The sequence below is a fragment of the Zingiber officinale genome, chromosome 9B (assembly GCF_018446385.1).
Source record: "Zingiber officinale cultivar Zhangliang chromosome 9B, Zo_v1.1, whole genome shotgun sequence".
Classification (NCBI taxonomy): Eukaryota; Viridiplantae; Streptophyta; class Magnoliopsida; order Zingiberales; family Zingiberaceae; genus Zingiber; species Zingiber officinale.
Window position 1 is genome coordinate 17217738 of NC_056003.1, and position 144179 is coordinate 17361916.

Sequence of the window (144179 nt, forward strand, 5' to 3'; positions counted from 1 at the left end):
AATCATTCTCACTCTGTGAGATCCACGGAAGCCAATACAACCTCTTAGATCGATTCTTTAATCAAAAGAAACAGTACATCATCTTTAGGTCCTCATCGATTATAAGAGATCATTAATATTGATAAAGATTTAATAATCTTTTCTAATAAACAATTAAATACCTTAAATCCCAAAAAATTTTATAGCCAAGGGATTTTAAACTTTTCTACATGTGTATCGACATCACAGACAAGAAGCTCTTCATCTTCCTGATGCAGGAGTAGTTAAACTTGGCTTAATGACGGAAGAAGCCGCTAAAACCTTTTATATATACACACACGTTGCATGTACAATATGATAGCCATACTCACAAACTACTACACTTGATCTTAACCAAAAAATCAAGAAAAGTATATTTTCTAATATCATCGATCCAAAATATTTATAAAAATTTCTTCACACGTGGTATTGTCGATTCTAAGATATGAGAATAAAGAGAATCATGAACCGTACATATTTTTTATATAAAAAATTATAAAAAAAAATTATTAAAAAATCTTAAAATTATTTTTAATATGAAAAAAAGATATTAATATAATTTCATTTTAGATTTTATCCAAATTAGTTAATAAATATTTCAGATTTATAATAAAAATAGTATTATATATATATATTATTTATGCACAGACTTTTAGAAAATTTAATAATAGGAATTATTCTATCGAGGATGAAATCTTTCACATAACGACCTCCACTATCGTCCAACAATGTTAGGAGGGAGCAAATAAGTAAATCGAAAATAATCGTTATATGATAAGGTAATTCCTTGGTATTTATTGAGATTAGACCTTACTTAATTCTATAAATACGGGACTTAAATAATAGGAATTATAAAAAATAGACAAGTTGTTTGATAAATTCAAGGTATGATATATTAATTGATAAATTGGCTTACAAAATTAAAATTAGATCGAATGAACTAGTGCATTTCCGACGTCGGTCTGAATCTTTGTGCATAATAAAATAATTAAAACAAACAATCCTAAAATGTGAGTGCACCGCTGACCCTAGCCGTGCTGCTTGTTCATCAGTCCTGACCCTGCGGCCTCCGCCATCTCGTCTGCCTATTCCTCCGTTCATCTTCGCCTCCATCCGCTGATCCCGCCGCCACCTGGTTGCTTCACGGTGGTACTCGCAGGTGGCCAACTGCTGCTTGTATTGACTAGTCGAGGAGAAAATCCCGGTGCTGACTATTTAACTTTTTCTGCTCCATATCACGCTTTGATGATTTGCCCTCTTCCTTCTTTACCTATCATCCGGTTCCAATCTCGTATCGTTTTTTGTTTTGTTGATGGTTTTGACCTTGATGAAAATGGGCTGTGGTTTGCGGGAAGAATAGACGAGTGACTGCGGAAGGCGCAAAGCTGAGGAAACTGAAAGGGGATTAGGGATTGAAAAGGAGATTAGATTTACATTTTCAATATTGTTATTTGCCGATGTGTAATTCCAACTCATTAGAATTAATTTTAATTTTAATAATTTATATATATATATATATATATATATATATATATATATATATATATATATTACAATTTTTACTGTATATATATATATATATATTACAATTTTTACTGTTAACATCGCATGTGGTCAATGTGGGAATGACCTAATAGTATGAATTACAGGATCTGGTCGCAAGCTGACGAGAAAGACGTCGTTTTTGAGAGGGTGTGACCGAAAGGGTTTTCGGAAATCGTTGTGTGTATACGTAGCCGCCAGAGCTTCACCAGTGTACACTGACGCTCTCTCAAGATGCGAGCCGCCGCAGTAGCTAGTCCGTGGCCATCCTATGCTGGCTCTCTGTACCATTTTCCGCCTCGCTACTACAAAGTCCCTTCCTCTCGAACCCATGTTTGTATTAGGTTACCATCTTGATCTGGATTGTCCCTGTTTGTTTCTCAATTTCTTTATATGGATTTGCCGATTGGGATTACTTATGCGTTTCGTAATTATTTTCTTTCGGGATTTATTTCCGTGGATCCTTCTTGCTAAACATACGTGATTTGTGGTGGACGTCAAAATATGCAGCTCAGCTTCTTCCCAGGCTCAACATGGTGGCAAGACTTGGGATTGCCCCTCTCCTGTTTGGCCAAGGTGTGTGATTTTTTGTCCCCTTCATTGTAAACATTTTTTTATTGTTATTTAAAAAAAAAAAAGATAACAGTGAACAATACTTCGCTCGATCTTTACAAACAAAATATTGTCATTGCTTAGCGTCTTTGCTGTGCACTAAAATGCATAGAATCAGGAAAGTTTCAGTCTTTTTTCTCCTGGTTTAATTTACATTTAGAAAATAACACCATAATTTGCCAATAAGATTTGTGTTTCTTGATAAGATGTAAATAATGAGATCAATAGAAAAGATAGCGTGCATATGCTGCAGATAATTTGGTTTTCTTTTGATGTTTGAGGTTCTGGTAACAGGGTTGTTTCTGGGAAGACCAGAAAGGACAGAAAGAACAATCAAATTTTGGCTTCCGTTACAGGTACTTCATCATCATCTTAGTTTTCTGAATCGTTATTTACTGGTGAGCCATTATGTTTGAGGAAGTCACTGGTCTGATCCATGAATGTAGGTAGCTGGTCTTTTTTTGTTCTCTTTGCATGCGTGTTCTTTCACTTTTGTAGCACTTATGCATGATTTATCGCCAAAGATTCTTTGCCCTTTTTAGCCACTTAGTGTATAATTGGTCTCTTTTTGACATAATTAAATTAAATCTTATGACCATGAATATTTGCAATATAACGTTACTAAAGTTCCTTTGCCTTGACTTGTTAGTGTTATCATAAGACACATATTTAATATTGCTGATCTGTAATGTTAAATAATGGCCTCAAGCCAAAAAATCTGTAGAAAATTTAATAAGTATTGCTTGATGTCAGTGCCCCGTTTTTACAATATGATGATGATAGACTCCATCATTTCCTTTCTTCAAGCAGATATTTCTCTTGAACAGTCCATAGAGAGTGCTTCTCTTCCAAAAGGTGACATTTGGTCTGTTCATAAATTTGGCGGAACATGTATGGGCACCTCTAAGAGAATTCAGAATGTTGCTGACATAGTCCTCAGTGATTCTTCAGAAAGAAAATTAGTAATTGTTTCTGCGATGTCAACAGTGACTAATATGATGTATGAACTGGTAAACAAAGCTTCATCACGGGATGACTCCTATATATCTGCAATTGATAATGTTTATGAAAAGCACATTGCAACAGCAAAGGATCTTCTTGATGGAGAGGACCTTGCAATATTCTTATCTCAACTGCATGAAGATATTACTAACCTAAAGGCAATGCTTCGTGCCATTTATATAGGTATCTTGCTACTTCTTCTATGCTGCTTTTGTCCCATTGATTCTTTTACTGAAATTAAGCCTGTTGGCATTTGCTACATTATATCTTGGTAATTTATCATTAATTTTACTCAAACATTTTTTTGTCTTTCATTATATATTTCATGCTTGTCGAAGTTGGCTACTAGTTTGTCTAACAAAATTCTCTCATACATTATCTGGGGCAATGGTAAGTTACCGCCACGTGATCTTGAGGTCATGGGTTTGAGTCGCGAAAACAACGTCTTGCAAAAATGCAAGATAAGATTGTACAACCCAATGTGGTCCGACCCTTCTTTGAGACTCCATATTGGTGGAAGCTTCATACACCGGGCTGCCTTTTATTATCTGATATTGCGTAACAATTAATAAACCTTGAAATTTCCATTTTTGCTTTGTGGAGTGACTGGAGTCGACCTTTTTTGACAAACTTTCAGAGTTTTATTATTGTCAAATTGCACCTTAGGTACCTTTGTTTGCAATAGAAAAGTAGGGTTGCATTATTATTTTATTACTATTATTAATATTGTTACCTAAAGGAATTTAGTGGTCCTAACTCCTAAGGTCGAGATGCGCATAGAAACTTCGATACTTGGACTCTTTATCTACTCTCTCTATACTTGTGTTACCATGACACATGGATATTCTATTCTGATTGGACACTAAGCATCCATATTATAGCCATGTCGGGGCTCAGATTCGCACCTATTTTGGGTGCTCATGCTAGAGCCCTAGTTTCACAGCATAGAATAACAGATGTATAATTTTGTTATTTTGTTCTAAGACCAATATTTAGATAGTAAAAAATTAAGCATTCTTGGGGGGAGGCACTTGTTCACCCAATTTAGTTACATAACTGCAGCTATCAATGACTGCAGAAATATTCATACGATAACCGAACACTGTCATTTGCAAGCAGTGGTAAACAAATTGTAGCATAGCGATACATACCCAAAGAAGAAAGTAACATCCACTTGTTACAGAGAGCTAAGTACTAAAGGAGTCTGCTAATGGAAATCCAAAACCAGAGGAGCTCCCAGCATAATGGTGTGTATCCATCATCAATGGCATTGCATATTTGCAAAAGGGTTACTGCTGCTGCTTCCTAATAGGTAACTCAACTCATTTGAAGAGAAAGGAATTAAAGCACAGCTCTGGTCAACTACAAGTGTGACAGTGTTTCTCCAACAAGTGTAATGACAGACTTATTAATGTATCTCCATCTCTATATTTCATAGGAATCTAAGTTACTTGGTATGACTAATGAAATAACCTGGATAGTGCTCAATGATGGTATCAAATCTAGAAAGTCAACTCTAAGTAGTTTAAACACTTGAATCATTATTGTTGTGGATCTTTTATTTCTGTTTTTTATCCCATGTAGAAACTTGTATAGCCAAGTTAATAGGCTGCTATGACATCAAAAATTTGATTCATGGATGACTATTTTACTTGTATGATCACATCATCACATGTGCTAGGAAATTATGAAATATAACCCGTCATGAGTAAAATGCATGATTGATATGAAATTCATGACAACCTTTTTTTTTTGTTTTGAAATTCCTCGTGGATGCTGGATTTATGGAATTTTACTTCTATAATTCCAACCTAACAAAAATACTAAAAAATTTTTGACAACCTTTTTTGAACATTTTGATGAAATTGTTTTTTATGATTCGTTTTCTTTCTCAACCTAACAAAAATACTAAAAAATATGAAATTACTTCTATAACTTTTTAATCTGCTAATTTTGTTTATCTTCTGAAGTATCAATTTCAGTTGGTGACCCTTTTCCACTGTTATTATTTCGCAGCTGGCCATGCCACGGAATCTTTTTCAGATTTTGTTGTTGGTCATGGAGAGTTATGGTCAGCTCAAATGCTATCTTACACGATAAAGAAGGTTTCTTTTTGATCATGATGTTTATTTCTTAGGTATGGCAATACTAGAAGTTAGAACTTAGGAATGACATCCTAGTATTTTATCTGCTATGCAGTATGGAAAACCTTGCTGTTGGATGGACACAAGAGATGTCCTTGTTGTGACTCCTACTAGCTCCAATCAAGTTGATCCTGATTATGCTGAATCGGAGAGGAGACTTGAGGAGTGGTTCACTCATCAGCGTGCTGATATAATAATTGCAACTGGGTTTATAGCTAGTACACCACAGAATATTCCCACTACGTTGAAAAGAGATGGAAGTGACTTCTCAGCTGCCATACTAGGAGCTCTTGTTAGGGCTCGGCAAGTCACAATCTGGACAGATGTTGATGGAGTATTTAGTGCTGATCCTAGAAAAGGTTTGACACCTTCACATATATGTATAAGTTTTCTTCTGTGTTTATTTTGTAAATATAGTGAATTGTGCAAAGTATTAATTCTTTTACATATCAGTTCTCTGTATACTTTGTCCGGTGTGAAAGCTGAGTACTTTCTGAATTGCTGGTTCCTTGGAAAATATACTTTCTTTGAATTATTTTTATATTATGCAATCAACATATACAAGAATGTGGGAATTGTATACCATCTTTAGGAGTTTCTTGGATAGGTTAGTGCTAATTTTTTATGGAATTAGTAAAAAGGCGTGTTGTACTTGTTGGATAAAAGTTGCTTCAAATTCCATTTATAGTTGGAAAGATGTGAAATTAACTTGAAGTTGAAATATCACGAAGGTAGTGAATATCTTAGTTAAATGGATATGAGTTTTCATAGGTTAAAATTTCTCTACATCTCTTCTATACGCTACCTTTTCAAAAGTGTTTTTAATAATAAGTCTCTTCAATATGATATCAGTGACATACAAGACATGGTATCATAAAAAAAGAAAAATGAACAGTATTCAAGGCGGCATTGGGTCGTACATCGCGAGATTTGGTTGGATAGATTGCTGACCATTGATATTTGGCTTCTACATCTTGAAATTTACTGTCCTTTTACAACTTTGTGAATTTTGTTAAAGTTGGCTGGCTAATTGTTCTAGAACCTTAAGTTAGGAAAGAGACCACTCTATTCATTTAGAATGAAATATTATTGATACTACCTCTATGGATCGACAAGCATATTGGATTAGAATGGCCCAAGTCTATTCCATGACTTGGGGTATTTCTTCGAAGGAGTGGAGCCACAGAGCAAGAAGTCAAACAGATTTACTGAAGAATCTGGTGAATTTATTGGAGGAATTTGATAAGCTTCCATTCTAGGCCTTACTGGTAGTTGAATTTAGTGACCGTGATTCATCCAAGGGGGCAGCAAAGAGGGGCATTGTAGCGAGGAGTCACGACTTGGGAACCAGGGGACTTTGTCTCTCTTACTTTTTCTATTACATATATATAATTAATATATTGATATGATAGTGTATTAATTACTAACTAATTATTGTACAGTATTTTTTAATTTTTTGTAATATTGTATAATTAATTACTTGATTAATTAATCAGTATATTTAATTATATATCCTTTCTGAATTAATTATATCTTTATATTAATTTATAAAAAAAGACAGCCCGGTGCACGAAGCTCCTCCAACACGGGTAACAATTTTACCATTGCGCCAAGGCTCTCCTTCTTATATTAATTTATAATAGATATCTAAATTGTATCGGTAGATAATTATGTAAATTATATAAGTTAATTATATAATTTATGTCTTGTATATGTTATATAAATTACATCATATGTAATTATTTCTTATTTATAATTTGCATAAAATTATATCTTATATAATTATAATTTAATTTATAACAACAACAACCAAGCCTTTTCCCACTAGGTGGGGTCGGCTGTATGAATCCTTTTACGCCATTGAACTCTATCTCCTATTATATCATCATCATCTATATTTAAATAAATTTTATCTTGTTTTATTGTTGCTAACCAAGTCTTTTTTGGTCTTCCTCTTCCTCGTTTGATATGCATGTTTATCATAGTTTCACATCGCCTAACTGGAGCATTTATTGGTCGTCTAAGTACATGTCCGTACCATCTTAAACGTGTCTCTCGGAATTTGTCCTCAATAGATGCAACTCCGACTTTCTCTCTAATGCTCTCATTCCTTATTTTGTCCATCTTCGTATATCTACACATCCACCTTAACATCCTCATCTCTGCAACTCTCATTTTCTGCTCATGTGCTCGAGTCATAGCACAACATTCAACTCCATATAACATAGACGTCTAATTGTTGTTTTATAGAATTTTCCTTTAAGTTTTAGAGGTACTTTACGGTCACATAAAACATCCGACGCTCTCCTCCATTTCAACCATCCTGTTTGTATTCTATGTAAGACATCTCTTTCAATCCCTCCAACATTTTGTAAAAATGATCTTAAATATCTAAACCTCTCGGTTCTAGACAATTCATCATCTCTAATCTTAATAATAACATTATCTCATTATATTTAATATTGTTAAACTTAAATTTCATATATTCTGTCTTTAGTCTTCTAAACCTAAAATCTTTCCCTTCTAGTGTTTCTCGCCAAGTTTCTAGTTTAGCATTTATTCCTTCATGTGTTTCATTCACTAAAACAATATCATTTGCAAACAACATGCGCCACGGTATTGTGTCTTGAATCTGTCTAATGAGTTCGTCCATAATTAGTGTAAAAAGATAGACTTAGAGCTGATCCTTGATGTAACTCTATCTTTATTGAAAATGCTTCAGTTACTCCGCCTGAAGTCTTTACTCTGGCCGTTACATCCTCGTACATATCCTTAATTAGTTCAATATATATTACGTTAACACCTCTCTTTTCTAGAATTTTCTATATAATTTTTCTTGAGACTCTATCATAAGTTTTTTCTAAGTCAATGAATACCATGTATAGATCTCGTTTTTGCTCTCGATATTTTTCAATTAATTGTCTAAGATGTATAGCTTCTATTGTCGACCTTCCAGGCATAAACCTAAATTAATTTTCGGTCACCGTGGTCACCTTAATCTTTTTTCTATTAATTTTTCCCAAAGTTTTATGGTATGACTCATTAGTTTAATACCCTATAGTTTGCACAATTTTGTATGTCTCCCTTGTTCTTATATAAGGGAACTAGAGTACTTATCCTCCATTGATCAGGCATTCTTTTCATTTTCAATATCATGTTAAATAATTTTGTAAGCCATTCAATACCTTGTTTCCCTAAGCACTTCCATACCTCTATGGGAATATCATCTGGTCCAACTGCTTTTCCATTGTGCATCTCATTTAAAGTTTGTTTTACTTCTGATGTTTGAATTCTACGATAAAAATTAAAATTTCTATGCTCATTTAACCTAATTAAATTACCTAAGTTAAGTTGGTCACCTAGACCTTCATTAAAAAGTTGATGAAAATGTCTCTTCCACCGCTCTTTTATTTCTCCATCATTTACTAATACCCTATTACATTCATCTTTAATACATTTTATTTGGCTAAGATCTCTTGTTTTCCTTTCTCTCATTTTAGCTATTCTATAAATGTCTCTTTCCTCTTCTTTTGTATCCAATTTTCGATATAACCGTTCAAAAGTTTCATTTTTTGCTTCACTCACTACTTTTTTAGCTTCTTTCTTGGCTATTGTATATTTTTTTAAGTTTTCCTCGTTCTTACAAATATATAATTCCTTATAAGCTATTCGTTTTTCCTTCACTTTCTCTTGTACTTTCTCATTCCACCACCAAGATTCTTTACTTTGTGGTGCATGTCCCTTTGACTCACCGAGTACACTCTTAGCTACTATTTTCAACTTTGATACCATCTTATCCCATGTTGTATTAGAGTCATCGTATATTTCACCTAATGCTTGTACTTCTACCTTCTCCTTAAATATATTTTGTTAAATTGCTAGTAATATAGTTATATTAGGTTGACTAATGCTTGTACTTCTACCTTCTCCTTTGACTAATGCTTGTATTAGGTTGCACCAGCTCATTATTTTAAATGTTGGCTAGTAATATAGTTAAATTGCTTGATTGACTACTCCTACGAACTCAAACTATTAGGATAGAGACCTATTCATTCAGTTATATTCTTTACAAACCTGACAACCACTTAGATTAGAATACACTTTCTGGTGATAATATATCAAATAACAAGGAGATATTATTGTTCACAAACATTTTTGAATTTGCAGTTAGCGAAGCTGTGATACTGAGGACATTATCTTATCAAGAGGCTTGGGAAATGGTGAGTGTTTGCTAATTGCTCATATTACTACTATGGATTACATTGCTCAGCGACTTAGAATTGTGAATTTGTTTGCAGTCATACTTCGGGGCAAATGTTCTACATCCACGCACTATCATTCCAGTGATGAAACATAGCATACCTATATTGATCAGAAATATTTTTAATCTATCTGCTCCTGGGACGAGAATTTGTCAGGTGCCTGTCAATGAAAATGGTGACAAAAAAAGCTTGGAGACTGTTGTCAAAGCATTTGCTACTATAGACAACCTAGCACTTGTTAATGTCGAAGGGTAAGTTGCTTAATAGTGCATTTTCCTTAATTCTCTATTGTTTAATTAATTGGTGTCTGATTCTTATGTTTGATATTCTGCAGAACTGGAATGGCCGGTGTTCCTGGTACAGCTAGTGCAATCTTTAGTACTGTGAAGGATGTTGGAGCTAATGTTATCATGATCTCTCAGGTTTATCCAAGTTATACTATAAGCTTATAGTTTTATTTGTTCCAGTTATATCTAAATTGTTAATTTACTTGCAGGCTAGCAGTGAGCACTCTGTTTGCTTTGCTGTCCCAGAAAAAGAAGTAAAAGCAGTTTCTGCTGCCTTACACACTAGATTCCGCCAAGCTTTAGAGGCAGGAAGGCTTTCTAAGGTATTTGACATTATTATTAGCAGAGACGTAAATGAAATGCTTCATATCATAATTTTTGCTCTTGATATTGTGGGGTTTAGATGTCCTGGATTAAGTGTTTAAAAAAAAAAAAATTAAAGTCAAGAAAAAAAGAAAGAAAAACCTTCCTACACCTTAGCTTGTGGTATAAATTCGGCATGCATATATGTCAAATGCTAATGATCCCTGCAGTTGTGTTTTAATTGTAAATAACATTTGATATTTTGAATCTAACAGTGTTTAATATACCTGAAAACTGAACCTGACTCAGTTTTCACTTCAAGAAAATTTGGTTGTGTCTGCTTCTCAGTCATCTTCTTTCTGACCCAATCTGACATTGGTTTGGCTCAATCATGAATTCCAACTCAAGTAGTGTACATTTCATGGACATATACACCCAAATAAACCAGCTTGACCAAATTTGAAAATAATCTGTCTTTGCCTGACTAGTGTGATTACTTTGTGAATGGGCTCAAAGCTTAAACTAACCTGTGAACATGACTAACAGCCTGTCATATGGTGCTCTTTAGTCAGTTTATGATACCACTGAACCATCTTGTGTGGTATTACTATTCAGTAGATAAGAAATCATTTTGCATGTTAAATAATGAAGCAAGGTTGTCACATAGTGTATCTAACTAGCCTTAGGTGCCAGCATGTACCATATTGATCTTTCTTTTGCAAATACCATATTGTTCTTGTTTTCTGTATGTTATTGTTCTCAGTTTTCCTCTTCATGCAATTGTTGTAGCTAGTTTGATCGTTAAAGTTTAAAATTTTAGAATGCTAGTTTCTGATGATATAACTCAAGATCTCTATCTGTTTTCTTTATTTACGTTTTAAATAAATAAACTTTGATACTGAATTCCAACTTCTGTCAGTGGCTACTTATTTTTCTGGAGGGCAGATTTATGGACTTTGTGATACCCTTTTAACTAGTCACATAATGTTTTTTCGTTTTCTTGTCTAGCTCTTTCCTCAATCTTCTGTGATTTTTTGTTTAATGGGGAAGCTTGATATACTAAATCTTAGTCTTCTCACTGATGTTTGATTTAGGCTTTAATTTAAGTGTACCTTTCTTCATGATTATGTGTCATGGACTCATGGTAAAGTTATTCTCATCCATGATATGGGCGGTTGCTGTTTGAATCAGCCTTAATTGCTTTAGTAATAGGGTAACATTGATTGATGTCCACAGAACTTGCATTGTGCATTAGCAGGAATATAAGGTTCCCAATGCATCTTGATCATGGTTTATGTTTGTTTTTAGATAATTCAAATGATCACATTTGTTTCTTTCTATCAAATCTATCTGCAATACGCTGGTGCGTTTTAACTTTCATGACATATTGGTTCTTCAAGGCTATGTTTACATATGAGCAACATATGAGAATTTGGAATGAAACATGAGAGCATTTCTGTCATTTCCCCCCATACGCTTAATAATTCATGGTAGTGGTCACTTTATTTTTTTTCTATTGACTGTTGAGTTCTAGTATATAAAATAAGATAAAATTTATTTCAATATAGATGATGATATATTAGGAGATAGAGCCCAATGACGTAGAAGGATTCATGTAGTCGATCTTATCTAGTGGGATAAGGCTTGGTTGCAGTTGTTGTACTATTGAGTTCTAGTTTTCATTTCTTCTTCTACTCTGCTATTTACTGCAGGTTGAAGTCATTCCCAAATGTAGCATTTTGGCTGCTGTTGGCCAAAAAATGGCTAGCACTCCAGGAGTCAGTGCTACTCTTTTTGATGCATTAGCGAAGGTATTACTTTTTCTGTTATTGATGCTGTTTTTATTGGTATAGTAATCAGATGATCAGTTGGCATACTAGAGTTTCTTATTTCTGAGAATATGGTTAATGCTTACTTTGCATACTGGATTATCTTTTTTTTGAGAATGCATATTGATTTTGATTTCCAGGCTAGCATAAATGTGCGAGCAATTGCTCAAGGTTGCAGTGAATACAACATAACTGTGGTGCTGAAACAAGAAGATTGCGTTCGAGCTCTGCGAGCTGCTCACTCACGATTCTACCTTTCAAAAACAACGTTAGCTGTTGGGATCATTGGGCCAGGTTTAATTGGGGGAACACTGCTTGATCAGCTTAGGGATCAGGTCCTTGACTTATTGTCAAATTTCCAACAATTTAAATATTATATTATTGGCAACTTCTTAAATAATAAGAGTACATGTGACTCAGATGAATAGTTTTCATGTTCAATATCTTTTAATGGACTGTCCAAACTGTTACTTAAATATCTGGTAGTCATTTGGTTATTCATATTGCCATGGCTCGACCCAATCGAATTTTGTTTTCTCTCTTTCACAAAAGTGGTTCTGGTTTAAGTTTTGAAAAAAATGACCCAACTACGTCAGGTTTGATTCAGTTGTCTTTATGGAAGACCCTTGAAGACCTACCAGCTCAGTTATTGTTGCCAATGAAAATAAATGCATGTTTTGCTACGCTCTTTGTTCAATTGATCTAGTAGTTGGTCAGTCTCATAGATTTGTTGCTAGAGCTTATGAATTGAATAGTGCTTCAATATAATGAAATGTTACACTTGTGATTGTGCAGACAGCAACTCTCAAGGAAAAATTTAACATTGATCTGCGTGTGATGGGAATCACTGGCTCAAGCAAAATGGTTTTGAGTGATACGTAAGTTACAAACTCATGCTTTCTGTATGTTCAGTAGTTTTTATTTCGAGCTGGGATAATAAATATCACAGTTAATCTGCCTATAAGTCATATTGGTTTCTTTTAACTATCTACTTGTTAGCAAATCAATGAATTCTTTTTTATGAATAGAAAACTGTCTGCTGTAATCATATATTGAAAATTATTATAATGTATTTGACTTAATGCACTGGAAAAAAGAAAGAAAACAAATCCAAAATTTTCATTGTAGTTGCATTATTAATTGCCTCTTAGGAACATATGTACATAAAGTTAATAGGTTGGTAGGTATTTCCAGATATATTTGTTGTATTACACCTAGTACAAGTTTAATACTTCAGCATCTTATTAGGTAGCTTCACCTTAATACGATCTAACAGCATTTTACCATTAAGACATAATTAATAGATAAATAATGATAATGACAAGGATTTTGAAGTTTTGAAAAAAAAAACAAATATGGTGGCATGTGGTTATGTCTCTCTTCTATTGTAAAATTGATTGTGTAAGTATACAATTTGAGAATCCATGGGAGTTGAAACAGTCTAGCAAGTAATCTGATGTAGTGGGAGCATCAATCTTTCACTGTGATTTAAGAATTTAAGTGCTGATGTTGCAGAAAATCCATGTAAAAACCTTGAAGAAATTTTCCAGAATTTACGTGCTCACATTGCAGAAAATCCATGTATAAACCTTTATCCATAATTAGGACACTAGGACTATCCTTATTTTCTTGGTGTCTTATTATGCATAAGGTATCTGTTTTATTGTTCCACTTGGTTATGTAGGTCTATTCCACTTAGGGAAAGTTTGACATAAGTTTGCATGCCACCACATGCTTCAGTTCAAACCTCTTCTGTTATAGGGGACCTGACATTTTATTTGTTGAGCTGTCTGCAAAAGGCACTCATTCAGTTACTTTTGTATTTTTTTGGAAGTTTGTAAAACAAGTTCGTCTGTAAACCCAGTACCTTTCCATAAGCAGCTTGTCGAGGGTGAAATCTTTCTCGAGTAGACATTTTTTGTCTTAAGAATCTTTTCCTGTCATTTGGTTTGATAATGCTTTGGAGCCAATTGCTGTGAGCCAAATCTTTGTCTAGAATTGTAGGTTATAGTGAACAGTTGGAACATTTTACCACTTGCTGATAGAGCTAAGGCCCATTCTGTTTACTTTTTTTGGCAGTACAGTTTCCATAATCATGTTTCAATCAACCAAGAGGAAATAGTTGATAAATTTTTCTTGCATGTGAATGAGAATAGTCAAAACCAAATGCGATCTTTCTGAAAAGGAGTAGATGGTGTATAAAATAAGGAAGTGTGAGATGAGCTATGATCTTTGAGAGGAAGTAGCTTGTGGAGAACTTCAAAAAATTACTATTGATCTTCTTTGTTTAATGCAGAGGAATCGACTTGAGTATTTGGCGAGAAGTACAAAAGGAAAAAGCTGAAGTAGCTGACTTGGACAAATTTGCGAAGCATGTGTATGAAAATCACTTTTTCCCAAATACAGTTTTGGTAGACTGTACGGCAGATACAAATGTTGCAAACCACTACTATGATTGGTTGCGTAAAGGCATCCATGTCATTACTCCTAACAAAAAGGCAAACTCAGGACCACTTGATCGGGTAACCATTCTGTTTTGACAGATTTAACTTACTTTTTTTCCTTTTACAATTTTGTCTTGGGAAGTTTTCTTTGGCATCCAAATAATTATTTTGTTGTTTTGTTAATTATTCACTCCAGCATGTTATTTTCACACTTTCACTTAGGGAAGAGTCACAGCTGCAACTCAAATTGGAACCTTAAAACTTAATGGCTAAATAGTAACTGGCTAGGAACTGCAAATATTATAATGTAATAATGCATACTGCTACTTTCATATGTTTGATTTTTTTTACCTTCAATATAATCTTAACACTTCAAATTCTGAAGTTTGACATTTCTATACTAAATTTAATGAAGCTTAGGAATCATTGATGGTTTAGCGGCTTGGAAGAGACCAACCCTTATTGAAGGTTTCTGAATTTGTTTGTTTGCTAGTCATTTTGAAATGGAAATTGCCACATGCCAACTCAGTTTCCTAAAGAAGACGATGCATATTTGAATCAGTGTATTTCAAATTGAATTTACTATGTATGATGAAGAAGTGTAAGTCTTCCATTCCCTGTGTAGAATTTGGGTTTTGTATATTACTTGTGTTCACTTTTTATATTGAACTAATAATAATGTCACATTGCTTGTCAACTTTATGTATTAGTTATTGAAACCTTTGAAAAAAATTTCCCTGTAGGGATGATGTGACTTGCTGCAATTGTATTGCCTTCTGTTCTGCATGTTGTAGGGACACCCATGCAAGCGTACACACTGAGAAATATTTTGTCAATTCTTTCTGAACCATGTAGTTGAAACTCAGTGTCCAATTAGGACCGCCTTGTGAATAGCTTCCAGTCCTGTCATTGGATGTCTGAGTATAATTGATGCAAATATCTTGATTTTGATTGGTTCAAAGATTTGCTTGTGGTTGAACTTTTAATTGGCCTTTGATGGTTAAGGCTTTATCATTATTCCTTCAGTTCACATATGCTTCTGAGGCATTCACCAAGAATATTGACAATCATCTTGCAGTATCTAAAAATAAGGACACTACAGCGTCTATCCTACACTCATTACTTCTATGAAGCAACAGTAGGTGCTGGACTCCCAATCATCAGCACTTTGCGGGGACTACTTGAAACTGGTGATAAAATTTTGTATATTGAGGGCATATTCAGGTACTCTTAACTAGAGACACTAACATGGCATAACATTTGAAGAGGAGTTTTAGAATCTCTTGGATTGAATTTCTTTGTTTTGATTCCACCCAACCTATCTCATTGACTCCTGTGGTGCTCTTGTTTGGTGGTTTTTGCAGTGGTACTTTGAGTTATATTTTTAATAACTTTGAAGGATCTCGGGCTTTTAGTGAAGTTGTATCCGAAGCGAAGGAAGCTGGATTTACTGAACCTGATCCAAGAGATGATCTATCTGGAACAGATGTCGCAAGAAAGGTGAATGCATGATTCCTTTTCTTTGCTGATGTTTGTTATGAAGAATGTTTGGTTCCTACTAGTATCTGCAATCAATTTAATGTGTTTTCTTCAGTTTTTTTAGTTTTGTTTTATCAGTCATTTTATCTTAAGAGTCTGTTTCGTTTTATTATGGAAGGTGATAATCCTTGCAAGGGAATCAGGTTTAAAGCTTGAGCTTTCTGACATTCCTGTCCGGAGTCTAGTTCCAGAACCTCTAAGAGTAAGAAACTAAGAATGTTGCAAAAATGATGATCGATGATTCTTACTTGTCCAACATAATTACTATCTAACTTGTACATTTTTAGGCTTGTTCTTCGTCAGAGGAGTTCATGCAGCAACTCTCCAACTTCGATACAGAATTTTCAAAGGAAAGAGAAGATGCTGAAGCTGCAGGCGAGGTAAGTAAACTAATCCATCCATTTACTTCTTATTCTTTTGTGAAACGCTTCATTAGTGAGCAGACACATTAGCTCATCATCATCTCTATTCCGCAGGTGTTGCGCTATGTTGGTGTTGTTGATGTTGTTAACGAGAAAGGTTTTGTAGAGTTGAGAAGATACAAGAGAGAGCACCCATTTGCACAGCTTTCTGGATCCGATAATATTATAGCTTTTACCACCACAAGGTACAGCAACCAGACACTGATTGTCCGGGGCCCTGGTGCTGGTGCTGAAGTCACTGCAGGAGGTGTCTTCAGTGATATCCTCAGATTAGCTTCGTATCTTGGTGCTCCATCTTAAACAGTTAGAACCTACTGCGACTTAGAGTAATATGAATCATAAAACATCAAACATTTACTTTATTTTGTTGTTTTTTTTATTGCGTTTTGGAACTTTCCTTCTGTAATGGAAATAAAATGTATGAGCCGCTTGTGTTTCTTTTCATCATTTTCCTTCCATTCACTTTTCGACACATCATTGCCACCAATGCGAATACTATGAATTCCATAGGCCTGTCCTTGAACGACAGCAGCATCACCTTCAATTCCAAAAAAAAAAAACATGGCATATAAGCTCGAGATGTTGTGAGGGAATTATTATAAGGTTAAGTTTGTACTTTGGAATTGCTGTCGTAGGGGTATTGCCCAACCATTGTTGTGGCAAAAGATGACAGGTACCTCCATTACAGCCGCAAAGCCTAAAGCAGCATGGGAATCTCCCTATGTAAAAATCTTACCATCAAAAGATATTGATTATGATTATAATACCTCACTGGTGCAACCATCTCCAAAATATGTGATAGTGTACTTTTCGCCATCCATCTTAAATGAATAAGCAGCTCCAACAGCATGAGGAATCTGTGTTCTGCAAAGCACACTATATGTTAGCAGATTTCACTAACAGTTTCCCATTCAAATAGGAAATAAGTTCTCACGCAATAGGTGATGACATTGTAGTAATTGAGAGGGTTAGACCCATAGTGGATTGGCAGTTGACGTCCTTTAGCGTAGTCTAGTTTATTGCCAAAACATTAATTTGCAAACTCTTGAAAAGTGTAGCCACGCCACAAACGCACACCAGGTTCGGTTCTATACTTGAGAAAAGACGATATCATCTATTGTTAGTGCAGCAGCTGATGCAACATTAATAACTTCCTCGCCAATTGAGGTAACATTAAAGGAAATTCTTGTCTTTGAGCTTCATAGAAAATGGTATCCATAACTTGCAAAGTGACCATGTCAATGTACATTTTCACAGCATCTTCCTTGCAGAGCTGATAGACCAAGCTACATCTATTAGTTGGTTACATTAGATTACAACAACTAATTTTCTTTTCATGGGCTGTTAAAGTATTTAAATTTGAATACTCCTCTCTTTGGTATAGTAAAAAGGGATATGCAAAGGACTCAAACATCTTGGAATTTGCTCTTTGAGAATGTTTGACCATCGTAATCAAGAATTTGCTCTTGATGAAAAAAAAAATCCTACCTCACTTGGTGTCCAGGTCCATACAGTAATGCAACATAAAGGTGAAGCGTGAGAAAGAATAACTTTTCTCGATTAGAGAATTACTTTGCTTTGTTCGTCGAAAAAAACCCTACCTCTTATCTAATTCCTTGTTAGCATCATCCCTCAACTTAAAGTAAGATCATTGCCTTTTTATCTTCTTCAGTTTTCATAAATTAAGATAATTACTTGCTTGCATTGCATCGATCTAAGTTCAATAGCCAGAGGAATTAACAAGTATAATCGATGGGATAGATCCTGATGACCTGCAAGGAAATCAAGGTCTCATCATCATGCCCCTTGTGTTTTTAAATCATTGAGGCACGAAACAAGACTGATTTAATTTGCTCCCAGAAGAACATCGTCAATCTCATTGCTATATATATATATATATATATATATATATACTATTGTTGGTTTTAAATTTTTTCATCAATTCATATCAATATCTAATAATAGTTGATCTGCCGAAAGACATGCCATTTAACAAATGATATTATTTTTATTTTCACTTTCATTTCTTTGAAGTGCTTGAAGAAATTAAGGACTTGGTATAATTTTCCTTGAGTCGGTGTAGGACTAGTAGTGTTTCCTTGTTTTTGTTCATATTTTTCTTTTATGTACTGTAGTAATTGACTTATTATGGCATGAGACAATACTAAAGAGGGCGAAGAGCATAGAACTAAAGTCCCACATCGCTGAATTAATCCCTTCGTGTGCTATTTGGATCTTTAAAAGAAGGTAGGATGCAACAATATAATTCATACCTATCTTGGCCTTTTGACTAAGATTAAGTGTAGTATCTGGTCTTATCAGTTTAATATTTGATATGTGGGCCATTGATCCACAATGATATTAAATTAATTTTTTATGGGGAGAGGGTTCATTTCAATAGCTTGCTATTGGAATCCTTGTGTGTTGTTCTTGTATTGCACTAAATGCACTATTGCAAGATTCATGCGCACCCAACCAATGGAACTAGTCCCACATTGATTTTTTTTTTTTTTTTAATGAAGACAGATTATCATAGTAGTTTGCTATGACTTGGACACCGAGTAATGGTCCTTCTCGAATGAGCTGTATTCAAATATTTAGAATCCTCAAACTCTCTCGTTGCCATGTCGGCTAAGGTTGACAATTTAGGTGGACTAGATTTGGGTTGGGTTGATTATTTAAGAAAAAACTTAGCTCGAATTCGATCCGAATTCGAATTCAATCCTAAATTCGAACTCGACAAATTTGAACTCGAACTGAATAATCCTAAATATGATTCAAAATCACTTGTTTAGCTATTTTTTCTATAATTTTTAACTTTTATCTCAATGCTTTTTCATTATCATACTAACATTAATATTAATATACATAAAAATATTTTAATTTTTAAAATAAAATTTAATTTAATTCTCAACAAATTCACTAAACCCCAAATTCAGGTCAATTCGATTCGAATCTGACCCGAAAATTTTTAACCCAAAACTTTTCAATCTGAACATGACCCGAACATAAAAAAATTCTAATCTAAATCTAATTCTTTTCGGGTCAACTTAGATTGAATCATCAGATTGAATTTATTTTTAACACTCCTAGTCTCACCTTACCGTTGAACCTTACTCTTAAGCTTGTGTAAAGTTGTCAGAAATAAAATGAAAAAAATCCCTCAAAACATTTATAGAAGAAGAAAAAAAATAATAGAGTAAGATTTTATACTATAACTTCTATCGTATCATACTAATCAACTAAATCTAATTTAAATTATCATACATAATCATTTTAGTTATGTGTTGAATAAGTAATTGTTAGCAATTCGAGCCGCAAAAACCGCTTTTTGCATTGCGGAAACCCCGAACCTAGCCACGGATCCGTACGAAGATAAATAAAAAATTCAAATACATGTTTGTCTACACTAGATCTACATGAAAGAAGTGTTACCCTTGTAGCGATGTCCTTCGCTTATCCCGCTCGTCCAAATGGTTGCCGGATATCGTAGAGTGTCAAGTGTACACTCCTCTACACGTATCCACACGGAAAAAAGGTAGAGAAAAATCACTTAGAGTGTGCTAGCACCCTTGAGAGGTCTCGACAATGGAGGAGAAGGAGAGAACAAGAAGAGAGGAGGAAGAAGAAGCCTTGAATGAGCACACAATTGCTTCACACTAATGTGGCCGGCCACTTAATGGAGTGTTTTAAACCTCCATGTAATACCAAGAGTTATGGCTCTTGGTCTTCCTCATGAGGTGACATACAATGATATAGCCTTGATGATGTGGAACATCATCATTGGCCGACCCATGCCAAGTGACAATGAGGTGGCATTTGGTCAAGTCAAACTTGACCCTTCATCTTCCCTCTCAAGTCAAGTCAAACTTGACCTCTTATCTCCCATGGTTGATCAAATCTAACCTTTGATTCAAATCAATTTAATTTAATGAATCTCTATTCATTGGTTTAAATTGACTCAATGAATCATAGTCTAAATTAGACTCATTTGACACATGAATCAAATTGAGTCCAACTCAATTAGTCTAATTTGGATTATTCTTAATCCAATTTGGTTCATCACATGAACCTAATCCTCTTGGTCCATCATATGAACCTAATCTTTATCTAACTACCCTTTGTGTGTGACCCTATAGGTTCTTGTAACGTTGGTAATGCTCCTAAACCCATTTAGAAACATAAGCAATGAGTGATATCTAGCAACACATCATTACTACCCAAGTTACAAGAATGTTGAGATCCAACATCACCATTGTGACTACTAATTGTGACTCTCACAATATGTGACAATGTCCTTCTATCCTTCACATCTAAATTGATCAATTGAGGCATAGACCATGTCATCCTCTAATCAATTTATGTCTTGAACTCCAAGTAGACTCACTCTAATCAAATGAGCTCAATATCTCATATTGACTTATTTGGGCATGGTCATGCACTTAGTGGTCTCACTCTATCAAGAATCATGATGTCACTCCCGTCATATAGGAGGGATAGATCTCATCTACATCACTCATATCCCTCCGCATAATTTTTTACATACCCAGTAGTCGCCTTTATAGTCCACCCATTTACGGGTGACGTTTGACGAAGCCAAAGTATGCAACTCCTTATGTAGGGAACCATGATGACTTCAGATCCAAGAACTGATAGTCATACTAATAGTCATATGAGAAAGTATATGACACTCATATAACGATCCATGATACTTTCTCATGGCGGGTCATTCAGTATACATTCTCCAATGCATACCCATGTGTCAACTTGATATCTAATATCCATGACTTATGAGATCAAGTCATCGAGTTGACCTACATGCTAGTCTCATCGCATTAACATTGTCCCTGAATGTTAATACTTGACTAGGAATGATTAAGAGTTTTGTTCTCTATATCATCTCATTATCAATTCAACCAATCGATTGATATAGATAAGAACCTTCTACTCAAGGACGCTATTATACTTAATTATTTGGCACCAATACAAGTAAGTATAATAACCATAAAGAAATGTCTTTATAAATATATAGGAATATGATACATCGAGTCCATACAACAATCATCACATGATTGGCTCTAGGGCTCTCACTAACAGTAATTACATAATTAAAATTATGGAAATAAAATATAATTTAATATTATTTATTTATCTTTTGAAATATTCATTTTAATCAAATAGAATTAAATTATATATATATTATGATCTATTGTTGGATTTAAAATTCTTCATCAGTTCATATCAATATCTAATAATAGTTGATCTACTAAAGAGACATGCCATTTAACAAATGATATTATTTTTGTTTTCACTTTCATTTCTTTGAAGTGTTTGAAGAAATTAAGGACTTGGTATAATTTTCCTTGAGTCAGTGTGGGACTAGTAGTGTTTCCTTGTTTTTGCTCATATTTTTCTTTTATGTACTGTATTAATTGACTTATTATGGCATGAGACAATACTAAAAAGGGCGAAGAGCATGGAACTATAGTCCCACATCGTTGAATTAAGCGCTTTGTGTGCTATTTGGATCTTTAAAAGAAGATAGGATGGAAAAATAAAATTCATACCTTTCTCGGCCTTTTGGCTAAGATCAAGTGTAGTATCTGTTCTTATCAGTTTAATATCTGATACGTGGGCCATTGGTCCACTATGATATTAAATTAATTTTTTATGGGGAGAGGGTTCATTTCAATAGCTTGCTATTGGAATCCTCGTGTGTCGTTCTTGCGTTGCACTATTGCAAGATTCAGGCACACCCGACCAAGTGTAATTTAAATATCAAGATTTGCCACTAAGAGTCTTCTAAGTGACATCATTGAAGTAGAAAAAGGAAAGTGTGATCCCAACAAATTGAGTTGTTATATTGACGGAGAGCTTTGGTGGAGAAGGGGAGAAGTGAGGCTAGTAACTCCTGGTATGACATGAGACTATATTACAAAGGGTGAAGAGCATGGAGCTATAGTCCCACTTTGATTTTTTTTTTAATGAAGAGAGATTATCATAGTAGTTTGCTATAACTTGGACATCGAGTAATGGTCCTTATCCACATTAATACTCCCACACCAACTCAGGAATTTCCTTCTCGAATGGGTTGGTTTTGGTTCTTGATGATAACAAAAACCAATACAATTTGGCTGGCTATGGTTGTTGATGATGATAAAAACCAATAATACAACTAGGTTTTAGTTCATTTTTATACAAAAATTCAAAAATTTAGAATCCTCAAACTCTCTCGGTTGCCATCTCGCCAAAGGTTGACAATTTGGGTTGGGTCGATTTTTTTAAAAATATCTTAACTCGAATTCGATCCGAATTCGAATTCAATCCTAAATTCAAACTCGACCAATCCGAACCCGAACTGAATAATCCTAAATATGATTCAAAATGACTTGTTTAGCTATTTTTCCTATAACTTTTTACTTTTATCTCAATAATTTTTCATTATTATACTAACATTAATATTAATATACATAAAAATATTTTAATTTTTTAAAAAAATTTAATTTAACTCCCAACAAATTCACTAAATCTCAAATTCAGGTCAACTTGAATCCGATCCAAATTCGACCCAAAAATTTTCAACCCAAAACTCTTCAATCCGAACATGACCCGAACTAAAAAGTTTCTAATATGAATCTAATTTTTTTTGGGTCAACTTAGATTGAATCATTAGATAGAATTACTTTTTAACACTCCTAGTCTCACCTTACCATTGAAACTTACTCTTAAGCTAGTGTAAAGTTGTCAGAAATAAAAGAAAAAAAATCCCTCAATACATTTATAGAAGAAGAAGAAGAAAAATATTAGAGCAAGATTTTATACTATAACTTCTATCGTATCATACTAATCTACTAAATCTGATTTAAATTATCATACATAATCATTTTAGTTATGTTTTGAATAAGTAATCATATAATTAAAATTATGGAAAAAAATATAATCTAATATTATTTATTTAACTTTTGAAATATTCATTTTAATCAAATAGAATTTAATAATATATATATATATATATAGCAGGGATTATGATCTTTGTTGGTTTTAAAATTCTTCATCAGTTCATATCAATATCTAATAAGAGTGTTGGTGCAACCTTAGGTCAAGGTTGACCTGGTTGACCCGACTCGAGTTGACTTGACTCGAGTTGTATTTTGATGTTTGACTTGGGAAGATTGTTGATGCAACCTTAGGTCAAGATTGACCTAGTTGAGTTGCATGTTGATATTTGACACTCGTGAGAGAGTTCTATTCTTGATATGGGACAAGAATAGATGATTGGGAAAGTATTGATGCAACAGTTGTTGACTGATGAAAAAGTCCAAGTATGGAGACTGAGGAAAAAGATGGAGCTTAGATCTTGGAAAAGTCGCAGAGGAGCTTACATGCTGGAAAGTCCAAGTATGGAGACTTGCACGGAAAAGTCCAAGTATGGAGACTTGGCACGGAAAAGTCCAAGCAGGGAGCTTGGCAAGTGGGAAAGTCTTAAAAGTCCAAGTATGGAGACTTGGCACTGGAAAGTCCAAGTATGGAGACTTGTACGGAGAAGTCCCGTGAGTGAAGCCAGTGAATGGGAAAGTCCTAATGGGATGTTAGGCGTTGGAAGTCCCGTGAGTGAAGCCAGGGTGAAGAGAAAGTCCTAACTGGGATGTTAGGAAACGGTGAGTGAAGCTGTGAAATGAGTGTGAAGTCCGTGAGAGGGCGAGGAAAAATCGATGGATCGGTGGATGATCGGACATCCGGTGTTGAGAGTCCAAGTGGTCAAAGGTTGTGACCGGACATCAGGGGGAAATTTCAGCAGTCAAGGGTGACCGGATGCTAGGAATAAGTACCAACAGTCGAGGTTGACCAAATGTTGGTTTGGGAGACTTGGGACTTGGTTTGGGCAAAATTGCTCGGATCGGCCGGGCACGATCGGTGATACGTTAGGTATCGATCGGTCGGTGACCGATCGATAACAAATGAAGGCAAGAAGCTTACTGATCGGTCGGGGACCGATCGGCATAAGCTGATCGGTCTCACGACCATCGGAGACACGGCCGGAGAGGTGGGATCGGTCGCGGGACCGATCGGCGTGGCAGGTCGGTCCACGCATCGATCGAAACGGCAAAGTTGGGCAACTTTCAGAATCATCCGATCGATGCGGGGACCGATCGGTTCCTGATCGGTCCACGCGACGCGATCAGCACTAGCCGCTGCGACGCACGCTAGATTTCTTCTCCGCCGGCTTCGCTTCGCAGTTATAAAGGAGATCAAGGCTTTGGTGCTTTCCTCTTTTTCTTCCTCTTCCGCCCCTAAGTCGTTGTGCTTGAGTTTTGTTGAGCTCCTCCGAAGCTTCGTGAGCTTCGATCGTCTACTGCTGTTGTCCGAGAAGTTGTTGCTTCACAGGCAGTCGACGAGAAGGCGAGTTAGTGTTTGTACATTGTTCTTGTCCTCCTACTTGTATTCCTTGTATTCTATCTTGCTGTTGCGAGTTATTGTGGCGAGGTTTCTCCACCCACAAGGAGTATCTATTAGCCGGGTTTCCGGGGACTCATCCACCGACGGATTGGTAGGCTTCGTCCACCTTACGGACACGCCGAGGAGTAGGAGTATCATCTCCGAACCTCGTTACATCGCTGCGTCTAAGGTTTGATATTCTTCTTTTCGTTTCTAGTTTATTTTTCCGCTGCGCTAACGAATTGTAGGAAGAAACGCGATCGATTTGGGGCGGCTATTCACACCCCCCTCTCTAGCCGAGTACAAAGGATCCTAACAAAGAGTTGATCTGATAAAGAGACATGCCATTCAACAAATGATATTATTTTTGTTTTCACGTTCATTTCTTTGAAGTGCTTGAAGAAATTAAGGACTTGGTATAATTTTCATTGAGTCGGTGTGGGACTAGTAGTGTTTCCTTGTTTTTGTTCATATTTTTCTATTATGTACTGTATTAATTGACTTATTATGGCTTGAGACAATACTAAAAAGGGCGAAGAGCATGGAACTATAGTCCCACATCGTTGAATTAAGCGCTTTGTGTGCTATTTGGATCTTTAAAAGAAGGTAGGATGGAAAAATAAAATTCATACCTTTCTCGGCCTTTTGGCTAAGATCAAGTGTAGTATCTGTTCTTATCAGTTTAATATCTGATACGTGGGCCATTGGTCCACTATGATATTAAATTAATTTTTTATGGGGAGAGGGTTCATTTCAATAGCTTGCTATTGGAATCCTCGTGTGTCGTTCTTGCGTTGCACTATTGCAAGATTCAGGCGCACCCGACCAAGTGTAATTTAAATATCAAGATTTGCCACCAAGAGCCTTCTAAGTGACATCATTGAAGTAGAAAAAGGAAAGTGTGATCCCAACAAATTGAGTTGTAATATTGACGGAGTGCTTTGGTGGAGAAGGGGAGACATGAGACTATACTACAAAGGGTGAAGAGCATGTAACTCTAGTCCCACATTGATTTTTTTTTAATGAAGGGAGATTATCATAGTAGTTTGCTATAGCTTGGACATCGAGTAATGGTCCTTATCCACATTAATACTCCCACACCAACTCAAGAATTTCCTTCTCGAATGGGTTGGTTTTGGATCTTTATGATAACAAAAACCAATATAATTTGGCTGTCTTTGGTTGTTGATGATGATAAAAACCAATAATACAACTAGGTTTTAGTTCTTTACTATACACAAATTTAAATATTTAGAATCCTCAAACTCTCTCGGTTGCCATCTCGCCAAAGGTTGAAAATTTGGGTTGGGTCGATTTTTTTGAAAAATATCTTGACTCGAATTCGATCCGAATTCTAATTGAATCCTAAATTCAAACTTGACCAATCTGAACCCGAACTGAATAATCCTAAATATGATTCAAAATGACTTGTTTAGCTATTTTTCCTATAATTTTTCACTTTTATTTCAATACTTTTTTATTATCACACTAACATTAATATTAATATACATAAAAATATTTTAATTTTAAAAGAAATTTAATTTAACTCTCATCAAATTCACTAAACGTCAAATTCAGGTCAACTTGAATCCGATCCAAATCCGACCCAAAAATTTTCAACCCAAAACTCTTCAATGCGAACATGTCCCGAACTCAAAAATTTCTAATCTGAATCTAATTTTTTTCAGGTCAACTTAGATTGAATCATCAGATTGAATTTATTTTTAACACTCCTAGTCTCACCTTACTGTTGAACCTTACTCTTATGCTATGTTTACTCTAGAGTGTGGATGAGGAAAGGAAAGGAATCAACGATAGAAAGTTATCTTTGGAGGAAGAGAAAAGAAAGGGTAAAGAAATCTTTTCCTTTGCACACTTGTTTACCTTGATAGAGAAAGGTGAATACTTATGATGTAATTTTGTAAATAAAAAAGGGTGCATGCGTCATTTTTTGGGTACATAGTGTAATTTTGTAAGTTAAAAAGGCTACATGCGTCATTTTTTTTGGTATATGGTGTAATTTTGTGAATGCAAAAGGGGTACATGCGTCATTTTTTTTTTCCATCCGCTTCTTTCCGTCCGATTTTGAGGTGATCGATTTTGGCTCCAAAATTATCCGCTGATGAATTGCGTTACTTTTCCTTCGGAAAATATTAATGAAGTAAACGGCGAAAACTTTTCCACCGTGGAAACTTTTCCTTAATTTTGTTTTCCACTCTTCCAAGTAAACAGAGCCTTAAGCTTGTGTAAAGTTGTCAGAAATAAAAGAAAAAAAAATCCCTCAATACATTTCTAGAAGAAGAAGAAAAAAAATATTAGAGTAAGATTTTATACTACAACTTTTATCGTATCATACAAATCTACTAAATCTGATTTAAATTAACATACATAATCATTTTAGTTATGTGTTGAATAAGTAATCACATAATTAAATATATGAAAATAAAATATAATTTAATATTATTTATTTAACTTTTGAAATATTCATTTTAATCAAATAGAATTAAATTATATATATATATATATATATATATATATATATATATCAGGGATTATGATCTATTGTTGGATTTAAAATTCTTCATCAGTTCATATCAATATCTAATAATAGTTGATCTACTAAAGAGACATGCCATTTAACAAATGATATTATTTTTGTTTACACTTTCATTTCTTTGAAGTGCTTGAAGAAATTAAGGACTTGGTATAATTTTCCTTGAGTCGGTGTGGGACTAGTAGTGTTTCCTTATTTTTGTTTTTTCTTTTATGTATTGTATTAATTGACTTATTATGGCATGAGACAATACTAAAAAGGGCGAAGAGCATGGAACTATACTCCCACATCGTTGAATTAAGCACTTTGTGTGCTATTTGGATCTTTAAAAGAAGGTAGGATGGAAAAATAAAATTCATACCTTTCTCGGCCTTTTGGCTAAGATCAAGTGTAGTATCTGTTCTTATCAGTTTAATATCTGATACGTGGGCCATTAGTCCACTATGATATTAAATTATTTTTTTATGGGGAGAGGGTTCATTTCAATAGCTTGCTATTGGAATCCTCGTGTGTCGTTCTTGCGTTGCACTATTGCAAGATTCAGGCGCACCCGACCAAGTGTAATTTAAATATCAAGATTTGCCACTAAGAGCCTTCTAAGTGACATCATTGAAGTAGAAAAAGGAAAGTGTGATCCCAACAAATTGAGTTGTTATATTGACGGAGAGCTTTGGTGGAGAAGTGAGGCTAGTAACTCTGGTATGATATGAGACTATAATACAATGGGTGAAGAGCATGGAACTATTGTCCCACTTTGATTTTTTTTTTTTTAATGAAGAGAGATTATCATAGTAGTTTGCTATAGATTGGACATCGAGTAATGGTCCTTATCCACATTAATACTCCCACACCAACTCAGGAATTTCCTTCTCGAATGGGTTGGTTTTGGTTCTTGATGATAACAAAAACCAATACAATTTGGCTGGCTATGGGTGTTGATGATGATAAAAACCAATAATACAACTAGGTTTTAGTTCATTTTTATACAAAAATTCAAATATTTAGAATCCTCAAACTCTCTTTGTTGCCATCTCGCCAAAGGTTGACAATTTGGGTTGGGTCGATTTTTTTATAAATATCTTAACTCGAATTCGATCCGAATTCGAATTCAATCCTAAATTCAAACTCTACCAATCCGAACCCGAACTGAATAATCCTAAATATGATTCAAAATGACTTGTTTAACTATTTTTCTTATAATTTTTTACTTTTATCTCAATACTTTTTCATTATCATACTAACATTAATAGTAATATACATAAAAATATTTTAATTTTAAAAGAAAATTTAATTTAACTCCCAACAAACTCACTAAACCTCAAATTCAGGTCAACTTGAATCCGATCCAAATCCGACCCAAAAATTTTCAACCCAAAACTCTTCAATCCGAACATGACCCGAACTCAAAAATTTCTTATCTGAATCTATTTTTTTTGGGTGAACTTAGATTGAATCATTAGATCGAATTACTTTTTAACACTCCTAGTCTCACCTTACCGTTGAACCTTACTCTTAAGCTTTTGTAAAGTTGTCAGAAATAAAAGAAAAAAAGTCCCTCGATACATTTATAAAAGAAGAAAAAGAAAAATATTAGAGTAAGATTTTATACTATAACTTCTATCGTATTATACTAATCTACTAAATCTGATTTAAATTATCATACATAATCATTTTAATATCTGATACGTGGGCCATTGGTCCACTATGATATTAAATTATTTTTTATGCGGAGAGGGATTATTTCAATAGCTTGCTATTGGAATCCTCGTGTGTCGTTCTTGCGTTGCACTATTGCAAGATTCAGGCGCACCCGACCAAGTGTAATTTAAATATCAAGATTTGCCACCAAGAGCCTTCTAAGTGACATCATTGAAGTAGAAAAAGGAAAGTGTGATCCCAACAAAATGAGTTGTTATATTGACGGAGTGCTTCGGTGGAGAAGGGTGAAGTGAGGCTAGAAACTCCTGGTATGACATGAGACTATACTACAAAGGGTGAAGAGCATGGAACTGTAGTCCCACATTGATTTTTTTTTAATGAAGGGAGAATATCATTGTAGTTTGCTATAGCTTGGACATCGAGTAATGATCCTTATCCACATTAATACTCCCACATTAACTCAGGAATTTCCTTCTTGGTTTTGGTTCTTGATGATAACAAAAACAAATACAATTTGGCTGTCTTTGGTTGTTAATGATGATAAAAACCAATAATACAACTAGGTTTTAGTTCATTACTATACAAAAATTTAAATATTTAGAATCCTCAAACTCTCTCCCATCTCGCCAAAGGTTGACAATTTGGGTTGGGTCGATTGTTTTGAAAAATATCTTGACTCGAATTTGATCCGAATTCGAATTGAATCCTAAATTCAAACTCGACCAATCTGAACCCGAACTGAATAATCCTAAATATGATTCAAAATAACTTGTTTAGCTATTTTTTTTCTATAATTTTTTACTTTTATCTCAATACTTTTTCATTATCATAATAACATTAATATTAATATACATAAAATTATTTTAATTTTAAAAGAAAATTTAATTTAACTCCCAACAAATTCACTAATCGTCAAATTCAGGTCAACTTGAATCCGATCCAAATCCGACCCGAAAATTTTCAACCCAAAACTCTTCAATCCGAATATGACCCGAACTCTAAAATTTCTAATCTGAATCTAATTTTTTTCGGTTCAACTTAGATTGAATCATTAGATTGAATTTATTTTTAACACTCCTAGTCTCACCTTACCGTTGAACCTTACTCTTAAGCTTGTGTAAAGTTGTCAGAAATAAAAGAAAAAAAAATCCCTCAATACATTTATAGAAGAAGAAAAAAAATATTAGAGTAAGATTTTATACTACAACTTTTATCGTATCATACAAATTTACTAAATCTGATTTAAATTAACCTACATAATCATTTTAGTTATGTGTTGAATAAGTATTCACATAATTAAAATTATGAAAATAAAATATAATTTAATATTATTTATTTAACTTTTGAAATATTCATTTTAATCAAATAGAATTAAATTTTATATATATATAAATATATATATATATATATATATATAGCAGGGATTATGATCAATTGTTGGTTTTAAAATTCTTCATCAGTTCATATCAATATCTAATAAGAGTAGATCTGCTAAAGAAACATGTCATTTAACAAATGATATTATTTTTATTTTCACGTTCATTTATTTGAAGTGCTTGAAGAAATTAAGGACTTGGTATAATTTTCATTGAGTCGGTGTGGGACTAGTAGTGTTTCCTTGTTTTTGTTCATATTTTTCTTTTATGTACTGTAGTAATTGACTTATTATGGCATGAGACAATACTAAAAAGGGCGAAGAGCATGGAACTATAGTCCCACATCGTTGAATTAAGCGCTTTGTGTGCTATTTGGATCTTTAAAAGAAGGTAGGATGGAAAAATAAAATTCATACCTTTCTCGGCCTTTTGGCTAAGATCAAGTGTAGTATCTGTTCTTATCAGTTTAATATCTGATACGTGGGCCATTGGTCCACTATGATATTAAATTATTTTTTATGCGGAGAGGGATTATTTCAATAGCTTGCTATTGGAATCCTCGTGTGTCGTTCTTGCGTTGCACTATTGCAAGATTCAGGCGCACCCGACCAAGTGTAATTTAAATATCAAGATTTGCCACCAAGAGCCTTCTAAGTGACATCATTGAAGTAGAAAAAGGAAAGTGTGATCCCAACAAAATGAGTTGTTATATTGACGGAGTGCTTCGGTGGAGAAGGGTGAAGTGAGGCTAGAAACTCCTGGTATGACATGAGACTATACTACAAAGGGTGAAGAGCATGGAACTGTAGTCCCACATTGATTTTTTTTTAATGAAGGGAGAATATCATTGTAGTTTGCTATAGCTTGGACATCGAGTAATGATCCTTATCCACATTAATACTCCCACATTAACTCAGGAATTTCCTTCATTGATTTTTTTTAATGAAGGGGGATTATCATAGTAGTTTGCTATAGCTTGGACATCGAGTAATGGTCCTTATCCACATTAATACTCCCACACCAACTCAGGAATTTCCTTCTCGAATGGGTTGGTTTTGGTTCTTGATGATAACAAAAACCAATACAATTTGGCTGGCTTTGGTTGATGATGATGATGATAAAAACCAATAATACAACTAGGTTTTAGTTCATTTCTATACAAAAATTTAAATATTTAGAATCCTCAAACTCTCTTTGTTGCCATCTCGCCAAAGGTTGACAATTTGGGTTGGGTCGATTTTTTAAAAAATATCTTGACTCGAATTCGATCCGAATTCGAATTCAATCCTAAATTCAAACTCGACCAATCTGAACCCGAACTGAATAATCCTAAATATGATTCAAAATGACTTGTTTAGCTATTTTTCTTGTAATTTTTTACTTTTATCTCAATACTTTTTCATTATTGATCCGGCGGTAACGACGGGGGACCCCCTTTGAGGGAAGTCAACGCCACGTGGAGGTCAAAGGTCAAACGGCCGACCGGAAAAGGGGATGCCGACCGGACGAGCGGGATTCTAGCAGAATCAAAAACGACCCGGCGAGGACTCGGGGTTCCGACGCTCATGGGAACAGGTTCGCCTGGCCGAGCGGGCAACCCGCTTTGCCGAAGCGTGAAACATCCAGACTGTGGAAGCCGTCTCAGCCAATCACCCGGTCGGACCTATACTTAGGCCCCGTCAGACGATTGTAGATGGCCGAGCGATTGGACGCTTAGCGGCAGGGAAAAGAAGACAAGGGCAAGGGGACATTAGGGAACATCATTCTCTGACAGCAGGTATGTTCGACAACCAGGCCATACATAGAATCGCAATCAAGGAATGATCTTCGTCCCATCAAAGAGGTGATGGATCAGTAGTAGTTGGTGTTAGGCATGTTCTCGACAAACTCATGCTAAGTAGGTGCCAGGACACGTACACCTCGGTAGGTGTGCGCAAGCCTCCCCACAGCCTATAAGAGCCTTCATACTTCGCCGAGGTATGCGATCCTTCATTTCAAGCCACTCGCTTCTCTTGCCCGACTTGACGTGAGGGTCGCCGCTGAACCCCTTCCGGCCTCGACTTTGCAGTCTGGAGCTCTCATACTCAAAGAGCCACGCCATCGGTGCGGAGCCACGTGCCCAAAGATCCATCGATTCGCCGCAGGATCAATTTGCCGTCTGGGAACGCACGCATCCGAGCGGAAGCAATGGACGGTGGGACCATCAGACAATGACGCCTTCCACGGAGGAGCTCGGACGCCGATCGAGTCAAGGGCACTAAGCTCGTGGAACAATGAAACATGGCACAAGCCGAGCGGATGGAGCAACAGCGGCCTGCAAAGCCGAGCGGAAGCACCCCGGCCACGGCCCGCTTCATCGCCCTATTCAGACGCCCCGGTTGCAATTTTCACCGTGATCGAGGATTTTCATCCGATGTGGCGCCCATGCGAGACAACAGAAAAGGCTTCGCCCGAGCGGATCAACCGACAATTTTCAGAGGCCATCCTGCGGGACCCTCTTCCAAAGCATTATGTTCCACCGACGATCGGGGAATACAATGGAACCACCGACCCGGACGATCATCTGGGTAAGTTTGACAACACCGCTACCCTACACCAATACACAGATGGAGTAAAGTGCCGGGTATTCCTTATCACTCTCTTGGGATCGGCGCAACGGTGGTTTCGGAGGCTGCCGGACGGATCCATCACAAGTTTTAAGGACTTCCGCACGACCTTCCTCCACCATTTTGCAAGCAGTCGGTGTTATCAGAAGAACAGTGTTAGTCTATTCGCCATCAAACAAGAGCCCAGAGAATCGCTCCGAGCTTACATCCAGCGATTCAACCGGGTGGCCATGGATATCCCAACGGCCACCTCAGAAACAATGATGAATGCATTCACTCAGGGTCTGACAGATGGTGACTTCTTCCGCTCGCTCATTCGAAAGCCACCCCGGGATTATGATCATATGCTGCACCAGGCCAACGAGTACATCAACGTGGAGGAAGCCCAAGCGGCCCGAAGGAAAGAAGCTCCAATCGAGCGACAATCCCCTGTCGAGCGGAAGCCTCACACTGGTCACCAGCCGCCTAGAGGACCGCGAGCTGAAGCAGCCCGCCCTCAGCCACATGCAAGATCCCACGCCATTCAAGAAGTATCTGCCGGGCGGCCCAAACCTAAAAAGAAGGTATGGACCCCAATGTTTTGCTCATTCCACCGGACGGACACACATAATACAAGAGATTGCCGGAGCCTTCCCCTGATCGCCCACCCCGTGCCCCGGGGTGGCCACCGTCGATCGCCATCGTCCGACAGGCGACAACGACACCGTGAAGCCGATCGACGACAGTCTCTCGAGCGGTATCACCCTTAGAGGCACGAGGACAATCCCCGGGTGTCTAAGGAACGGCCTAGGTCGTCCGCTCGGGAATAAGAAAATAGAAGTAACACTTCCCGAGGCGAAATCAACATCATCGCTGGGGGGGGGGGGCGACCGGAGGCGACTCCAACAAAGCAAGGAAGACAAGCGCCGATGTCCAGATCCATGCGGTCAAGTTGAGCCAAGAACGGGCGGCGGTCCGAAATCATTCGGGCCGGGGACTGGAAGGAGTCGGTGCCACATGATGACGCTCTCCTCATCAAGCGGTAATAGCTAACTATACTATTCACCGCGTTTATCGATACAGAAGCTCGGTCAATATTATATTCAAGAAGGCCTTGACCAACTGCAAATAGATCGAGCCGAGCCGCTACCCATGACAACCCCCTCACGGGTTTACGGCATGAAGTTCTTGGGGACAAGTCCGACCGCTATTCTCACCGGAGAGGAGCCGCTCGGAAGGACGTGGACTACAAACTTCGTCGTTGTCGACTCTCCCTCAAAGATAATGTTATCTTGGGCGGCGACTCGGCGAGTTGAGTGGCCGTCTCCACCTTCCACCAGAAAATCAAGTTCCCGGTGGAAGATAAAGTGGGAGAAGTGCGAGGAGACCAGCTGGCAACTCGGCGATGCTACGTCGAGATGGTCCGAGCTGAAGCTAATTCCGCTCGAAAGTCGCTACGGATCGAGGTAAACGCCATAACCGAAAAACCACCCTCTTTGGTGTATGAAGAAAAAGAGGAAGTGCAGATTCACCCAACCTGATCGGAGGCTACCACATTCATTGCGGCCGATCTGGAGGCGAGCCAAAAAGAGGAAGTGATCAAATGTCTCCAGAGAAACTGTGATGTCTTCGTATGGTCAACACATGTGCTGCCAGGAATTTCGCCAAGTATAGCGCAGCACGAGCTCCACGTCCGACCGGACGCTCGGCCGGTGAAGCAAAGGAAGAAGGACTTCAGCGCAGAACAAAATGCCATCATCCGAGCGGAGGTCGAGAAGCTCCTGGAGGTCGGCCACATACGCGAGGTCCAGTTCCCGAGCTGGCTGGCGAACGTGGTACTAGTCTCCAAACCGGGCAACAAGTGGAGAGTTTGCATCGATTTCCGGGATCTCAACAAAGCATGCCCAAAGGACTTTTATCCTCTTCCCCGAATTGATCAACTGGTGGACTCCACAGCCGGCTGCGAGTTGATATGCATGCTCGACGCCTATCAAGGCTACCATCAAGTGCCGCTCACCCGAGAAGATCAAGAGAAGGTCAGTTTCATTACAGCCGACGACACTTACTACTATAATGTGATGCCGTTCGGACTGAAGAATGCGGGGGCAACTTACCAGCGCTTGATGAACAAAGTGTTCAAGGAGCAGATCGGGCGAAATCTGGAAGTATACGTGGATGATATTCTCATCAAGTCCGTCCGAGCGGCCGATCTCTTTAAAGACATGGAGGAGACTTTCCGAACGCTGAGGAAGTATGGAGTTAACCTGAACCCTCAGAAGTGCCTGTTCGGAGCAAAATGCGGACGTTTCTTGGGATATATAGTGACCGAGCGGGGCATCGAGGCAAATCCCAACAAGGTGAAAGCATTACAAGATATGCCGCCCCCCAAGAAATCTGAGGGAAGTACAGCGTTTGACCGGTCGGATAATAGCATTGTCCAGATTCATCTCGAAGACGGCCGATCGGAGCCTCCCATTTTTCAAAATCTTGCGCAAAGCTACTAAGTTTCAGTGGGATGAAGAATGTGATCGGGTATTTGAAGAACTGAAGACATATCTGATATGTATTAACAACTAGCCAAGCCAACTGTAGGTGAGCCGCTATGTATCTATTTATCTTCATCCGAGCAGGCAGTAGGCTCGGCATTAGTGAGGGCGAGCAGAGAAGAACCTGTGTATTTCTTAAGCCATATTTTAAAAGACGCTGAATCTCGCTACACCGAACTCGAGAAGCTGGCTTTTGCTTTGGTCCTCGCCGCTCGGAGACTTCGTCCTTATTTCCTAGCACATACAATCATCGTCCGGACGAATAGCCCATTGGGGAGAGTGCTGCTGAACCCAGAAGCGTCCGGACGGCTCATCAAGTGGACAACGGAGTTGAGCGAGTTTGATATTCAGTATCAACCCCGGTCGGCAATAAAGGCGCAATCCTTGGCAGATTTTGTCACCGAGGTGCAAAAGCCCGAGCCCGAAGCTATGTGGAAAATTTTCGTGGATGGGTCGTCCACTCGGCTCGGAAGTGGAATTGGGGTGTTATTACTCTCTCCACAAGAAGAACGGATGCATCTATCCATCCGGCTGGAATACAGAGCCACAAACAACGAAGCGGAGTATAAAGCCCTCATAGCCGGCTTGCAGGCAGCCCAGCATATAGGAGCCGGTCGGGTGACAATCCATTCGGACGCCCAGTTGGCCTCTCAACAACTCTCGGGCACTTTTGAGATTAACAACGCTCGGCTCAAACTTTACGCTGAAGCCTTCGAAAAGCTCAAGGCTAACTTCAGAGAGGTCATTATCCGAAAGATACCCCGAGCGAAAAATCAGGCGGCAGATGAGTTAGCCAAACTAGCAAGTTCAATATCACCGGTCGTCATCCAGCAGCCAATTAAACAAGTAGCTTTGGTGGCTCACGTCGATCGGATGGAGGGCCTCGCGTTTCCGAGCGATTGGAGGACGACCATCATGGAGTTTCTTCGATCGGGGGCAACACCATCCGATCGGGAAGCAGCCCAGCTATTAAGGAGGAGAGTCGATCGGTTCACGCTCATTGGAGACCAACTCTACAAGAAGGCCTTCTCTCACCCACTGTTGAAGTGTGTGAGCTCGGAAGACGCGGAATACATCCTCCAAGAAGTGCACCAAGGGTCGTGCGGCGGACATCCGGGCGGACGATCACTGGCCAGGAAGATCCTGCTGGCCGGATATTTCTGGCCAACCCTGCAAGCAGACGCCGCTCGGATCGTCGCGGCGTGCCTCTCCTGCCAGAAGTACCACAACTTCTCCCACTGACCGGCAGAGGAGATGAAAGCATCTACCGTATCTTATCCGTTCGACCAATGGAGAATGGATATTGTGGGTTCGTTCCCTATGGCGACCGGTCAGCGGAAGTTTCTACTGGTGGCGGTCGACTACTTTTCTAAATGGGTGGAGGCCGAGCCGCTGGCGAAGATCACCGAGCAAATGGTCAAAAAGTTCATCTGGCAGCATATAATCTGTCGGTTTGGCATTCCTCGTCGGCTCATATCTGATAATGGGTGGTAGTTCATCGGGAAGCAGCTCGAAGAATGGTGCAACAGTTATGGCATTAAACAACACTTCACTTCCGTGGCATATCCCCAGAGTAACGGCCAAGCGGAAGTAACCAACAGAGAAATACTCAGAATTTTCCGAGCTCGACTCGACCACATAGGAGGAAGCTGGGTGGACGAGCTGCCGGGCGTCTTATGGGCTATCCGCACGACCCAAAGGAAGGAACGGGCGTCACGCCATTTCATTTGGTGTACGGCGGCGAAGCAGTTATCCCAGTTGAAGTTGGCATAGAGTCCGTCCGGATCTAGAACTATGACGATGACAATGCCGAGCGGAGGAACATGGAATTGGACTTGATTGATGAAGAGCGAGCCAAAGCGTCCGTCCGGCTGATGGCGTACCGGCAGAGGATGAAGCAGAACTACAACCGGCGCGTGATCCCTAGAGCCTTCCAAGTCGGCGACCTAGTTTGGAAGAAAGTAAAGCCGGTCGGCGACGTTGGCAAGCTAGAGGCTCCTTGGGCGGGTCCCTTCAAAGTCATCGAAAAGCTCCGCTTGAGTGCTTATTATTTAGAAGATGAAGATGGACGGCAATTGGAATGACCATGGAGCGCAAATCATCTCCAGCCGTACTGAGCTGGGTGAGAGGTGCGCTGATGTAATTCATTTGGTGTATCTCTTGGTTGCCTGTGTTCTTTTAATGCAGGAAGCAAAATGATAACGCATTTGGCAATCTTCGCCGAACGACAGTGTTGAAATTAGCCTTAAAGGTCGTCGAGCTCTGACGTTAAAAATCGAGAGTCGAGCCGGTGACTATAAACCCCCCGGCCGGAAGACCGTCGAGGTCTGACATTAAATATCGAGAGTCGAGCCGGTGACTATAAACCCTCCGAGTGGAAGACCGTCGAGCTCCGACGTTAAAAATCGAGAGTCAAGCCGGCGACTATAAATCCCCCGGCCGGAAGACCGTCGAGCTCCGATATTAAATATCGAGAGTCAAGCCGGCGACTATAAACCCTCTGAGCGGAAGACCGTCGAGCTCCAACGTTAAAAATCGAGAGTCGAGCCGGCGACTATAAACCCCCCGGCTGGAAGACCGTCGAGCTCCGACATTAAATATCGAGAGTCGAGCCTGCGACTATAAACCCTCCGAGTGGAAGACCGTCGAGCTCCGACGTTAAAAATCGAGAGTCGCGCCGGCGACTATAAACCGTCGCACCGGCGACTATAAACCCCCCGGCCGGAAGACCGTCGAGCTCCGACGTTAAAAATCGAGAGTCGCGCCGGCGACTATAAACCCCCCGGCCGGAAGACCGTCGAGCTCCGACGTTAAAAATCGAGAGTCGTGCCTATAAACCCCGCCCTACAGGACCGAGCTCCGACGTTAAATATCGAGAGTCGAGCCGGCGACTATAAACCCTCCGAGCGGAAGACCGCCGAGCTCGACGTTAAAATCGAGAGTCGCGCCGGCGACTATAAACCGTCCGAGACCGCTGAGCTCCGACGTTAAAAATCGAGAGTCGCACGGCGACTATAAACCTCGGTGGAAGACCGTCGAGCTCGACCTTAAAATCGAGTCGGCGGCGACTATAAACCCTCCGAGCGGAAGACCGTCGAGCTCCGACGTTAAAAATCGAGAGTCGCGCCGGCGACTATAGATCCCCCGACCGGAAGACCGTCGAGCTCCGACGTTAAATATTGAGAGTCGCGCCGGCGACTATAAACCCTCCGAGCGGAAGACCATTGAGCTCCGACGTTAAAAATCGAGAGTCGAGCCGGCGACTATAAACCCCCCGGCCGGAAGACCGTCGAGCTCCGACGTTAAATATCGAGAGTCGAGCCGGTGACTATAAATCCTCCGAGCGGAAGACCGTCGAGCTCCGACATTAAAAATCGAGAGTCGCGCCGGCGACTATAAACCCTCCGAGCGGAAGACCGTCGAGCTCCGACGTTAAAAATCGAGAGTCGCGCCGACGACTATAAACCCCCCCGCCGGAAGACCGTCGAGCTCCGACGTTAAATATCGAGAGTCGCGCCGGCCGGAAGACCGTCGAGCTCCGACGTTAAATATAGAGAGTCGCGCCGGCGACTATAAACCCCCCGGCCGGAAGAAGACAATAAAGAAGGACTTTGTAAGTCAATTGGGCAGATCGGTCAAGTAACCAAAAGTACTTCGTGAATGTCCGACGGAAATCCCGTTTGCAAAATAGGATATATTCAGCTGAGCGGACTAGCTATGCAAAATACTTCATAAAAATCCCTTTCGAACATAAGAAAGGTGGGAGGAAAGGCGAATAACGAGGATAATTAAGGGAACACGAACAACGGTAGTTGGTAATCCGAGCGGCCAGCACACATACTAATTAATAAATGAGAAAGCAAGCGAAAGGATAGCATTTAAGACATTAAGGCCGAGCGCCTGAATTACAAAAAAGTGATCATTTTTAGCTGAGCGGCCGAATTACATATACACTTCTATTCTAAAAAATCGTAAAGATCCTTCGGGATGTTGTCGAGGAGCGCCACTTGATCTGCGGCTGGGATGAGAGCGGATTCGGGAAGAAGACCCTTGGACTTCAAATATGTTATGGTGGCGGTCATAGCAAGGTCGAAGGCAGTGTACATCCATTCGCATACTTTCTCTGAAAATTCAGCCGAACGGATGTAGTTTAGCCGCAGGGCTGCGACTCGGCCAGGCTCAGCGTCTTGATATTCCTTGAATGCTGCTTGGGAGGCTGCGAGGGACTCCTGTAGAGTTTTCAGCTCTTCCTTATGCTTATTTGCATCTGCCGAGCGGCCCGCCTTCTCTCCATCGAGCTGCTCCATCAACTCCTTTACTTTCTGCTCCAAGCCCCGAGCTTCGACATTCTTTTTCTTCAGATCGGAGATAGCCGTGTTTTTCCGAGTGGTGGCTAGGCTTATTTTTTGGTCGAGCGTCTTGACTTGCCGCTCGAGCTCGGCCAAAGTGTGGCCCTGATCGGCCGTCTTCTTCTGCTCGGCCGTCAACAAGTCTTGGGCCTTCTTGAGCTCTTTCTGCAGCTCAGAGTAAGAAGGGCCTTGGGAGCCGGGCGGACTGCCTGCAGCCTTCAGTCTTCTCAATTCTTCGTCCACCATCGCCAGACGGTTGGAGACAGCGATCTCCTCCACCCATCTCTGACAAAAGAAAAATTGTTAATAGCCGATCGGAAAGAATGCATGAAAAAAAAAAACTTAAGAAGAAAATGCACTTACCCCGGTGGCCTCCCGCATGTGGCTATTGGCCAGACTGCCGAGCGGAATCATAGCGACGCGTGCTCGAGCGTCGGCCCACATTTCGGCTAAGGGCCCCTTCATTGTGATAATGTGCTCGGGCGCGGTCGGTCGATCGGCCTCGGGCAGCAATTCTTCGGTTAGGAGGTGAAGTGAGACCTTGACGGTGCGGCGCCGACCGGGAGTGGTATGGGCGGAAGCCGGGGACGGATCGGAGGCTGGCGCAGAGAACTGGGACAAAATTGTTGAACGCTGGACTTGGCGGGGAGCGGGCGGAAGGACGCTGACTGGAACGGCCTCAAGAGGGTCCGCCGACGCGTCCAAGTGCGATGGAGTCCGATCGGAGGAAATCGCCTCGACCTCTGGAGCTTTGCCGCGAGAAGCTGCGGTGGTCCGTTCGGCCGGCTGGACCGCAGAAGTAGCCGAGCGGAGGGGTGTCTCGATGCGGTGCCTCTTTTGTCGGAGAGGGCGCTCCTCCTCCTGAGCGGAGCCTCCCTCCCGAACAGAAGGCTCTCGACTAGCCGTTGCGGCAGCCGCTGGCTCCGGGATAGAAGCCTGAGCGGCCGACTCCCCCGCGTTCGTACCGCTCTCTCCTTCACGCGAGCCGACCGGCTCAATGCCTAGCGCCTCCATTTCTTTGGCAGCTGCGGCCTCAAGTGCCGCCGCCTTCCTCTTCAGAATGCCGGCCATCACGGATTCCATGACGATGTTCGCTGCAGAGAAAAAAAGGAGAAAATCAGTTAGCAATCAAGGCAAATATACAAGTAAAATTCTTACCGAAGCTGCTCGGGAGGGGGGGTCCTGATCGGACTCAGGCCGAATATGTACATCACCCCTTCTGGTAAGAACTTGTTGATGTCGATCCTCAGACCGGCCAGCATGTTGGCAGCATGAAGATAGTCCGGTCGGGTCTTGAACCTTTTGAGCTCAGGGGAGACTGGCGGTCCGATCTGCCATTGGGTTCGGAAGGGGGCCCGTTCGGGAAGGCGAATATAAAAGTAGAATTCTTTCCAATGCTTATTGGAAGAAGCTAGTTTATTGAAGAAAACTAAACTGGGCCGAGCCTGGAACATGTATGTGCCCGGCTCAGACTGTTTAGGGTAGTAGAAATAGTAGAAAACCTCCGGTCGGAGGGGAATGTTATGGATTTTGAATAGGACGATAATGCCGCATAGAAGGCGGAAAGTGTTGGGAACTAGGCTTCCGAGCGGAATGCCGAAAAAATTACAAACGTAATGATAAAGGGATGAATTGGAAGTCGCAGATTGGCAGTGAACTGGTTGCGGAAAACACAAAAGGCTCTGCGCGGCGATTTGTGTGGCCGAGCGGAGGGAGTGGGTAAAATAATTTCAAGGTCGGAGGGGATGTCAAAAGTGTCTATCAAAATATCGGCGTCGTGCCGATCGAAGTGCGACTCCATGGTTGTATACCATGGGCCGAGGGCTTGGTCTTGTGGCTGTGAGGAGCTAGCCATTGTCCGAGCGGACGAAACCAAAAAAGACGAAGAAAGGTGTAGGATAAAAGAAAGAAGAAAGCAAACGAAACGATGCCCCGAGGATCGAAACTCGGGAAAGAAATGCAAAGAAAACACAAGAACCAAAGAGAGAAAGAAGGAGAACCTTACAACGAGGAGGAGGATCGAGGGAAGAGCACCGGAGATCGCCGAAAATAGGAGAGCAAGATCGCCGGAAATCTGGAGCGCGAGAAGCAGCGGTGAGCACGCGACAGCAGAAATACGGCGATGGGTGAAGACGAAGGCTTTATAGGATTAAGCCCGAGCGGCCTCGGCCGTCGATTGCAGGTCACGAGAACCGAAGTCCGCATCTGGCCGTCCATTTCGAACTGCCTTGATCCCGTCGGAACACCACGCCGCCGCCGTACAATGACGGCAGCATCCCACGTGGCATTCAGCCACTGGAACGCATTTAATGAGCGCGTGCTCGACCTTAATGATGGAGATTGGCGAAACTTTCGAAAAGATACCGAGGAGGGTTGGCGTTAACTGGCGTTTTAGCTGCCCCCGTGGGAGCCGAGCGGAGGACAGTTGCTTATGGACGCCGCTCGGCGAAACTGATGGCCTAGTCAGTTGGACTAATCGCCTCCTTCGACTAGACTTGAAGGGGAGGCAAGTGATTCGGCGGTAACGACGGGGGACCCCCTTTAAGGGAAGTCAACGCCACGTGGAGGTCAAAGGTCAAACGTCCGACCGGAGAAGGGAATGCCGACCGGACGAGCGGGATTCTAGCAGAATCAAAGACGACCTGGCGAGGACTCGGGGTTCTGACGCTCATGGGAACAGGGTCGCCTGGCCGAGCGGGCAACCCGCTCGGCCGAAGCGTGAAACATCCAGACTGTGGAAGCTGTCTCAGCCAATCACCCGGTCGGACCTATACTTAGGCCCGGTCGGACGATTGTAGATGGCCGAGCGCTTGGACGCTTGGCGGCAGGGAAAGGAAGACAAGGGCAAGGGGACATTAGGGAACATCATTCTCTGACAGCAGGTATGTTCGACAACCAGGCCATACATAGAATCGTACGGCGGAATGATCTTCTGTCCCATCAAAGAGGTGATCAGACTGTAGTAGTATGGTGTTAGGCATGTTCTTCTGACAAACCCATGCTAAGGTATGGTGCCAGGACATGTGTACACCTCGGTAGGTGTGCGCAAGCCTCCCCACAGCTCTATATAAGAGCCTTCATACTTCGCCGGAGGTACGCGATCCTTCATTTTCGAAGCCATTTCCTTCGTTTCCTCTTGCCTGACTTGAGCGTCGGAGGGTCGTCGCCGGGAACCCCTTCCCGGCCTGACTTCTTTGCAGGTTCGCCGGAGCTCCATACGGTCAGTCAGAGAGCCATGTCATCGATCTGGAGAGCGCCACGTGCCCAGCGTCCATCGATTCAGCGTTCGGACAAGATCAATTATCATACTAACATTAATATTAATATACATAAAAATATTTTAATTTTTAAAGAAAATTTAATTTAACTCCCAACAAATTCACTAAACCACAAATTCATGTCAACTTGAATCCGATCCAAACCTGACCCAAAAATTTTCAACCCAAAACTCTTCAATCCGAACATGACCCGAACTTAGAAATTTCTAATCTGAATCTAATATTTTTCGGGTCAACTCAGATTGAATCATTAGATCGAATTACTTTTTAACACTCCTAGTCTCACCTTACTGTTGAACCTTACTCTTATGCTTGTGTAAAGTTGTCAGAAATAAAAGAAAAAAAATCCCTCAATACATTTATAGAAGAAGAAGAAGAAAAATATTAGAGTAAGATTTTATACTATAACTTCTATCGTATCATACTAATCTACTAAATCTGATTTAAATTATCATACATAATCATTTTAGTTATGTGTTGAATAAGTAATCGCATAATTAAAATTATGAAAAAAATATAATTTAATATTATTTATTTAACTTTAGAAATATTCATTTTAATAAAATAGAATTAAATTATATATATATATATATATAGCAGGGATTATGATCTATTGTTGGTTTTAAAATTCTTCATCAGATCATATCAATATCTAATAAGGGTTGATATGCTAAAGAGACATGTCATTTAACAAATGATATTATTTTTGTTTTCACGTTCATTTCTTTGAAGTGCTTGAAGAAATTAAGGACTTGGTATAATTTTCCTTGAGTCGGTGTGGGACTAGTAGTGTTTCCTTGTTTTTGTTCATATTTTTATTTTATTTACTGTATTAATTGACTCATTATGGCATGAGACAATACTAAAAAGGGCGAAGAGCATGGAACTATAGTCCCACATCGTTGAATTAAGCGCTTTGTGTGCTATTTGGATCTTTAAAAGAAGGTAGGATGGAAAAATAAAATTCATACCTTTCTCGGCCTTTTGGCTAAGATCAAGTGTAGTATATGTTCTTATCAGTTTAATATCTGATACGTGGGCCATTGGTCCACTATGATATTAAATTAATTTTTTATGGGGAGAGGGTTCATTTCAATAGCTTGCTATTGGAATCCTCGTGTGTCGTTCTTGCGTTGCACTATTGCAAGATTCAGGCGCACCCGACCAAGTGTAATTTAAATATCAAGATTTGCCACCAAGAGCCTTCTAAGTGGCATCATTGAAGTAGAAAAAGGAAAGTGTGATCCCAAGTGACATCATTGAAGTAGAAAAAGGAAAGGGTGAAGTGCATGGAACTGTAGTCCCACATTGATTTTTTTTTTTTAATGAAGAGAGGTTATCATAGTAGTTTGCTATAGCTTGGACATCGCGTAATAGTCCTTATCCACATTAATACTCCCACACCAACTCAGGAATTTCCTTCTCGAATGGGTTGGTTTTGGTTCTTGATGGTAACCAAAACCAATACAATTTGGGTTGTTGTTGATGATGATAAAAAACAATAATAAAACTAGGTTTTAGTTCATTTCTATACAAAATTTCAAATATTTAGAATCCTCAAATTCTCTTGGTTGCCATCTCGCTAAAGGTTGACAATTTGGGTTGGGTCGATTTTTTTAAAAAAATATCTTAACTCAAATTCGATCCGAATTCAAATTCAATCCTAAATTCAAACTCGACCAATCTGAACCCGAACTAAATAATCCTAAATATGATTCAAAATGACTTGTTTAGCTATTTTTCCTATAATTTTTTTACTTTTATCTCAATACTTTTTCATTATCATACTAACATTAATATTAATATACATAAAATTTATTTAATTTTAAAATAAAATTTAATTTAACTCCCAACAAATTCACTAAAACTCAAATTCAGGTCAACTTGAATTCGATCCAAATCCGACCCGAAAATTTTCAACCCAAAACTCTTCAATCCGAACATGACCCGAACTCAAAAATTTCTAATTTGAATCTAATTTTTTTCGGGTCAACTCAGATTGATTTATTAGATCGAATTACTTTTTAACACTCTTAGTCTCACCTTACCGTTGATCCTTACTCTTATGCTTGTGTAAAGTTGTCAGAAATAAAAGAAAAAAAAATCCCTCAATACATTTATAGAAGTAGAAGAAAAAAAATATTAGAGTAAGATTTTATACTATAACTTCTATCGTATCATACTAATCTTCTAAATCTGATTTAAATTATCATACATAATCATTTTAGTAATGTGTTGAATAAGTAATCACATGATTAAAATTATGAAAAGAAAATATAATTTAATATTATTTATTTAAATTTAGAAATATTCATTTTAATCAAATAGAATTAAATTATATATATATATATATATATATATATATATATAGCAGGGATTATGATCTATTGTTGGTTTTAAAATTCTTCATTAGTTCATATCAATATCTAATAAGTGTTGATCTGCTAAATTGACATGTCATTTAACAAATGATATTATTTTTGTTTTCACTTTCATTTCTTTGAAGTGCTTGAAGAAATTAAGGACTTGGTATAATTTTCCTTGAGTCGGTGTGGGACTAGTAGTGTTTCCTTGTTTTTGTTCATATTTTTCTTTTATGTACTGTATTAATTGACTTATTATGGCATGAGACAATATTAAAAAGGGTGATGAGCATGGAACTATAGTCCCACATCGGTGAATTAAGCGCTTTGTGTGCTATTTGGATCTTTAAAAGAAGGTAGGATGGAAAAATAAAATTCATACCTTTCTCGGCCTTTTGGCTAAGATCAAGTGTAGTATCTGTTCTTATCAGTTTAATATCTGATACGTGGGTCATTGGTCCACTATGATATTAAATTAATTTTTTATGGGGAGAGGGTTCATTTCAATAGCTTGCTATTGGAATCCTCGTGTGTCGTTCTTGCGTTGCACTATTGCAAGATTCAGGCGCACCTGACCAAGTGTAATTTAAATATCAAGATTTGCCACCAAGAGCCTTCTAAGTGACATCATTGAAGTAGAAAAAGGAAAGAGCCTTCCAACTCAAGAATTTCCTTTTCGAATGGGTTGGTTTTGGTTCTTGATGATAACAAAAACCAATACAATTTGGCTGGCATTGGTTGTTGATGATGATAAAAACCAATAATATAACTAGGTTTTAGTTCATTTCTATACAAAAATTCAAATATTTTGAATCCTTAAACTCTCTTGGTTGCCATCGCCAAAGGTTGACAATTTGGGTTGGGTCGATTTTTTTTTTTAAAATATCTTAACTCGAATTCTATCCGAATTCAAATTCAATCCTAAATTTAAACTCGACCAATCTGAACCCGAACTAAATAATCCTAAATATGATTCAAAATGACTTGTTTAGCTATTTTTCCTATAATTTTTTTACTTTTATCTCAATACTTTTTCATTATCATACTAACATTAATATTAATATACATAAAATTTATTTAATTTTAAAATAAAATTTAATTTAACTCCCAACAAATTCACTAAAACTCAAATTCAGGTCAACTTGAATTCGATCCAAATCCGACCCGAAAATTTTCAACCCAAAACTCTTCAATCCGAACATGACCCGAACTCAAAAATTTCTAATTTGAATCTAATTTTTTTCGGGTCAACTCAGATTGATTTATTAGATCGAATTACTTTTTAACACTCTTAGTCTCACCTTACCGTTGATCCTTACTCTTATGCTTGTGTAAAGTTGTCAGAAATAAAAGAAAAAAAAATCCCTCAATACATTTATAGAAGTAGAAGAAAAAAAATATTAGAGTAAGATTTTATACTATAACTTCTATCGTATCATACTAATCTTCTAAATCTGATTTAAATTATCATACATAATCATTTTAGTAATGTGTTGAATAAGTAATCACATGATTAAAATTATGAAAAGAAAATATAATTTAATATTATTTATTTAAATTTAGAAATATTCATTTTAATCAAATAGAATTAAATTATATATATATATATATATATATATATATATTATAGCAGGGATTATGATCTATTGTTGGTTTTAAAATTCTTCATTAGTTCATATCAATATCTAATAAGTGTTGATCTGCTAAATTGACATGTCATTTAACAAATGATATTATTTTTGTTTTCACTTTCATTTCTTTGAAGTGCTTGAAGAAATTAAGGACTTGGTATAATTTTCCTTGAGTCGGTGTGGGACTAGTAGTGTTTCCTTGTTTTTGTTCATATTTTTCTTTTATGTACTGTATTAATTGACTTATTATGGCATGAGACAATATTAAAAAGGGTGATGAGCATGGAACTATAGTCCCACATCGGTGAATTAAGCGCTTTGTGTGCTATTTGGATCTTTAAAAGAAGGTAGGATGGAAAAATAAAATTCATACCTTTCTCGGCCTTTTGGCTAAGATCAAGTGTAGTATCTGTTCTTATCAGTTTAATATCTGATACGTGGGTCATTGGTCCACTATGATATTAAATTAATTTTTTATGGGGAGAGGGTTCATTTCAATAGCTTGCTATTGGAATCCTCGTGTGTCGTTCTTGCGTTGCACTATTGCAAGATTCAGGCGCACCTGACCAAGTGTAATTTAAATATCAAGATTTGCCACCAAGAGCCTTCTAAGTGACATCATTGAAGTAGAAAAAGGAAAGAGCCTTCCAACTCAAGAATTTCCTTTTCGAATGGGTTGGTTTTGGTTCTTGATGATAACAAAAACCAATACAATTTGGCTGGCATTGGTTGTTGATGATGATAAAAACCAATAATATAACTAGGTTTTAGTTCATTTCTATACAAAAATTCAAATATTTTGAATCCTTAAACTCTCTTGGTTGCCATCGCCAAAGGTTGACAATTTGGGTTGGGTCGATTTTTTTTTTTAAAATATCTTAACTCGAATTCTATCCGAATTCAAATTCAATCCTAAATTTAAACTCGACCAATCTGAACCCGAACTAAATAATCCTAAATATGATTCAAAATGACTTGTTTAGCTATTTTTCCTATAATTTTTTTACTTTTATCTCAATACTTTTTCATTATCATACTAACATTAATATTAATATACATAAAATTTATTTAATTTTAAAATAAAATTTAATTTAACTCCCAACAAATTCACTAAAACTCAAATTCAGGTCAACTTGAATTCGATCCAAATCCGACCCGAAAATTTTCAACCCAAAACTCTTCAATCCGAACATGACCCGAACTCAAAAATTTCTAATTTGAATCTAATTTTTTTCGGGTCAACTCAGATTGATTTATTAGATCGAATTACTTTTTAACACTCTTAGTCTCACCTTACCGTTGATCCTTACTCTTATGCTTGTGTAAAGTTGTCAGAAATAAAAGAAAAAAAAATCCCTCAATACATTTATAGAAGTAGAAGAAAAAAAATATTAGAGTAAGATTTTATACTATAACTTCTATCGTATCATACTAATCTTCTAAATCTGATTTAAATTATCATACATAATCATTTTAGTAATGTGTTGAATAAGTAATCACATGATTAAAATTATGAAAAGAAAATATAATTTAATATTATTTATTTAAATTTAGAAATATTCATTTTAATCAAATAGAATTAAATTATATATATATATATATATATATAGCAAGGATTATGATCTATTGTTGGTTTTAAAATTCTTCATTAGTTCATATCAATATCTAATAAGTGTTGATCTGCTAAATTGACATGTCATTTAATAAATGATATTATTTTTGTTTTCACTTTCATTTCTTTGAAGTGCTTGAAGAAATTAAGGACTTGGTATAATTTTCCTTGAGTCGGTGTGGGACTAGTAGTGTTTCCTTGTTTTTGTTCATATTTTTCTTTTATGTACTGTATTAATTGACTTATTATGGCATGAGACAATATTAAAAAGGGTGATGAGCATGGAACTATAGTCCCACATCGGTGAATTAAGCGCTTTGTGTGCTATTTGGATCTTTAAAAGAAGGTAGGATGGAAAAATAAAATTCATACCTTTCTCGGCCTTTTGGCTAAGATCAAGTGTAGTATCTGTTCTTATCAGTTTAATATCTGATACGTGGGCCATTGGTCCACTATGATATTAAATTAATTTTTTATGGGGAGAGGGTTCATTTCAATAGCTTGCTATTGGAATCCTCGTGTGTCGTTCTTGCGTTGCACTATTGCAAGATTCAGGCGCACCTGACCAAGTGTAATTTAAATATCAAGATTTGCCACCAAGAGCCTTCTAAGTGACATCATTGAAGTAGAAAAAGGAAAGAGCCTTCCAACTCAAGAATTTCCTTTTCGAATGGGTTGGTTTTGGTTCTTGATGATAACAAAAACCAATACAATTTGGCTGGCATTGGTTGTTGATGATGATAAAAACCAATAATATAACTAGGTTTTAGTTCATTTCTATACAAAAATTCAAATATTTTGAATCCTTAAACTCTCTTGGTTGCCATCTCGCCAAAGGTTGACAATTTGGGTTGGGTCGATTTTTTTTTTAAAATATCTTAACTCGAATTCTATCCGAATTCAAATTCAATCCTAAATTTAAACTCGACCAATCTGAACCCGAACTAAATAATCCTAAATATGATTCAAAATGACTTGTTTAGCTATTTTTCCTATAATTTTTTTACTTTTATCTCAATACTTTTTCATTATCATACTAACATTAATATTAATATACATAAAATTTATTTAATTTTAAAATAAAATTTAATTTAACTCCCAACAAATTCACTAAAACTCAAATTCAGGTCAACTTGAATTCGATCCAAATCCGACCCGAAAATTTTCAACCCAAAACTCTTCAATCCGAACATGACCCGAACTCAAAAATTTCTAATTTGAATCTAATTTTTTTCGGGTCAACTCAGATTGATTTATTAGATCGAATTACTTTTTAACACTCTTAGTCTCACCTTACCGTTGATCCTTACTCTTATGCTTGTGTAAAGTTGTCAGAAATAAAAGAAAAAAAAATCCCTCAATACATTTATAGAAGTAGAAGAAAAAAAATATTAGAGTAAGATTTTATACTATAACTTCTATCGTATCATACTAATCTTCTAAATCTGATTTAAATTATCATACATAATCATTTTAGTAATGTGTTGAATAAGTAATCACATGATTAAAATTATGAAAAGAAAATATAATTTAATATTATTTATTTAAATTTAGAAATATTCATTTTAATCAAATAGAATTAAATTATATATATATATATATATATATATTATAGCAGGGATTATGATCTATTGTTGGTTTTAAAATTCTTCATTAGTTCATATCAATATCTAATAAGTGTTGATCTGCTAAATTGACATGTCATTTAACAAATGATATTATTTTTGTTTTCACTTTCATTTCTTTGAAGTGCTTGAAGAAATTAAGGACTTGGTATAATTTTCCTTGAGTCGGTGTGGGACTAGTAGTGTTTCCTTGTTTTTGTTCATATTTTTCTTTTATGTACTGTATTAATTGACTTATTATGGCATGAGACAATATTAAAAAGGGTGATGAGCATGGAACTATAGTCCCACATCGGTGAATTAAGCGCTTTGTGTGCTATTTGGATCTTTAAAAGAAGGTAGGATGGAAAAATAAAATTCATACCTTTCTCGGCCTTTTGGCTAAGATCAAGTGTAGTATCTGTTCTTATCAGTTTAATATCTGATACGTGGGCCATTGGTCCACTATGATATTAAATTAATTTTTTATGGGGAGAGGGTTCATTTCAATAGCTTGCTATTGGAATCCTCGTGTGTCGTTCTTGCGTTGCACTATTGCAAGATTCAGGCGCACCTGACCAAGTGTAATTTAAATATCAAGATTTGCCACCAAGAGCCTTCTAAGTGACATCATTGAAGTAGAAAAAGGAAAGAGCCTTCCAACTCAAGAATTTCCTTTTCGAATGGGTTGGTTTTGGTTCTTGATGATAACAAAAACCAATACAATTTGGCTGGCATTGGTTGTTGATGATGATAAAAACCAATAATATAACTAGGTTTTAGTTCATTTCTATACAAAAATTCAAATATTTTGAATCCTTAAACTCTCTTGGTTGCCATCTCGCCAAAGGTTGACAATTTGGGTTGGGTCGATTTTTTTTTAAAATATCTTAACTCGAATTCTATCCGAATTCAAATTCAATCCTAAATTTAAACTCGACCAATCTGAACCCGAACTAAATAATCCTAAATATGATTCAAAATGACTTGTTTAGCTATTTTTCCTATAATTTTTTTACTTTTATCTCAATACTTTTTCATTATCATACTAACATTAATATTAATATACATAAAATTTATTTAATTTTAAAATAAAATTTAATTTAACTCCCAACAAATTCACTAAAACTCAAATTCAGGTCAACTTGAATTCGATCCAAATCCGACCCGAAAATTTTCAACCCAAAACTCTTCAATCCGAACATGACCCGAACTCAAAAATTTCTAATTTGAATCTAATTTTTTTCGGGTCAACTCAGATTGATTTATTAGATCGAATTACTTTTTAACACTCCTAGTCTCACCTTACCGTTGATCCTTACTCTTATGCTTGTGTAAAGTTGTCAGAAATAAAAGAAAAAAAAAATCCCTCAATACATTTATAGAAGTAGAAGAAAAAAAATATTAGAGTAAGATTTTATACTATAACTTCTATCGTATCATACTAATCTTCTAAATCTGATTTAAATTATCATACATAATCATTTTAGTAATGTGTTGAATAAGCAATCACATAATTAAAATTATGAAAATAAAATATAATTTAATATTATTTATTTAACTTTTTAAATATTCATTTTAATCAAATAGAATTAAATAATATATATATATAGCAGGGATTATGATCTATTGTTGGTTTTAAAATTCTTCATCAGTTCATATCAATATCTAATAATAGTTGATCTGCTAAAGAGACGTGCCATTTAACAAATGATATTAGTTATGTTTTCACTTTCATTTCTTTGAAGTGCTTAAAGAAATTAAGGACTTGGTATAGTTTTCCTTGAGTCGGTGTGAGACTTGTTGTGTTTCCTTGTTTTTGTTCATATTTTTCTTTTATGTCTTGTATTAATTGACTCATTATGGCATGAGACAATAGTGAAAAGGGCGAAGAGCATGGAACTATAGTCCCACATCGTTGAATTAAGCGCTTTGTGTGCTATTTGGATCTTTAAATGAAGGTAGGATGGAAAAATAAAATTCATACCTTTCTCGGCCTTTTGGCTAAGATCAAGTGTAGTATCTGTTCTTATCAGTTTAATATCTGATACGTGGGCCATTGGTCCACTATGATATTAAATTAATTTTTTATGGGGAGAGGGTTCATTTCAATAGCTTGCTATTGGAATCCTCGTGTGTCGTTCTTGTGTTGCACTATTGCAAGATTCAGGCGCACCCGACCAAATGTAATTTAAATATCAAGATTTGCCACTAAGAGCCTTCTAAGTGACATCATTGAAGTAGAAAAAGGAAAGTGTGATCCCAACAAATTGAGTTGCTATATTGACGGAGAGCTTTGGTGGAGAAGGGGAGAAGCGAGGCTAGTAACTCCTGGTATGACATGAGACTAAAGGGTGAAGAGCATGGAACTATTGTCCTACATTGATTTTTTTTAATGAAGAGAGATTATCATAGTAGTTTGCTATAGCTTGGACACCGAGTAATGGTTCTTATCCACATTAATACTCTCACACCAACTCAGGAATTTCCTTCTTGAATGGGTTGGTTTTGGTTCTTGATGATAACAAAAACCAATACAATTTGGCTAGCTTTGGTTGTTGATGATGATAAAAACCAATAATACAACTAGGTTTTAGTTCATTTCTATACAAAAATTCAAATATTTAGAATCCTCAAACTCTCTCGGTTGCCACAATTTGGGTTGGGTCGATTTTTTTTTAAAATATCTTAACTCGAATTCGATCAGAATTCGAATTCAATCCTAAATTCGAACTCGACCAATCGGAACCCGAACTGATTAATCCTAAATATGATTCAAAATGACTTGTTTAGCTATTTTTCCTATAATTTTTTACTTTTATCTCAATATTTTTTCATTATCATACTAACATTAATATTAATATATATAAAAATATTTTAATTTTAAAATAAAATTTAATTTAACTCCCAACAAATTCACTAAACCCCATATTTAGGTCAACCTAACTTCGATCCAAATCTGACCCGAAAATTTTCAACCCCAAACTCTTCAATCCGAACATGACCCTAACATAAAAAAATTCTAATCTGAATCTAATTTTTTTTGGGTCAACTCAAATTGAATCATCAGATCGAATTAATTTTTATCACTCCTAGTCTCACCTTACTATTGAACCTTACTCTTAGGCTCTGTTTACTTGGGAGAGTGGAAAGCAAAATTAAGGAAAAGTTTCCACGGTGGAAAAGTTTCCGTCGTTTACTTCATTAAAATTTTTCGAAGGAAAAGTAACGCAATCCCTCAGCGGATAATTTTGGAGCCAAAATCGATCACCTCAAAATCGGACGGAAAGCAGTGGATGGAAAAACAATGACGCATGTACCCCTTTTGCATTCACAAAATTACACCATATACCAAAAAAAATGACGCATGTAGCCTTTTTAACTCACAAAATTACACTATGTACAAAAAAAAAATGACGCATGCACTCTTTTTTATTTACAAAATTACATCATAAGTATTCACCTTCCTCTATCAAGGTAAACAAGTGTGCAAAGGAAAAGATTTCTTCACTCTTTCTTTTCTCTTCCTCCAAAGATAATTTTCTATCGTTGATTCCTTTCCTTTCCTCATCTACACTCTAGAGTAAACATAGCATTAAGCTTGTGTAAAGTTTTCAGAAATAAAAGGAAATAAATCCCTCAATACATTTATAGAAGAAGAAAAAAAAAATATTAGAGTAAGATTTATACTATAACTTCTATCGTATCATACTAATGTACTAAATCTGAATTAATTATCATACATAATTATTTTAGTAATGTGTTGAATAAGTAATCACATAATTAAAATTATGAAAATAAAATATAATTTAATATTATTTATTTAACTTTTGAAATATTCATTTTAATCAAATAGAATTTAATATAATATTTATATATATATCAGGGTTTATGATCTATTGTTGGTTTTAAAATTCTTTATTAGTTTATATCACTATCTAATAATAGTTGGTCTGCTAAAGAGACATGCCATTTAACAAATGATATTATTTTTGTTTTCACTTTCATTTCTTTGAAGTGCTTAAAGAAATTAAGGACTTGGTATTGTTGGATCGGATGATTGTGATAGGGGGGGGTGGTGAATATCGCGCTTTTAAAAATATTCTTTTACTTTAGAAAACAGAGTCGTGCAGTGGAAAGCAGAATGAAAAACTCCTTCAGTTACTTGGTTCGGAGTCTAGGTCAACTCCTACTCCAAGGTCCGCGATCCTTGACCGCACCGATGGACAATCTACTGTCTCTTCTTTCCAAAAACCTCGGAAAGAAGCAATGTGTACAAAAGATGAGTAAGATAGTAACAACCTACTATCTTACTTGAGTTAATTACAATGCAAGCTAATAAAAAATATACCGACAAATATTGAAGTCGAAGCTTTGGTCGGTACTTCCGGACGGAGTAGATTAAAGAGTTGTAGATGACTTGTAGCACGAGCATGTTGCGCAGAGGAGAGCTTTGAGATGATCAATAAGCGTTGTACAACCTCAGACCTCGAGCTTATTTTTATAAGATTGTCGATGTTTGGTCGACCGATCCCTGGGTTCGGTCGATCGAACCAGCTTCCTTCCTTCCTGACTGAGATTTGATGCTGATTCGATCTTCGGCATTAATTGATTATTAAGGGTTCGATCGACCGATCTCTGTGTTCAGTCGACCGAAAAGGTTCCTTCCCTGTTCGTCGAGATTTATCGTGATTTGCATTTACTGTGCCTTTAATATTGATCGTTTGGTCGACCGATCCTTTGGTTCGGTCGGCCGATCAGTGTAGCTTCCTTCTACTTTTGATGTTGCTGATTAAACTGACCTGTGCTGAGTCATCCTAGTTCGGTCGATCGATCCCTACATTCGATCGACCGATCCGGCCGAACTTGCAACACAGAGTTAAATAAAGTATCCCTGCAACCCAAAGGTTAGCACAATAATATATAATGCATGAGTAATATTAGACAGTAGAACTGTCTTGATCTCAACTTAGAAACTTTCCCGGTTTCATAAGTTGGATCAACGACCTTAGGTTGTTCCCTTCAGGAACCCGACCTAACTGTCGCTCATCCAGTTGTTTACCTCAACCTACCTGTCGAACTTTGATCCTCCAGATCTAGTTTGGACTTTTCACTTAGCCTTGATCGGCTCGCCAGGACTTTTCTCTTGATTTTCGATCCTCCAGACCTCTTGATCACACCTCCAAGCGTCGGGTCCCCTCGACTTTCACTTGGGTTCTACGATCTGCTAAAACTTCTCCTGCCTAGCCTCCAACTAGGTCTTTCTCGGTTGAGTAAATAGCCTGCACACTAAGTTAACTTGTTAGATCACAACAAAGCTTAATTTGAACCTTTGACAACATCAAAACTTAGGTTTGATTCTGGTGCAACTTGCACCAACAGGTATAATTTTTCTTGAGTCGGTGTGGGACTAGTAGTGTTTCCTTGTTTTTGTTCATATTTTTCTTTTATGTACTGTATTAATTGACTTATTATGTCATGAGACCATACTAAAAAGGGCGAAGAGCATGGAACTATAGTCCCACATCGTTGAATTAAGCGCTTTGTGTGCTATTTGGATCTTTAAAAGAAGGTAGGATGGAAAAATAAAATTCATACCTTTCTCGGCCTTTTGGCTAAGATCAAGTGTAGTATCTATTCTTATCAGTTTAATATCTGATACGTGGGTCATTGGTCCACTATGATATTAAATTAATTTTTTATGGGGAGAGGGTTCATTTCAATAGCTTGCTATTGGAATCCTTCTTGCATTGCATTATAGTCCCACATTGATTTTTTTTTTAATGAAGAGAGATTATCATAGTAGTTTGTTATAGCTTGGACACCGAGTAATGGTCCTTATCCACATTAATACTCCCACACCAACTTAGGAATTTCCTTCTCGAATGGGTTGGTTTTGGTTCTTGATGATGACAAAAACCAATACAATTTGGCTGGCTTTGGTTGTTGATGATGATAAAAACAAATAATACAACTAGGTTTTAGTTCATTTCTAAACAAAAATTCAAATATTTAGAATCCTCAAACTCTCTCGGTTGCCATCTTGCCAAAGGTTGACAATTTGGGTTGGGTCGATTTTTTTTAAAAAATATCTTAACTCGAATTCGATCCGAATTTGAAATCGACCAATCCGAACCCGAACTGAATAATCCTAAATATGATTCAAAATGACTTGTTTAGCTATTTTTCCTATAATTTTTTTACTTTTATCTCAATTATTTTTCATTATCATACTAACATTAATATTAATATACATAAAAATATTTTAATTTTAAAATAATTTAATTTAACTCCCAACAAATTCACTAAACCTCGAATTCAGGTCAACTTGAATCCGTTCCGAATCTGACCCGAAAATTTTCAACTCCATGTTAGGACCGATGATCGCGGCTAGAGAGGGGGGTGTGAATAGCCGACCCCAAATGTTCGCGTTTCTTTCTACAAACTAGGGTTAGCGCAGCGGAAATAAAAACAAGAAACGAAGACAAGAAATCAAACCTCAATACGCGTCGATGTAACGAGGTTCGGAGATGAAACTCCTACTCCTCGGCGTGTCCGTAAGGTGGACGAAGCCTATCAATCCGTCGGTGGATGAGTCCCCGGAGAACCGGCTAATATATATACTCCTTCTGGATGGAGAAACCTCGCCACAATCTTTCTTGCACCAGCAAGAATAGGAGTACAGAAATAGAGGAAACAAACAAGAATAATAGAAATTGTAAACACACTTGCTTGCCTTCTCGTCGGAGTCTGTTCATGAAGCAGCAGCTTCACGGCTCCTGCAGCTAGAAAACCAGCACAAAGCTCACGCGAAGCTTCAGCGAAGAGGAGCTCAGCAAAGCTCAAATCGCAGTAGTGAGGAAGAATAAGAAGTAGAAGCAGAGGCTCGATCTCCTTTTATAACCTGCGAAGAAGAAGACACAGGAACTAGCCGTTGTGTCGCAACGGCTAGGACCTGGACCGATCAGGCTTCATCCTGATCGGTCCAGGGTGCTTCTGATAGGTCATGGGACCGATCAGGCTCTATGCTGATCGGTCCCCAGACCGATCAGAACGCTTACAGAGAGTTGCCCAACTCTCTGTGCGTATCCTGATCGGTCCCGAGGACCGATCAGAGCTTCCTCTGATCGGTCCAGGGTCCGATCAGCACCCTCTTCTCCCGAACTTCTTCACTTCTGATCGTTGTTTCCTGATCGGTCTGGAGACCGATCAGATAACACTCAGTAGGCTACTGTTTGGTTACTGATCGATCACCAGACCGATCAGATAACCCAGTGTATCACTGGATCAATCCACTGATCGATCCAGCTCTTGGTTTTCGCCCAAACCAAGTCCCACACCTTCCAAACCAATATCCGGTCAACCTTGACCTATTGGTATCTCATGCTTAGCATCAGGTCACTCCCTTGACCTGCTAAGACTCCCCACTAAGTGTCCGGTCAATCCCTTTGACCCACTTGGACTTTTCTCTTCGTGTCAAGTATCCGGTCACTCCCTTGACCTATTTGATCCTCTCAACACCAGATGTCCGATCACCCTTGATCCATCTGGATTTTCCCTTGCCCGACTTCACTCACCAGGACTTTCACCTAGCTTCACTCACTAGGATTTTCACCTGGCTTCACTCACCAGGATTTCCAATCTGCCCGGCTTCACTCATCAGGACTTTCCAACTGCCTGGCTTCACTCACCAGGACTTTCTCATTGCCTGGCTTAACTCACCAGGACTTTTCCCACTGCCTGGCTTCACTCACCAGGACTTTCACTTTCACATCCGGTCCAGAGAACGAGCTCCCGAGCCCTCTCTGACCTCAGTCCGGAGAACGAGCTACCGAGCCCTCTACGACTTCCCCATGCCAAGTTTCCATACTTGGACTTCTCCGTGCCAAGTCTCCATACTTGGACTTTTCCCGTGCCAAGCTCCCTGCTTGGACTTTTCCGAGTCAGGTCAACTCACCTCGGGTCAACCAGGTCAACCTTGACCAATGTTGCACTAACAATCTTCCATCAAAATACAACTCTTCTGTTTTCGTCAAACATCAAAATACAACTCGAGTCAGGTCAACTCGAGTCGGGTCAACCAGGTCAACCTTGACCTAAGGTTGCACCAACAATCTCTCCTTTTTTGATGTTTGACAAAACCATAACCTAACTTAGGTTTTCTAATGTTCTTCCTTGAACATTCTCCCCAAACCTACACTCTCCCCCTTTTTGACACACATCAAAAAGAGTGAATCAAGGTCAAAAGTTTCTTCCTAATGAAAGTCCCATACCTTTCATTGAAACTCTTAATTTCCCCCTTGATACTAAAGTCAACAATTAACTTAGTGATAATCCCATATCACTCAAGTCTTTAGGAGTAAAGACTCCCCCTAAACGTCAACTCCCCTTGACTAATAGGTAAAATTTCCCCTAAAGGTCAACTCCCCCTTGACCATTGCACCAACAATGTCTTGGAGAGTTTCAAACCTTTAGAACTCTAAAACACCACTTCCATAGCTGCAATTTCAGACAAACAGTCGAATTCAGCAAATTGGCAAACCCTGATCGGTCACCGGACCGATCAGGCTTCCTCTGGATCGGTCCAGTGACCGATCCACACAGACCTGGACCGATCAGAATCCTCTCTGATCGGTCCACAAGTCTGATATCAGAATTTCTGGTTTTCCTCCCGAAATTCAGAAACTCCTAGAAAATTTCAGAAAATTCCAAAAATTGTAAAACTTTGAGGATACATTCCTCATAAAATATTATCAAGGAAAAATAGTTTTATATGAAAATAGCTTCCATTTTTCAATCTTGATACAAATTTCACAAGTCTTTGAAATAGCTCAAAGTTAAGTCATCTTTGTATCAACTTGTTCAATGATGAAGGCTATTACTAGACAAGCTTCATCAAGGTTTTTCAAATCAATTTTGAAATGATTTTAAACCATTTAATTTAGGACCACAATCTTAGGGCTAAATGTACATGACTTGTACACAAGCTTTCCCTATGATCCCCAATTTTGAATTAGGCTCATCTAGGTACAAGAACTATGCACCTTGATCCTAACTCATCATCCTAATATCTCATACACATCTAAGGTGTATCAAACACATTCAAGTCAATTTTGATGTGAGATATGAGTTTAGGTTATCTTAGGCTAAGGTCTCATGCATTTTCTAAACATCAATTTGATCTCCATATCAAATTGTGTTTTAAACCTTAAATCAATTTCATTGAGAATAAATGCAAGAAATGATGACATGACATAAAATGATATCATACATAATAACATGTGCCAATGTCATGATGTCATGACATAAAGTATGAAACTTAAATAAAACATGACATATAAATAACCTAAGCATTATCATGACATTTTAAATGATCATAAAATAAATATGATGTCATGACATGGCATATGACAAACAATATATGGCAAATAGCACATAAAGGTATAGAAAATACCTAATTCTAGCCTTAGTTGTCATTTTTGATAATTTTGACCGTTTTGCCATAATTTCTATATTCCTAAGTGTAATAGACCTAAAATCATATCCTCAAGACTTTTAGATCACTATGTGCTAACTAGATTGATTCTAGAAAATTCTTCAAATGTGGTTGGCACATTCTAATCACCTTAGGAATAATATTCACTTTCATTTTCAAGGCTTGATTGCACCTTGAAAATTCCTAAAGTGCCACCTTTTGCCATGATTAGGTTAACTACCTATTCAAGTAAGGTTGGCACACCCTAACTCATCTAGCGTGATGAAATCACGCTCCTAGGAACCCAATACCTATTGGAGCTCATTGGGTTCACTAAGTATTCACTAGGGATGACTTCCCTAGCAACCCTTCTAATGACCCTCCTAAGCTTTGAAGCCTTGGTCATTTGGGACTCATCAAGATCAACTCTAGGGGTGACTCCCCTTGTGACCTTGGTGATGGTCTTCCTAGCCCTAGATTTTGTTCCATAATCGAATGGAACATTGTGATAAGTGGGCTTGACCATTTGGGACTTAGGTTTGTGACCCAAACCTTTCTTGTCCTTGGACATTGGTTTTTGACCCCTAGACCCTAGAGTCAAATCCTCAAGAGCCTTTTCTAGAGAGTCAAGTCTTGACCTCAAGACTTGATTTTCTTTCTCTAATACCTCAAGCTTTAATTTATCATTTTTCTTTGAGGTATTCCTAGGCATGTGTCTAGTTGATTTGGGATTTCTACCTAGATTCTCCTTAGCCTTAGATGAGTTAATTCTAGGGTTAACATTTCTAGAATTGTCCTTATCTAGGCTAACATGTTTAGCACCTAAGCATGTGTATCGATTTCTAATGTTATCATGCTTATCATTCTTGACAATAGCAATAAGGCTACTAGCATGCATCCTACTAGAATTGCAAGAATGTGCCTTAGGGATTACCTTAGGGTTTGCCCTAGCTCCCCCTATACATGTGCTCGATCTCTTGTCCTTGTGAGATTGCCTCCCCCTTGGACATTGACTCCTATAGTGTCCCCTTCGCTTGCATTGGAAGCTCCTTGCTCTTGCGTATCGGGGCTCCGGCTTCCTTGATCTTTGGCGCCGGTGGAGTCTTTCTAACCCTCTTTGGACATTTACTCTTGTAATGTCCAAATTCCCTAAACTCAAAGCATAATATATGCAATTTACTAGAACTTAAATTGCTTGAGTTACCTAGGGTTGAGGTGGGATGAACGCTCTCTCCTTCATCCCTTCCGGAGGTAGAAGCTTCTTCTTCTTGCTCCGAACTTGAAGAAGAACTCTCCTCCTCTTCTTCTTTAGATGTTGAGTGGCCCTCAACTTCTAAATCCTCTCCTCCATGATGTGAGCTACTTGGCTCACTTGACTCCTCTTCATGGCTTGAAGTGGAGTTCCCCTCATGGAACTTAGCCAAGTTGTTCCACAACTCCTTGGCATTGTTGTATCCACCTATCCTACACAAAACATCATTAGGTAAAGAAAATTCAAAAATCTTCAATACCTCATCGTTGACTAGGGATTGGTGGACTTGTTCCTTGGTCCACTCCTTCTTCTCTAGGGTTTCTCCTTTCTTGTCCGTCGGAGGCTTGAAACCTAATTGGACACAACTCTAATTTTCAATGTTAGTCATAAGGAAATACTTCATCCTTACCTTCCAATACGCGAAGTCGTCGCGATCGTAGAAGGGTGGAATGGTGATGTCTTCTCCGAGTTGATCCATCTCTAGCTTGTGCTCCCTCGGGTGTTAATCCGGCGAAGAGCGACCTCGCTCTGATACCACTTGTTAGGACCGATGATCGCGACTAGAGAGGGGGGTGTGAATAGCCGACCCCAAATCTTCGTATTTCTTTCTACAAACTAGGGTTAGCGCAGCGGAAATAAAAATAAGAAACGAAGACAAGAAATAAAACCTCAATACGCGTCGATGTAACGAGGTTCGGAGATGAAACTCCTACTCCTCGGCGTGTCCGTAAGGTGGACGAAGCCTATCAATCCGTCGGTGGATGAGTCCCCGGAGAACCGGCTAATATATATACTCCTTCTGGGTGGAGAAACCTCGCCACAATCTTTCTTGCACCAGCAAGAATAGGAGTACAGAAATAGAGGAAACAAATAAGAACAATAGAAATTGTAAACACACTTGCTTGCCTTCTCGTCGGAGTCTGTTCATGAAGCAGCAGCTTCACGGCTCCTGCAGCTAGAAAACCAGCACAAAGCTCACGCGAAGCTTCAGCGAAGAGGAGCTCAGCAAAGCTCAAATCGCAGTAGTGAGGAAGAATAAGAAGTAGAAGCAGAGGCTCGATCTCCTTTTATAACCTGCGAAGAAGAAGACACAGGAACTAGCCGTTGTGTCGCAACGGCTAGGACCTGGACCGATCAGGCTTCATCCTGATCGGTCCAGGGTGCTTCTGATCGGTCATGGGACCGATCAGGCTCTATGCTGATCGGTCCCCAGACCGATCAAAACGCTTACAGAGAGTTGCCCAACTCTCTGTGCGTATCCTGATCGGTCCCGGGGACCGATCAGAGCTCCCTCTGATCGGTCCAGGGTCTGATCAGCACCCTCTTCTCCCGAACTTCTTCACTTCTGATCGTTGTTTCCTGATCGGTCTAGAGACCGATCAGATAACACTCAGTAGGCTACTGTTTGGTTACTGATCGATCACCAGACAGATCAGATAACCCAGTGTGTCACTGGATCGATCCACTGATCGATCCAGCTCTTGGTTTTCGCCCAAACCAAGTCCCACGCCTTCCAAACCAATATCCGGTCAACCTTGACCTATTGGTATCTCATGCTTAGCATCAGGTCACTCCCTTGACCTGCTAAGACTCCCCACCAAGTGTCCGGTCAATCCCTTTGACCCACTTGGACTTTTCTCTTCGTGTCAAGTATCCGGTCACTCCCTTGACCTATTTGATCCTCTCAACACCAGATGTCCGATCACCCTTGATCCATCTGAATTTTCCCTTTCCCGGCTTCACTCACCAGGACTTTCACCTAGCTTCACTCACTAGGATTTTCACCTGGCTTCACTCACCAGGATTTCCAATCTGCCCGGCTTCACTCACCAGGACTTTCCAACTGCCTGGCTTCACTCACCAGGACTTTCCCATTGCCTGGCTTCACTCACCAGGACTTTTCCCACTGCCTGGCTTCACTCACCAGGACTTTCACTTTCACATCCGGTCCAGAGAACGAGCTCCCGAGCCCTCTCTGACCTCAGTCCGGAGAACGAGCTACCGAGCCCTCTACGACTTCCCCATGCCAAGTTTCCATACTTGGGCTTCTCCGTGCCAAGTCTCCATACTTGGACTTTTCCCGTGCCAAGCTCCCTGCTTGGACTTTTCCGAGTCAGGTCAACTCACCTCGGGTCAACCAGGTCAACCTTGACCAAGGTTGCACTAACAATCTTCCATCAAAATACAACTCTTCTGTTTTCGTCAAACATCAAAATACAACTCGAGTCAGGTCAACTCGAGTCGGGTCAACCAGGTCAACCTTGACCTAAGGTTGCACCAACACTCCAAACTCTTCAATCCAAACATGTCCCGAACTAAAAAAATTCTAATCTGAATCTAATTTTTTTGGGTCAACTCAGGTTGAATCATCATATCGAATTAATTTTTAACACTCCTAGTCTCACCTTACCGTTGAACCTTACTCTTAAGCTTGTGTAAAGTTGTCAGAAATAAAAGAAAAATAAATCCCTCAATACATTTATAGAAGAAGAAGAAGAAAAATATTAGATTTAATTACAATGCAAGCTAATAAAAAATATACCGACAAATCTTGAAGTCGAAGCTTTGGACGGTACTTTTGGACGGAGTAGATTGAAGAGTTGTAGATGACTTGTAGCACGAGCAGCTTGAACAGAGGAGAGCTTTGAGATGATCAGTAAGCGTTGTACAGCCTCAGACCTCGATCTTCTTTTTATAAGATTGTCGATGTTCGGTCGACCGATCCCTGGGTTCGGTCGACCGAACCAGCTTCCTTCCTTCCTGGCTGCGATCCGATGCTGATTCGATCTTCGTCATTAATTGATCATTAAGGGTTCGATCGACCGATCCCTTTATTCGGTCGACTGAATATGCTCCTTCCTTGTTCGTCGAGATTTACCATTATTTGCATTTACTGTGCCTTTAATATTGATCATTCGGTCGACCGATCCTCTAGTTTGATCGATCGATCCTCTGGTTCGGTTGATCGATCAGTGTAGCTTCCTTCTTCTTTTGATCATTACTGATTAAACTGACCTATGTTGAGTTATCCTAGTTCGGTCGATCGATCCCTACATTCGATCGACCGATCCGACCGAACCTACAACACAGAGTTAAACAAAGTCTCCCTGCAGCACAAAGGTTAGCACAGTAATATATAATGCTTGAGTAATATTAGACAGTAGAACTGTCTTGATCTCAACTTGGAAATCTTCCTGGTTTCTTAAGTTGGATCAGCGACCTTAGGTTGTTCCCTTCAGGAACCCGACCTCACTATCTCTCCTCTAGTTGTTTACCTCAACCTACCTGCCAAACTTTGATCCTCCAGATCCAGTTTGGACTTTTCACTTAGCCTTGATCGGCTCGCCAGGACTTTTCTCTTGATTTTCGGTCCTCCAGACCTCTCGATCACACCGCCAAGTGTCGGGTCCCCTCGACCCTCTTGGACTTTTACATGGGTTCCACGATCTGCTAAGACTTCTCCTGCCTAGCCTCCAACTAGGTCTTTCTCGGTTGAGTAAACAGCCTGCACACTTAGTTAACTTGATAGATCACAACAAGACTTAACTTAAACCTTTGACAACATCAAAACTTAGGTTTGATTCTGGTGCAACTTGCACCAACAATCTCCTCCTTTTTGATGTTTGTCAACTAAGGTTCAAAGTTAAGTTAAAATATGCATAAATTAAATAAACAAGCATTTTAACTTTTAACTCTCCCCCTGATTTAAACAATTCCCCCTGAATTCACTATCTCTCCCCCTTTGACACACATCAAAAATAGGAGAAAACTTCAAAACCAAATAAAAACAAGAATGTTTAAAGAAAACCTTTGATTGCAAAAAGTTAAAGTTAACAACACAGTTTAATTTTGAACTAAAAAAATTTCACAAGGTTTAAAAGTATAGTAGATTTTGAAAATTTGAAAAGTTTAACCAAGTTTTAGAATTTGAAAATTATTTGAAAAGTTAATGAAGTTAAGATTTTAGAAACATAGCAAAGATAAAATTTTAGCATAGGGAAAGTTTTTAGGAAAAATCTGAAAAATTAGTATCGTCATTATTAAAAAATATTTAGGAAGAGTAAAATAAAGGAAATAGAATTTTGAAAAACATATATAAAAATTAAGGTAGTTTAAGAGATATATAATAATTTTGAAAATTTTGAGAAGTGCAAAATTGTGAAAAATTTCTACTAAGTTGAAAATTACAGAAATATTTCGAAAAATAATTTTGAAAATGAATTAAAAAGGAAAAGATTTTGAAAATTTGTAAGTTAGACTTTAAAAATATAACTCGAAGCTCCCCCTAAAATTGATAATATCCTAAAAGTCCATGCATGGTTAGAAAAAAAATTGTCCTTATGATGAAATGTCTGTTACGATTCCGCAAGTGCACGGATTTGTCGTCAGTAATAAAGACTATCGATCCCACGAGCACTGGTTATAAGCACTACCGATGGCACACTTAGGATTAACTACACTATCGATGGTTGTAAGTAATCTAGGAAAAGAGATTGGGAAGCGAAAACGAGAACTAGCAACGAGAAGTAATCAACTTGGTTTATGAAGAGTTCTAAGAGTTTGGTTTCATTGTGGTGGTATTGATTATCATATATTATCCTATACTCATTGTCCATCAGCATGCATTCATCGGAAGCTAAAGCAACTATCCTTAAGCACCAAACAAAGACGATCTCTATGAAATCTAAGATATTCCGTGAACGGGTTACCCCTATCACTAGGGCCCCTCGGGTGTACAATCTAAGATATTTCCTCTACGAGGTTAGCAATTCCTACACAATCAATCAACACGATATAGAGATCGAGTAGTCGAAACAAAGCAAGTAAAATCATCCAATAAATATAAGCATAATACGAGTCTTACATCAAAACCAATCCATAATTACTCCCTCATCCTAGAACAAGGACTCTACTCCATAGACGCCGGAGAAAAATCCGAAGACATAGTGTATTTAAACATATAATTCTCAAACACGAAGAGAGAAAGAAGAAGTATGCTTATCTAACGACGATGAGTGATCTTCGGATCCAATCCTTTGCTTCTGGAGTTGATGTGGTGATGAAAGATCGCTGGACCGATGTCCTAGATGGTGTGGAACATCACCAAAGTGATTCTCCTATTGATGGCTCGCCTCTCGGCTCTCCCTTTGAGGAAAAGGGTTAAAACCCTTTTTTAGGCTAGGGCGCTGCGGCGGCGGCACGACCGTGTAAGGATGGCATAGCCGTGCCCTTTTTGGTCTCTGGTTGTGCTGTACGACCATGCCAATTGACACGGTCGTGTGAACTCCGGGCTCGGCTCCTGGGACACGGCCGTGCAGGATTACACGGTCGTGTACTGCTTGGTTGCGGTCATGGGGGGCACGACCGTGCAGGGTTGCATGGTCATTCCTTGCTTGGTTGTTGGTTGTGAGGCACGACCGTGCAAGGTTGCACGACCGTGCTCTGATCCCTCTCTGGATTGGCCACACGACAGTGCAAGGTTGCACGACCGTGCTCTCTGCTTTGTTCCGATGCGTTGACAATCACCGTTTTCGCTCCAAAAGTTGTCCCTGTCAACACAAAACCAAACAAAGAGCAGATATCCGAACAAAAGAGTATATATGATGAATACATGATAAAAGAGGTGATCATGCAAGGAATATATACGTTTAAAGCAAGTGAATGTGCGTTAAAACATGTATAAACGATCATAATATTTACACACATCACACCCCCAGACTTGAACCTTTGCTTGTCCTCAAGCAAAACGTTGCAAACTATGTTGATGAGTGCCTGACAGTGTTTCATAATCCCTAGTACATTCACCTAACTCTATCAACTAGTTTCATTGATAAGCATGATTGTAGAGTAACCTAAGTATGGCCTAAACATAAGTTCTTTGTGCTCGGTGCAATAAGTAACTCAAACTTTTCAAGTTTCACTTTTCTGTCCTAGTTAAGTCGTCATACAATTGAGTTCCTAATGTTCCCGGTGATAGACACTTACCTGCCACACATTTGGCTCATTTTCCTTAAATTACACAAGGTCTCAAAGGATACTTCTCAGAATCAAGAGAAACATAACATTCATTTCTCCAGTAACCTAACTCGGTCTCAAAGGGGTGAATTGTTAGTTTCCACTCACGACAACTGTTTTTTATCCCTTATTCATTTTTTTTGGTGCTATAGAATAGCACTAATCGCACATGCGAGATGCATATGTTGGGATTTAGATTTTTCCAAATGAGCTTCCATGATCCGGGGTCATCCAATAACCAAAATGTAAATAAGAAATCACCATGGGAACAAAAGTACTAAACAATTTGGATGAATTATAACTATTTCAAAAATATTTCTACTATTCAAGCTTAAGTACTTAAGTGTAGTGTAAATAAAGATCGTTAAGGTTAGGCTAAAACTTATACCAAACTCTGTACAATACTTAGCTTATTTCATGCTACTAGAGATAGAGAAAGGAGATACACCAAACATACTAACATTATCTTGACAACACATAAACTAAGAAAATGCTAGTCATTTTGCTATCGGACAAGTAGTAGAAAAAGTAGAAGGTTTGATGTTCTCAAATATGCCTCAAAACTAGAAATATGAAACTCATAAAATGCGAATAAACAAAGAAAAGTGCAAATGAGATGCAAATAAAAATATGAAACTAGTAAAATGCGAATAAACAAAACAGACTAATAAAATATGCCAAACAAAATAAAATGTAGAAAGAAAAGAAAGCTCGACTCGACTTAGGTTATGTAGACAGACACAACCCCCCCCCCCCCCCCCCCGACTCAGACTTTTCATCGTCCCGATGAAATCAAAATGGTCGATGAGGCCGAAGGTTGGGGAGATCTGGAAGTTCAGGATAAGTCTCAACCACCCATCTCAGATCCCTTACCCGTTTATGATATGCAAACAACTCATCGATATTGCTCTGAAAGTTCCTCATATACCACCTAAAATCTTCGTTCCAAACCATTCTCTTTCTATGAGCCTCCATAAATTCAAGCATTCATGTGCATAACTCTCTCTCACTCTTAAAACAGTTCTGTAGTTGCTTAAAATGCTCGTCCTCCATGCAAAAATTCCTAGTAAGCACTCCATTATGTTGTTCTATCAAGCAACCAATCAATATCATTTCCAAACCCCAATACTTCTAAAGTTTCTCGGTCCATAACTAGTGCTTAAAATGGAACGTTTAGCTAAAGAATGATAACGATGCAATTGATCATCATTAGAGAAAGTAATGACAAAGTTGTTTGATATACCTTCGAAGCGTGCATTCTCCTCGTTTGAGACGACCAACACTTCTTTTCCTTTCCTTTGACAAGAGTTCCTTTTGACGAAGTTTGACATCACGGATGATCAATTAGAGTGAGATGAATGTGGGGGAAGGAGTGGTAACACCTTGGTAAGTTGGAGGAAGAGAGGAGAGAAAGGAGGTATGGGGAAGAGGGTGAAGGTGGCAGCACGGGCGTGCAAGCTTCCACACACCCGTGCCCTAATAAAAGAGGAGTTTGGGTCGAGCCGTGTAGGGTTGGACGACCCCTTCATGGTGATTTTGCACGGCCATGCCAATTGGCATGCCCCCTCTTTTCTCCACTCGGCCGAAGTTGCACGGCCGTGCCGGTTGGCACGGCCAACTCCCTTTTTCTCCCTGCCTTGATCGCACGACCGTGCTTATTGGCATGACCTGTGCCTTTTTCTCCACTAGTGGCCTTGCACGGCCATGCCTATTGGCATGGCCCATGCCCTTCTCCTTTCTGCACTGGCCACACGACCGCGTGTGGTCACACGACCAACTCCTTTAAGCGGCTCCTTTCGCCATTTTGGTCCCTTTGACGCCTCCACGCCCATGAAACGCTCAAGGCCAGCTCGTGGAGGCTCTGCACATCCTGAAAGCGAATATCAAAAAATAAAGAAATAACAAAAGTACTCAACTTGAACTTACTAGAGAAATCAAACGATAAAAGGAACAATGAACTAAAATGAAAGAAAACCCTTGGGTTGCCTCCCAAGAAGTGCTTGTTTTAGGTCTTTAGCTCGACCCTGTTTTAACTCATTTAGGTGGGCATGGATCTGAGAAGTATATCAGCATATCTTCTTCTGCTGGCACATTGTGGAGGTATTTTATTAAACGCTGCTCGTTTACTTTAAATTCTCCACGCTCCTCGCTCCAGATGTCAACAGCTCCGAACGGGTAAACCTTTTTGATTTGGAATGGTCCTACCCATCTTGATTTTAACTTTCCAGGAAAGAGCTTTAATCTTGAATTAAACAATAACACTGAGTCTCCTTCCTTGAATTCTCTTCGCATGATATGTTGATCATGCCATCTCTTTGTTTTCTCTTTGTAGGATTTGGCGTGTTCGTAGGTGATATGGGTTAGGTTTAGTAGGTCCCCAGAGAAAAGGGGAAAGAAAAGAGATAGCAGAATTAAGCAATGTAAATATCATTCGGGATATCGGGCTTAAGAAAATGTAGGCTAATATCGTCCGTGACAACATGCTTAAGGAAATATAGGCAAATATCGGGCGAGGTAACGTGCTTAAGAAAATATAGGCCAACACCGGCCGGGATAATACCTTAAAGAAAAGATAGGCCAACACCGGTCGGGGTAATACCTTAAAGAAAAGATAGGCTAATACCAGTCGGAGTACATCTTGAGAAGGGTAGGCTAATATCGTCTGAGACAACATGCTTAAGAAAATATAGGCAAATATCGAATAAGGTAACACACTTAAGAAAATATAGGTCAACACCGGCCGGGATAATATCTTAAAGAAAGGATAGGCTAATATCAGTCAGGATATACCTTAAGAAAGAAATGTCAATATCGGCCAGGATTGTCTGAGCTAGCACATGCGAATATAGACTAATATTAGGCGTTTGTATATGATCGTCCGAGAATGAGCAACTACAAGACCGTACTGGATTTATAATATATTATCAGATGAAGAGGACATGTGTTGAATAAAAATAATAACTCACCTGTACGAAACCTAGGGTCAATCCCAACCGATATAAACCATAGTATAATATCGGGTTGTCTACAACATAGTGAAGATAGGATAACCAAACGGGGGTGATAAAATATAACTTATAGGACAGGACAAGAATAAACATTTTAAGGATATTTATGGATAGCTTATGAAAATATTTGCTTTATGTCATCGTATAACAGGTTGACTAACTCGGCGGGAAGAATGTTTCTAGACTCTTCTGTAGGTACTAGATGACAAAAAATGTACATCTGGGGTACAAGAAAGATTCCTTAAAAGTCATTTTCTGTAAGTACTGTTGGGACCTTAGATGGCTAGAGGGGGGTGAATAGCCTCTTTGAAAAACACTAAACACAAATTTCTTCAAGAACTTTGTTAGCACAGCGGAATTAGAAAACTAAAACAAGAAAGCACAGCACACTAACTCAGAGATTTACGAGGTTCGGGGATAACTTGCCCCTACTCCTCGGCGTGTCCGTAAGGTGGACGAATCCTCTTGATCTTTCGGTAGATCACACCCCGGAAGCTATTCGGCTAAAGGATTCTCCTTCTCGGTGGAGTAACCTCTCCACAAAGTCTTTAACAGCAGTAAGAAATTAAGCACAAGACTTACAGTAGTGGCTCAAGTGAAATGATCAAAGGAAGCTCACAGCCACAATCAGCGAAGAACAAGCACACTGCTTCAATCTTCCAGAGAGTTTTTTTTTTCACAGTGTTTTTCACAGCAAGAGCACAAAAAGCATTGTATCGAGAGCCTCTCCTCTCCACCTTCATATGCCTCTCTGCTCTGTAACGGATCTCTGCAAAACCTGCAGCAAATCCCTGCAACCGTCCACGACGTCGCCAATCACGCTTCTTCCTTGTCTGATTGTCTCAGCTCCCACCAATGGCATCCTCGTTTCCACTGGTACCTTTGAGCTTGAACCTTTCAGCACAAGTCAAGCTGATTTCGACCAAACGGCTGCCAGCAGATCGCAAACGAGACGTTGCTACCAAAACTGGTTTGTCCGCAGCGAGACACAGCAAAAGCTTTTTCGTCGCCTTCTACTAATGATCCTTAATTTGAATTCACCCAACATCAAGTAATCTGTAACCTGTAACTTCGAGAAAGCTTATAGCAGATGGTTAGAAACGAAATAGGTAAAAGCAATTGCGAATCAGAAACAATAAGAGAAAGCGCATGCAAAACAAGCCATCTTGTGGATCGGTCGCCAGACCGATCCACGCTACCATTGATCGTTCGTGCGGTGCTCGTCTCTGATCGGTCCCAAGACCGATCCACCCTTCACGCGAATCGCGCGAAGCACGATCGGTGCGTGGACCGATCAGGACTCGATCGGTCAAGAAGACCGATCGGTATCCACTCGATGTGCTCGAGTGTTATCGTCGGTCCCGGACCGATCGGTATACACTCGATGTGCTCGAGTTTTGCGATCGGTCCCGGACCGATCGATACACTCGATGTGCTGCGAGTGTTGCTGTCGATCTGCGCAGATCGATCGAGCGGATCGATCTGAACCGATCACCGTCTGCATGCCCGGATCGGTGCGGGCCGATCCAAAGCTGAGTCTCGAGTCAAGCTTCCAAGCTTGCGCCCTCACCCCTGCGGCGAACGTGCTACCGAACCCTCTCCGACCATACATGCCAAGCTTCCACACTTGGACTTCCCAATTGCTGGTTTCACTCACGGGACTTTCCAACTGCCTCACTTCCCAGGGACTTTCCAACTGCCTAACATCCCAGTTAGGACTTTCCCACTGCCTGGCTTCACTCACCAGGACTTTCCCGTGCCAAGCTCCTCGCTTGGACTTTTCCCAATCAGGTCAATCAGGTTAACCAAGTCAACCTTGATTAGTAATTAATCTGAGTTAATTTAATATCTGATTCAAACTTAAATCAGTGTCAACATCAAAACAACATCCAGGTCAGACTGTATCAACAATCTCCCCCTTTTTGTTGTTTGACAACACAATTTAAGTTTAGATCAGAAAAACTCTCATATCCATAATTTCAGGGAAATTAAGATCTCCCCCTAAGATGGATATAACTCAGTTACCTTCTCCTCTTTTTTTTATATTGATTCAAAGAGGTCAAATCGTCTCTAAACTTAATTATTCTCTCCCCCTTTGTCAAACACCGAAAAGGTGTAAAATAATGAATAAGACTGACAAGCACCTCCCCCTTTTAACCAATAACGCCTCAATCTTAATCCACATAAAAAAACACGGTATATGAAAAACAATGGCATATGAAACATCATAAGTGTATCATGAATAGTGAAGCATTATAAATAGCATGAATATAAGAAACACAGCTAACATCCAGTTCAGATAAATATATCAAAGACATAGTATCAACAAAACAATCAAAACATAGAGAATGTCAGCCAACATCCTCATCAAGAGGATCATTCGCAGCATCAGCTGGAAGAGTGGAATCCTGAAGAGGCATGCTGCTGCCTGAGGGTAGCTCGCCCGCAGAGTGCTGAGGAGGTGGATGGCCGGCCATCCATCCTAGAAATGCCTGATGTGTCGCCAACTGCTGTCTCTGTAGAGTATCGAAGCGCTGATCAATCTGGAGCCGCAGGCCATCGAACTCTGCAGCCACCATCTCCTCGTGGCGGTCAAACCGGCTCTCCAGCTCAGCGATCTGCCAGCGCAGATCTGGATCCTCCTCGCCATATGCAGCAGCAGCAGGAGGACGAGCAACCTGTCGTGGAAGTGGTAGCTCACCCAGTGCCCTCCCATCCTTCCACCTAACCGGCCCATCCTGACTTAGGATTCCGGACTTGGAAAACGCACGTTTCCCAAGTCGACAATCCTGCCTGACCATCTTCACTATCCTCCCCCTAGAGACGTCAATACCCATGGACTCGAGCCAACCAGTAATTATATGCCCAAAAGGCATATAGATGTTGTCGCCGCTCGGTTCGCTATGGGATATGATAGACATATAGACACTCGACATAATATCAAAATCTAGACGTCGACGTAACCCATAAAGCATCAGACAGTGATATGGTCGAATTTCTGCCAACGGTTTAGAGGTGATAGGTAGAAGACATTGTGTGACAACTTTGAAAAGGATGTAGTCAGGAGCAGAGAGTCTAAGGGCTGCAAATGTAGGAAAGTCGTCATCTAACTCATCTAAACCATCCAGTCTCGGATGACCAAAGAAGTACTCATAGATTGAGTCAGAAGAGACATTAAGAGGATGAGGTACGGGTTCAGGCAAAACAGGATAGATGGAGAACACCGTCCCCGAACACAAACGACAACCTAAATACTCAAAGAAGGCAATTATGTTGAGATCAATGTTTTGCTTAGCCACTCTTGTTCTATAACTACCATCAGGAATCTGATGAAGGTTGTTATAGAATTCAGATACTAGATCAAAGTTGATGTCCCTTTCTAGAAAAACCAAAGAATCGAGCTTGTAGTAGGCAATGGTTTCTAAAATAGAGGGACAAGATTCCTGCATGAACTTCTTATCAACAGATCGACAAGGGAGTAATTTGAAAGTCCTCTCCTTAAATGATTTTTCAAATTGTTGGTTGGGGAATCTCCCCGAACTAGCCGGTTGAGGTCGGGAGGTAGCAGGAGCTTTGGACTTGGATTTGGATTTCTCGGTTGGTTCCTTAGAGGTACCCTCACCACTAGTGGGTTTCTTCCTAACCATTTGGACAATGGGAAACAAAGAGAGAGCACCGGCCATGGGCAAACCACCAAACACAAACCACAGTCACCGTAAGAAACATGATAACGTGAACTGCCAAAGACAATAACAGTAGAGATTAGAGATCGAGAGATTACCTCGGTGCCATTTTGACCTTCGGCTTTTAGAAGACGATGGGTCGAGAATACGGGAGGAAGAAAGGGGCGTCGGGGCGTCGGTCGGCTAGGGTTGTGAGAAAGAAGAAGATCGGGAAGAGAGGAGGTCAGGAGGATTTAATGAGGGGGTAGCGCACAGTGTAATCTGATCGGACGGCTGTCCGATCAGGATCGAGTTTAACGCACACAAAAAGGGTCTGATCGGTCCCCTTGACCGATCAGGAAACCCTCTGATCGGTGCTCGGATCGATCAGGGGCCTTCCTGCGAACCATAGAGAGCTGATCGGTCCTTGGACCGATCAGAGATCGAACAGAGAGGTTGAAGAGGTTGAGACTCTCCTGATCGGTCCCTGGACCGATCATTGTCGCGTGCCAGAACCTCCTGATCGGTCCCTGGACCGATCAGTGAGCCAACAGAAAGCACGAAGATATCTGGAGGACCCCTGATCGGACTGTGGACCGATCAGAGAGTCTCCTGATCGGTCGTGAGACCGATCAGAGAGTCTCCTGATCGGTCGTGAGACCGATCAGTGTCTGATAATTCAAATTTCTGATATCTGAATTCGAGCAACTGATTTCGCAGTCGTTTCTCTCGAGAATTCTGAAAATTCAGAACTTCTCAAATTCAGAACACAGAACTTAAACATCTATGAACAAGAACATTTCCTAATTGCAAGCTCTGAAAGTCCTAACATTCTAGGTTTTTTTTTATTAAGTTACAAGTTAGTTTCAGACATTTCAGAGTTTCAAAACCTGAAATATCCAACCCTGTCATGTTTAGTTTCAAATTTGTCAAAATATATCCTAAATTACTATTCTTACATTATCAACTCATCTTATCATTAAAGATACCAATCCAAAGTATCAATCAACACATCAATCATGATTAGATAATTTCTAGACAAAAGTCCAACCAAGATTCCTTGGTTGGAATATATGAGTAAGATCTAGGAGTCAAATACACATGAATTATGTAATGACCTTCCCCATACTCAATTTATGTCTCTTCAACCTACTTATTCAAGGGATGCATAGTACATTTTGAATAAATTGGTTGTTCCTAGCATCTCACCCCATTTCTAGCAAACAAAAACAATTTGTTAAACCTTATCGTTTGTGTGAGATGTCCCCAAATTGCCCAAATCAGTTTCCCAATTACTCTTGTCATTTTAATAGTCCTTATTGATCATGGTGAAGTTCTAATGACCTAAGGAGCCAAACACATTCCCAACTCCCTCCTTAAATGACTAAATTCATTCTCCGGAAGGGGTTTTGTGAAGATATCGGCTAGGTTTGACTTTGACTCAACATATGTGAGCACAATGTCTCCCCTAGCTACGTGATCTCTTATGAAGTGATGACGCACTTCAATGTGTTTGGTCCTCGAATGATGGACTGGATTTTTAGTTAGGTTGATTGTGCTAATGTTGTCGCATAGCACTTGTACACCCTTATAAGAGAGTCCATAATCCTCTAGGGTGTGTATCATCCACAACAACTGTGATACACTCTCTCCCATGGCAATATATTCAGCCTCGGTCGTGGAGAGAGCAACACAATGTTGCTTCCGACTTGACCAACTAACTAAACATGAACCTAAAAATTGGCAACCCCCACTCGTACTTTTCCGATCCAATTTGCACCCAGCATAATCGGAGTCGGTATAACCTATCAAGTCAAATGATTCAGTACGAGGGTACCAAAGACCTACTCTAATTGTGCCTTTAAGGTATCTCAGAATTCTCTTAACTGCAATTAAGTGAGATTCCTTGGCACAGACTTGATACCTAGCGCACATGCCCACAGCAAAGAGTATGTCCGGTCGACTAGCTGTGAGATATAGAAGACTACCGATCATGCTTCTATATTACGTTAGATCAACTGATTTTCCACTCTCATCATTGTCAAGACGAGTGATCGTCGCCATAGGAGTGGATACTTCCTTAGAATCACTCATTTAGAATTTCTTAAGCATCTCTTGAGTGTATTTTGCTTGATGGACATAAATGCCATCTCTAGTTTGTTTGATTTCTAGTCCAAGGAAGAATGTCAATTCTCCCACAAGACTCATTTCAAACTCACTTTCCATGTGAGTGATAAATTCATTTAAATAGCCCTTGTTATTTGAGCCACAAATTATGTCATCGACATATACTTGGGCTACAAAAATATTTTCACCATCTCGACGAAGAAATAGTGTTGGGTCTATTTGACCCCTTACAAAACCCTTTTCTAATAGATAAGTTGACAACCTTTCGTACCAAGCTCGAGGTGCTTGTTTTAGCCCATAAAGAGCTTTCTTGAGCTTGAACACGTGGTTTGGAGCTTCGGTATTCATAAACCCCGGTGGTTGTTCAACGTAGACTTCTTCTTTAATGAAACCATTTAAGAAGGCCGATTTAACGTCCATTTGATAGAGCTTGAAACCTCTATGTGCAGCAAAAGCTAGCATTGAACGAATGGACTCCAATCGTGCCACAGGAGCATAGGTCTCATCATAATCGAGGCCTTCAACTTGACTATAGCCCTTGGCTACTAGTCTTGCCTTGTTTCTTACTACCTCTCCCTTTTGGTTTAACTTATTTTTGAAGACCCATTTAGTTCCAATAATGGTGGTCTTCTTAGGTCTAGGAACCAAGTCTCACACTTGGCTTCTTTCAAATTGACCTAACTCATCTTGCATAGCTATGACCCAATCAGAATCATGCAATGCCTCATCAACTAGTTTAGGTTCGATTTCTGAGATCAAAGCAACCTCATTCGACTCATTTCTGAAGAATGATCTAGTCCTAACCCCTTGTTGGATGTCTCCCACAATCTGGTCTTGTGGATGACTAGAGACTATCCTAGATTGCCTTGGAGTTGGCGGTGCCTCATGAGTGGTCTCACTCGGCACAGGCAAGAGATCAGATTGAGCCCTTTCTTGCCTTTGCTCATCATCTTCAGAGTCAACTTTGACTCTTCCAATGTTTTGATCATTCAAACTTAGATTTCTAAGTTCGAATTGAATTTCTCCTACATCCCTTGATTGATCATTTGATTTAGGGATTTCTTCAAATGCTACGTCCGAGGACTCTTCAATCAATTTAGTCCTCTCATTGTAGACTCGATAGGCTTTGCTGGTAAGAGAGTACCCGACCAGTATCCCTTGATCAGCCTTAGCCGTGAACTTCCCAAGATGGTCCTTGGTGTTTAAGATAAACACTTTACAACCAAACACCCTAAGATGTTTAATTGTAGGCGGTTTCCCAAACCAAAGTTCATGGGGAGTCTTTCCTAAAAACCTATGTATTAAAACTCGATTTTGCACATAGCAAGCTGTATTCACAGCTTCAGCCCATAAGTAGCTCGGTAGTGAGTACTCATGAAGCATGCTTCGTGCAGCCTCTTGTAGGACTCGGTTCTTTCTCTCCACAACCCCATTTTGCTGTGGGGTCCTTGGAGTAGAGAACTCATGCATATATCCCTTTTCTTGACAAAACTCTAAAAACCTATGATTTTGAAATTCCCCACCATGATCACTTCTAATGGTTTTAATTGTTGTCGATTTTTCATTTTCAGTTCTTCTACAAAAGGAAATAAAAATATCTATAGTTTGGTCCTTATGTTTCAAAAAGAAAGTCCATGTGTATCTAGTAAAATCATCAACGATTACCAAACAATATCTACTTCCATTCAATGATATTACACTACTGCAATCAAATAGGTCCATGTGCAATAAATCTAAAGCAGTAGATGTACTTACATTGCTTTTACCTTTATGGATAGCTTTTGTTTGCTTACCCTTTTGACATGCATCACATAGTTTGGTCTTGTGGAACTTGATGCTTGGTAAGCCTCGCACTAATCCTTGGTTGGCCAACTTCCAGATGTTCTTCATGTTTACATGTGCCAATCTTCTATGCCATAACCAAGACTCTTCTTCTTTCGACATGAAACACTTAATCAAAGCATTAGTAGCACTTTTAAATGATACTTGATAAATATTGTCAACCCTTGTGCCTACTAGTACCGTGTCAAGTGTGTCAATGTGTTTAACCAAACATTGACTTGAATGAAATTCAATTGTGTAACCCGTATCACACAATTGACTGACACTTAGGAGATTAAAAGTCATCCCCTTGACTAGAAGGACATTCTTGATATGAAGACATTCGGATATATGAATGTCTCCAATTCCTACAACCTTAAGGCTACCATTATTACCAAAAGACACATTACCTCTACTTTTATTTTGAATGGTAGTAAACAGTGATTTGTTCCCAGTCATGTGCTTGGAGCATCCACTATCAACAAACCAAGTTGATAGATGCTCTCCCTCGACCAATGCCTACAATACACGAAAAATAGAGGTTTTAGGTACCCAAATCTTGGGACCTAATGCTTCTACAACGAAAGACCTAGGAACCCATGCCTTGGTCATACCTTTCCTAGTTCCATGAACTCTAGAAACATGTGATCTACTATTTTGAGTTCTAGACATTAGAGAAATGAAACTCGACTCCTTGGGTTGATACCCTAACCCGGCTTTGTTGTAAACCGCCCTTTGGGCATTTAGAATCATGTCTAGAGTCTTAGAGCTAGTTGAGAATTTCTCAAGCATTTTCTTGAGTTTCTCAACCTCACCCTTTAAGGCCTTGTTCTCATCCTCAAGGACTTCTAGATGTAGGTCATCGACCTCATCTTCCCTAAGGGTCCTTAAGGTTTTACTTCTTCTTTCAACAATTTATTTTCTGTTTTTGACTTTTTAAGCAATGTAGATAAGTGAGTGATAGTTTTATAACACTTTTCTATATGAGAAGAGGTTACCTCTTCATCATCCGAAGATGATGAAGCCGTGGTTGAAGCGCTTGAGTCATCACTCTCGGATTCTGACTCTTCCCTTGCCATGAGTGCCAATTGCCGAGTGCTCTTTTCCATCTTCTCTTCTTCCTCCGATGAGCTTGATGAGGACTCATCCCAAGTGGCCTTGAGAGCCTTCTTCTTCTTGGCTCTTTCCTCCTTCCTTTTGGCTCGTTCCTCCTTCCTCTTTAGTTTCGGACACTCGCTCCAAATGTGTCCTTTCTTGCTACACTCATAACATGTAACATTAGATTTATCAAAATTTTGATCATTAGTTTTACCTTTTCCTTTGTATCTTCGGCCTCTTCTCATAATCCTCCTTACGAAGTTCGCCATCTCGCTTGATGATGATCCACTTTCATCATCGGATTCGGAAGAAGAGGTGGATGAGGAAATCTCCTTTTCTTTCTTCTTTTCCTTCTTCCTTCTTCCATCCTTGCTCTTTGGTCCTGCAAATAAAGCAATACCCTTCTCTTTTGACCTTTGTTAGCAAGCTCATGAAGTTCCATCTCACAGAAAAATTCATCTAGTTTAACAATGGAAAGATCCTTGGATACCTTGTAGGCATCTACCATGGATGACCACAAGGCATTCCTAGGAAAAGATTTAAGAGCGTACCTTACTAGGTCACGGTTTTCTACCCGTTCATCCACGGAGTGGAGACCATTGATGATCTCCTTGAATCTCCCATGAAGTTCACTCACCGTTTCATTGTCCTTCATGGTTAGATTTTGGAGCTGATTCAAGAATAGGTCCCTCTTGGCAATCCGAGAATCTCGAGTTCCCTCTTGGAGCTCGATGAGTTTGTTCCATAGGTCTCTTGCACTTGAGAACGGACCTACCTTGACGAGTTGGTCCTTGGCGATTCCACATTGCAAGGTGACCATAGCCTTGGCATCGGCTTGTGCTTTGCGGAGTTGTTTGGTAGACCACTTTGACGACTCGAGTTCCTTACCTTCTTCATCCTTTGGTGGTGTGAAACCTTCCTTGACTGAGAACCACATGGCTATGTCGGTTTTGAGGTAGTACTCCATGCGGCCCTTCCAATATTGAAAATCTGCTCCTTCGAAGTAAGGTGGACGGTTGGTGCTAAATCCCTCCTTCATGGCCATTGTTTTGCTCTTCGGGTTGTTAAGCCGAAATGAAGAGAACCTCGCTCTGATACCACTTGTTGGGACCTTAGATGGCTAGAGGGGGGTGAATAGCCTCTTTGAAAAACACTAAACACAAATTTCTTCAAGAACTTTGTTAGCACAGCGGAATTAGAAAACTAAAACAAGAAAGCACAGCACACTAACTCAGAGATTTACGAGGTTCGGGGATAACTTGCCCCTACTCCTCGGCGTGTCCGTAAGGTGGACGAATCCTCTTGATCTTTCGGTAGATCACACCCCGGAAGCTATCCGGCTAAAGGATTCTCCTTCTCGGTGGAGTAACCTCTCCACAAAGTCTTTAACAGCAGTAAGAAATTAAGCACAAGACTTACAGTAGTGGCTCAAGTGAAATGATCAAAGGAAGCTCACAGCCACAATCAGCGAAGAACAAGCACACTGCTTCAATCTTCCAGAGAGTTTTTTTTCACAGTGTTTTTCACAGCAAGAGCACAAAAAGCATTGTCACGAGAGCCTCTCCTCTCCACCTTCATATGCCTCTCTGCTCTGTAACGGATCTCTGCCAAACTTGCAGCAAATCCCTGCAAATCCACGACGTCGCCAATCACGCTTCTTCCTTGTCCGATTGTCTCAGCTCCCACCAATGGCATCCTCGTTTCCACTGGTACCTCTGAGCTTGAACCTTCAGCACAAGTCAAGCGGCTGCCAGCAGATCGCAAACGAGACGTTGCTACCAAAACTAGTTTGTCCGCAGCGAGACACAACAAAAGCTTTTTCGTCGCCTTCTACTAATGATCCTTAATTTGAATTCACCCAACATCAAGTAATCTGTAACTTGTAAAGCTTACAACAGATGGTTAGAAACGAAATAGGTAAAAGCAATTGCGAATCGAAACAATAAGAGAAAGCGCATGCAAAACAAGCCATCCTGTGGATCGGTCTGCAGACCCATCACGCCTTATTATCGCCATCGATCGGTCCGGTGACCGATCAGCTTCTCTCGATCGGTCCCAAGACCGATCCACCCCTTCACGCGAATCGGCATCGATCGGTGCGTGGACCGATCAGATCACCGATCGTAAGACCGATCGGTATCCACTCGGTGCTCGAGTGTTATCGATCGGTCCCCGGACGATCAAGATACACTCGATGTGCTATCGAGTGTTGCCTGATCGGTCCCCGGACCGATCGATACACTCGATGTGCTCGAGTGTTGCCCGATCGGTCCGCAATCGATCAGTAACCGGATCGGCCCTGCACCGATCACCGTTATGCACCTTTGGATCGGTCTGCGGACCGATCCAAAGCCGTGAGTCTAGAGTCAAGCTTCCAAGCTTGCGCCCTCACCCCGACGGTCCAGAGAGCGAACCCTCTCCGACCATACATGCCAAGCTTCCACACTTGGACTTCCCAATTGCCTGGTTTCACTCACCAGGACTTTCCAATTGCCTGGCTTCACTCACCAGGGCTTTCCAACTGCCTAACATTCCAGTTAGGACTTTCCCACTGCCTGGCTTCACTCACCAGGACTTTCCCGTGCCAAGCTCCTCGCTTGGACTTTTCCCAATCAGGTCAATCAGGTTAACCAAGTCAACCTTGATTAGTAATTAATCTGAGTTAATTTAATATCTGATTCAAACTTAAATCAGTGTCAACATCAAAACAACATCCAGGTCAGACTGTATCAACAAGTACGTGGCTTACGTCATCTCATAACAAACTCTAACAAACCGGGGTCCACTTCATGACTACGAAGGTTATATGAAGTGGTATAAAAGGGGGAATCCTCTCCGTTGGCCAGGTATGCTCACGTTGAGGCTCACACTCACAACCCTAGTTTTCAACTACTATTCATCTTCTTCTTCTTTCTTGGTTTTCCACACAAAAAAAGAGAGATCACTGACTTGAGCGTCAGAGGGCCTAGCCAGGGATTCCCACCCCGGTCTTAGGTCACTAACAATAGTGTTGGTTGGTCTCTTGTGCGTAGGAAGCCTTGGAAGCTCCAGATCTCGGTTTTCTTCATCAAAGCTTTCCTTTCATCTTCGTATCTTCACACAAGGAGGGCATCCTGTGACTTCATTCTCCCAAATCCGCTTTGGGTTTCTATGATCGGTATTCTACAGGTATTATTCTTCATCAGCAGTAGGTTTTCTCCCAGTTTTCCGTTTTGTCAGGCTTCTCAGACAAGATCAAATTTGGCGCCGTCTGTGGGACTTCACCTGAATCTGAGACTGCAAGATGGAAGACACTGGAAAATCAAACTTATTCACCATTAGTCGTGAAGATTTGGATTTACTCATCAACACTCATGTACAGAAGGCTTTACAACAACAACAGTAACAACAACAAGCTCATACTGGAGCTACTCTGCTAGTAGCTCATAATCCGGCAATCTCGACTACTGAGCACCGCAGGGGAAAGGAGCCGGAAGAAGAAGATCATGCATATTTCCCTCCGACCACTGCTTCCCCGACTAGGCGTCCTCGAGCTTTCCTTCGTACTCCTTTGGAACAGGGGGGATGAAGGGTTGTATTTCAGGAATCATCTGGCGAGGCGCCAGACAAAGAAAAGCGCAAATCTAAGATGATGGTAGCTAGTGATAGCTCACCGGAAAAAGTCGTTTCTCCATTTTCCCAAAGTGTACTGGATGATCCGCTTCCTAAGCAGTATCAAAATCTGCAAATCGACGAGTACACTGGGACTACTGATCCAGAGGATCATTTGTTGAAATTTGAGAATGTAGCGTTATTACAATAATTTTCTGATGGAGTAAAGTGTCGGATGTTCCTTACAACAATAGGAGGAGATGCGCAACGTTGGTTCAAGAGATTGCAAGAAAAATCTATCCGAAAGTTTAAGGATTTCAAGAAGGTTTTCCTACACCATTTTTCAGCAATAAGAGGTATCACAAAACTCTCTGGAGCTTATTTTCAATTAAACAAGCATCTAAGGAGTCCATTAGAGCCTATATTAAAAGATTCAACCAAGTAGCTATTGATGTGCCCAATGCTACCACAGAAATATTAGTAAGTGCTTTCTCTCAAGGCTTAAATGATAATGATTTCTTTAAAGATCTGGTGAGAAATTCCCCTACCAATTTTGACTCCTTAATTGAGCGTGCCACTGAGTTTATTAATGTTGAAGAAGCTCAGGCTGCGCGCAGAAAAGAAGGTACTACTTCTTCTCCTGTCTCTGTTAAGGAGAAGGCCCCCGCTCCTGTTCCTCCACCGAGGGGACCTCGAGTGGTTCATCCGCCCTATCGTCATCCAGAGTATTGTCCATAAGCAGTACAACATATGGAGATATAGCAAGCAGCACCAAGGAGATGGTGCACCTATCACAAGACTAGCAGTCATCACATAGAAGACTATTTTGTTTTGAAAAATAAAAGAGCTTATAGGGATCGATATCAGAGACAAAATTACTATCAGCAACAATATCCCAGACAGCAAAGTCCACTCAAATTAGAATATCGCTCGGTCGAACCTCAGCAGGGTATATCATCAACCCCGGTCGGTACATCTTAAGTGACTGAGAAAGCTCAGCCTGAAGCCGTGATAGCTCGACAAGAAGAAAATAGGAGCAATACCGCCTGAGGCAGCATTAATATGATAGTGGGCAGGCCCACTAATGGAGATTCCAGCAGGGCCAGAAAAGCACATGCACGAAGACTCGAGATCCATGCCGTAGGATGTAGCATGGAGAGAGCAGCAGGGCCGAAGATTAGTTTTGGGCCCAGAGATCTTGAAGGGGTGGAAATACCTCATGATGATGCATTAATAATCAAGGCTGTGATAGCCAATTACACTATTTCTCGTACCTTTATAGATACTGGTAGTTATGTAAATATTATCTTCAAAAAAGCTTTTGATCAACTGCAGATCGACCCGAGCAAACTTCAACAGATAGTGACTCCTTTATATGGATTCACTGGCAACGAGGTACAACCTCTCGGTCAAATAAAGTTGGCCATATCTCTAGGGGAGGAGACCCTCATGAGAACGAGAAGATCTTACTTTATGGTAGTGGATGCCCCCTCCTCCTATAATGTGATACTGGGTCGACCGACCTTAAATGAGTTTAGGGCGGTCGTTTCCACTTTTTGCCAGAAAATCAAATTTCCTGTTGAAGACCAGGTCGGGGAAGTACGTGGTGATCAGAAGACGACTCACAAGTGCTATGTAGAAATCGTCAGAACCGAAGCCAATGCCGCCCGAAAGATTCAAAAAATGGAGGTTAATGCTATTCAAGAGAGACCACCTGTCCTGGTTTACGAGGAGAAGGAAGAGATCCAGATATAGACCGGTCGACCTGAAGCTGTTACTTACGTCGCGGTCGATCTTGATCCTACGCTGAAAATCGAGCTGGTCCAATGTTTGGAGAAAAATAATGATATCTTCGCTTGGACGCCTAAAGAAGTCATGGGCGTTTCTCCTTCAGTGATGGAGCATTCTTTACATGTCTTCCCAGACGCTCGGCCTATCATGCAGAGAAAGAGGAATTTCAGTATTGAGCAAAATCAGATCATTAAGGGAGAAGTGGATAAATTGATGGAAGTCGGCTACATCAGAGAAGTGCAATTCCCTAGTTGGCTAGCTAATGTTGTCCTGGTCTCTAAACCAGGAAATAAATGGTGGGTATATATTGATTTTCGTGACCTCAATAAGGCTTGCCCGAAAGATTATTATCCTTTGCCCCGGATTGATAAATTAGTAGATTCTATGACCGGATGTGAATATATTTCTATGATGGATGCCTATCAAGGCTATCATCAAGTTCCTCTTGCTAAAGAGGATCAAGAGAAGGTCAGTTTTATAACATCTGAAGGTACTTATTGTTATAATGTTATGTCGTTTGGACTAAAAAATGTAGGAGCAACTTATCAAAGGCTTATGAATAAGGTCTTCCAGAAACAGATTGGAAGAAATATGGAAGTATATGTTGACGATATTTTGATTAAGTCTCTTCAGGATACTGATCTATGCAGGGATGTAGAGGAGACTTGCAAAACATTGAGGCAATATGGGCTCAAGTTGAACCCGGGCAAATGCTTGTTCGGAGCAAAGGGCGGAAAATTCCTAGGGTACATGGTGTCCGAGCGGGGAATAGAGGCCAACCCGAGCAAGGTCAAAGAACTTCAGAACATGGAGCCACCACGCAACATGAGAGAAGCCCAAAGACTCACCGACCGGATTACCGCCTTGTCTAGATTCATTTCAAGGTCGGTTGATCGTAGCTTCCATTTCTTCAAAATACTCCGGAAGGCTAACAAATTTCAATGGAATGAAGAATGTGACAAAGCTTTCCAGGAATTAAAAGATTACCTAGCCACCCTTCCTGTGTTGGCTAAACCTGTAGTCGGAGAAACTCTTTGGGTATATCTGTCAGCCAATGAAAATGCTGTAGGCTCTGTGTTAGTTAGACAGGAAGGGAAAGAGCAACAACTTGTATATTTTTCTAGTCATTTATTAAAAGGAGCCGAGTGTAGATATACTACACTCGAAAAGTAGGCTTATGCACTAGTGTTAACTGCCCGGAGGTTGCACCCATATTTTCTAGCACATACAATTATTGTGTTGACCAACAGTACTCTCGGGCGGGTCTTGCTTAATCCAGAGGCATCTGGTCGGTTAATCAAATGGATGATTGAACTTAGTGAGTATGACATCCAATACCTGTTGGATCGTAGACGTTTGATAGAGGGGGGGGTGAATATCGAAAAACGTTCGAACAGGAGTAAACGCAGCGGAAAAGTAAAACAATGCTAACACAATTCACTTTACTTGGTTCGGAGCCTGTGTCGACTCCTACTCCAAGGCCCGCGGTCGTTGACCGCTTTCGGTGGGCAATCACTATCAATTCGAATATTACAAAGTTTAAGTACAAGAATTGGTAGAGAAAGAAAATACCGACAACAGAATGAAAACAAAACTAGCACTGAGTCGGAAAGCTTTTCGTGGCGTCGCGAGAGCATAGAGGAGCAGATCTTGGATTCTGAGTTGTTGTAGAAGCTCCACCCCTGCCCCTTCTTTTATATGAGGCTCGAGGCGCCCCGGATCCCTTCCGGTGGCCCTGGTGAGACGTGGCAGGTCCAACCAGCAAGCTCCATGTGGCGACGACGCGTTCAGGATAAGATTGCCTCCCGGGCGCCCAGATCCCTTCCGGGCGCCTAGACCTCCTTTCTCTAAAAATTCCTTCTCCTGCAAGATAAGGTTAGTCCGAGGCAAATATATAATTTATAACCTGTAAAACAGAGTGTTAGTTCAGTTTATAGTTTGGCAAAAAGAGTATGACTTAGATTCCGTCTTTCCGAGACCGGAATCTAGTCACGATCTCGACTTAGATGTCCGAAATGGATCTAAGCCGGATCGACGCCTAATGTTCCCTTCCCGGGAACGCGTCTTCACAGTCACTCCCTTCCAGTGACTTACCTTTACTCACCTGCCAGACGTCCGGTCAGCCCTTCGACCCATCTGGACTTCTCGCCAGCTATCCGGTCAGCCCGTTGACCTAGCAGGACTTCTCGCCAAGCGTCCGGTCAGCCCGTCGACCCGCTTGGACTTCTCGCCAGCTATCCGGTCAGCCCGTCGACCTAGCTGGACTTCTCGCCAAGTGTCCGGTCAGCCCGTCGACCCGCTTGGACTTAGTGCCAGACATTCGGTCAGCTCGTCGACCTGTCTGGACTTAGCCTGCACACTCGTTCAGAGTGTTAGATAACGACAAACATAACTTAACCTGGTTTGTCATTCATCAAAACCTGAGTTAGACCGTTAGTGTTAACTGCACCAATAATACCAACCTCGCTCGGCCATCAAGGCACAAGCTCTAGCAGATTTCATCATAGAAGTTCAAGGTCCTGAAGAAGAAAATACCTGGAAAATTTATGTGGATGGATCTTCAACCAGACAAGGTAGTGGGATTGGTGTTCTCCTTATATCTCCAAGAGAAAATAAGCTTCAACTTTCTATCAAGCTGAATTATAGGGCCACTAATAATGAAGCAGAATATGAAGCATTGATAGCAGGATTACAAGCTGCTCGGCATGTGGGAGCAGCCCGGGTTTACATTTATTCTGATTCTCAGTTAGCAACCCAACAATTATCAGGTAACTTCGAAATTAATAATGATAGACTTAAGTTATATGCTGAGGCATTTGATAAATTGAAAGCTCAGTTTCAAGAAATAGATATACAAAAAATTCCTCGAGCTGAGAATCAAGTAGCGGATGAATTAGCTAAATTGGTCTCTGCTATAACGCTATGGAGTTTGGATCGGTCAGTTGAACAGACATTGTTAGTATCTTGTATTGAGAGACAGGCTGATGTAGAGATACAAGGTGACTGGAGGGCACAAATTATATTATATTTATAAAAATGTTTTCTTCCAATTGATGCAGAACAAGCAAGGATATTTAAGAAGAGGGCTGCTCAATATACTATGATAGGGGAGCAGTTATATAAAAGGGCTTTCTCTAGACCTTTACTTAAATATATTGGGACGGAAGATATACAATATATCCTACAAGAGGTTCATCAGGGCTCATGTGGTAGTCATATAGGTGGGAGGTCCTTGGCCCACATAATCTTATTAGCGGGATATTTCTGGCCTACTTTACAAGAAGATGACACTAAATTTGTAAGAGTTTGTTTTTCTTGTCAGAAACATCATAATATTCCACATCATCCTACACAATTATAAAGAACCTCTATAGTTTCCTGCCTCTTTGATCAATGGGGCATGAATATGTTGGTCCATTTCCTATGGCAACTGCACAGAGAAGATTTTTATTAGTAGCAGTAGATTATTTCTCTAAATGGGTTGAAGCAGAACCACTAGCTCGAATTACTGAAGATGCAGTTATTAAATTTTTATAGAAGAATATTGTTTGCAGATATGATATTCCCCATAAATTAATCTCTGATAATGGAAGGTAGTTTAAAGGAGACAGAATCTTAGATTGGTGTAAAAGCTATGGTATCACTCAAGCATTCACCTCTGTGGCATATCCACAGAGCAATGGCCAAGCAGAAGTAACCAACAGAGATATTATCAGAGGTCTAAAAACCAAACTGGATCATGTTGGAGGCAGCTAGATAGATGAATTGCCCAGTGTTCTTTGGGCATATCATACTACACCTCGAGAAGCTACAGGGATTACTCCTTTCCAACTGGTTTTGTCATGCCCCCAAAGGAGTCTCTGCCAGACAAAAAATCCGGCAGCATCTCCCCTGTACCGGTGACAATCTAAAGCATCAATACAAGAAAAATACATCAGCCACATGCGGCTGGAATATTTATATATACAACCACGCAGTTATAATAACAGCCCACTCGGCTGGAATAAAACAATCACAATCACGCAGTTATAATAACAGCCCACTCGACTGGAATGAAACAATCACAACCACGCAGTTATATATAAAACAGCTCACACGGCTGTACTAAAACATAGCGGAAAAATGAAGGAAAGCCCACACAACACAATCAACACACTGCTAGCCAGCTAGGCTTTATACAACAACCACAACAACACAAATACACCAAATACACCACAAACACCGAATGCACCAAATAACGAATACAAGTAAAACATAAGCGGAAACCCGAAACGCTCTTCGGATGTGACGTAGGACCCGGCAGACAGGATACTCCAAGCGACATACCAACCATCTACCTGCTACCTGAAAACATAAATGTACAAATGCAGTGGTGAGTATAGGTAACTCAGCGGGTAATAGACAGAATAGTGCATGGACTATAAATAAACATAGAGATCAAAGGTATACAGTCTCAGCAGGGAAATAAAGAACATGATCATACTAACATACCCAATAAACACAACTACCAGTATCAACAATCTCACATGATATAACGACCATAATTGACATGCAAAAATTGCACATACAATAACTGACAAGATCATAAACACATACCCAATCTAGAGACGACACATGGTACAATGATCAATAAACTCACCATATCTGCAACAGACCTACTCGTGACACCTGTGCAATATAAATACGACTGCAAATACATGTAAAATAAATAACATGTATGCAGCATGACAACCATATGCAACAATCATATCGCAAACAAATACAACATACCACAAACACATGCAACTAATATCTACTAGGCATGCATGCAAATATATCTCCAAAGATGCACTGCGCATCAAATGTCAATGTGCATGCATGCTCCATGGTCACCCCCGCCACCTCTCTAGACACCACGACCCCTGTATGGCCGAGAGGCTTGGGTCCGTGACAAACCGTACTAGCCTCCAGTACATGCACCGCTATAGGCGGTCGAAGCGGACGGTCAGCTAAGTAGTTATATAACTACATAGCTAAGGGTCCCTGACCACTCATAACTCAAATCCTCTGACTACTGTACCCTTAAGACCCACTACTCTAGAGTGGTCGAGGCTGACAGAACACTGAGCGGCTGAATGAGCGCGACAGGACTAGCTCCACTCCTAACTACCACTCTCCAATAGTGGTCGAAAGGACGGCTATAAACAACTGACGACTCTCTTAACCACAAGGAAGACGATAATCGTCAGATGCAATGAATGATGAACATGATATATATACATATATAATCATGATACCGACACTGTCATCATCAATGCAACCTCCAAACCACATGAGTACCCCACAATATGAGTATAATCGTCATAATACCTCCATATATACCACCAACCACATGCGCACAACTACGCATGTATAATCAACCAAAGATCTCCAATAACCCCACAAGACACATGTACACAAAACATAAGTATAATCAACCTATATCCTCCAATAAAAATAGATCAAACACATGTATATACAACAAATATACAATCAACACAACCCCTCCAATCATCACACCGGACAAATGTGTACACGACATACAAATGGACAATCATCATATGAACACTGCCAACGAACCATACACTACCATACACACTCTACATGTGCACAAATACCACAGAGTATAGATAATCCAAAGAGTAGACTGTATAAGAATTAAATAGATCATCACAAGGGTCAAGCATAAGTATCAAGCAGGAAAGTAACCAACGAACACGATATAAGGTAAAGCAGCCTAAACCATCACATAATAACCATGCACTAAGCTCAATAAAAATGTACATAGAGCCAAGGAAGAAATACCCGCCTTTATACGTAGATCACGTCCTGAAATCCCACGCCAAGACGCTCGTCCCGAATCCAAGTCCTGCGATCACATAGTATATTTATCTAATTACATACGAAGTAAATAACTAAGCAACTTCCCCCACCTAATTAGAATAATCCTAATCAAACATGATTAAGGATTAATCCTCCAACTAACCTTAATCATAATACAACTTATTTAAATTAGGTTATACATGTTACATCTCCAAAACTCCTCCAAATCAATAACCCAATTTTATCCAACATCGTATCAATATCTCCCAATTCGATAATCATCCAATGAACCTATCAACCAAATCATCAAACCACAATCAACCACAAACTCCAACATGATTCATCTTTAAATTCTCACCCATATCCATAGTTTCCAATCCAAAACCCCTAATCTAATATCAACATGGATTCAACAATACATGCTAATATATCTAAGCAAGAACAAAGTCCTACAACCCATAAAAAGACCTAATTGAGTAACATACTACTAAGAATCAGAAGTACATCAATGAAATACACTCACCTTGAGATAAGGCAACCAAAATCAGTAGCTCACGGCACCAAGATCCCTGTCCATAAGCTACAAAAGCACCCACACATCTATTCTTCCAAGAATTAATCCATAGCTCAGTTTGTACAACAGTGTATATGCTGAAAACCCTAATAATTCGGACCTTACTCACCTCAATAGAACCCTCACCTCCTCACCTGAGGCCTGTACAACTTCAAGAAGTGGAATTGGAAATGGTCGGCAACAAGGAAGGTCCACCACATACTGATCCAATGCTTCCTCTATTCCAGAACAGAAAGAAGAACAAAAATTGGAAACAATTAGGGCAAGACCCTGAATCCATATGAATCCGGATGAAGCTTACCTTGATAGATCACCTCTGATGATGTCGCCCGATCCAATCCAGCAGGTGTGGAGCTACAGATCAATCCCCAGTGAACAAATTGAGGAGGAAACGATCGATCGGCCGGGGATGTGAGTCAAACTCCCCCGGCTGTGCCCTAGACACCGAGCTGCTGCTGACCGCGAGCAAGAAACTGCCGAGAAGACAACCTCTCAGTCGGAGATGGTCGGTAATCCCCGAAAACCAACGCCATTCTCTCCGGCGACTCGACGAGGACGCGATCGCAGTAGTGGACATGCACCGACAGCGTCGGGGCATTCGTGCGAGAGAGGAAGAGAAGCAGGGGAAGGAAAACTCTACGCCTCGGGAGGGAGAGGGAGACTCGGCCGAGACACGCTGGAGAAGGAGATTGTTGCCGGTGGTGTCCTCGCGGCGGCCGGCTATCAGCGCGGTGGCATCATAGCGCGCGCGAGGAAGGGTTTGGGATTGGGATCGCAAAGGTTTGGGGGAAAACGGCGATGGGTCCGAGAAAAATAAAGGAAAAAGATTTTATAATTAAAACATCTCCTCACTTAAACGGGATATCCCAAACAGGCTTTATCCGGACCCGTCAATTCATCCCCTCAAAACCCGTCATACGAGCTCCGAAAAATTCCTAGAAAATTTCTAAAATTTCCGAAAAAATTCTATAAGGCTATTTCCCATATAACCTTATTAATTTAATTTTTCAATATCTTACATTCTCCCCCACTACTAAAAATTTGGTCCCCAAATTTACTGGTCAATTCAGGGATCCTCATCCAAGTGTAACTACTAAGCAACAAACTCATACTTCACTCCATCCAAGTATAATGAACAAATCTCCAACCATAAAGAATGACTATGTGGGTTATAAGCTCACCCTACATCTGCTACTCCCAAACTGCTACCTAGCCAACTGTGGGATAAATCAACTACCTCGGAAATCCAAAATCCACTATCATCATATCCCCCAACATCTGTATAAGGCACTTGAAATATCCATCAGTCTGAGGGTAAAAATATATACTAAAGCGAATCTCCTAATCCAAAGTCTGCTATAACCACAGTCAAACCATGATGTGAAATCACTGATCTCCATCCAATACTATACTCAGAGATACATCATCCAATCCGGAAATCCCTCTAGAGTATAATCCTGCTACTCAATCCAAAAGAATCTGCCCTACAAATCGATAACTAGGGAGCAAGTCGTCGCCAACAATGATTACCAAATCATCATATCCTCTCCATGTCTTGGGTAATCCTGCAACAAAACCCATCATAACATGATCCCCACTCCACTGCAAAATAGGGGTCTACTGAAACAATCCTACTAATCTATGATGCTCAGCCTCCATTTGCTGACATTCTAGACATCAAGCTACAAAATCCGTGATGTCTTTCTTCATATCGTTCCACCAATAAGAATGCTTCAAATCTCTATACATCGGGTGTCACCCAGATGTACCATAAATCCAGATCAAGGTGTTTCCTACAGTAATTCCTCTCGGATAAGAAGTGACTCGGAAACACACATAATCTCTCATGAAAATAAAAATCAAATTCTCATTTCATGAGAATTCTAACTACTAGTATGAGACCGCTCCTCTCATACCACGTCGGAACTGCACCAAACCCCAGGTACGTCATACCTGTGTAGAGTACAAATCCGTCTACACTAGAAAGTACAACTAAGATGGTGCAATTAACAACTTTTTGTTTCAACACCTGAAACTGATCTCGTAAGCATCTATCCAGGAAAAATTTCATACCATCCTAGACAGTCCAGTCAACGACATAAATGCTGGAGAAAAACCTCAACTAATCTCCGCTAATATCCAACCAGATCAAGGAAACTGCGAGTCTCCTATATCGACTATGCCTACTCCCAACTGGTAACAACCTCTATCTCCTATAGATCCACAGGTGTACCCCTACTGGTAATCATGTGCTCCTGAAATCTCACAGAAGACAATCAAAATACACACTACTTAACTTCACATATAGACGTTCCCGTCGAAACATCTCTAGAACTATGTGAAGATAGTGTACGTGATCCACCTCGGATCGGGAATAGATCAAAACATCCTCAATGAAGACAATAAGAACTAATCCAAACACTCTAGAAATACCAAATACATCAAGTCCATAAAAACATCTAGGGTAATGTAAACCTAAATGGTGACACCAAAGTCTTGTAATATACGTACAATAGGCTCACTCAACCATAAGATCACCAACAGTAAGTCTGTAATCTAATCACCAACTACAAATCACTTAATCCATATATATCACAGGCATACTACACTCCATGTCACTATCAATATCAAACACCAAATAATAGATTACCAAAAGACAACATATCACCACACCTGATCTCACAATATCCATCAATCAAAATCGTCCTCAACATCAATCAATCATACCGGATAGTCTCATACACAAAGATAGAGAAAAAGGAAAGCATCCAACCTTCAACACCTACCGCCAACAACTAAATGTAACCCAAAAAGTCTGTCAAATCTCATCATCTCATCCTTTCTGATAATCAAATATCCATAGTAAAGGAATGTCAATCCAAAGTCAAAGGGGCACACAACCTTCTAACTAAAAGTCTACCCATCTAGAAAGTATCTCCACCACTCTCATAATCATCTCATATATGTCCCTCGACAAATATCGATAAAAGGTCAAACCCTCTAATATGAGATATAGACTACAATATCTGGTAAAATGATCACGTGGTCAAAGTCTTGAGCCACCTGATAGAGACAATGTTAGCTGAGTCGTCTAACCATTGTCTTGTACCCCATCATACTGTGATTGCTCCACCCTGAGGTTCAGCAACCTCCAGTATCGAGCAATGAACACAAAGATAAAGGAACACTACAACTAAATAGCTGATCAAAATATCTATCAATCGACGCTCTACCCCTCGAAGATCATCCTCTAAAATCATACCTAGTTACGATCGGAACTCCTAGGTATTACTCAACTAATACCACTTCCTCCGTATCATTACAGGGCGTAGATCACTAGATACATCAAGGATATCTAACTACATCCGATAGGTCTATGAGTCAGGATCTCCCGTGGAGACACTTTAGGCGAGTCTACTAGTCATCGCCTTAAAACCCATCCTGCTATCAAAAAAAGTAGAGAATTACTCTCTCTCCAAACACCTCAAGGAAATCGCTAAGTGATGACCTGATCCTCAAAAAGCATTCTTTGCTTCTTCCTTCACGTGGTACCTGTTGGTGCGGTTAGTACTAACAGTCTAACTCAGGTTTTGATGAATAATAAATCAGGTTAAGTTAGGTTCGTCGTTATCTAACACTCTGATCGAGTGTGCAGGATAAGTCCAGACAGGTCGACGGGCTGACCGGATGTCTGGCACGAAGTCCAGCTAGGTCGACGGGCTGACCGGATAGCTGGCGAGAAGTCCAAGCGGGTCGACGGGCTGACCGGACACTTGGCAAGAAGTCCAGCTAGGTCGACGGGCTGACCGGATAGCTGGCAAGAAGTCCAGACGGGTCGAAGGGTTGACCGGACGTCTGGCAGGTAAGTGAGGTAAGTCACTGGAGGGGAGTGACTGCGAGGACGCGTTCCCGGGAAGGGAACATTAGGCGTCGATCCGGCTTAGATCCATTTCGGATGTCTAAGTCGAGATCGTGACTAGATTCCGGTCTCGGAAAGACGGAATCTAAGTCATACTATTTGTGCTAATTCATACTATTATAAAATGTGCTAACAATCTATATTGCAGGATATATATTGCCTCGGACTAACTTTGTTTTGCAGGAAAAGAGAGTTTTCCGGGCGCCCGGAAGGCAAATTATATCCAGCCAAGTCGTCGCCACGTGGAGCATCTCGGTTTGAGCAGTTACGTCACATTCCAGGCGCCCGGAAGGAATCCAGGCGTCTGGAGCAACATATAAAAGAAGCCCCAGGCAGGAGCTTCAGAATCAATCTGAGAACTCTTCTACTGCTGGTCCTGCTGCTCTACTGCGACGCCAACAAAGCTCCGACAAAGTGCTCCTTCGGTTTTTAGTTAATTTCCTTGTCGGTATTACTTTGTTTCACTAGCATTCCCTGTATTCATTTTGTAATTATATTCGAATTGTTAGTGATTGCCCAACGAAAGTGGTCAAGGACCACGGGCCTTCGAGTAGGAGTCGTCACAGGCTCCGAACGAAGTAAAAACAACTGTGTTCATTTACTTTTCCGCTGCGTATTTTTACTCGACTTTTCGAATCGATATTCACCCCCCCCCCTCTATCGAATCTAACGGTCCTACAAGTGGTATCAGAGCAGGTACCGCTCTGATTTGGTGCAACCACCAATAAGACTGGGGGTGAAATTTTTTTCCCTTTTTTTTTCCGGTCTTCAGTTTTACACTTAAACTCTAAACTGGTTTATCATTTTTTTTGTTGCAATTAAATCTAAATTGGTGCAACACCAATCTAGATTTTTCTACTATTTTCTCTTCCCGCACTACTAATCCAAGACCAAGTCTTGGGATATTTTTTCGGTTATTTACCTGTGTACAGGATGTCCCAACAAGAAGGCTTCAGCACAGTACGACCTCCACTCTTCAACGGGGACGATTTTCCGTACTGGAAGAAGCGCATGGAGGTTTACCTCAAAACAGACTTCGACCAGTGGATGAGCGTTACGAGACCCTATAAAATTCCAGCAGACACTTCCGGGAATATACTGGATCCTGAAGACTGGACAGCTGATTTGAAGAAGAAGGCGTCAACAGAAAATAAAGCAATCAACACTCTACAGTGCGGATTAACAAGAGAAGAACTAAACAGAGTCGGTCCACACAAAAACGCTAAGGAGCCGTGGGACAAATTGATCGAGCTGCACGAGGGAACGAGCGATGCCAAGGTAACCAAACGAGACTTGCTCTTAAATAAAATTTTTAATATAAAAATGCAGGAAGGTGAAACGGCGAATCAGCTCCACGCGAGGATCAAGGACATCCTTAACGGGCTTCATGCGATAGGCCACCAGATGGAAAATAGAGACTTAATAAGGTACGCATTAAATGCTTTTCCACGTAATAGTTTGTGGGCATCAATAGTGGATGCCTACAAAATTTCTAAAAATCTTTCTAAGTTAAAGTTAGATGAGCTTTTCTGTGAATTAGATATTACATGAACAAACTAATGCTGGAGCCGAGAAAGGTATAGCTTTATTTGCAGGTTCCACCAAAGAAAAGAAAAGCAAGCCTGAATTTGAAGAAGATTCCGACCAAGATTCTGAAGACGAAGAACACCTGGTGAACTTGGTAAGAAAAATGTTCACCAGGAGAAAAAGGAGCTTCAGCAAAAAGGACCTTCAAAAGATCAGTTCTCCCTCAGAACAAAAGAACGTGACTTGCTACGGCTGCAATAAAAAGGGACACTACAAGAACGAATGCCCAAAACTGAAGTTCGACAAACCAAAGCCAACCAAAAAGAAGGCACTCAAAGCAACGTGGGACGACTCCTCGGACGAATCGGAGGAAGAAGAGCAGAAACATCAGAGCCACCTCGCACTGATGGCCCGCGAAGATGAAACAGAAGACGAGTCGGAAGATGAAGACGGGTCTGAACCCGAAACAAGCCACGAGTCCGTACTCGTTTCCGAAGGCCCGAATGAGGTATATTTTAATTTAAACAAAATTTTTTTTAGAATTATTTCCTGTTTAAATAGTAAATTAACTAAAATAGAAAATGAAAACAAATCACTTCTTGAGGAAAATCAAAACCTCAAGGAACAAATCAAAAATTCAAATCCAACTCAAGATCTAACACTTGAGGAGGAGAATTTATCACTAAAAAATGAGATTAACAATTTAAAAGAAATGTTAGAAAAATTCACAACAAGGTCAAAAAATCTAGACTTAATCCTAAATAATCAAAAAACATGCTATAATAAAACCGGACTAGGATATAAGTTGAATTCAAATAAAACCTTCAAATCATTAATAACCCAACACAAATCAACCAATCTAGCTTGGGTTCCGAAAGCGTGCTTAACCACGCAAATAGGACTTAATCAATATTATATACCTAAAGAAAAAATACATTATATAAAATCGAATAAACTAAACCAAAATCCAAAATACAAACCTAAATCAAATTCAAAATCTAAACACTTTAAAAATCAACAAAATTATCACCAAGTTAACCATAACTATAAAAAGAATCGACACAAACCTAAAACCAAAATTTAAATTAATGGCCAATAATTCAGGGGGAGGCTCCAGAATAGCTGGCACCTCCAAACTAACTTACCCGATAGGGTAACCCAAAACAAACTAACCCGGCAGGGTAATTAGGATTAGAGACCAAGTTTAACTTGAATCATGGTACTGGTGAAATTTTTAGATGATAGTACGTTAGGGAAGCTTAGGCATCGCATGTCTAGAAAGATATGGCTTCGATCTGGTGCATTTGGCCAAGTGGAACTGACCGAAGCTACCCTTAAATGGATCCTAATCAGTTAGACCAAGATTTAGTACTAAGCTCCGTGGATAGGACTATTCGAAAAATCTCGAAAGGTTGGTTACTTCTAATGACGTCTATGTGACTCACCAAGCTTAGAAGTTTATCCGAAGATTGCCTATTTGTGGAAACCAAAGCTAAATCTGAATCTAACACAAGTTAAACCAAAACTCCACAATTAACAATCCAATTTCATCTCACAAAATCATAGGATTCCCTGATTGATAATATAGATCGGGTGAGATGAATAAGGCTAAAATCTTTAAACTTTAATTTTAAACTTAAAAATTAATTTCAAAACTTTAATTTTAAACTTAAAAATTAATTTTAAAACTTAAAAATTAATTTTAAATTTTAATTTTAAACTCAAAAATTAATTTCAAAATTTTACTTTTAAACTTAAAAATTAATTTCAAAACTTTAATTTTAAACTTAAAAATTAATTTTAAAACTTAAAAATTAATTTTAAAAATTAATTTTAATTTTTAATTTTAAAACTTAAAAATTAATTTCAAAATTTTACTTTAAATTTTAATTTTAAACTTAAAAATTAATTTCAAAATTTGAATTTTAAACTTAAAAATTAATTTCAAAATTTTACTTTTAAACTTAAAAATTAATTTCAAAATTTTACTTTTAAACTTAAAAATTAATTTCAAAACTTTAATTTTAAACTTAAAAATTAATTTTAAAACTTAAAAATTAATTTTAATTTTAATTTTAAACTTAAAAATTAATTTCAAAATTTGAATTTTAAACTTAAAAATTAATTTTAATTTTAAAACTTATAAATTAATTTCAAAATTTCAATTTTAAAACATAAAAAAAAAAATTTAATTTCAAAATTTCAATTTTAAAACTTAAAAAAAATTAATTTCAAAATTTTAATTTTAAACTTAAAAATTAATTTCAAAATTTTAATTTTAAACTTAAAAATTAATTTCAAAATTTCAATTTTTTAATTTCAAAATTTCAATTTTTAAACTTAAAAATTAATTTCAAAATTTTAATTTTAAACTTAAAAATTAATTTCAAATTTTCAATTTTAAAATTAATTTAAAAAAGACTAACTTTAAATCCTACTTACTGTAGGAAACCAAGTAGATTTTGGACAGTGGTTGCTCCAAACATATGACTGGAGATCACACCAAGTTCACTCAACTCACTTACAAAAGCTTAGGAACAGTTGCCTTTGGAAACAACGGCAAACTCAAGGTAATTGGTATAGGTAATATTGAATTAAAATTAGACTTTATAATTACAAATGTTTTACTTGTTGAAAATTTTAAATATAATCTTCTGAGTATAAGTCAATTGTGTGATACTAGGTATAAGGTTAAATTTCTATGCACAGAGTGTTTAATCAAACATCTAGATAATCCTACCATAAGCCTAAAAGGTTTTAGAAAAGACAACATCTATGCCATCAACTTAAACATTTCTTCCATTAAGTGTTATTTAACACAAAAAGAAGAAACTTGGTTATGGCATAGGCGAATGTCTCACACCAACTTCAGAAATATAAGTAAACTAAATGGACTTGTGAGAGGCTTACCAAAATTACCTAACTTAGATTCAACCATATGTAATGCTTGTCAACAAGGCAAACAAACTAAATCCACTCACAAACAAACAAATCAGCCACAAACTAACTCAATATTAGAACTTCTACATTTAGACCTTTTTGACTCCCATGGAGTCAAATCTATAAATGGAAACTTATATTGTTTAGTAATTATAGATGATTATTCTAGGTTTACTTGGGTAAAATTCTTAAAACATAAAGATGAAACTTTTGAAATTTTTACAAATTTTTGCAAACAAATTGAAAACAAAAAAGATATTAAAATTAAAAGAATTAGGAGTGACAACGGGGGAGAATTTAAAAATCACAACTTTAACAGCTTTTATCTTGAAAGCGGTTACCATCATGAGTTCTCATGCCCTAAAACCCCCCAACAAAATGAGATTGTAGAAAGAAAAAATAGAACCTTACTTGAAGCTTCTAGAACAATGTTAAATGAGTATAACCTACCTAAATACTTTTGGGCAGAAGCCGTTAGTACAACCTGCTATGTACAGAACAGAACAACAATAAATAAAACCCATAACAAAACATTCTACGAAATGTTTTATAATAAACAACCAAATATAAAATATTTTAAAGTATTTGGGTGCCCAGTTTTTATCTTAAATACAAGAGAACACTTAGGAAAATTCTCCTCTAAAATTGAAAATGGAATTTTTGTAGGGTATTCCCTAAATAGTAGAGGCTATAGAATTTACAATAAGGTTACCTTAAAAATTGAAGAAACTACTAATGTAAAATTTGAAGAAACTAAACAAGACTTAGAACTTACACAACCACCTGAATTTGTTCCAGAAACCAACCAGACTCTAAGTCATGAAGAAGAGGAACAACATCAAGAGAGTCAACCCACTAGAACAATAAGGGTTAACCCAAATCACCCAACTGATCAAATAATTGGTGACCCAGACTTGAGAGTTCAAACCAGATCATCTTTTAGAAACCTAAGTCAAATTTCTTTAATTTCAAAAATTGAACCCAAAACTGTGGATGAATCCTTACTAGACCCAGACTGGATTATAGCTATGCAAGAGGAACTAGCCCAATTTGAGCGTAATGAAGTTTGGGACCTAGTACCACCACCTAAGAATAAGAAAATAATAGAAACAAAATGGGTATTCAGAAACAAATTAAGTGAAACTGGGGAAATTACTAGAAATAAAGCTAGGCTAGTTGCCAAAGGGTTTAGTCAGGTTGAAGGACTTGACTATGATGAAACCTATGCCCCAGTAGCCAGATTAGAATTCATTAGAATGTTACTAAGTTATGCAGCCCACAAGGGATTTAAATTATACCAAATGGATGTTAAGTCTGCCTTTCTTAATGGACTAATTAAAGAAGAAGTTTATGTAGGTCAACCTCCTGGGTTTGAAAGTCTAGAACACTCTGATTATGTTTTTAAGTTAAAGAAAGCTTTATATGGACTTAAACAAGCACCCAGGGCATGGTATGAAAGGCTAACATCATACTTAACATCTAAAGGATTCAACCAAGGTCAAATTGACCCAACCTTGTTTGTTAAATCATTAAATACAGACATATTTATTGCACAAATATACGTAGATGATATAATATTTGGTTCAACAAATTCAAAATTTTTAGAAGAATTTATTAATCTAATGGAAAAAGAATTTGAAATGAGCTTAGTAGGAAAATTAACTTATTTCTTAGGATTACAAATCAAACAAACAAATGAAGGAAATTATATTTATCAACATAAATACACTAAAGACTTACTTAAAAAATTCGGAATGGAAAATACAAAAGAAATAAAAACACCTATGGCAGTAAACACAATCTTAGACAGTGACCCAAATGGAAAACCAATTGATTTAAAACATTATAGGAGTGCAATAGGTAGCCTACTGTACTTAACTGCAAGCCGACCTGATATTTTATTTGCAGTTAGTATGTGTGCTAGATACCAAACTTGTGCTAAGGAATCCCATTTGACACAAGTTAAAAGAATTTTTAGATATCTTAAAGGAACAACAAATGTAGGAATCTGGTATCCTAGGACAAATAATTTTGAACTAATAGGGTATTCTGACTCAGATTATGCTGGATGTAAATTAGACCGCAAAAGCACAAGTGGTGTATGTCAATTACTAGGTTCATCACTTGTTAGCTGGTTTAGTAGAAAGCAACATTGTGTTGCTCTATCTACAACTGAGTCAGAATACATAGCTATAGGCGAATGTGTTGCACAATTATTATGGATGATGCATACTCTAAAAGATTTCAACTTAAATATCACAAATGTAAAAGTATTAATTGACAATATAAGTTCAATTAACTTAACCAAGAACCCTGTGCATCATTCAAGAACCAAACATATTGAAATTAGGCACCACTTTATCAGGGATCATGTTACTAAAGGTGATATTGAACTCAAATACATTGAGTCCAAATCAAATTTAGCAGACATTTTCACAAAACCACTCCCTGAAAGTGAATTTAGCAACTTACGTCAAAAATTAGGGATGTGCTTAATAGAATAGGATTTTTCAAAAAAATTTCAAAAACAATTCTTTCAAATTATAAGTTAAATTTGTGTGTTTTCAAAACTTTCCATTTTTAGATTTTCAAAAATAGTTTTGGCCTTAGACTAGTTTTGAATCCTTAGAAAGCATGTACCCATAGGACTAGTTTTTGAGCATCTCACCAACACCTTAGGTTTACCTTGCTTGTGTTTGACAAACATAGAAAGGGGTGAGATGCATAGGCCAACTGTCTGGACTTAAGATGCTTATTTCAGTGCATCAGCATAAGTCTGGACGTTAAATACAAATCAAACAGTAATCAGATTAAGATCAGTAGTCAAGTCAAACACTGACTGTTTATAATCACCTTAATCTGACTAACCAAGTGAAAGCTCCTATCTTCTGATAGCTAGTTAGTACCTAATTGGTTAGACAGCTGTTTAAATTTAAGTATCAAATTTAGGGGGAGAAATTAATTAAAATTTTGTGTGTTTGAAAAATGCTTTTGTACATCTATTATAAAACTATTTTTTTTTAAAAAAAACACCAGTTTTTCAAAAAGTTAAAGTTAACTAAGTGTTTGAAAAACTTGGAAGTTTAATCCCACCTAATTTTTAAACCTGATTTAAAAAGTTGACTATTGCAAATTTAAATTTATTCAGTTTTGTAACATATGCTTGAAAATTAAACTTTCCAAATTGAGCTTTTATCAAATTAGCTTTAAAAATTTATTTTGGCAAATTTAATCTTACTTGTTTAATTTTTGCTTTGTTTTGAAAAATTGAAGTTGAAAATTTACGTTGTTGAAAAATGTAAATGTTACTTAAACTTAAAAAAAAAACCTGATTTAAGAATTTTACACACTTAAAAAGTTAAACTTGATTAACTTTAAATTTATACTTTTCAAAATTCAACTTGTCTTCCCCAAGTCAACTTGACTATTTTTAACTTTGTGTTAAAAAAAATTATAGATATTTTTCAAAATTAACTGTTTTTTAATTTGATTACTTGTTACAGTAACTCTACACTATGATTGTTTACCCTTGTTTTTTTTTTATGAATGCCAAAGGGGGAGGGTTAGGTGGTTAAGTTAGAGCAACTAAATGTAAACTTGAAAAACTAACTTAAAACCTTAAAAATCTCGAAAATCATGCTTGATTTTTGCATATATTTATCACTAACTTAACCAGGTTGTCATTCCATCAAAAAGGGGGAGATTGTTGGTGCGGTTAGCACTAACGGTCTAACTCAGGTATTGATGAATGACAAATCAGGTTAAGTTAGGTTCGTCGTTATCTAACACACTGATCGAGTGTGCAGGATAAGTCCAGACAGGTCGACGGGCTGACCGGATGTCTGACACGAAGTCCAGCTAGGTCGACGGGCTGACCGGATAGCTGGCGAGAAGTCCAAGCGGGTCGACGGGCTGACCGGACGCTTGGCAAGAAGTCCAGCTAGGTCGACGGACTGACCGGATAGCTGGCAAGAAGTCCAGACGGGTCGAAGGGCTAACCGGACGTCTAGCAGGTAAGTGAGGTAAGTCACTGGAGGGGAGTGACTGCGAGGACGCGTTCCCGGGAAGGGAACATTAGGCGTCGATCCGGCTTAGATCCATTTCGGATGTCTAAGTCGAGATCGTGACTAGATTCCGGTCTCGGAAAGACGGAATCTAAGTCATACTATTTGTGCTAATTCATACTATTATAAAATGTGCTAACAATCTATATTGCAGGATATATATTGCCTCGGACTAACTTTGTTTTGCAGGAAAAGGGAGTTTTCTGGAACAAGGTGGTCCGGGCGCCCGGAGGGGATCCGAGCGCCCGGAGGTCCGGGCGCCCGGAAGGGATCCGAGCGCTCGGAAGGCAAATTATATCCAGCCAAGTCGTCGCCACGTGGAGCATCTCGGTTTGAGCAGTTACGTCACATTCTAGGCGCCCGGAAGGAATCCAGGGGCCTGGAGCAACATATAAAAGAAGCCCCAGGCAGGAGCTTCAGAATCAATCTGAGAACTCTTCTACTGCTGGTCCTGCTGCTCTACTGCGACGTCAACAAAGCTCCGACAAAGTGCTCCTTCTGTTTTTAGTTAATTTCCTTGTCGGTATTACTTTGTTTCACTAGCATTCCATGTATTCATTTTGTAATTATATTCGAATTGTTAGTGATTGCCCAACGAAAGTGGTCAAGGACCACGGGCCTTCGAGTAGGAGTCGTCACAGGCTCCGAACGAAGTAAAAACAACTGTGTTCATTTACTTTTCCGCTGCGTATTTTTACTCGACTTTTCGAATCGATATTCACCCCCCCCCCCTCTATCGAATCTAACGGTCCTACAGTACCGGGTCACGTAAAGGTTAAGCAGCTAACTTCAACTCTCTCCCGCCAGAACAAATCATATGTCCGAAAGCACTCTCCAACTCATACACCATAATAACAGTTATATCTCATAAGTGTTAAGCATGTAGCTTTACACTTTTCCACATCAGTGGAGTATCCTATCCGAAAGTACCTTCTAAGTCATCCTACCAGGTACAGACAGTCCATGGTCAAAGTCCCCATGAAATAGGATACGACAATCCTCTACAGGCTGACCAAGCCGACAATGGTATACGACTAACTCAGTCCTCCCCATGACGGTACAAGTCATGTACTCAAGTATGTCTCCCAAAATATCTAACAAAGCACAGAATAACCCAAAGATAGGAATCTCTAAAGATAGAATAAGTCAGTCCCACTAGTCGGACCAACAAAATAAATCGGTCAACTACTATCCAATCCAACAAGAGTAAATCAATCATCCACTGCTGAAACTAAGGTATATCGATACCCAACTACAAATGTCAACCAGGGTAAATCGGTCCTCTACAGACCTAACCAAAGAGAATCTAAAATAATCCTCTACTAACCGAACTAACAGGAGCACAAAGCCAACTAAGGTAAGTCAAACCATAATTACACAAGTCAACCAAGTAAATCAATCATAGACTGACTAAAGACACAGGAGTAAACTGATACTCTACCAACAGAGTCAACATGAGTATATAGATACCCCCCACTACCCAGCTAATAATAACAAAGACAGGAATGTGACTCTAACTCTCAACCAAATAGTAATAGCATACACCAAAACCACTGATAGTATGATATGACCAATCCTCTGAGACTGTAAATCCTTGATCTCCAATAGGGTCAACCGTGATCAGTGATTGACCCAACACATGAAATGCATGACACAATCAACTAGGCAAGTACTAACAAGAGAGTACTAACACACATGTCATAACTACTAGCATGGACAACAATACGTATACCAGTAAAAATGTATGATAACAATATGCAAACATACCTCCTATAGCCTGGAGATATCCTGCTGCTGCCTGGTCCCAAACCCGAAAGTCACATCAAGAAACCCGAAACACGAAGTCCAAAAATACAAATAACAGGCATCGTACCTGCTCTGATACCACTAAATTGGTATCAGATAAATCTCGAAAATCCAGAACACATAACAAGTATCGTAAACCTGCTCTGATACCACTAAATTGTCACGCCCCCAAAGGAATCTCTGCCAGACAAAAAATCCGGCAGCATCTCCCCTGTACCGGTGACAATCTGAAGCATCAATACAAGCAAAATACTGTTGGATCGAGACGCGCTAGAGGGGGGGTGAATAGCGCTCGTGGCTGTTTCTTTTTTAAATCGGAAAACTATCGGAGTTTAAAAACACGCAGCGGAATAAAGAACAAACACACACAGAGAGACACGAGAGATTTTACTTCGTTCGGAGCCTAAGGCGACTCCTACTCGAAGGCCCGCGATCCTTGATCGCTTTCCGTGGGCAACAACTATAAGCTCGTAAAATGTACAATAAGATATTACAATTAAAAGAACTAAAACAAATTATACCGACAACAATAAAGTAGCAGAATCTGAAGCTCCGGGTTGTCGGGGACTTGTAACAGCACTTCTGAGCACTTGTAGCGTAAGGATTGCTTGAGTCGTTATTCTGGTGCTGCTGCTCGAGACCCCTTATAAAGGGGGTTCAAGGCGCCTTGAAGCCCTTCAAGGCGCCTTAAACAGGCCGAGTCACCCGCGGAGATCAGCACAGACTTGGTCGAACTTCATCCAGTTCAAGGCGCCTTGACCTACCCAAGGCGCCTTCAACCTTCGACCCAAGGCGCCTTGAACTTCATCTAAGGCGCCTCCAACCTTCGCTAGCTTTTCCGGTTTTGCACCCGAGGCGCCTCAAGCTCCATGGAGGCGCCTCATACACTGCTCATCCGAGGCTTTAGGTTGCTCCTTTGCACCGCAAGATATGTTAGTCCCAAACACTATCCTCGCAACACAAAGTTAGCACAATAAACATTATAAAGGAAGAATAGACAGTCTCCCGAGTCTGACTTCGGGTTTCCGACCGAAACCCTAGGTCGACCCGACGCCACTGCTCCTCTACGGGAACGTCCTCACCTACTCCCTCGGAGAGATTACATTGCCCCGGTCCTCCGGACCGACTTTCTCCCTAGGGTTACCACCCCAGGACCTAGGGTTACCGCCCCTAGGGTTTTTCTCCACCTAGGGTTACCACCCCTAGGACCCAAGGTTGCCGCCTTAGGGTTTTCCTCCACCTAGGGTTACCGCCCCCTAGGACCTAAGGTTGCCGCCCCTTAGGATTTTCCTTCACCTAGGGTTACCACCCCCTAGGACCTAAGGTTACTGCCGCCCCTTAGGATTTTCCTTCACCTAGGGTTACCACCCCCTAGGACCTAAGGTTACCCCCCCCCCCCCCTTAGGATTTTCCTTCACCTAGGGTTACCACCCCCTAGGACCTAAGGTTACCCCCCCTTAGGATTTTCCTTCACCTAGGGTTACCACCCCCTAGGACCTAAGGTTACCCCTCCTTAGGATTTTCCCTTGCCTAACCGCAGTTAGGACTTTCCTGAAACCTTATTTAACCACGTTAGATAACAAGGAATCTTAACTTTGAATCCCTTTGCCATTATCAAAACTGAGGTTCGATCGTCGGATGCTTACTGCACCAACAAATACATCAGCCACATGCGGCTGGAATATTTATATACACAACCACGCAGTTATAATAACAGCCCACTCGGCTGGAATGAAACAATCACAACCACGCAGTTATATATAAAACAGCTCACACGGCTGTACTAAAACATAGCGGAAAAATGAAGGAAAGCCCACACAACACAATCAACACACTACTAGCCGGCTAGGCTTTATACAACAACCACAACAACACAAATACAACAAAAACACCAAATACACCAAATACACCGAATGCACCAAATAACGAATACAAGTAAAACATAAGCGGAAACCCGAAACGCTCTTCGGATGTGACGTAGGACCCGGCAGACAGGATACTCCAAGCGACATACCAACCATCTACCTGCTACCTGAAAACATAAATGTACAAATGCGGTGGTGAGTATAGGTAACTCAGCGGGTAATAGACAGAATAATGCATGGACTATAAATAAACATAGAGATCAAAGGTATACAGTCTCAGCAGGGAAATAAAGAACATGATCATACTAACATACCCAATAAACACAACTACCAGTATCAACAATCTCACATGATATAACGACCATAATTGACATGCAAAAACTGCACATACTATAACTGACAAGATGATAAACACACACCCAATCTGGAGACGACACATGGTACAATGATCAATAAACTCACCATATCTGCAACAGACCTACTCGTGACACCTGTGCAATATAAATACAACTGTACATACATGTAAAATAAATGACATGTATGCAGCATGACAACCATATGCAACAATCATATCGCAAACAAATGCAACATACCACAAACACATGCAACTAGTATCTACTAGGCATGTATGCAAATATATCTCCAAAGATGCACCACGCATCAAATGCCAATGTGCATGCATGCTCCATGGTCACCCCCGCCACCTCTCTAGACACCACGACCCCTGTATGGCCGAGAGGCTTGGGTCCGTGACAAACCGTACTAGCCTCCAGTACATGCACCGCTATAGGCGGTCGAAGCGGACGGTCAGCTAAGTAGTTATATAACTACATAGCTAAGGGTCCCTGACCACTCATAACTCAAATCCTCTAACTACTGTACTCTCAAGACCCACTACTCTAGAGTGGTCGAGGCTGACAGAACACCGAGCGGCTGAATGAGCGCGACAGGACTAGCTCCACTCCTAACTACAACTCTCCAACAGTGGTCGAAAGGACGACTATAAACAACTGACGACTCTCTCAACCATAAGGAAGATGATAATCGTCAGATGCAATGAATGATGAACATGATATATATACATATATAATCATGATACCGACACTGTCATCATTAATGCAACCTCCAAACCACATGAGTACCCCACAATATGAGTATAATCGTCATGATACCTCCATATATACCACCAACCACATGCGCACAACTACGCATGTATAATCAACCAAAGATCTCCAATAACCCCACAAGACACATGTACACAGAACATAAGTACAATCAACCTATATCCTCCAGTAAAAACACATCAGACACATGTATATACAACAAATATACAATCAACACAACCCCTCCAATCATCACACCGGACAAATGTGTACACTGTTGGTTCAGAATATATGAGCAGCACCCCGACAATACACACAAAAAACAATAAAGAAGATAAAAACAAAACAAAAAGAAACGTAGTAGCTTGGGAAAAATTAATCTTGCCGTGCTGCTGTTTCCATTCACATTTGTGTTGTATATATACACCACAAGTGATAAGATCTTACATCACTTAAACCATAGAAATAATGCCACGTAAGCTATAAAATAGGAAAGGCTAAGTTATCAAAAATATTAAACGAAACGTTATAACTAAAACTTATCATGTCCGATTTATTTGAATTTATCTGGATTATTTGCTCACATTACTCCCCCTAATCCGGACATGATTGTAGATCACGGATGTCGAGTAGTTGTCGCATGGCAACTAACTTCACTCCTGGCAATGCTTTAGTTAACGCATCGGCTCGCTGTTCTCCGGTATTAACGAACTCCACCACAATCTGTCCCTTCTCAATGCATTCTCTGATAAAATGAAACCTTGTATCTATATGCTTGCTTCGACCATGGAATACCGGATTCTTCATGAGAGCTATGGCGGATTTGTTGTCAACAAACAAAGTTACCGGTTTTGGCTTTACACCTGTCAATTCACTGGCAAAGCTCCTCAACCACAAAGCATGGCAGGCTGCAGTTGTGGCTGCCATGAATTCTGCCTCACAAGATGAAAGCGTCACTGTCTTCTGCTTCTGTGAGTTCCAGGACACCAAACTTTCATTAAAATAGAAAGTCATTCCACTTGTGCTTTTCCTTCCATCGAGATCGCCGGCTAAATCACTGTCCGAGTAGCCGAATAAACCAATTTCCTGGGGTCCCTTTATGTAAACAAGCCCAAAATAAATTGTACCTTTTAAATACCTGAGAAATTGTTTGACCACCCTGTGATGCATGATTGTAGGCCTCTCCATGTATCTGCTCGCCATTCCAACAGAATATGACAGGTCCGGCCGTGTGTGAAGCAAATATCTCAGACAACCAACAATGCGCCTGTACTCCGTGGCGTCAACTGGAGTCCCTTCCAGGTCCTTATGCAACTGTGTCTTGGGTTCCATTGGATGCTTTGTGGCATTGCAGTCTGTCATCTTGAATTGAGATAGAATTTTCTTGGCGTAAGCTGATTGTCTAAGTGAAATTCGGCTCTTCTGTTGCTCCACTTCAATCCCTAAGTAATAGGAGAGAAGACCCAAATCACTCATCTCAAATTCTGTCATCATTTGTTGTTTGAATTTGTTGATTTTCTCTGTGCTACCTCCTGTCACGATGAGATCATCGACATACACTCCAACAAGTATACTTGCTTCTCCTTCACCTCTTGTATATACTGCATATTCTTGAATACATCTTTTGAAGCCGAGCTCTACCAGACTCCTGTTCAGCCGCATGTTCTAAGCTCGTGGAGCCTGTCGCAGTCCATAGAGGGCCTTGAATAACCTGTACACCTTATGTTTCTGATTTTGTACCTCAAACCCTTCCGGTTGAGAGACGTATATTTCTTCTTCTAACTCTCCGTTAAGGAATGCTGACTTCACATCTAGATGGTGTACCTCCCAGCTTCGATTCCCTGCAAGTGCAAGAATGACTCGAATAGTATCAAGTCTAGCGACCGGTGCAAATACCTCTTCAAAATCGATGCCTTGTCTCTGCACATAGCCTTTAGCAACTAATCTTGCTTTATACTTAACAACTTTCCCAGCTGAATCTTTCTTCAGTTTGTACACTCACTTTAGGCCAATAGGTTTGTGGCCTAATGGGAGCTCAGTTAGGGTCCAGGTCTTGTTCATTTTAATAGTTTCCAGTTCTTCCTCCATTGCTTCGTACCAGCAAGCCTCGGTTGCAGCTTCTTGGTAATAGGTCGGCTCTTCTGACATCATCAGCATTACCTCATTCTCCTCTTCATCAATACCAATTATTTCCTCAGTGTTGGCATAGATATCGGCAATGGACCTATAACGGACTGGCCCTTCATGAGACTCGGGTGAGGTAGTTGCTTGGGTGCTCGATGATGGTGTAGACGGACTTGATGCTCTTGTCGAAGATGGGGTAGCTAGACTTGATGATGGTGTGACATCTTCCTCCGCTGCCTCAATGTCTGCAGTAACAATCACCTCGTCGGTGTTGAATGCATTCACCACCACAAACTCAGGTAAGTCTTCTTTATCAGCACCTGCGTTCCATGTCCATTCACTATTTTCTTGAAATATTACATCTCTACTTACTTGTAGCTTGTTATGCCTTGGATCAAATAGACGATGAGCTTTGCAGCCTTCTTCGACTCCTAAGTATACCATAGGTGAGCTTCTGTCGTCAAGTTTCTTAAGGTGAGAGGTTGTATTTTTTGCATAGGCAATACAACCAAACACCTTCAAGTGGGCAAGATGTGGCTTTCTCCCCATCCAAGCTTCAAATGGAGTACGTTCTCCTAGCGCTTTAGTTGGGAGACGGTTTAGCAGATAGACAGCATGCCTAACCGCCTCTCCCCAGAACCTTGCCGGCATATGTGTACCCTTGAGGAGAGATCTTGCCATAGCCATCACTGTGCGGTTACGACGCTCCACAACGCCATTCTGTTGGGGTGTGTAGGGAGCCGAAAGGTTCCTCTCAATTCCTTCATTTTCACAGAATCGAGTGAACTCCGTGGATAGAAACTCACCGCCACGGTCTGTCCGAAGTGTCTTGATCTTGTACTCAGTTGTGTTCTCCGTCACGGACTTGAACTTCTTGAATGCTTGGAATGCATCTTTCTTTGCTGTCAAGACAAATACCCACATCCACCTTGTGCAATCATCAACAATCAAAAAGAAATACTTGTTACCAGCAAGTGTACTTGGTGAAATTGGCCCGCAGATATCAGCATGGAGAAGTTCCAACGGCTTCGTCACTCTAAAGTTTGCTTGGTGCGGGAATGACGATCTTGCATGTTTGGAGATCACACACACCTCGCAAAGCTTGTTCGTCTGGGGCAATAGTGGCACACCAACCGCCAATTTCTTCTCCCCCAACAGCTTCAAGTCATGAAAGTTTACATGTCCGAGCCTTGCATGCCATAACCAGGTGGGGTCTTCTAGACTTGCTTGGAGGCAGACTTGCTTGAATGTCTTCAAGGTTATCTTGTACAAGCGATTTTGCATTCGCTTTACCAGCATCAAGAGCTTCCCGCTCCTATCAATCACCTTCATGGTATCTCCTTCCATGTGCACCTCGTTCCCAGCTTCTGTCAACTGACCAAGGCTTATGATATTACTACAAAGTTTCGGAATGTAGTATACCTCGTGGAGGGTCTTCTGATCGCCGTTCTTGCATTCGAACACAGTCGTCCCCTTGCCCATGATCTCAATGGTTGATCCATCGCCAAACCTCACCCTCCCGGTGATAGTTTCATCTAGTTCTTGAAACTTCTCGCGATGTCCAGTCATGCGATTGCTATCACCATTGTCAAGGTACCAAACGTCTTTGTCTTCACCTTTCTTGACGCCCCGGTACACCTCCGGTAGCAACCTCTCTTCACTGAGCAGAATGGTATCCTACCGCTGAGATTCTTCGTGGAACATGGTCATCATTAGTGCTGGCTCTTCATCGGTGGCGCAAGTGAGGTGAGCCTCATCTCCACGACGCTTGCTGTAGCATTCAGACGCATAATGCCCCATTTTCTCACAATTGAAGCATTTTATGTGTCTCTTGTCACGAGTGCCACTGTTGTTGCCGCTAGTGCCTCCTGCACTATCTTGGCGCTGTGTACCACGACCACGACCGCGCCCTCGCCCACGCCCACGCCCACGCCCACGCCCATGCCCTTTGCTACGATTAGAGCTGTTGGACCCACGTTCCTTGCCTCCTGACGAAGTGTCCACGCTACTCCCCTTTTGTCGCATTTGCCATTCGGCATGAGTAAGTAGGAGCTCTCCTTCAGTGCCGTTGGTGTTGCTGCGTAATCGAAGCGTTCGTTCTTCGTACGCCTTTAGTCGCCCTATAGCCTCCTCAAATGGTATAGACTCAAGGTCGTAGAATTGCTCAATACCAGCAACAATAGGAAAGAATTTATCAGGGACAGAATCGAGTAATTTTTTTACCAACGAGGAATCTTCAAGCGTGGCACCAAGGGTGGAGAATTTGCTGCTTAGGGCGCTGAGTTTGCCAGCAAACTCATCAATCGTTTCGGTCTCTTTCATCCGGAGGGCGTCAAACTCGCTCTTCAACGTTTGTACACGTGCCTTCTTCACCCGATCACTACCAAGATATCTCGTCTTCAGGCTGTCCCAGACATCTTTCGCCGTCTTCTTTGTTGCAATTTGGAGAAGGATGTCTTCGGGGACACACTGCAAGATGTATGCGCGTGCCGTTTTGTCCTTCTTTGCATCCACCTGGGCTCCTTCCACTGGCTCCACCGTCTCCCAGACTCCCTGGGCATCAAGGATCGCCTCTGTCTTTATCGCCCACACAGTGTAATTGTGAGGACTTAGCATCGGATAGGGAAATGGCACTCCGCCGTTCTCCTTTACTGGGATGCTCGACATTTTATAGAATCGTAGATTCTTGGATGTCTTATACTACCAACGCTCTGATACCAATTGTTGGTTCAGAATATATGAGCAGCACCCCGACAATACACACAAAAAACAATAAAGAAGATAAAAACAAAACAAAAAGAAACGTAGTAGCTTGGGAAAAATTAATCTTGCCGTGCTGCTGTTTCCATTCACATTTGTGTTGTATATATACACCACAAGTGATAAGATCTTACATCACTTAAACCATAGAAATAATGCCACGTAAGCTATAAAATAGGAAAGGCTAAGTTATCAAAAATATTAAATGAAACGTTATAACTAAAACTTATCATGTCCGATTTATTTGAATTTATCCGGATTATTTGCTCACATACACGACAAACAAATGGACAATCATCATATGAACACTGCCAACGAACCATACACTACCATACACACTCTACATATGCACAAATACCACAGATTATAGATAATCCAAAGTGTAAACTGTATAAGAATTAAATAGATCATCACAAGGGTCAAGCATAAGTATCAAGCAAGAAAGTAACCAACGAACACGATATAAGGTAAAGCAGCCTAAACCATCACATAATAACCATGCACTAAGCTCAATAAAAATCTACATAGAGCTAAGGAAGAAATACCCGCCTTGATACTTAGATCACGTCCTGAAATCCCACGCCAAGACGCTCGTCCCGAATCCAAGTCCTGCGATCACATAGTATATTTAGCTAATTACATACGAAGTAAATAACTAAGCAACTTCCCCCACCTAATTAGAATAATCCTAATCAAACATGATTAAGGATTAATCCTAAAACTAACCTTAATCATAATACAACCTATTTAAATTAGGTTATACATGTTACATCTCCAAAACTCCTCCAAATCAATAACCCAATTTTATCCAACATCGTATCAATATCTCCTAATTCGATAATCATCCAATCAACCTATCAACCAAATCATCAAACCACAATCAACCACAAACTCCAACATGATTCATCTTTAAATTCTCACCCATATCCATAGTTTCCAATCCAAAACCCCTAATCTAATATAAACATGGATTCAACAATACATGCTAATATATCTAAGCAAGAACAAAGTCCTACAACCCATAAAAAGACCTAATTGAGTAACATACTACTAAGAATCAGAAGTACATCAATGAAATACACTCACCTTGAGATAAGGCAACCAAAATCAGTAGCTCACGGCACCAAGATCCCTGTCCATAAGCTACAAAAGCACCCACACATCTATTCTTCCAAGAATTAATCCATAGCTCAGTTTGTACAACAGTGTATATGCTGAAAACCCTAATAATTCGGACCTTACTCACCTCAATAGAACCCTCACCTCCTCACCTGAGGCCTGCACAACTTCAAGAAGTGGAATTGGAAATGGTCGGCAACAAGGAAGGTCCACCACATACTGATCCAATGCTTCCTCTATTCCATAACAGAAAGAAGAACAAAAATTGGAAACAATTAGGGCAAGACCCTGAATCCATATGAATCCGGATGAAGCTTACCTTGATAGATCACCTCTGATGATGTCGCCCGATCCAATCCAGCAGGTGTGGAGCTACAGATCAATCCCCAGCGAACAAATTGAGGAGGAAACGATCGATCGGCTGGGATGTGAGTCAAACTCCCCCGGCTGTGCCCTAGACACCGGGCTGCTGCTGACCGCGAGCAAGAAACCGCCGAGAAGACAACCTCTCAGTCGGAGATGGTCGGTAATCCCCGAAAACCAACGCCATTCTCTCCGGCGACTCGACGAGGACGCGATCGCAGTAGTGGACATGCACCGACAGCGTCGGGGCATTCGTGCGAGAGAGGAAGAGAAGCAGGGGAAGGAAAACTCTACGCCTCGGGAGGGAGAGGGAGACTCGGCCGAGACACTCTGCTGAGTTGGCCCGATCTGATTGCTCGACTTGGTCTCTGGATAGACTTCGGTTCGGTCGATCGACAGAAGGTTCGGTCGACCGACAGAAGGTTCGGTCGACCGATTAGCTCCCCAACGGTTGGCTGCTTGACGTGGCTTCTTACGTGTCACCAACAGCTGGGTTCGGATACTGAAGGGTTCGGTCGACCGATCAAGGGGTTCGGTCGACCGAACCGTTGACAAGTCAACTTCCAATTGACTTGTTCCGGTTCGGCTCCTTGGGTGATTGCGGCCTACCGGAATAGGGCTCACCCGAACCCAATTCCTGGCCTTTTCCTTGAGCAGGCTTCCGTCCGGCTTCTCGTCCCTCGAACGCCGCACACGTTCTTCTCGCTCCACCAGAGTACTCTTCCGCAGCTCTCTCATCCTTCGGACGCACCGAGCCCGTCGGCTCCCTTCCCGTACGGTCCTTCTCGCTAGCTGCGTCTTCCGCTCGACTTCCTGTGCTCCTAAGTTCCTGCACACTCAGACACAGGGTTCAGACAAAACGTAGGACCTAACTAACTTGGTTGATCACATCAAAACTACCACGGGGTCCAACAATCTCCCCCTTTTTGATGTGCATCAACCCAAGTTCAAGTTAGGGTCAAACAGACACAAAAGGTAATTTTAAAGAAAAAATTACTAAACTAGCATATTAAGCATAAGTTTTGCAATAAGTAAAATTGCAACCTTATAAAAGAATTAAAATTTTAACCTTTTAAATTTTTCCTAACTCCCCCTAAACTTGTACTGAATTAAAATTTTAAACTTTTTAAATTTTTCCTAACTCCCCCTAAACTTGTACTTTTCTCTCCCCCTTTGATCACAGCAAAAACGGGGAAGACATTTCCTAAAAAAAAATTCTAATATGATTTCTTCGAATTATCAAAAAGAATTTCTAAGTTAAAAATCTATTTTTTTTAAGTAAAAAAAAAATCCGAAATTTAGAAAAAAAAATGTTTATGCACTTTCATAGCATTTTAATTTTTGAAAAATTAATCAAGTACAGATTTTGGAACCCAGTAAAGGTTCCTTCCTACGGGATTCTTTAAAAACATAGGGGGTATATAACTTTTAGGAATTTTCCTAAGTTGACCCTGATGTTGTTTAATGTACCAATTCAATTTTTCATAAATTCTAACTTTTGATTTTGGAAATTTCTTTAAACATGCATCACTTTTCAATTTTTCAATTTCATTTTTTAATTTTGTATTTTCTAAGTGCAAAAACTCATTTTCCAAATTTAAATTTTCCAAACTTATTTTTAAATTGACAATTTCTTTTTCTGATTTGAATAGATCTTTAGATAAAGCTTTAATAAACTCAAAAGACTGTTTAGGGTTTAGGGCACGTACCTTACTTACCTGTTTGTCGGTAGCTCCCCCTTCATCGCAGCTTTCCTCTTTTGTCTCTCCCCCTTGATCAATGCTCATCTCTGAGTCTGAGTTATCTTCAAAGAGGTGGTTGGTCACCAATGCTAGTCCCGAGAATTCTTCGACTTCTGACTCGGAGGATGAAGAGTCGTCCCATGTTGCCTTCAGCTTTTTGTGCTTGGAGGAATTTGGTTTCTTGTAATTGGTCTTTGTCTTCTCCTTTTGCTTGCACTTCAATTTTGGGCAGTCCTCCTTGATGTGCCCTTCTTCGTTGCAATTGTAGCAACGGACTGTCCTTCTCTTTTGACGATGATTACTTGACTGCGATCTAAATTGGTTAGATTTAAAAAACTTGTTAAATCGTTTTACCATTAACGCAGCTTCGTTTTCGTCAATCATCGCTTCAGAGTCGGGATCGTCCTTTTCAGCTCGTAGGGCAATGTTGAGGTTCGACTTTTCTACTTGATTTTCTGTAATTCGAGATTCGTGAAGTTCGAAAGTTGAAAATAAATTTTCTAAATTACTTACCTCAAGATCCTTAGAGATGTAGTACACATCTACTAAGGATGCCAATTCTGGAGTCCTCGGGAAGGCGTTGAGCGCGTATCGGATGGAATCTCGATTCGTTACTTCTTCTCCAAGGTTGGTGAGTTGCGTGATCAGTTCTTTGATCCTTGCTTGGAGCTGCGCTACCTTCTCGCCTTGGTTCATTCGGAGGTTGGTCAACTGGTTCCGGAGGATGTCGCGCCTAGCTAGCTTCGCTTCGGATGTACCCTCGTGAAGCTCCAGGAATTTTTCCCAGAGATCTTTCGCGGAGTCGTAACTTCCGATTCGGCTTACCTCCTGAGGTGGCAGAACACTGAGGAGGTGGAATTCTTCTTTTCCGTTAGCAACGAAGTCGGCTTGCCCCTTCTCGCTCCACATGTTTTCTTCTTTGTCTTTAGGAGCTATAAAATCATATTTCATTGTAATTAAAATATCAAAATCTGTTTTAAAGAATACCTCCATTTTTCGCTTCCATGTAGCGAAATCTCCGTCGAACTTCGGGGGATGGATGTTCGCGCCGGCCATTTTTCTGATCTTTGTGCTTCAGATGGCGGTTAGTCCCTCTGAGGCTGTTGGGCTCTGATACCACTTGTTGGTGCAGCGGAGACTGGCAAGAGGGGGGTGAATTGCCTGCAATAAAAACTAAACCCTCCTCAAGGCTTTCAACTTAAATAATAAAGTAACAGTTATGAAATTCAACAGAACTAACATAAACAGAAATATAAGACTCAGCTATTTACTTGGTTACAACCAAGAAGGTTGTTAATCCAAGACAGTAAAAGAGTGCACTAAAAGAAGTCTCCTTCTCTGAAGGCGGAGTAGCCTTTTACATTTGAAGAGCACAGAACTGTTGCTAAGGAAATGAAAGTACAAGAGTTGTATTTCAAGATTGTTTGTATTCGTTCACTGTTTTCGATTTCTTAAGAGCTACCTGAGACCCTCTTTATATAGGGGTACTCGAGCTTATCAGTTCACTTGATCCTTCGGGATCAAGTTTGACTCGAGAGGATAAGATCTCCAATAACCCCACAAGACACATGTACACAGAACATAAGTACAATCAACCTATATCCTCCAGTAAAAACACATCAGACACATGTATATACAACAAATATACAATCAACACAACCCCTCCAATCATCACACCGGACAAATGTGTACACGACAAACAAATGGACAATCATCATATGAACACTGCCAACGAACCATACACTACCATACACACTCTACATATGCACAAATACCACAGAGTATAGATAATCCAAAGTGTAGACTGTATAAGAATTAAATAGATCATCACAAGGGTCAAGCATAAGTATCAAGCAGGAAAGTAACCAACGAACACGATATAAGGTAAAGCAGCCTAAACCATCACATAATAACCATGCACTAAGCTCAATAAAAATCTACATAGAGCTAAGGAAGAAATACCCGCCTTGATACGTAGATCACATCCTGAAATCCCACGCCAAGACGCTCGTCCCGAATCCAAGTCCTGCGATCACATAGTATATTTAGCTAATTACATACGAAGTAAATAACTCAGCAACTTCCCCCACCTAATTAGAATAATCCTAATCAAACATGATTAAGGATTAATCCTCCAACTAACCTTAATCATAATACAACCTATTTAAATTAGGTTATACATGTTACATCTCCAAAACTCCTCCAAATCAATAACCCAATTTTATCCAACATCGTATCAATATCTCCTAATTCGATAATCATCCAATCAACCTATCAACCAAATCATCAAACCACAATCAACCACAAACTCCAACATGATTCATCTTTAAATTCTCACCCATATCCATAGTTTTCAATCCAAAACCCCTAATCTAATATCAACATGGATTCAACAATACATGCTAATATATCTAAGCAAGAACAAAGTCCTACAACCCATAAAAAGACCTAATTGAGTAACATACTACTAAGAATCAGAAGTACATCAATGAAATACACTCACCTTGAGATAAGACAACCAAAATCAGTAGCTCACAGCACCAAGATCCCTGTCCATAAACTACAAAAGCACCCACACATCTATTCTTCCAAGAATTAATCCATAGCTCAGTTTGTACAACAGTGTATATGCTGAAAACCCTAATAATTCGGACCTTACTCACCTCAATAGAACCCTCACCTCCTCACCTAAGGCCTGCACAGCTTCAAGAAGTGGAATTGGAAATGGTCGGCAACAAGGAAGGTCCACCACATACTGATCCAATGCTTCCTCTATTCTAGAACAGAAAGAAGAACAAAAATTGGAAACAATTAGGGCAAGACCCTGAATCCATATGAATCCGGATGAAGCTTACCTTGATAGGTCACCTCTGATGATGTCGCCCGATCCAATCCAGTAGGTGTGGAGCTACAGATCAATCCCCAGCGAACAAATTGAGGAGGAGACGATCGATCGGCTGGGGATGCGAGTCAAACTCCCCTGGCTGTGCCCTAGACACCGAGCTGCTGCCGACCGCGAGCAAGAAATCACCGAGAAGACAACCTCTCAGTCGGAGATGGTCGGTAATCCCTGAAAACCAACGCCATTCTCTCCGGCGACTCGACGAGGACGCGATTGCAGTAGTGGACATGCACCGGCAGCGTCGGGGCATTCGTGCGAGAGAGGAAGAGAAGCAGGGGAAGGAAAACTCTACGCCTCGGGAGGGTGAGGGAGACTCGGCCGAGACACGCTGGAGAAGGAGATTGTGTTGGTGCAGCGGAGACCGGCAAGAGGGGGGGTGAATTGCCTGCAATAAAAACTAAACCCTCCTCAAGGCTTTCAACTTAAATAATAAAGCAACAGTTATGAAATTCAACAGAACTAACATAAACAGAAATATAAGACTCAGCTATTTACTTGGTTACAACCAAGAAGGTTGTTAATCCAAGACAGTAAAAGAGTGCACTAAAAGAAGTCTCCTTCTCTGAAGGCGGAGTAGCCTTTTACACTTGAAGAGCACAGAACTGTTGCTTAGGAAATGAAAGTACAGGAGTTGTATTTCAAGATTGTTTGTATTCGTTCACTATTTTTTATTTCTTAAGAGCTACCCGAGACCCTCTTTATATAGGGGTACTCGAGCTTATCAGTTCACCTGATCCTTCGGGATCAAGTTTGACTCGAGAGGGATCGGTCGACCGATCCCCAGGTTCGGTCGACCGAACCTGCTGTACCTGCACAGCTTCGCGTCCAGGTGCAGTCTCTGTGGATCGAGCTTGGGTTCGGTCGACCGATCCTTTTGTTTGGTCGACCGATCCTTTTGTTTGGTCGACCGATCCTTTTGTTTGGTCGACCGATCTGCCAACGGTCTTCTGCTGAGTTGGCCCGATCAGATTGCTCGACTTGGTCTCTGGATAGACTTCGGTTCGGTCGACCGATCAGCTCCCTAACGGTTGGCTGCTTGACGTGGCTTCTGACGTGTCACCAACAGCTGGGTTCGGATATTGAAGGGTTCGGTCGACCGATCAAGGGGTTCGGTCGACCGAACCATTGACTAGTCAACTTCCAGTTGACTTGTTCCGGTTTGGCTCCTTGGGTGATTGCGGCCTACCGGAATAGGGCTCACCCGAACCCAATTCCCGGCATTTTCCTCGAGCAGGCTTCCGTCCGACTTTTCATCCCTCGAACGCCGCGCACGTTCTTCTCGCTCCACCGGAGTACTCTTCCGCAGCTCTCTCGTCCTTCAGATGCACTGAGCCCGTCGGCTCCCTTCCCGTGCCGTCCTTCTCGCTAGCTGCGTCTTCCGCTCGACTTCCTGTGCTCCTAAGTTCCTGCACACTCAGACACAGGGTTCAGACAAAACGCAGGACCTAACTAACTTGGTTGATCACATCAAAACTACCACGGGGTCCAACAGATTGTTGCCGGCGGTGTCCTCGCGGCTGCCGGCGATCGACACGGTGGCATCATAGCGAGCGCGAGGAAGGGTTTGGGATTGGGATCGCAAAGGTTTGGGGGAAAACGGCGATGGGTCGGGGAAAAATAAAGGAAAAAGATTTTATAATTAAAACATCTCCTCACTTAAACGGGATATCCCAAACAGGCTTTATCCGGGCCCATCAATTCATCCCCTCAAAACCCGTCATACGAGCTTCGAAAAATTCCTAGAAAATTTCTAAAATTTCCGAAAAAATTCTATAAGGCTATTTCCCAAATAACCTTATTAATTTAATTTTTCAATATCTTACAGGTTTATGGAGGAGAAGCTGTGATTCCTATAGAGGTGGGAGTAGAATCCGACAGAAGACAACTATATGATAATGACAATGCAGGTAGACGACTTATGGAGCTAGATTTGATAGAAGAGATTCGAGACAAAGCTGTAACTAGTCTCACATCATACCGAAAACAGATGAAGTAGAATTATAATAAGAGAGTCATCCCATGATTCTTTCAGGTGGGAGATTTAGTATGGAAATGTATCAAGCCTGCTGGCGATGTTAACAAATTGGCACCACAATGGGGAGGACCCTACAAGGTGGTAGAAAAACATGCATCGGGTTCATATTATCTCCAGTACACTGAAGGAAGAATTCTCGAGCGTCCATGGAGTGCAAATCATTTACAGCCCTACCGAACTTAACAAGCTCATATCATTCAAGAATACGTCAGAGAGAACAAATCAAATTTACTTGAAGTAGTTTCCCTACGAAGAAATAACAAGTATGCTCATAATTTATGTACTTCATTCAATTCGATAAATACAATGCAGGACAAGTATCACCCGAAAAGTAGACATGGTTTTAATAACATAATGATCACCAGATAAACCTTCTTACTCTGCTCAAGTAGATGTTGATCGGGAGCATTACGGAAGGACCTGCTAGGCTTCCTTAAGAAAATCTCAAGGGCATTAAACCATCACAAGGTTAGTGCCAGCATCTTAGTTTTACATAAAGCATAGTCGATCGGGAAATCTCTTGAAGTAACCTGGATGGGTCTTCTTGGGAGGAATCGGAGACTTTAAACTATCAAGAGCATAGTCGATCGGGAAATCTCTTGAAGTAACCCGGACGGGTCTTCTTGGGAGGAACCAGAGACTCTAAACTATCAAGAACATAGTCGATCGGGAAATCTCTTGAAGTAACCCGGACAGGTCTTCTTGGGAGGAACCAGAGACTCTAAACTATCAAGAACATAGTTGATCGGGAAATCTCTTGAAGTAACCTGGATGGGTCTTCATGGAAATAACCGGAGACTTTAAACTATCATAAAGCACGGTCGATCGGGAAATCTCTTGAAGTAACCCGGACGGGTCTTCTTGGGAGGAACCGGAGACTCTAAACTATCAAGAACATAGTCGATTGGGAAATCTCTTGAAGTAACCTGGACGGGTCTTCTTGGGAGGAATTAGAGACTCTAAACTATCAAGAACATAGTCGATCGGGAAATCTCTTGAAGTAACCCGGACCGGTCTTCATGGGAATAACCAGAGACTTTAAACTATCATAAAGCACAGTCGATCGGGAAATCTCTTGAAGTAACCCGGATGGGTCTTCTTAGGAGGAATCGGAGACTTTAAACTACCAAGAGCATAGTCTATTGGGAAATCTCTTGAAGTAACCTGGACGAGTCTTCATGGGAGTAACCGGAGACTTTAAACTATCATAAAGCATAGTCGATCGGGAAATCTCTTGAAGTAACCCGGACGGGTCTTCATGGGAGTAACTGGAGACTTTAAAATAAAGCACAACCAATAGGGAAATCCCTTGAAGTAACCCGGACGGGTCTTCTCGGGAAGAACCGAGGACTTTGAACTATCATTAACAAAGTCATGCAGGATTGAGTACCTGATTAAAATATTATAGAGCACAGGACGCTATTGACTCAAATTGATCGGGATTACACGCCCGACCAAAAACTCTAAGATTGATTCTTCATATTAAATCGGTCGGGATTATACGCTCGACCAGAAGTTGCTGAAATTCTTCATATTAAATTGGTCGGGATTATACGTTCGACCAGAAGTTGCTGAAATTCTTCATATTAAATCGGTCGGGATTATGCGTTCAACTTGAGGTTGATGAAATTCTTCTCGTTCGGGATTATATGCCTGGTCTAGATTCAAAATCATCTGGATTTCTTTATAAAGATCATTTGGTATTACACTCCTGACCAGGATTCAAAGTTCAGAGAGAATTCTTTATATATATAATCCTTTAAAATTACATTCCCCATCAGAAGTCACAATCATATGAAGTTCTCTATTTAAAATCGCTCGAGACTGTATGCACGATCGAGAATACATAAGTCCTATGTGTTAGTCCCCGTGGGTGTTTTGATGTGATCAACCAAATTGGTTAGGTCCTGCTTTGTGTTTGATCCCTGTGTCTGAGTGTGCAGGAGCTTAGGAGCGCAGGATGTCGAGCAGAAGACGCAGCTAGCGAGAAGGACGACACGGGAAGGGAGCCGACGGGCTCAGTGCGTCCGAAGGACGAGACAGCTACGGAAGAGTACTCCGATGGATGAGAAGAACGTGCGCGACATTCGAGGGATGAAAAGCCGGACGAAAGCCTACTCGAGGAGAAGGTCGGAAATTGGGTTCGGGTGAGCCCTATTTCGGTTGGCCGGAATCACCCAAAAGAATGAGACTTCGAAAGACGAAGCAAAGAAGCAACCAAGCTGGTAAAGCTGCCAGCCAGCTTGGAGGCGCCTCCATCAGGCTTGGAGGCGCCTCCAGCTTGAGGGTGCCTTCAACCCCTGTTGAAGCCGCCTCGGACCCAGTAGAATTGAACGTTGAGCTTTTGGATAAAGTTTTATCCACCCACTCGATGGAGGCACCCTCGACCCTCGAGATCATATTTCCAGAGACTTTTTAAAGGCCCCTGGAGCTAGGAATTCAAGATCAATTATTCATTCAACTCTGTAACAACTTCCTAGCAATAGTTCTGAGTCGTTAGTGTGTAAAAGGCTTCTCCACCTTCAGCAAAGGAGATTTTTCTACTGCGCTTTTCTTACTGCCCTGGATTAACAAACCTCTTGGTTGTAACTAGGTTAAATTCCTGCCTTCTTATTTCTTTATTGCTTTATCATTTTATTTACTATTGCACTATTTGAGTTGAAAGCTCGAGGAGGGTATAATTTTTATTTGCAGGCAATTCACCCCCCTCTTGCCGACCTCCGCTGCACCTACAATTGGTATCAAAGCCTGACCACCTCAGAAGGACTAACCGCCGACTGAAGCAAGAAGATCAAGACGATGGCCGAAACAAGCATTGATCCCCCGAAGTTCGACGGAGACTTCGCGACGTGGAAACAACAAATGGAGGTATATCTTAACACAGATTTTAATATTTTATCAATAATGAAATTTGGATATGAAGCACCAAAGACAACGAATGGAGAAGAACTCGAGATACACCTCTGGAACAATAAGCAACGTGACGAGTCTATGGCAAACGCTCGAGCTGAATTTCACCTCCTAAGAATACTGCTAGATGAAGATCTCGATAGAATTGGCAACTACCGAAGTGCAAAAGAACTTTGGGAAAAGTTCTTAAAACTCCATGAAGAACCAATTGAAGTTGAATTCGACTCCTCGATGGACACTGATCCGACGTCAGAAGAGTCTGAAACTGAGGTAAGTGCCGAGACAGAAAAGGAAACCGAACTCCAACTTGAAGACTTAGAATGCTCATCACAAATGAGCATTGATGAAGGGGGAGAATGTTCAGAAGAAAATAACTCAACAGGGGGAGAATCAACCGCCGACAAGGTAAGTCAGGTATGGTCTCCATCTCTTGGCAAATTAATTAATTCAATTGAAATATTGCCGAAAGATTTTCATGAATTATGAATTATTGTGTCGAAAGAATATTTTGAATTAAAAACTAAAAAAATATTAAATAATATTGAATTAAAAGACACAATTTGTCAATTAAGAGATTTCGACAAACTAACAATAGAAAATATACAATTTTTTGCATGCTCAATATTTTTTGCTACAATTATAAAAAACTGTGATTTGAGAAATTATGAGAAGCTAAAATGGAAATTTATAAATCATAGAGAATTTTGATTTAAATTGAAATGTTAATTAGACTTAGCGCTTTTCAGAGAAGAAAATTAAACAGAAATTTTCCTTATGCGGCTTTGACTAGAAAGTGGTTGTTGCTCCAATAACTAAGAAGGCATAGTGCCTCGCTACTAACTGGAAGCCAAATATAGAAATGAAAGGTTTAATTAACTTTTAGGTAAAAGCATTAAAATTAGAATAGAATAATGCTTTGAAAGTAGCTTTAAACATTTTCTTAGAAAATTCTAAAAATTCATTCTTGCTTAGAATTTTTTTTATTCAAAAATTCAGTTCACTTAGAATTTCTTTTAAAATTCTACAGTTTACTTAGAAATTATTTTTTTGAAAAATTCATTTTACTCAGAAATTTTTCTAACTTAAGAATTTGCTAAATATTATTTTTACCCCATTTTTGCTGTGATCAAAGGGGGAGAGAAAAAGGTACAAGTTTAGGGGGAGTTAGGAAAATTTAAATTTTTAAATATTTTTCTAAACTGTGTTGCAATTTTATTTATTGCAAATTTATGCTTAACATGTTAGTTTAGTAATTTTCTTTTAAAATTACTTTTCTTTCTATTTTTATCCTAATTTGAACTTGGGTTGATGCACATCAAAAAGAGGGAGATTGTTGGTCCCCGTGGGTGTTTTGATGTGATCAACCAAGTTGGTTAGGTCCTGCTTTGTGTTTAATCCCTATGTCTGAGTGTGCAGGAGCTTAGGAGCGTAGGAAGTCGAGCGGAAGACGTAGCTAGCGACAAGGACGACACGAGAAGAGAGCCGACGGGCTCGATGCGTCCAAAGGACGAGATAGCTGCGGAAGAGTACTCCAATGGACGAGAAGAACATGCACGGTGTTCGAGGGACGAAAAGCCGGACGGAAGCCTGCTCGAGGAGAAGGCCAGAAATTGGGTTCGGGTGAGCCCTATTTTGGTTGGCCGGAATCACCCAAAAGAACAAGACTTCGGAAGATGAAGTAAAGAAGCAACCAAGCTGGTAAAGCTGCCAGCCAGCTTGGAGGCGCCTCCATCAGGCTTGGAGGCACCTCCAGCTTAAGGGTACCTTCAACCCCTGTTGAAGGTGCCTCGGACCCAGCAGAATTGAACGTTGAGCTTTTGGATAAAGTTTTATCCACACACTCGATGGAGGCGCCTTAGACCCCTGTTGGAGGCGCCCTGGACCCTCAAGATCAAATTTCCAGAGGCTATTTAAAGGCCCCTGGAGCTAGGAATTCAAATCAATTATTCATTCAACTCTGTAACAACTTCCTAGCAATAGTTCTGAGCCGTTAGTGTGTAAAAGGCTTCTCCGCCTTCAACAAAGGAGATTTTTCTACTGCGCTTTTCTTACTACCCTGGATTAACAACCCTCTTGGTTGTAACCAGGTTAAATTCCTGTCTTCTTATTTCTTTATTGCTTTATCATTTTATTTACTATTGCACTATTTGAGTTGAAAGCTCGAGGAGGGTATAATTTTTATTTGCAGGCAATTCACCCCCCTCTTGCCGGCCTCCGCTGCACCTACACTATGGAGTTTTTTAGATAAAGTTACTCGAGATTACACATCCCTCGGAAGCACTGAGGTCTTTGAAATTCCTTATCTACAGTCAGGTCTGAATAAAGATCAAGGAGTTTATGGAAAGCCTCATTATTCAGAACTATAGGCTCCATGAAGATATCACAAAATGGATAATTCTTATTCTTAGCTCTCATATTCACTTCAGAGGAATCAGTAACAAAGATAGCACTTATTCTCGTCCCTCATAAGAGGCAATATCAGGCTAACAAAGGCTAGCAAAGCAAGTAAGTACAATTTTTTACAAATATGACAAGTACTTAATTACAAGTCTTTTATTTACAAATATTGCAAGTACTTAATTACAAATCTTTTATTTACAAGTCTTTTTGAGTACATAATCATGCCTACCTAAAATCGTCTGTCAAGTCTGTTGGAACCCCAAGGTTATTTTGGTGTGATCAACAAGTTAAGTTAGGTCCTGTGTGTTTCTAACCTTATGTCTAAGTGTGCAGGAGCTTAGGAGCACAGGTAGTCGAGCGGAAGACACAGCTAGCGAGAAGGATGGCAGTCCGATGGATGAGGTGTTGCGGAAGAGTACACCGGCGGACGAGAAGGAAGCGTGCGGTAGTTCCGAGGGATGAAAGCCGGAGCGGAAGATTTCTCGGGGAGCAAGAGACGCATCTAGTGAGATGGATGGCACGCGGTGCGTCCGAGGGACGAAGACTACGAATGAGTATGCTGGCGAATGAGAAGGAAACACACGGTGATTCCGAGGGATGAGAAGCCGGAGGGAAGCCCGCTCGAGAAGACCGGAAGTTGGGTTCAGGTGAGCCCTTTTCCGGATGGCAGAGATCACCTAAGCGAACGGATCCGGAGTAGAAGACCCAGACCGAGGTGAACTGAACCGAAGCAGTGGTCCCCGGATGAAAAAGTCAACATCGGTTGACTTTAGGCTCCGGGGCGCCCGGAGCAGTCCGGGGTGCCAGGAGTAGCCCGGGGCGCCCGGAAGGGTCGGACCAGACTTGTTGACCAGATCGCGTCAAATGCGATCTGAATGTTGGGGATAAAGTTTTATCCCCCCAGGGGGCTCGAAACCCCTTCCAGGCGCCCCGACCAAGGCTATAAATATAACCTTGGTCCAGAAGCTTTTCAACAAAAAACTCAGTGCATTCTATTTCCAACACTTGTACGCTTTAGTTGTAGTTAAGCTTCTGTTTCTGCGCTTCAACATTGTAAGAAGCTTCTCCGCCTGAAGGAGTTTTAGTACTTAATCTTCCTTGGATTAACAACCACATCGGTTGTAACCAAGTAAATACTGGTGCCTCATTCTTTATGATTTTAATTTACTGCTTTGCTATTTTAATTTACAAGGGTTAGCTTAAAGAGTTCGAGGAAGGGTTTGCTTTTGGTTTTGCAGGATATCAAACAACCCCCTCCTAGCCGGCCCAACGATCCAATAAAGTCTTGGGGTAATTCATGATTAAGTCTGCGACGATTTATGAACTGAAGGGGAGGTTCGCGGGGTAGATAACTACATTCCCTCAATTGTTGAATAACTCCAGTCACGGAATGGTTTAAAGTTCCTATGACCCGGTGGATATATTCATTAATGAATACTGGGGACGTTAGATAAGCTAAGCGCCTGTCCTCCCATCGATCCTCCTCCTGCTCCCTATAACTTTGAAATTCGGTTTGTAGTGTGGCAGCTTGGGCTTTGAAAGCATCTCTGTCTGATTTAAGCTGCTCTACCTCCTTCTGAAGTGAGGATATCTCAGCATCCTGAGCCTTTCTTTGTTCTTGCTCTTGTAGAATAGCAAAATCTCTTGAGGCTGAATCTTGAGCCTAATCAGAAAGAAAGATATTATGAAGCCTCTCTACTTTCTCTAGGACAACGCTTTTATGAGAATATCTGAGAGGGCTTTTTCTTTCAAAGCGATTTCCACCTGAAGGCTGGAATGTAATCGGTCCACTCGTAATTCCAAGGTTTTCCTTTCAAGCTCTTTGTTTGCCAATAGCTGCTGCTGATGTTGCAGTTCCTTCTTCAGACCCTCTATTTGTTGAGTCTGCATGTCTATCTTCTCTCGCAGTTGAGAAAGCTCAGTGTGAGAGGGAGGTGTTGGGATCGATGATCGCGGCTAGAGAGGGGGGTGTGAATAGCCAACCCCAAATTCTCGTTTCTTCCTACAAATTAGGTTAGCACAGCGGAAATAAACACAAGAAACGAAAACAAGAAGATCAAACCTCAACGCGTCGATGTAACGAGGTTCGGAGATGAAACTCCTACTCCTCGGCGTGTCCGTAAGGTGGACGAAGCCTATCAATCCGTCGGTGGATGAGTCCCCGGAGAACCGGCTAATATATACTCCTTGTGGGTGGAGAAACCTCGCCACAATAACTCTTGCAACAGCAAGATAGAAGTACACAAAATACAAAGAAGCACAAGACAATATGAATGTAAAACAAGCACGCTTGCCTTCTCGTCGACTGGTTGAAGCAGCAACTTCACGAGACGCCTACAACAGCAGGAACCCAGTCGGAGAAGCTCACACGAAGCTTCGGAACTCAGCAAAGCTCAAGAGCACACCAGCAGCTCAGTCAAAAGAAGAGAGAAGAAGAAGACACAGACACTAGCCGTTGTGTCGCAACGGCTAGGACCTGGACCGATCAGGCTCCACCCTGATCGGTCCAGAACCTCTCTGATCGGTCATGGGACCGATCAGGCTCTAGTCTGATCGGTCCCCAGACCGATCAGCCATATCTTCACAGAGCCACTGATCGTGCTCTGATCGGTCTGTGGACCGATCAGGCTCTAGGCTGATCGGTCCCAGACCGATCAGCCAACTCTCTGTGAGAGTTGGCTCGTCTCTGATCGGTCTCCAAACCGATCAGAAGAGCCTTAGTAAGCCACTGATCGTTATCTGATCGGTCACCAGACCGATCAGATACCCAGCTTATCGCTGGATCGATCCACTGATCGATCCAGAGCTTGGTTTTTGCCCAAACCAAGTCCCAAGTCTCCCACACCGACCTCCAGTCAACCTTGACCAGTTGGTACATCATGCTTAGCATCCGGTCACTCCCTTGACCTGCTAAGACTCTTCACCAAGTGTCCGGTTAATCCCTTTGACTCACTTGGACTTTCTTTTCGTGTCACGTATCCGGTCACTCCCTTGACCTACTTGACCTTCTCAACACCAGATGTCCGATCACCCTTGATCCATCTAGATTTTCCCTTGCCCGGCTTAACTCACCAGGACTTTCACCTAGCTTCACTCACTAGGGTTTTCACCTGGCTTCACTCACCAGGATTTCCACAACTGCCTGGCTTCACTCACCAGGACTTTCCAACTGCCTAACATCCCAGTTAGGACTTTCTCATTCACCTAGCTTCACTCACTAGGATTTTCACCTGGCTTCACTCACCAGGATTTTCCCGAATGCCTGGCTTCACTCACCAGGACTTTCACCTTCACCTAGCTTCACTCACTAGGATTTTCACCTGGATTCACTCACCAGGATTTCTCGACTGCCTGGCTTCACTCACCAGGACTTTTCAACTGCCTAACATCCCAGTTAGGACTTTCCCACTGCCAAGTCTCCATACTTGGACTTTTCCAGTGCCAAGTCTCCATACTTGGACTTTTCCCGTGCCAAGTCTCCATACTTGGACTTTTCGCGTGCCAAGCTCCCTGCTTGGACTTTTCCAGTGCCAAGTCTCCATACTTGGACTTTTTCCCGAATCAGGTCAACCAGGTCAACCTTGACCTAAGGTTGCACCAACAATCTCCCAAACATCTATTCAGGTCAACCAGGTCAAGAATACAACTCTTCCACGAGTGTCAAACATCAACATGCAACTCAACTAGGTCAACATTGACCTAAGGTTGCACCGACAATCTTCCTAAGTCAAACATCAAAATACAGCTCGAGTCAGGTCAACTCGAGTCAGGTCAACCTTGACCTAAGGTTGCACCAACAATCTCCCCCTTTTTGATGTTTGACAAAACCCATAATCAAGTTAGGTTAACCCGATAACCTAACTTAGGTTTTCCAATCATCTTCCAATGTCCAATGTTCTTTTCTTGAACATTCTCTGGACATTCTCCCCTTAGGTTAACCCGATAACCTAACTTGGGTTTTCCAATAATTCTCCCCCTTTTTGACACACATCAAAAAGAATTCCAATGTTCTTCCTCGAACATTCCTTGACATTCTTCCCCTAGCTTAGGTTAACCCGATAACCTAACTTGGGTTCTCCAATAATTCTCCAATGGACACTCTCCCCTTTTTGACACACATCAAAAAGAAAAAGAGGGTATCAAGGTCAAGAGTTTCTTCCTAATGAAAGTCCCATACCTTTCATTGAAACCCTTAATTTCCCCCTTGATACTAAACTCAACACTTAGTGACAATCCCATATCACTAATCCTCAAAAGTCTTAAGGAGTAAAAACTCCCCCTAAAAGTCAACTCCCCCTTGACAATTAGTTAAGACTCCCCCTAAAGGTCAACTCCCCCTTGACCATTGCACCAACAATGTCTTGGAGAGTTTCAAACCTTTAGAAACCCGAAACTCAACTCCCACAGCTGAAATTTCAGACCACAGTCGAAATTCAGCAAATTCAGCGCACCTGATCGGTCACCGGACCGATCAGGACCCCTCTGGATCGGTCCCCAGACCGATCCAGCCTTCCCTCGATCGGTCCAGTGACCGATCCAAGTTCAGATCAAGCGGTTTCTAATTTCTTTTCTCCCGAAATTCAGAAACTCACAACAAATTCCAGAAAATTCGAAAAATTGTGAAATTTTGAGGATACATTCCTCATACCATATACTATCAAGGAAAAATAGTTTTCTATGAAAATAACTTCCATTTTCAAATCTTGATACAAAGTTCAAAAGTCTTTGAAATAGTTCAAAGTTAACTCATCTTTGTATCAATTTGCTCAATGATGAATACTATCACTAGAAAAGCTTCATCAAGGTTTTTCAAACCAATTTCAAAATGATTTTAAACCTTTTAATTTAGGACCACAATCTTAGGGTTATATGTACATGACTTGTACATAAGCTTTCCCTATGATCCCCAATTTCGAATTAGGCTCATCTAAGTACAAGAACTATGCACCTTGATCCTAACTCATGATCCTAATAACTCACACACATCTAAGGTGTATAAAACACATTCAAGTCAATTTTGATGTGAGATATGGGTTTAGGTTATCTTAGGCTAAGTTTTCATGCATTTTCTAAAACAACAACTTGATCTCCATATCAAATTGTGTTGTTTATCCTTAGATCAATTTCATTGATTATAAATGCAAGAAATGATGACATGGCATAAAAAGATATCATTAATGAAAACATATGCCAATGTCATGATGTCATGGCATAGAGTTTGAAAACTTAAATAGAGCATGACATATAAACTAGCCTAAGCATTATCATGACATTTCAAATGATAATAAAACTAAACATGATGTCATGACATGTGAGGGCAAACAATCATGGCGAGATTTAGCATAAATAAATATACCTAGATTACCTATCTAAGTATCCTTAACCACTTTGCTAACCTAAAATTTAACCCTTGATTGCCCTAAAATGCCAAAATCCTAATTTTGACACTTCTTGAACTCTAGATTAATTCATGCCACTTAAAGATCAAGTTTATCCTCAAAACTTGGCATGTTTCATTTTTCCTCGAGAGTTCTCTAGATTTTCCTAAATTGTGTCAATTGAGATTAAAAATGAAATTTCCAATCTTTTAGGCACATTTAACTCTTCAAAGGAGTAAATGATAATTCCATTTCATTTTCAAAAGTTCTCAAAACCTTGAAAATGCTCCTTGAGTGTCAATTTCCTCAAAGTTGGGTTAACTACCCTTCTAATCGGAGTTGACACTCTCTAACCCATCTATGGGATAGAGAAGATGCTCCTAGGAACCCAATACCTATTAGAGCTCATTGGGTTCACTAAATATTCACTAGGGATAACTTCCATAGCAACCCTCCTAATGACCCTCTTAGGCTTTAAAGCCTTGGTCATTTGGGACTCATCAAGATCAACTCTAGGGGTGACTCCCCTTGTGACCTTGGTGGTGGTCTTCCTAGCCCTAGATTTTGTTCCATAATCGAATGGAACACTATGATAAGTGGGCTTGACCACTTGGGACTTAGGTTTGTGACCCAAACCTTTCTTGTCCTTGGACTTGGGTTTTTGACCCCTAGACCCTAGAGTCAAATCCTCAAGAGCCTTTTCTAGTGTCACGCCCCAGAGGAGTCCCTGTCCGAGAAAATTTCGGCAACATCTCCCCTGTACGGTGGACAATCTGAAACTTTTCTACATCTCACAAATACCTCAGCCACAGGCGGCTGGAATAATAACAATAAAATAAAACATCACCACGCAGTTATATATAATCTATTCAGCCTCTGGCTGTCACAACCACGCAGTTAAGATAATTAAATAGTAAAATAATACTCTGACTCGAAATCCACCCTACTCCACTACACTCGTAAAACTCAAATCCGACGAACTCACCTCTTCTGCCGTCCAGGCAGGCATGTAGTAGAATAAAAACCAAATCCAAATCCATCGATATAATAAAATCTATATCATGTCCATAAGCAAATAAATCCAGAACATAACAAGTGCAAACAGTCTAGAACAGAGAAGGAAACCAAACGAAAAACCAATCACATCCTCGAGGTCTGCAGGGACCAGCAACTGGAACTCTCTCCTGACAGCATCAACCTGAAAATATCAACAATGGAGGCGGGGTGAGTCCAACACTCAGCAGGTACAATTGATATGCAAAGTAAAGAAATAACACCTAGCACTAATCATGCGTACAGTCTCCTGATAAAGATAAAGGTAACTACAAACCGAAGAAGACAGGAGAGAATCTGTACTAACCAGGACCCGGTAAAAGGACAAACAGTCCGAAAGGTATAGAAGACCTGTATGCATGTCAATCAAGGTATCCAAGCAATGTGCAGCATATAAGTGCAACAAACACAAACACAAACAATAAATGCATCATGCATATGATGCCAATGTCATGGTCACCCCTGACGCCAGTCAGCCAACTCACAACAGAAGCGGGACCGAGTGGGTAGGGCTGTGACAACCGTGCACTCTGCAACACTACTCCTGATGAGTGATCGAGTGGACGGGATGCTGTCGGAGTACATACGTACTCCTACCCCAAATCATAAATGGGGGAGCGCAATGCTCTCATCTCCCGGTACGCTATGACGGGGAGGAATCTCTAACGTGCTACACGCTGCGTCACACTACCCCTGAGCGGATCAACGGAGCACCGGAAGAGTCAAACTGACGTGCTACCACGCTGTATCTCGCTACCCATGAGCGTCACAACGGAGCACCGAACAGTGATGAAACTGGCAATGTGCTCGACAATAATGGAGCAATCTATCGCACAGCATGCGATCATGCAAATGGTGCATGTCACTAAGCATGGTAATATACTAATCCAACCTCTGGACATATCATAATGTGCACGAAAGCGAATAAATCATATCAAGATATACTGATCAATAAGGTATCAAACCTAGGTCCTGAACATGTGAAACGTGGTTATATCACTACCCATGAGCATGATAGATCAGGTACAAGACCAATACGAGATGCAATCAAACAGGTAACATGTATTGGGCAGTGATTAACCGAAATAAATAGGAAACACAATTAATGCAACATATTATTTTCATTACTAAGCATATCAAAGACAATAAGTCAAAAGTACCTGCCTCCAATAGGAAATGTCAAATCTGGTCCGAACACGACGTCGAGATACTCGTCTCGCGTCAAGGTCCTGTGATACCAACAGAGATATATTTTATTTAGCTAAAATTCCAATATAAATAGATAAATAAAAAGCTCTGACACTAAATTAGGGTAAAACCCTAATCACATATCCTCAATTTACCTTTTTAAATCTAATAGTTAATTAGGGTTAGCAACTAAATCCCCAATCAACCCATTAGATTAAATCCAAACCTAATTCCCTTACCACATAAACATCTAACTACAAAACGCATCAAATTCCTACCCTTACCTAAATTCACAGCCTTGATTGTTGATCCACACACACGATTTGTTGTTGCCAGCAAAGGTATATTGCTGCTGTAAACAAATAAAACACCAATGTAATCAATTAACCCACTAACATAAGAATTTGCAAACACAGAACCCTACCTGCCTTACCCAAATCTTCTTCCTCTCTGTCAATAGGCTATAGAAATCTGTTGATGCTCGAAATCTTATGGCCGACGACAATACAGAGGGAAGAAGGCTTGTTTACTGACACTAGGCAGAGGAACAAATTGGCTACCGAATCTGGGCAATTGGAGTAGGGGTATGCACTGCTCCGTCCGGCCTCAAGTGACGGCATCGCCTGGTGCGGCTCGGGAAGGAAGAGTCGGCCGGAGAACTAGGGCTCGACGGCGGCCCGGCGCTAGGGCAAAGAGGTGCGTCGTCGGCACCTAGGGCAAGAAATCGCTCGGCTCCTGCTCGGTGTCAGCAATGCTCGGGCACAAGGGAAACACCGGGGTCGCGATCGGGAACCGAGAACTAGCGGCTCGGTTGCTGGCGGCTAGGGCACAGAATCAGTGAGGAAGAAAAGGAAGTGGGTGGCGGCGAGGAAGAAAGGCTCGGCTTCACCGAGAAGAGGAGAAGATAAAGAGAGGAACCGCCGTGGCCGGCGGTTAGGGCACCGAAGGAGAAGGCACGCGGCGGCGTCGGGGAGAAGAAGGAAGGGTGCGGGAATGAGAAGAAACAAAAAAAAGAAAATAAGAAAATAAATAAGAAAAGGAAAAAGAGATAAATAAATAAATCTTTTCCTCTCTTAAATGGGTAGCCCAAACAGGCTTTCTCGAGGCCCCGTTTTTATCCCCGTGCACTCGTCCATACGAGCTCCGAAAAATTCCCGAAAAATGTCCAAAAATTCCGGAAAATTCCCTTATTAAAAATTATCATTTTTCCGGTATTTTACATTCTCCCCCACTAATAAAAATTTGGTCCCCAAATTTCGTTATCTACCACCAGCAAGTACTAATAACAGATAATAGAGTATAAATGCTGAATGGTAAATAAATCACATACCTCAAGTGAAAAGATGGGGATATCGAGCTCGGATAGTGTCCTCGAGCTCCCAAGTAGCCTCCTCGTCCGAATGATGCTGCCATCCGACTTTAACCAGCCGGATAGTCTTGTTCCGCAACTGACGCTCCTTCCGGTCGAGAATCCGTACCGGAACCTCCTCATACGTAATGTCAGGCTGAACTGGAACTGGGATATCTGCCAGCACATGCGTCGGATCGGGTACATATCTCCTCAGCATGGATACGTGAAATACATCGTGAACGCCTGACAGGGACGGTGGTAGTGCCAGTCGGTAAGCTACTGCTCCGATCCTCTCCAAAATCTCGAAAGGGCCAATGTACCGCGGAGCTAGCTTACTTCTGAGGCCAAATCTCTTCACCCCTTTCGTGGGTGAAACTCGCAAAAATACATGGTCGCCAACAGAGAACTCTAGTGGTCTGCGTCTCCGATCAGCATAACTCTTCTGACGATCCTGCGACTCTGACATCCTCCGTCTGATAGTACGGACCAACTCTGTATCCTGCTGAACTCTATGATGTCCCAACAGCTGGGCCTCTCCAACCTCATCCCAGAGGACGGGTGTCCGACAAGGTCTACCATACAACGCCTCAAACGGTGCCATCTGGATAGCCGAATGGAAGCTGTTGTTGTAGGCAAACTCTACCAACGGCAGATGGTCCTCCCAACTGCCTCCAAAACCCATAACACATGACCTCAGCAGGTCCTCTAAAGTCTGAATGGTCTGCTCTGACTGTCCATCTGTCTGCGGATGGAAAGCTGTACTGAAACGGAGCTGTGTGCCCAAGGCCTGCTGCAGACTCTGCCAGAAACGAGACGTAAACCGTGGATCTCTATCCGAAATGATACTCAACGGAACACCATGTAGTCTGATAATCTCTCGACTATACAGATCTGCCAATCGATCCAGGGAATCAGTCCTCTGAATCGCTAAGAAATGCGCAGATTTGGTTAATCGATCAACGATTACCCAAATCGCGTCATGGCCTCGTCGTGTCCTCGGCAACCCTACCACAAAGTCCATGGTAATGTGATCCCACTTCCACTCAGGAATAGGAATCCGCTGAAGTAACCCTGCAGGTCTCTGGTGCTCAGCCTTCACCTGCTGACAAACAAGACATCTAGCTACAAAATCCGCGATGTCTTTCTTCATGCCGTTCCACCAGTAAGAACGCCTCAAGTCTCGATACATGCGGGTCCCGCCTGGATGGATCGCAAATCGAGAACGATGTGCCTCCTGTAATAGCTCCTGTAAGACCGGATGAGACTGAGGTACGCATAATCTGCCTCGGAAGAATATAATACCCTCCTCGTCTCGTGTAAACTCGGTCTGCTGCCCGGAAGCTATCTGACTGCTAATAAACTGCAAATGCTGATCACTGGCCTGTGCCTCTCGGATCCTCGTCCTGATCGACGACTGAGCAACCATGTCGGCCCCTGCTCCTCAAGATCTAACTCTGAGAAAGCCTGAATCAAGTCCGTGACTGAAGTCCGGTGGCAAGCCAAAGTCCCTCTGGACTTCCTGCTGAGTGCATCTGCAACCACATTAGCTTTTCCCGGGTGGTAGCTAATGGTACAATCATAGTCCTTCAAGAACTCCATCCATCTCCTCTGTCGGAGATTAAGTTCCTTCTGAGTAAAAATGTATTTGAGACTCTTATGATCAGTGAGAATCTCAAATGTGATACCGTATAAATGATGTCGCCATAGCTTCAGAGCAAAGATGATGGCAGCTAACTCCAGGTCATGAACTGGATAGTTCTTCTCATGCTCCTTCAGCTGACGAGAAGCATAAGAGACTACTCTGCCGTGCTGCATCAGAACAGCGCCCAAACCCTGTAGAGACGCGTCGGTGTAAAGTACAAATCCATCATCTCCAGAAGGTAAAACCAAAACTGGAGCCGACACTAATCTCTGCTTCAGCTCCTGGAAGCTAGTCTCGCAATCCTCGGACCATATGAACTTCACGCCTTTCCGGGTAAGACGTGTCAGTGGCATAGCAATACGCGAGAAGTCCTCGACAAATCGTCGATAATATCCGGCCAATCCCAGAAAACTGCGGATCTCCTGAACTGACTTCGGCTGCTCCCAACCGGTGACAGCCTCGATCTTCTGAGGATCAACTGAAATACCTCTGCTAGAAACCACGTGTCCCAGAAAACCAACTGAGGACAACCAGAATGCACACTTGCTGAACTTCGCGTACAGCTGATGTCGTCGAAGAATCTCCAAGACTGTGCGAAGATGCTGTGCATGCTCCTCCTCGGAACGAGAATAGACCAATATGTCATCAATGAAAACTATAACAAACTGATCCAGATACTCCAGAAATATGCGGTTCATCAAGTCCATAAACACCGCTGGAGCATTGATAAGCCCAAATGGCATTACCAAAAACTCATAATGACCGTATCGAGTACGGAAAGCTGTCTTCTGAATATCTGAGTCTCTGACCCTCAGCTGATGATATCCGGATCGCAGATCAATCTTAGAATACACTGATGTACCTCTGAGCTGATCAAACAAATCCTCAATCCGTGGTAATGGATATTTATTTCTGACGGTCACTGCATTCAGCTGTCTGTAGTCAATACATAACCTCATGGTGCCGTCTTTCTTCTTGACAAATAGAACTGGAGAACCCCATGGTGAAACACTAGGGCGAATGAATCCCCTGTCTAAAAGCTCCTGGAGTTGAACCTTCAGCTCGTTCAACTCTTTTGGTGCCATACGATACGGAGCTTTCGATGTCGGCGCGGTTCCTGGAATCAGCTCAATAGCGAACTCCACTGGCCTTCTAGGAGGCAAACCTGGCAGCTCCTCTGGAAATACATCTGAGTATTCCCGGACAACAGGAACGTCGGAGAGCTGCGAACTACTGATCAACGACAACAGAAAACCATGACAGCCGTGAGACAGCAGCTTCTGCGCCTGAATCGCCGAAATAATCGAGATGCCGTCGTCTCTAATGCCAGTGAAACTCCACGAGGGTTGGTTCGGAGGCCGGAAGGTGACCACCCTCGTCTGGCAATCAACGGTAGCATGATATACTGATAGCCAATCCATACCAAGAATGATATCAAACTCGACCATCTCCAATACTAGAAGATCTATCGTAAGTATCATGTTGCCAAAGTCTAACGGGCAACCTCTGATCTCCTGGGTGACGTCTAAAGTATCACCAGACGGTAGGGAGACAGTCAATCGCCGCAACCTAACAGTAGGAAATCTACCAATCTCCCGCATAAAAGTACGGGATATAAAAGAGTGCGAACTACCAGTATCAATCAAAATATCAGCAGTAAATGCATAAATGGAAATCGTACCGCGGAAAACGGATCCGTCGGCCCGCTGAGCATCCTCTCTGGTAATAGCATGAACACGACCAGTCTCTGGCGGAGGAGGAGGTGGTAACACTGCCAGCGGCTGCTGCGGCTGGGCAGAAGCTGGTGACTGATACTGTGCAGCTGGCTGGGACTGAGTCTAGTACTGCCCCTGAGTCGAATAATAAGGTCCTGGAACAAAACTCTGGGGTGCTACAGAAGTACTGGAGTACTCCTGTCCAAGCATGCCAAATGCTGCTGCGGAGGGAGCTGCTCCCTGCTGACGCTGTGAAGATTGGGCTTTCTGCCCTCCTCGATATGCCCCTGACTGACTAGACTGTCCCCTCTGACCTGACCCTCCGGAAGCCGTGTGCTGAGCCTTCAGCTGACAATCTCGGCTCTGGTGCCCAGGCAGTTTGCAATAAAAGCAAACTGACTGTCCCAGAGAGCAAGCTGGGGTGAGGTGATCTCTGGATCCACATCTGAAACAATGAGTATCACCGGAAGGTGGTTGCCGGTTCTGCTGAGAAAACTGGGAACGTCCTGAAGAAGACCGCCCTGATTTCTGAGGCCTACGAGATGCCCCAGAAGTACCCTGACCTGACCGTCTGTCGCCTGTGTCTGCTTGACCTGCCCTGATGTCTGACCCGTATGCTTTCTTTTCCTGTCCGGATATGCTGTCTGTCGAGCTAACTCTATCATCAAAGCTCGATTCAATGCATCAGAGTAAGATGTAATCCCTAATCCGGCAAGCTGTACATGCAGATAACCATCCAATCCCTGTATAAACTGCATCATGCGAGTTCTGTCCTCCGCAACTAACTCTGGACAAAACTGAGCCAACCGGAGGAATTCTGTATTATACTCGGTCACTGAGCGGTTATTCTGCCTCAGACTCATAAAATCCTGTCGGCGAGACATCTGATAGGACGGTGGAAAGAAACGGCTCTCAAAAGCCTCTCTGAACCTGGTCCATGTGACGTTGCGCTCACCAATAATAGAACGCTGAGTAACCCACCAGGCATTAGCTTCATCCCGTAAATGGTAAGCAGCCAACTCTGCTTTCTCCCACTCGGAGCAAGCCATATAGAAGAAAGTCTGCTCCATAGTCTCTATCCATGACAGAGCCATACTCGGATCGAGATCCCCGCGGAATAGAGTGAAACGAGTCTTCATCGACTCAGCGGTCGGAATCCTAGCTCGTGCGTGCAATATCGATGGTGTCGGGAATGGCGGGAAACACTGGAGCGATACTACGGTGGTACCGCGGAATAAATCGGAGGAGGAACTCCCGATCTTCTTCGATATACGGGAGCATAAGCCGTCGGTGGTCTTGCCTGGGAACAAAAGTGGTGGCGGAGTGCAGTGAAAAGGTACGGATGTGGAGCGGTGCTCAGAGGCACTGGGGCACGTGTCGGGTGCTGTGAGGTCAAGTGGCGGTGGTCTGAATACAAGTGAGTGCGCTGGAGCAGATGTTGGGTACACCAATGGTACTCCTGATGGTACGGTAAACAGGGTAGGCGTGGATACCGTCGGTGTGGCCAAAGTAGGTATCTCTACAGGAGCTATCGGGATTTGAGAGCCCGATGCTCCCGCTGCATCCTGAGTCTGTCCCTGACTGACAGGCTCACTAACAATGGGCATCTCTGGCATATCCAGAGATCCCGTGGTCCTCGCACGTGGTCGTCCAGCACCACGTCTCGCAGCAATACGAGTAGATCGTCTCATATCTGTTAAATTAAATTACAGATATCAATACCAATATAACCAACATAAAATAATAACATACCTATTTGCTGTCTGGAGATGTTCCGTCGCTGTCCAGTCCCCAATTTGACCTCAAAATTCCGAACGTACATATCGCCGGAAATCCAAATAAATCCGAAATGGAAATCCGAAACATAACCATATCGAAAATCCGATAATGCCCAGTTTGACTCGCAAACCTGGCTAACCCAAATATCCTGAATACCCACAACAGGTATCCGATAAATCTCCAGAACACCAAAAGCAGGTATCATAACCCGCTCTGATACCAAATAATAAATTGGTATCAGCTAAATCCCGAAAATCCAAAATACGAAACAAAAGATCGTAAAACCTCGCTCTGATACCACTAAATTGTCACGCCCCAGAGGAGTCCCTGTCCGAGAAAATTTCGGCAGCATCTCCCCTGTACGGTGGACAATCTGAAACTTTTCTACATCTCACAAATACCTCAGCCACAGGCGGCTGGAATAATAACAATAAAATAAAACATCACCACGCAGTTATATATAATCTATTCAGCCTCTGGCTGTCACAACCACGCAGTTAAGATAATTAAATAGTAAAATAATACTCTGACTCGAAATCCACCCTACTCCACTACACTCGTAAAACTCAAATCCGACGAACTCACCTCTTCTGCCGTCCAGGCAGGCATGTAGTAGAATAAAAACCAAATCCAAATCCATCGATATAATAAAATCTATATCATGTCCATAAGCAAATAAATCCAGAACATAACAAGTGCAAACAGTCTAGAACAGAAAAGGAAACCAAACGAAAAACCAATCACATCCTCGAGGTCTGTAGGGACCAGCAACTGGAACTCTCTCCTGACAGCATCAACCTGAAAATATCAACAATGGAGGCGGGGTGAGTCCAACACTCAGCAAGTACAATTGATATGCAAAGTAAAGAAATAACACCTAGCACTAATCATGCGTACAGTCTCCTGATAAAGATAAAGGTAACTACAAACCGAAGAAGACAGGAGAGAATCTGTACTAACCAGGACCCGGTAAAAGGACAAACAGTCCGAAAGGTATAGAAGACCTGTATGCATGTCAATCAAGGTATCCAAGCAATGTGCAGCATATAAGTGCAACAAACACAAACACAAACAATAAATGCATCATGCATATGATGCCAATGTCATGGTCACCCCTGCCAGCCGACTCACAACAACAGTGGGACCGAGTGGGTAGGGCTGTGACAACCGTGCACTCAGCAACACTACTCCTGATGAGTGATCGAGTGGACGGGATGCTGTCGGAGTACATACGTACTCCTACCCCAAATCATAAATGGGGGAGCGCAATGCTCTCAACTCCCGGTATGACGGGGAGGAATCTCTAACGTGCTACACTGCGTCACACTACCGAGCGGATCAACGGAGCAGGAAGAGTCAAACCGACGTGCTACCACGTATCTCGCTACCCATGAGCGTCACAACGGAGCAGCGATGAAACTGGCAATGTGCTCGACAATAATGGAGCAATCTATCGCACAGCATGCGATCATGCAAATGGTGCATGTCACTAAGCATGGTAATATACTAATCCAACCTCTGGACATATCATAATGTGCACCAAAGCGAATGAATCATATCAAGATATACTGATCAATAAGGTATCAAACCTAGGTCCTGAACATGTGAAACGTGGTTATATCACTACCCATGAGCATGATAGATCAGGTACAAGACCAATACGAGATGCAATCAAACAATCAATCAAACAGGTAACATGTATTGGGCAGTGATTAACCGAAATAAATAGGAAACACAATTAATGCAACATATTATTTTCATTACTAAGCATATCAAAGACAATAAGTCAAAAGTACCCGCCTCCAATAGGAAATGTCAAATCTGGTCCGAACACGACGTCGAGATACTCGTCTCGCGTCAAGGTCCTGTGATACCAACAGAGATATATTTTATTTAGCTAAAATTCCAATATAAATAGCTAAATAAAAAGCTCTGACACTAAATTAGGGTAAAACCCTAATCACATATCCTCAATTTACCTTTTTAAATCTAATAGTTAATTAGGGTTAGCAACTAAATCCCCAATCAACCCATTAGATTAAATCCAAACCTAATTCCCTTACCACATAAACATCTAACTACAAAACGCATCAAATTCCTACCCTTACCTAAATTCACAGCCTTGATTGTTGATCCACACACACGATTTGTTGTTGCCAGCAAAGGTATATTGCTGCTGTAAACAAATAAAACACCAATGTAATCAATTAACCCACTAACATAAGAATTTGCAAACACAGAACCCTACCTGCCTTACCCAAATCTTCTTCCTCTCTGTCAATAGGCTATAGAAATCTGTTGATGCTCGAAATCTTGTGGCCGACGACAATACAGAGGGAAGAAGGCTTGTTTACTGACACTAGGCAGAGGAACAAATTGGCTACCGAATCTGGGCAATTGGAGTAGGGGTATGCACTGCTCCGTCCGGCCTCAAGTGATGGCATCGCCTGGTGCGGCTCGGGAAGGAAGAGTCGGCCGGAGAACTAGGGCTCGACGGCGGCCCGGCGCTAGGGCAAAGAGGTGCGTCGTCGGCACCTAGGGCAAGAAATCGCTCGGCTCCTGCTCGGTGTCAGCAATGCTCGGGCACAAGGGAAACACCGGGGTCGCGATCGGGAACCGAGAATTGGCGGCTCGGTTGCTGGCGGCTAGGGCACAGAATCAGTGAGGAAGAAAAGGAAGTGGGTGGCGGCGAGGAAGAAAGGCTCGGCTTCACCGAGAAGAGGAGAAGATAAAGAGAGGAACCGCCGTGGCCGGCGGTTAGGGCACCGAAGGAGAAGGCACGCGGCGGCGTCGGGGAGAAGAAGGAAGGGTGCGGGAATGAGAAGAAACAAAAAAAAAAGAAAATAAGAAAATAAATAAGAAAAGGAAAAAGAGATAAATAAATAAATCTTTTCCTCTCTTAAATGGGTAGCCCAAACAGGCTTTCTCGAGGCCCCGTTTTTATCCCCGTGCACTCGTCCATACGAGCTCCGAAAAATTCCCGAAAAATGTCCAAAAATTCCGGAAAATTCCCTTATTAAAAATTATCATTTTTCCGGTATTTTACATTCTCCCCCACTAATAAAAATTTGGTATAACTAGTAATACGGTAGAAGAGGAATACGGTAGAAGATCAAGAGGTCTTTCTAAAAGGTATAACTAGTAATTTTTCTTTCCGCATCATACTAGTTATTTTTGGAAATAATACCAAATACAAGAGGCTTACGATTCTAGGATTTCAAATATGTTTTTCGATGTTGTGTTTTTTTTGTTTTTTCTTTTCCTTGTGATTTGATTGTTCCTTTCGGTTAACCTAAAGTTATTTTAGGAAATTAAATATTAGCTTTCCATAAAAGGTTTTGTCTAGTCGGTGGTGGTTGCTCCCATATCCAAGAAGGCCATGTGCCTTGCCACGTCAGTACTGGGAACCAATTATGAAAATTAATATTTAATGGAATTAATAACTTAAGGTGACTTGGGTCGAACGTGTTAAGTTCCGCAGGAGATCCAAGTCAAAACCTAAAAGAACAAATAGATTAAGTTTTGGATCAAACGTGTTAAGTTCCGCAGGCGATCCAAAATTTAATTTAAAAGAACACATGGTAGCTAGGAAAAGGTTCAGACCTTTGTACAAAATTTTTGTACAGTGGAACCTCTAGGTTTTCCAAGTAGCAACCAACAATTGGTATCAGAGCTAGGGGTTTGCCTCTGTGTATTTGGTATTAGTTTAATTATGCACATGTCATACATAACTTAGGCAGGTTAATAGTAGGATGTGCTAACTTTGTGGATGCAGGATCCAACTATTATGGCTTATAGTTTTTTATGTGTGTGATTTGACCCTTGGATATGTCAAGGGCAAT

General features: G+C 40.5%; 3 protein-coding genes, 1 long non-coding RNA gene, 10 other non-coding genes and 4 pseudogenes across 16 annotated transcripts; 14 read left to right on the forward strand and 4 right to left on the reverse strand.

Annotated features, from left to right (window-relative positions):
* The first annotated feature begins 1044 nt into the window (after nt 1-1044).
* LOC122022639 (bifunctional aspartokinase/homoserine dehydrogenase 1, chloroplastic-like) lies at nt 1045-16851 on the forward strand. 2 transcript variants are annotated; one of them, XM_042580679.1, is made up of 20 exons: nt 1045-1177; nt 1668-1904; nt 2071-2136; nt 2467-2528; nt 2983-3357; nt 5191-5279; nt 5374-5677; nt 9486-9538; nt 9617-9831; nt 9915-10002; nt 10077-10190; nt 11883-11981; nt 12140-12334; nt 12795-12877; nt 14296-14521; nt 15522-15667; nt 15808-15943; nt 16101-16184; nt 16270-16362; nt 16459-16851. In XM_042580679.1, exons 2-20 carry the CDS (start codon nt 1795-1797, stop codon nt 16702-16704), a joined length of 2784 nt encoding a protein of 927 aa, XP_042436613.1. In that variant the 5' UTR covers nt 1045-1177; nt 1668-1794; the 3' UTR covers nt 16705-16851. The 2 variants fall into 2 exon arrangements, with proteins under 2 accessions (XP_042436613.1, XP_042436614.1); XM_042580680.1 differs by having other exon boundaries at nt 1080-1222.
* Nucleotides 16764-91185, reverse strand: LOC122022854 (annotated as a pseudogene).
* LOC122025903 lies at nt 18674-18880 on the forward strand (annotated as a pseudogene).
* LOC122026015 lies at nt 21968-22165 on the forward strand. The gene has a single exon (XR_006123995.1). It is a non-coding gene; the product is annotated as a U2 spliceosomal RNA (small nuclear RNA).
* On the forward strand, nt 25469-25666 carry LOC122026025. The gene has a single exon (XR_006123998.1). It is a non-coding gene; the product is annotated as a U2 spliceosomal RNA (small nuclear RNA).
* Nucleotides 27752-27949, forward strand: LOC122025880. The gene has a single exon (XR_006123902.1). It is a non-coding gene; the product is annotated as a U2 spliceosomal RNA (small nuclear RNA).
* LOC122025985 lies at nt 29028-29209 on the forward strand (annotated as a pseudogene).
* LOC122025868 lies at nt 30842-31038 on the forward strand. Its single transcript, XR_006123891.1, has one exon. It is a non-coding gene; the product is annotated as a U2 spliceosomal RNA (small nuclear RNA).
* LOC122025856 lies at nt 44155-44352 on the forward strand. Its single transcript, XR_006123880.1, has one exon. It is a non-coding gene; the product is annotated as a U2 spliceosomal RNA (small nuclear RNA).
* LOC122025832 lies at nt 45929-46126 on the forward strand. Its single transcript, XR_006123858.1, has one exon. It is a non-coding gene; the product is annotated as a U2 spliceosomal RNA (small nuclear RNA).
* LOC122025844 lies at nt 47551-47748 on the forward strand. The gene has a single exon (XR_006123869.1). It is a non-coding gene; the product is annotated as a U2 spliceosomal RNA (small nuclear RNA).
* Nucleotides 49162-49359, forward strand: LOC122026029. The gene has a single exon (XR_006124002.1). It is a non-coding gene; the product is annotated as a U2 spliceosomal RNA (small nuclear RNA).
* LOC122025809 lies at nt 50779-50976 on the forward strand. The gene has a single exon (XR_006123836.1). It is a non-coding gene; the product is annotated as a U2 spliceosomal RNA (small nuclear RNA).
* LOC122025821 lies at nt 52381-52578 on the forward strand. Its single transcript, XR_006123847.1, has one exon. It is a non-coding gene; the product is annotated as a U2 spliceosomal RNA (small nuclear RNA).
* LOC122025891 lies at nt 55992-56175 on the forward strand (annotated as a pseudogene).
* A 17285-nt stretch (nt 91186-108470) lies between the features above and the next one.
* On the reverse strand, nt 108471-109538 carry LOC122022856 (uncharacterized mitochondrial protein AtMg00810-like). Its single transcript, XM_042580969.1, has one exon. It carries the CDS (start codon nt 109536-109538, stop codon nt 108471-108473), a length of 1068 nt encoding a protein of 355 aa, XP_042436903.1.
* Nucleotides 109539-111677: 2139 nt separating this feature from the next.
* LOC122022857 lies at nt 111678-112667 on the reverse strand. The gene has a single exon (XM_042580970.1). The coding sequence runs from the start codon at nt 112665-112667 to the stop codon at nt 111678-111680; it is 990 nt and encodes a 329-aa protein (XP_042436904.1).
* A 28450-nt stretch (nt 112668-141117) lies between these two features.
* LOC122025273 lies at nt 141118-142952 on the reverse strand. 2 transcript variants are annotated; one of them, XR_006123647.1, is made up of 3 exons: nt 142595-142952; nt 142446-142513; nt 141118-141135 (listed from the first exon to the last, which is right to left on the reverse strand). It is a non-coding gene; the product is annotated as an uncharacterized LOC122025273 (long non-coding RNA). The 2 variants fall into 2 exon arrangements; XR_006123648.1 differs by having other exon boundaries at nt 141119-141135; nt 142586-142952.
* Between the last annotated feature and the right edge of the window lie 1227 nt (nt 142953-144179).

Excerpts from the sequence above, each read along its gene's own strand:
- LOC122022639 (XM_042580679.1), top strand. The coding sequence starts at position 1,795 with ATGCGAGCCGCCGCAGTAGCTAGTCCGTGGCCATCCTATGCTGGCTCT. Across the intron at positions 5,280-5,373 it reads TATCTTACACGATAAAGAAG|TATGGAAAACCTTGCTGTTG; the intron begins GTTTCTTTTTGA and ends TCTGCTATGCAG. Across the intron at positions 15,944-16,100 it reads GAACAGATGTCGCAAGAAAG|GTGATAATCCTTGCAAGGGA; the intron begins GTGAATGCATGA and ends TTATTATGGAAG.
- LOC122022856 (XM_042580969.1), bottom strand. The coding sequence starts at position 109,538 with ATGCGGCTGAACAGGAGTCTGGTAGAGCTCGGCTTCAAAAGATGTATT.
- LOC122022857 (XM_042580970.1), bottom strand. The coding sequence starts at position 112,667 with ATGTCGAGCATCCCAGTAAAGGAGAACGGCGGAGTGCCATTTCCCTAT.